The sequence below is a fragment of the Sciurus vulgaris genome (assembly GCF_902686455.1).
Source record: "Sciurus vulgaris genome assembly, chromosome: 15".
NCBI classification, from domain to species: domain Eukaryota; kingdom Metazoa; phylum Chordata; class Mammalia; order Rodentia; family Sciuridae; genus Sciurus; species Sciurus vulgaris.
In genome coordinates, this window is record NC_136476.1 from 18521121 (window position 1) to 18665299 (window position 144179).

General features: G+C 40.5%; 1 protein-coding gene across 6 annotated transcripts; it reads right to left on the reverse strand.

The window, feature by feature from the left end:
• Positions 1–617: 617 nt before the first annotated feature.
• TJP2 (tight junction protein 2) lies at positions 618–115013 on the reverse strand. 6 transcript variants are annotated; one of them, XM_079112025.1, is made up of 23 exons: positions 114893–115013; positions 46151–46204; positions 43710–43834; positions 41777–41879; positions 39963–40584; positions 36106–36209; positions 34788–34941; positions 32653–32761; positions 32424–32554; positions 31518–31584; positions 30404–30554; positions 26679–26787; positions 25362–25572; positions 24163–24350; positions 23617–23712; positions 22458–22537; positions 21056–21266; positions 8515–8615; positions 7147–7359; positions 5681–5791; positions 4225–4554; positions 2856–2941; positions 620–1611 (listed from the first exon to the last, which is right to left on the reverse strand). In XM_079112025.1, exons 2-23 carry the CDS (start codon positions 46193–46195, stop codon positions 1443–1445), a joined length of 3516 nt encoding a protein of 1171 aa, XP_078968151.1. In that variant the 5' UTR covers positions 46196–46204; positions 114893–115013; the 3' UTR covers positions 620–1442. The 6 variants fall into 6 exon arrangements, with proteins under 6 accessions (XP_078968155.1, XP_078968152.1, XP_078968156.1 ...); XM_079112028.1 differs by lacking the exon at positions 114893–115013 and adding an exon at positions 94676–96152; XM_079112027.1 differs by lacking the exon at positions 114893–115013 and adding an exon at positions 56829–57333.
• Positions 115014–144179: the final 29166 nt, after the last annotated feature.

Sequence of the window (144179 nt, forward strand, 5' to 3'; positions counted from 1 at the left end):
AAGCCATGGGTTCAATCCTCAATACTGTAAAACATAAAAAATAAAACCTTAAAATGTTCCTATATTTTCACTCGATAATTCTACTTCTCAGAAAGCACTTGCAGAAAAGAACTAAAATGCTGATCACTGATACACAAAAATAAGGATTATATACAAAGAGGAATATTTCATGTAAAAGAGACAAATAATGGAATAATCCAAACAGTTGACAATAGGGGAACCATTCACTTACTAAGTGGTCATGGGATATATCATTCTGGAGTTGTTAATGATGTGCACATGAAATTTTAAGTATCTGAGAGAAACATTCCCGACAGAATGTTAAACAAAAGAGTAGGAAACAACTACAAATACAGTACACACTTCAGTATAACACAGACATCCAGGAACATGGAGGAAAGGCATCAAAAGACCCAGCGGGTGGGATTATAGGTAATTTTTCCTTTTTCTAAGTGTCTTCATGCCTCAACACTCAGTAAGGAACAAGTTCTCACTTGTATGATAAGTCATTAAAATAAAAGTTGTACTTCAAAATAGGAAGAGTGGGGGTGTAGCTCAGTGGTAGAATGCAAAGCCCTGGGTTGGATTCCCAGCACTGTAAGAAGAATGAAAAAGAGTAGAAATTCAGCACAAAGCAAATTATTGATTGTAATGTATTCCTTTTTATTAAATTATAAAACTGCTGCCAATACACACACTTGTGGAAATAAAATAAATTTTCTCAAGTATCTGCTTTTGTGGAACACATAGTTTGAAACAAAATATGTCCATACCAACTTCTTGGTCTTCAACCTATTTAGCACTTACAGCCAAACTACCAAGTACAGCTATCATATATACAGTCAGAATTTATGGAAAGTATTATAAAGGTGAATGCCTTGAAAAGATGACCCAGCACAGCAAAAAACCGGCTATTAAACTGGTACAAAAATTTAGTGAAAATACAGTTTTAGTCCATTATGGCTTTGCATAAAGCTTCACAAGAGGAAAGTTTAAGACACTTCTCATCAAAGGCACTTAGAGATTTGTAACAAAATACTTCTTTGAAAGTACTTTGAGTCCGGCAGTATTTTTTATTCCTTTTTACAGGCCTGCCTCACAGTGAAGCAGTCCTTAAAGGCAGCTATGAACGAGAAAAATAATTATTGCTTAATATACATATTAAAAATACACAAGACAGGATTAATACAGATGTTGGTCCACTGAAGCAAGTAACAGTATTGGACTGTAATGTTCCTCTTAATTCTGAGCTAAAAGCCATAATAAACTCCTCCATCCCACCCCACAAACAGCCAACTCGGGTTCGCATGGGAACCAGGCGCTCCCTTACCACCACACCTCCATCGTGTGTTTTTAATGGAAAAGAGTCATCCTGGTGGCCTCACAGGCGAGTCTGTCGTGGGTGGCTGCAGGCCCGGTAGAGTCCCTGCTCCCAGAGACACCTACAATTCCGTGTCGCGGTACCGAGCAGGCTGGCCATAGTAACCGCGCTTGGAGTGCTCCGCCAGCTGTTGGCGATACTCCTCCTCCTCCTCCACGTCACTGCCGTAACTTCCTCTGGCGTCCTGATACAGTCTGGAGGGACCCTTCTGCGGCTCAGGGGGTCTGGAACTGACAAAGTGAGGGTGTTACACACCTCCCAGGGCACGTCCATGCCCTCTGGCTGCCTGCGGAGGTGAAGCTTGAGTGCAGCCAGCAAGCATCCAAAGCACATCACTGACTGACCTCTGAGCCACTCTGCCCATCAACCAGGGCACTCTGGCTCCACTCCAGGTCCACAGAGTGGTGGGGGCAGAGAAGGGGTTAGGTAAAGGTCAAGGCCATGGCCCACTTGGACAGTGAATAAGGAAACCTGCTGGGCACTCCCTGACCTGACATTGCACCACTGGATAGAGGGAGCGCATCTTCTCCACCCTCCCCAGCTACAGCCTTACCCAGCACAGGGTCTCTGTCAGTGTCAGGCACTAAGTCCCCTCTGTTACCAGAGACAAGCTGGCCATGTTACCATCCAATTGCTAAAGAAGAAATCTTCCGCCAGCTTTCTATTCCCATAAAACCATAAAACTAGACTCTAGCTTCCAGTCAAAATGGTCACAAAAAAAATGAGATTTTTTTTTTTTCTATCCTTGGAAGCAGGAAATGATCCAGTGTAAAACCTCAACAGGAAGACACTGTGGTAATCCCTAGTGCTTGTGAGCATTTTAAAAAGGAAGCATCTTAGCAACACTGGTCAACTGCTTGTCACAGTGCCTTAAGACTCAGTGTGGCACAAGTGGTCTGATTTTGCTGGGCGATACAAAGGAATTAAGGAGCTTGGCTAAGAGGCACAAAATAGAGTGCCAGGAAAGGACCAAGTCCCAGGAATTTTGCTCATGTGTTATCCTGACACAATTTAGCAAAACTGTGTTCCAGTTTTGTGTTAAAGGGTACCAGGCACACAAGGAAAATTATGGTGAATTCTCGACTATAATCTTTACAACTAGCTGATGGGCAATTACAGGCACATGCCTGTAATCCCAGCAGCTCGGGAGGCTGAGGCAGGAGGATTGCAAGTTCAAAGCCAGCCTAAGCAACTTAGCGAGGCCCTGAACAACTTAGCAAGACCCTGTCTCAAAACAAAACATAAAAAGGGCTGGGGATGCAGCTCAGTGGTGAAGTACCCCTGGGTTCAATTCTTTGGTACCAAAGCAAACAAAACAGAACAAACCACACCACCAGATGGGCAAGACAAACAATTGGACAGGGGTTGGGAGGAATCCTCTTGTTCTGAAACCCGGGTAAAGAAAATTCTCCCTTCAAGTCCACGGGTTAAGATGCTCCCTCCCTAAGACCTTCACCTGCTGAACGGCTCTTACCTTCCATGCTGGGGCAGGCTGGCATCTGGCTTGTGTGTTTTGATTGGAACTGCATAGATATCAGGATGTTTCTGAGCAATTTCAATCTGTGGCAATCAGGAAAAAGATTAAGAATGGAAAAATGAACCACTGGGCAATTCACTTGCTGGTTTCTGCTAGCCCCACTGTTGCCCCATATCCTACTTCTTCACCCCTAGAACTCCAGTCTCCATAGCTACGTCTGGTCCCTAGTGGTACGTGTCAAATAGGAAAAACATTTAAGAGGACTGGAACCCTGACACACGTGACACATGGAGGAAACTTGGGGACATTATGTTAAGTAAAATAAGCCAATCACAAATATTTATATTCCACTTCTAAAAGGTTCTTAAGTTGTAAAATTCAGAGACAAAGGAAAATGGTGGTAATCATGGGCTGGAGGAAAGAGAGAATGAGGTCGTGCTTGATAGGCGCAGTTTTACTTGGGGAGAATGAACGTATTTTGGAGTCAGATGGTGGTAGAGGTTGTACAGCAGTGAATATATTTAATGCCAATGAACTACATGCTTAAAAATGGTTGAAATGGTACATTTTATGTTAAATATATTTTATCACAATAAGGAAAAAAATATGAAAAAAAAATGCTTAGAAGCACTACTGCTGTTGTGACAGACTTCAATGACAAAAACTTCATTTGCCAGGCAGATTATACATTGTGGACCTTTACTTAAGTCTTTTTTTTTTTTTTTTTTTCCTTTTGAGACACTGTCTTGCTGTTGCCCAGGCTGGTCTCAAACTCCAGAGCTCAAGTGATGCTACAGCCTCCTAAGCAGCTGGGACTACAGCTGTGCAAAACCACTCCTGGCTTCACTGAAATTCTTCTTTGATGTTGAAAGGTTATATGTGCAGACAGTACAAAAGTTCAAATGCCTCAAGAAAGTATATCGATAGGTCTTTTCATTTTAGCATGCAACGGAGGATAGGATTCTCTGGCAAATCTGGGAGTAAATGAAGACTCGGTTACCCAATAAACATCACGAACGTTCTAAGTAAAGTTACTTCTGGAAGGTGCTGATTCTCTTGTCATACTCCCCCATTCCAGAACCCAATACAGGGAATGAAGAACAGAAGTATGAAGTTTGGACAGCAGAATCTTATTCACCTGGACTGTTAGGCTTCTTGACTGGAAGAAAAAAGGATGTGCCAACAGCTGGCGATCCAGAAGCAACACACATAGCACTGTGTATGTGAACATCCTTGTCATGTTAATGGCAGTGGCAAAAGAAGTGTGCGCTGTTATACTGAACTCAAACCTACTCATGACTTATTGTTAACGTGCCCAGATCCTCTGGTGGTTTAAAAACAATTAACCCTCCAACCCCCAAATTACCCTTGCATTCTGTGCTTCTTGGAGCTCTTGCATTCTCTGTAATCTCGCCTTGTGATCCATTTTCTCAAATATTTTGACTTTGCCCAGGACTGATCTGGGAGTGTTGTCTTGCTCCTCACTGTTCTCCCCTACCTCCTCACCGTCCATGGGAGGGATGGGAGTGGAGGGCTTCAGGACAGACCGTCCGAAGGCAGGTTTCGCTGCAACAGGAGGAGGATAACCTTTGGTAGATGCTCCTGGAATTTCGTTACCAGCCATGGCAGAGGGGTTTAACTTGTATTCCTGGGTTTTGGAGAAATCATAGAATTCTTCCCTGTTCTGGGCTTTGGCCTGCAAAGAGTAATGACATGTTTTTACCTTGAGCTTTTAGTTTATTTTCAAATCTATATTAGTGATTTTAATACACTCCATTTCCTGATCAGTTTCCAAAGATAGTCAACAAATACCATTCCAATGAGGAATCAAACATGGCAAGGCAAATAGCCGCTGGTTGGGCATCCTGAGCCCTACCTCAGGTTGTCAGGAAGGGCTGGGAGGACACCCATTACTACACATAGAACCTTGAATAATTTTGTACCAATGGATACTGGAATCTTGGAGAAGACCTCAGAACAAGTTGACTTTGGAAGTGGGTTTCTGGGGTCAATCTGCATTGTGTGTGCATGCCCTGGCTGGAAGACAAGACCTGTGCCAGCCAGAGAGGAAAGAGACTGGGGTGTGGAGCCAGGTGGGCAGCTCATCATGCTGACAGCCACTTCTCCTTCACACTTTGCTTTTAGCCCTCCTTACAAATGTTCACTGATACATTGTCTAAGGTCACTAATTACTCCTCTCAGCTCACACAATCAATTAGCATTGTCTTCTCATCTATATTATTGAGTTAAATAGAAAAAATTTTATTGCAGTGTAAGGAAAAGCTTTGATTCCAACCAGGGGTAAAGAATCATATGATATACACCTCTGTGTCTTTATGTTGATTCTGTTCTTGATGACAATTTATTAAACAAATTAAGTTGCTCTCATAGTGAGAGGCATTCTAAACAACAGTAATGATTGTTTTCTTTAGCAAATCACCAGTAAGAATTTTCTGGTATGTCCAAATCAGATTGTAGACAAAAACTTTCATTGGATGGAAAAAGAAAAATAGATTCTGAGACTGGTGATTCTGGGCATGCAGCATTTGTCAAATTTACTCTTCCTACACAACAAAAACAAAAACTTCAAAAGTTCTAGAATTGTATACTCTCCTAATGCTGTTTTTCCCTCCTATTATTTTGCCCTTCCCTAATTTGGGGGTTCACCCAACAGCCCAAAGAACAGCCTCTCTCATAGAGAACACAGCGAGTCAAAACCGTAATCCAACGTCATCTCATTGTGTGTGCTCCCTGCTGGCTATCCAGGGGTCTGGGAGCACCTGCTTCCTCGTGGTCCCAGCCTGTGCTTCCCAGCCACGTACCTTGGGCGGCTCAGGCTTGAATGTCGGGGGCGGGCTACTGTCCCTAAGTTGATCTCTGCTAGCAGCCCTCCTCGTCTGAGCTCGTGGCTCTGGGCTGGGTTTCCTTATGCTCTAAAAAACATAAACGTTCATTCACAACAAGAACTTCCAAGCACAGAGCAGAGAGCACACGTCTGCTTTGCTGGAGTTCAGAAATAGAAGCGTGAGCCTGTGTTCCTTTACTGAAAAGGCAGATAGATACTGGGTACCCTCCCAGGAGCTTAAGACACATTTATGATGCTGGCTGCATCTGGTATAGTAGACTCTGTCTCTACAATTTAAAAAAAAAAAAAAAAAACTCCTAAAGTCTAACATCTAGTGTATCATCAATAACTGTTAATATTACCAAGCATTAGTTCATTCATATCTGTAGATGTTCAGAAGTTTTTCTTTTATTCTTTTTTTAATTGATTTATTTTTTATTTTGATACAGGATCTCAATGAGTTGCTTAGGGTCTCACTAAGTTGCTGAGGCTAGCTTTGAACTTGTGATCCTCCTGCCTCAGCCCCCCGAGCAGCTAGGATCATTAAGTGTGCACCATCACACCTAGTCAGAAGTTACTCTTTAAACTTGTCTAGTAATATATACTAATTTTTTACTGCGATGGTGGTGGGTTTTTCTCCCCCTTCAACTTAATTTTTTAAGAACAATTCTATCTCATAAAGAAAAGCATCATTCATTAGAATGAGTTATATTGCTAAAGGGGAAGTTTACAGCAATAATTATTCAAATATATTTGGGTAACTTTGTCTACAAAGATCATTACTCTGATATTCTTTAAGGTAAAACTAGTAATTGCCCTGGTACTAAATTAGTGCCTGTCTATGTAATTTTCAGGACCGCATAAGCTGCCAAATCACTGGATACTGGGTGCATGGTACATATAATTAGATGCATAATTGATCATAATTGCAATTAAAAATTGAAATAGAAGAGAAAAGGAAACTGATGTGGAAACACTCAAGAGCTCTGACAAGATTAGAAGGTTAAAGGTAGAGTGGAGAAGAAAAGCAAGGGCTCCTAAGAGTACAAAGAGAGAGAGACCTAATCAAAGGTTACAAGTAATTATAGCAATGTCACATTTTAAAAAGAATGTTCCACTTGTAATTTGCACAGCTGTCACATAAAACCATTCCATTTATCCATCACACCTGAGGGCAGGGATATGATGAGTGCTGATCACTCAACCTCTGCTGATAGCACTTTTGGGTCCCACTGTCCCAGGGAACGCAGCCACAATGATGCAGGCACTGACTCTGAGTGAGACTCCCTGGCAGTCATCAGCTCCATCCCTTAGGAATACCTTCCACTGCACCCGAGTTAACAGGTGTCCAGGAGAATGCAAGTGAGACAATGTAAGACTCTCCTTTCCTGCCCACGGACGCTCAGCCCATGGCCTTGGAGCCCGGTGCCAGCCTTGCCTCACCTCCTCGTGCTGCACCGGCTCGGAGGAGCGGGTGATGGAAGACACCAGCGGCTCCTCAGCTGGCTCATCCAGCTCATTGTCAGTGTAGGCACCTCCTTCGCCGTCCGTGTCTTCAAAGTCACTGATGAGGCGGCTGTCGCAACTCAGATAATCCGCGCCCATGGCGGTTAAGTAGGACATGCGGTCTTCGGGGTCATCATCCATCCCTTCCATCTAGAGGAATTTGTTTCGGAGGGTCAGTGGGGTCTGACGTGGCTCTTGGGAGTGTGGCTGCGAGGAAACTCCCAGGGACTTGGCCATGTGTCTGAAACCTTGACACACACTAGATGGGGAGGGTACCTTTATTTCTTGTTACTATGTTAGGTGTTGTGCAGGGACTCCCCTTGGGAACCCTCCAGCCTATCCTTGCTACTATCCATCCACAACTGAACCACACTTCCCTGGTGGTTGTGCTTTTCTTCCATAATCCAATTCCGCTCCAGCCTTTTCTCCTGGTACCTGTCCCCTAGTAATAAATGCACACAGCCCTATGTACACATATCTCCACTCATCTATAAGATTCTCAGATCCTTCACAGCAGAAGCTACATCCTGTGCAACTTGCCCTCCCCAGGGAGCCTTGCAGACTGTAACACGTGGAAGATGCCAGATACCTAGATTAACCATCCAGTTCCCAAAGCACAAGACTTAATCAATTCTACACCAAAATCATCACTAGAAAGGCTCACAAACTACCTCAATTCAGCTGAAGTACAGGACGCTAGCACCAAAGACTCCCAGAATGAAAGGGACAACAGGTTCCACAATCTCTCTCTGCAGCACAGTCATGCATAAACTCTATCTATGGATGAGATGCTACTCAATTTTAGAGGCCTAGATAAGATCCCTAGCACTTTAATATTACCTATCAGACTCCTGGAACTATGGCTCATTCTCTACCAACCTCTTTTCTAAGCAAATAATTTTAACTCCATTAGCTTTTCTTTCGGTATTAATTTTTAATCATATTCTCCATGGTCTTCGACCTTGCCTCTCATCTCCACTCTAAGTTTCCCATGTCCTTAGTAAGCTGTGGAGCTCAGCACCAGATCTTGTAAGCTCTGATTAGTGTACTTGAAACACTACTAGTTACTACATTAAAAGTAAAAGGGAAGTGAATGTAGGGCCACATACATTACATTCTGTATTTCTTTAAAAAAAAAAAAACAAAAACCCTTTGTTACTTTGTTGGAGAATTTATAAAATTTCAGACTTAAGGAAAGCACATATTGGAATCACTTTGGGCATGGTTTTACTACATTCACTGCCCTCTTGAGGAAGATTCAGAACATGAACTCTCACCTCATAGCAGCATATCTAGGCCACATACCTTTCCTTCAGAGACCCAAACTGCTTCTCCTTGCTGATGCTGAATGGTATCCTTCAAGCTGCCAAACCAACTATCATTGGCCGAACTGAGGTTGATTGTAGCTATATAAATGTAAACAAAAAGATTTACATCAATTTCCAGAGAATGTTTATTCAAGAAGCTCTCTGACATAATTCATACTTCGTTCTGTCATATTTGAACTTAAAACTCTGGTAAATTCAAAAAGTCTATGTATATTTGAACCCTAAATCCTTTTAGATGAATGTGATTTAAGCTATTAACCACCTAGTTGTTACAAATTACATTACAGACAGATGTTATAAAACTAATAATGGATCTATTTCCAGAACATCTACTCTGTAGATTATATATTTCTAAAAAAATTTTTGTAGTTGTAGATGAACAGAATTCCTTTATTTGTTTATTTTTATGTGGTGCTAAGGATTGAAACCAGTGCCTCATACGTGCTAAGGAAAGCACTCTGCCACTGAGCTACAGCCCCAGCCCTAAAAGTTATATTTTTAAAACAAAACTTTTTCATGAGCATAATGGATCTAAAACAAATAAAAGTCTTATATTTCAAAGATCACTGTGGGGCACAGTGGCACATGCCTGTAACTGCAGTGACTGGCAGGCTGAGGCTGGTGGATGCCAAGTTCCAGGCCAGCCTCAGCAACTTAGCAAGACCTGGACACAAAAATAAAAAAAAGAAAAAATACACAGATATGAATATAATAAGAAAAGTAAACACTAACATACTATCATCTACCTCTAACAAAACACTTAATGGAACATTTTATATCATTTTGAGAGTCATCAATATTTTAGAATATGCAAACAGATAAGGCTTTTTGTGTGTATATATAGGCTGGTATATATTCAGAGAATGTATCTTTTTCTATTCAGAACAAAATATACCTGACATAGTAGCACTTTCTCTGCGTCAGCCACACACAGGTTCTAAGTACATAACTCTGCGAGGAAGGTATTGCTGTCAAGTCCATCTTACAGACGAGAAACCAAGGCACGGTTGTGAAAGTAACTCACCCAAGGTTTCATATCAAGTAAGACACAAACTCAGAAGTTTATCCTTGGAGCCTATGGCCTTAGTCACAACATTACACTGCCCATCTAAAGACACAAATTTAGAGCACACATATAAAATGCTAACAAGAGTGTAACATATGCAGTTGCTCTTTACCAGTATGTATTTATGAACCTAATGGAGATAAACCAGACAAGTAAAGTGGTCCAAAATAACAGATTAACTAATAGATAAAATTATCCAGATTTTAGGTAAATTAGAATTAAAACAAAAACAAAATCTGCCTTGGCTTTTTATTAGAGGGCATAGCAATATGTATCATTTCTAAAACCCAAAAGAACCATTAAGCAATTACGTGAGCAAATTCAAGTTTCCTTCAGAGTAACATACTGTTTTCTTTCATTTAAGAAGTTTCAACACTGACCTTGGAAAATCCTGAATGAGCTTACAATTTCCTTGGTTATTAATTATTTATAACAATAGAATAAACTGATACGTCAGGCAACTCAATGAAAATTAACCTTGATGCCATGGATTTTTGTGTCCTTATCATGGTACTTCACAAAGATTATTGTGCTCATAGCTAAAATATGATGCAATGCACTTAAATACAGAAGTGAGACTGTACACCCCAGAGACAAAATAAGTGACTTGCACTCAGTGCATAAAGAATGTGAAGCTCTTTGTTGGAGTGATCTGGTTACAAATACAGTCTGTAGTCATCATAAAGAAAATCTAAAGTTGAAAGGACCATTTTGAAATGCAGAAAATATGTTCATGCCCCCTGATAAAATGAATAAAGTCACAAAACCTCTTAACGAGTTTATATTAATAGTCAAGTGTACGGAACAAAAACCAAGAGCTTCCCAGGAGCTAATTTCCTGGGTGCCATACAAAGGTAACTAACACCGAACCAAGTTGGTAACATTTAACATGAGCTCAGCCTGCTGCTACCGTGCCTTTCCCCTGACTCCAGATTAAGTACTTGTGGTTTACTGTCAGCTTTCCTCCTCTAGCTTTTCAGCTTCTTTGATGTTAAGCAATATTAGTGAATGACATCTTGCTACAAAGCTTTGGGCGAGGCCTATGCCCCCTGCAATACAGGCCTCCCATGGCTTTCAAACTAAGAAAGTGAAATTCTCAAAGCATCCTCATTCACCAGCTTCCTCTACGAGCATCCAAGCCCAGTCCTGCTGTGTGTGTGTGTGGTCTGAGCTTTCCCACCCCTAGCCAAGGAGGCTGGAAGCATGAAGAGCAGCAGCGAAAGGTGATGTAATGCTGGGTTGGGGAGAAATTGGGAGTGACTTTTAAGGGACACAAGTGTCCTCTTGAGGTAATGAAAATACTCTAAAAGTCACGGTGGTGATGGCTGCACATTACCGAAGCCTGGAAAGTTGGCGAAACAGCTAGAATCTCCCACAGGGCTTCACAATACCACGACCTCACATGGAGGGTGGCCCTGCCTGGGTTTCTAAGTCCATGATTCAAATTTTGTTTTCTTTTTAAAATAATTGGAGAATATCATGCTCAGTGAAATAAGCCAATCCCAAAAAATCAAAGGCCGAATGTTTTCCCTGATAAGTGTATGATGATATATAATGGGGGTGGGGGGGTGAGAGAAGAATGGAAGAACTTTAGATTATGTAGAGGGAAATGAGAGGGAGGGGGTATGAAAGATGGTGGAATGAGACAGACACCATTACCCTATATAAATGTATGATTACACAAATGGTATGAATCTACATCTTGTACAACCATAGAAATGAAATGATGTGCCCCATTTGTGTATAATGAATCAAAATGCAGTCTGTAAAAAATAAAAAAATTCAAAAACTAAAAAAAATAATTTCTGTGACATGTACATACATGTAAATGCATTTTATCATAATTTTTTTTAAATTGAGAAGGGGAGGAGGTAAGTGAAACAACTTACTTTGACAAGTCAACTTGCTTTTGGGCAAGTCTCAGAACAAAGCATCTCTTGTTTAACTGGGAGTACCTCAAGATTGTAAGGGAAGACATTTAATATTGCCATTATTAAATACTCATCTTTAGAAAACAGGGTTTTCTTGTTAATATGCAAAAGAGGAAAAATAGGATATTATGTCTAATGAGACTACATGAAACAGAGCTTGACTTCAAATTGCTGTATTCCTCACAGCAAACTCTATTTTTCTCATTTATTAATTCATAAAAAATACCCTAAATTTAAAATCATTTTAAAAAAACCTAAAATATTAATTCTGCCTAAAGGTTCTACTGTTCAGGTTTGAAAACCAGTGTTTCTGGCCGTGGCACATACACCATTAAGTCCCAAGTCAAGTGGGAACACAGGGCGTGGTGAGGCCACTGTGCGGCTTTGAGGAGTCAAACTTGGATGTCTGTAAGAATATTACAAAAGACCACTGGGCAGAAAACAGGGGCTTGCTGGTCCAAGTTATGCAGCATGGTGCAGCACTTAAGATGATTCTATATAAGAGATTGGCAATTTATGCTGGGATTAGATCCCTTCAAAGTTCTAGATGAAACTCAACGCAAGTGTTTACACTCCAACCTCTGCCTTTCGACTTCATAACTAGCTTACGTAAGAAATGGCCTCGTGTGCCAGAGGGGGTCCTAACCCATGCTGCACACAAGGGTACCCTGCCTGTTTGCTAGGGCTGATTCTGGTCTCAGGCACGTGGAACTGGATAATGCACACTCTCTGCCTTTAAACATCTTGTAGTGGAGCTAAACGAGGGATTGCTAAACCCTTCTCCACATGGAGGCCCCTCCAGGTCCTCAATCAGACTCAGTGATTGTGGCCTGTGCTTCAAAGAGCAAAAATGCTGAGCCAAAGCCAAGAAAACAAAATGCCTACAGTCACTGGCTACTTCCTTCTGTCTGCTCTCCTCTGCATCCAGTCTTCATCAACCTGGTTCTTCTATAACCCATTATTACCCTTCTTCATTTCTCAGATCCTCACATGAACCCAGAATTCGACTGACTGAGGGAAGCTTCTAGTCATTCAGTGGACTTAAAGACAGGGTTAAAAATGAAGTGGAGGGGAAGGATCTAAGATGGCAGTCTAGAGGGAGGCTGCGTTCCTTGTCGCTCCACAACGCCGGATTCAAGCAGAGGATATCTGTTTCTCGGTGAGGCAGTTTTTGCTGCTTATTGATCCCCTGCTCTTTACCCCATTTGTCTGCTGTGGTCACCTGCAATTTGCCAGCATATCGACGCCTTTTTTGAGAGCAGATTGCTCACTGTCAGGCGTCTATCATCCGCCATTTGCCTGCCTCTCGCCTGTCCATCGCCTGCCTTACCCCTATCCATCACCCAACGCTCGAGGTTCACCTCCCGATAGTCCAACAGCTGCCAGCAGATTGACCGCAGACCGCCAGTGGAGAACCAGCTGCCTGCTGCTGCCTGGAAGTTCACTGTTACAGTGCCTGCAGGTTTGATTACACATGGCTGCCACCATTTTGAGACAACAGCCAAGCCCTGTAGGACCCCTGGCCGGACTGACTGAGTCCCGTCTCCAGGATCCCTCAGCCCAACCGATGACTCCCTGCCTCTGGGGCCCTCACATCAACTGACTGCTCCCTGCCGCCAGGACCCCCAGACCAACTGACTGTGCTCTATCACCGGGAACCCAGACCAACTGATTGCACCCGGCCTCCTGGATCCCACAACCACACCAAACACACCCGACCTCCAGGACCACTGCCGGACCAACTGCATCCTGTCTCCAGGACCTCCAGCTGACCACGTCCACCCCTGAGCTGCAGCTTCCCATTTGCCAACACATTTGGAAGCCAGAGCAGCCATCTTGGATAATCCTGGAAGCCGTAGCTCTGATCTTCGGGTGGGGCAAATCCCATCCTGAGACGCCTGCTGGAGGCTTGAAGCTCATTGTCAGGTACCTCTCATACATCAGGCTACTGAACACTGGGAGGTTTCATTAGTATATGACTATTATACAGTAGATTTTCTTTTTTCTCCTTTTTTAAAAAAAAAATTTCAGTTTTTATTTCTTTACGTTTCTTGCTTTCTTTTCCTTCAGTTTACCTGTTCCCTCAGAGTCGCTTTCTCCCTTATTTACATGATGTTATTGTCCCTATAGGGGCTATTTGGTCTAGGATTGCATAGTGTCTGATTTGGGCACTGCTAATATTGCTCTCCCCTTAAAGAAAGGGTTTTGGAAACCTACAGGGCCACTATAAGCCTATAGGGGGAAATCTGCAATACCCCAGATCTGGAGCACTAGAGGGGAAGATACATGAACAACATGAAAAAACAAGGGAAGAAAATGATCCAAACAAATCTAGATTCTATAGTAATAGAATCCAATGACAGTATGTTAGAAGAAATGTCAGAAAAGGACTTCAGATTATACATGATTAAGATGATTCACGAAGCAAAGGATGAGATAAGAGAGCAAATGCAGGCCATGATTGATAATACCAATAAGCTGAAAGAGCACCTGCAGGAAGCAAAGGATCATTTCAACAAAGAGATAGAGATTCTAAAAAAAAAAAAAAAAAAACGGAAATCCTTGAAATGAAGGAGACAATAAACCAAATAAAAAACTCAATGGACACCAACAGACTAGACCACTTGGAAGACAGAACCTCAGACAATGAAGACAAAATATTTAATCTTGAAAATAAAGTCACCCAAAGAGAGAAGATGGTAAGAAATCATGAACAGAATCTCCAAGAACTATGGGACATCATGAAATGACCAAATTTAAGAATTATTGGGATTGAGGAAGGCACAGAGATACAAACCAAAGGAATGAACAACCTATTCAATGAAATAATATCAGAAAATTTCCCAAACCTGAAGAATGAAATGGAAAATCAAATACAAGAGGCTTACAGAATACCAAATGCACAGAATCACAACAGATCCACACCAAGGCACATTATAATGAAAATGCCTAACATTCAAAATAAAGATAGGATTTTGAAGGCCGCGAGAGAAAAGCATCAGATTACATATAGGGGGAGACCAATAAGGATAGCAGCAGACTTCTCAACCCAGACTCTAAAAGCTAGAAGGGCCTGGACCAACATATTTCAAGTTCTGAAAGAACATGTTTGCCAACCAAGAATCCTATACCCAGCAAAACTAACCTTCAGATTTGAAGATGAAATAAAATCCTTCCATGATAAACAAAAGTTAAAAGAATTTACAAATAGAAAGCCTGCATAACAGAATGTTCTCAACAAAATATTCCATGAGGAGGAAATGAAAAACAACAATGGAGGTCAGCAAAGGGAGGAACTACCTTAGAGAAAAACCACTCAAAGGAGAAACCAAGCCGACTTAAAAACCAAAAATAAGCCAAATGACTGGGAATACAAATCATTTCTCAATAATAACCCTGAACGTTAATGGCCTAAACTCATCAATCAAAAGACATAGACTGGCAGAATGGATTAAAAAGAAAGAGCCAACAATATGCTGCCTGCAAGAGACTCATCGCATAGAAAAAGACATCCACAGACTAAAGGTGAAAGGATGGGAAAAAACCTACCACACACATGGACCCAGTAAAAAAGCGGGGGTTTCCATCCTTATATCAGATAAAGTGGACTTCAAGCCAAAGTTAGTCAGAAGGGATAAAGAAGGACATTTCATACTGCTTAAGGGAAACATAAAGCAGGAAGACATAATGATAGTAAATATTTATGCCCCAAACAATGGTGCATCCCTGTACATCAAACAAATCCTTCTCAATTTCAGGAATCACATAGACCACAACACAATAATTCTGGGCGACTTTAACGCACCACTGTCACCACATATATAGAATATTCCATCCATCAACGAGCGGATATACTTTCTTCTCAGCAGCACATGGAACCTTCTTGAAAATAGACCATATGTTATGCCACAAAGCAGCCCTTAGGAAATGCAAAAAAATAGAGATACTGCCTTGTGTTCTATCAGATCATAATGGACTGAGAGTAGAAATCAACGACAAAGTAAAAAAAGGAAATTACTCCAAGACTTGGGGACTAAATAATATGCTATTGAATGAAACATGGATAACAAAAAACATCAGGGAGGAGATTAAAAAATTCTTAGAGGTCAATGAGAATGATGATACAACATATCAAAATCTCTGGGACACTATGAAAGCGGTACTAAGAGGAAAATTCATTGCATGGAGCGCATTCCAGAAAAGAATGAAAAGTCAACAATTAAATGACCTAATATTACAGCTCAAAGCCCTAGAAAGAGAAGAACAGAATAACAGCAAAAGTAGTAGAAGACAGGAAATAATTAAAATCAGAGCTGAAATCAATGAAATTGAAACAAAAGAAACTATTCAAAAAATTGACATAACAAAAAGTTGGTTCTTTGAGAAAGTAAACAAAATAGATAAACCCTTAGCCACACTAACAAAGAGAAGGAGAGAGAAGACTCAAATTACTAAAATACATGATGCAAAAGGAAATATCACGACACCACTGAGATACAGACCATAATGAGAAGCTACTTTGAAAATCTGTATTCCAACAAAATAGAAACTACCGAAGACATTGACAAATTTCTAGAGACATATGCTCCTCCCAAACTGAACCAGGAGGACATACATGATTTAAACAGATCAATATCAAGCAATGAAATAGAAGAAGCCATTAAAAATCTACCATCTAAGAAAATCCCAGGACCAGACAGATTCTCAGCTGAGTTCTACAAGACCTTCAAAGAAGAACTCATTCCAATACTTCTCAAAGTATTCCAGGAAATAGAAAAGGAGGGTACCCTACCGAACTCATTCTATGAAGCTAATATCACCCTCATACCCAAACCAGGAAAAGACACATCAAGGAAAGAAAATTTTAGACCAATATCCTTGATGAATATAGATGCTAAGATCCTTAACAAAATATTGGCAAACCGTATCCAAAAACATATTAAGAAAATCGTGCACCACGATCAAGTGGGGTTCATTCCTGGAATGCAAGGATGGTTTAACATCCATAAATCAATAAACGTAATCCATCATGTCAACAGACTTAAGGATAAGAATCATATGGTTATTTCAATTGATGCAGAAAAAGCATTTGACAATATACAACACCCCTTCATGCTGAAAACACTAGAAAAAATAGGGATAGTAGGAACATACCTGAACATTGTAAAGGCTATTTATGCTAAGCCCATGGCCAACATCATTCTTAATGGAGAAAAACTGAAACCATACCCTTTAAAAACAGGAACAAGACAGGGATGTCCTCTTTCACCACTTCTATTCAACATTGTCCTAGAAACTCTAGCCAGAGCAATTACGCAGACTAAAGAAATTAAAGGGATACGAATAGGAAAAGAGGAACTTAAGCTGTCACTATTTGTGGATGACATGATTCTATATTTAGAGGATCCAAAAACCTCCTCCAGAAAACGTCTAGACCTCATCAATGAATTCAGCAAAATAGCAGGCTATAAAATCAACACGCATAAATCTACAGCATTTTTATACGCAAGCGATGAAACAGCTGAAAGGGAAATGAGGAAAACAACTCCATTTGCAATAGCCTCAAAAAAAATAAAATACTTGGGTATCAATCTAACCAAAGAGGTAAAAGATCTCTACAATGAAAACTACAAAACACTGAAGAAAGAAATTAAGGAAGAACTTAGAAAATAGAAAGATCTCCCATGTTCTTGGATAGGCAGAATTAATATTGTCAAAATGGCCATACTACCAAATGTGCTATACAGATTCAATGCAATTCCAATTAAAATCCCAATGACGTACCTCACAGAAATAGAGCAAGCAATTATGAAATTCATCTGGAAGAATAAGAAACCCAGAATAGCTAAAGCAATCCTTAGCAGGAAGAATGAAACAGGGGGTATCGCAATACCAGAACTTCAACTATACTACAAAGCAATAGTAACAAAAACAGCATGGTATTGGCACCAAAATAGACAGGTAGATCAATGGTACAGAATAGAGGACACGGACACAAACCCAAATAAATACAATTTTCTAATACTAAACAAAGGTGCCAAAAATATGCAATGGAGAAAAGATAGCCTCTTCAACAAATGGTGCTGGGAAAACTGGAAATCCATATGCAACAGAATGAAACTAAACCCCTATCTCTCACCCTGCACAAAACTCAACTCACAATGGATCAAGGACCTTGAAATCAGACCAGAGACCCTGCATCTTATAGAAGAAAAAGTAGGTCCAAATCTTCACCTTGTTGGCTTAGGATCAGACTTCCTTAACAGGACTCCCATAGCACAAGAAATAAAAGCAAGAATCAATAACTGGGATAGATTCAAACTAGCTTTCTCTCAGCAAAGGAAACTATCAGCAATATGAAGAGAGAACCTACAGAGTGGGAGAATATCTTTACCTCTCATACTTCAGATAGAGCACTAATTTCCAGAATATATAAAGAACTCAAAAAACTCTACACCAAGAATACAAATAACCCAATCAACAAATGGGCTAAGGAAATGAACAGACACTTCACAGAAGAAGATGTACAAGCCATCAACAGATATATGAAAAAATGTTCAACATCTTTAGTAATAAGAGAAATGCAAATCAAAACTACACTAAGATTCCATCTCACCCCAATTAGAATGGCGATTATCAAGAATACAAGCAACAATAGGTGTTGGAGAGGATGTGGGGGAAAAGGTACACTCACACATTGCTAATGGGACTGCAAATTAGTGCAGCCACTCTGGAAAGCAGTGTGGAGATTCCTTAGAAAACTTGGAATGGACCTACCATTTGACCCAGCTATCCCACTCCTCGGCCTATACCCAAAGGACTTAAAATCAGCATACTACAGAGATACAGCCACATCAATGTTCATAGCGGCTCAATTCACAATAGCCAGACTATGGAACCAACCTAGATGTCCTTCAATTGATGAGTGGATAAAGAAACTGTGGTATATATATACAATGGAATATTACTCAGCTATGAAGAATAATAAAATTATGGCATTTGCAGGCAAATGGATGAAATTGGAGAATATCATGTTAAGTGAGATAAGCCAATCTCAAAAATCCAAAAGAGGAATGATCTCACTGATAAGCGGATGATGACACTTAATGGGGGGTGGGAGTGGGACAAGAATGGAGGAAGGATGGACTGTATAGAGGGAAAGAGAGGTGGGAGGGGTGGGGGGAGGAAAAAAATAATGGAATGAATCAAACATCATTACTCTATGTAAATTTATGAATATGCAAATGGTATGCTCTTACTCCATTTACAAACAGAAACAACATGTATCCCATTTTTTTACAATAAAAATAAATTAAAAAAAAAATGAAGTGGAAGCAGGTTAAATCACTCATGAACACATGCGTTTCAGTTTTCTTATCTGTTAAAAGGAGGAGTCACATTACTGGGTGTTCTAAACATCAAAAACCTGAAATGATGCAAAATCTGAAACTTTTAGAGAGCCCAAATCATGCCAAGAGGAAAATTCCACACCATGAAACTCTGTTTCATGCAAAGAGTATTTAAAAATATTGTATGAAATTATCTTCAGACAATGTGTCTGCAGTATATATAAAACATAAATGTGTTTAGACTTTGGTCTCATCCCTAAGATATCTCATTATGTATAAGAAAATAACCAAAATCCCAAATCCAAAACACTTCTGGTCCTAAACATTTTAGATAAGGAATAATCAATCTGTATATGATCCTTTGTTGGCATTAGTAATATGTCTGTGCTATAAGGTATATATGGTATTGATACAGTCACAGATACCACAAAGTATAGTTTTTCAGACAGGAACTCTCTAGATTATCCAGGCTGTCCTCAAATAAGCATTGCATGACAAAAATATTTATGTAACTCTTTTAAACTCTTAATTGTTAAGCAAGCCTCCTGCCTCAGCCTCCTGAGTAGCTGGGATTTACACGCATGTGTCACTGTGCTTGGTTTCTACGTCAGGATTTTGTGCAGACATTGATGGGCCTTTCTTCTGGCCTAGAAAGAGCACACATGAAACTGAACCACTGCTCACTGCTGCTATGGTAACACTAATAATAAGAATTACTACTAGTGGATGTAAAAATGTCAGAAAAGATATGCATGTATATGCTAAAAGCAGAGCCTTATTAAGACTTCAGTTCACAGGAATCTAGTCTATGATGGATCACTTCCTCCTGTGTATTTTGTTGAACTGTCAGTTTTCACCATAATGAAAGTAATGCATCTCGAACAAGCAGCCAAGTGACAATAAAACAAGAGTCCTATGTGCACACACACATTCAATCACAAACCCACTTCCTCCTCAGTATCAGGGAAATGCCAAATATGACAAAGGCTAATGATGGCTGACACTGAATTCTAAAGAGCTATCATTATCATATGTGCAGTATCCGTATGATACTCCCACAAAAAACAGCATTGCATGACCAAAAATGCTATATGACTCATTTAAACTCTTAATTATACCATATTCACAGAACTAGTCATTTACATAGACAGTGGTATATTCAGTTACTAAAATATGTCATATTTTTAGACCATTTTACTATCATGAGTAATACTTGCAATGGGTCTTTATCTCAGGGACTAAAAAAAATTGTATTATGGAAAATTCTAAAATGCACAAAAGCAAAGAACAGTTTAATGAACTTTCATGTACACAACAACCAGCTTCAATGACTACCAAATTCCTAGCCAGTCTTACCTATGCCCCATCTTCTCCCCTCACTACAGTCTAAGCGAATTCTAGACATCCTACTACATCATCCATAAATATTTTCCTCAGTAGGTATCTCTAAAAGATAAACATTCTTTTATTTTGTTAAAACACAATCACAACATTATCATCACACATTAAAAAAAAAGAGAAATAATAAATCTTTAAATCAACCAATATCCAGAGTGTTCAAGTTTCTACTGGGGGGACATTTTTAAATAACGAAAATTAGTTCCTCTCACTTTGTAAGTTAATGCAAACATTGATGGTAAGCAGAGAACAATGACACAAAATCTAGAGCTGTAGGTGCTAGGTGGTGAGGCAGGTTCAACAACTAGCCTTACAATCATCATGAAAGTCTGAACCTCTTCAAAATGACCACTTATAACCACATCCATGGATCATTATGATCATTTCCAAGTAGTCAAAATTACAGAGTTCAGGGCTAAAGTTGTGGCTCAGTGGTAGAGCACTTGGCTCGTGTGTGTGAGGCACTGGGTTCAATTCTCAGCACTGCATATAAATAAATGAATAAAATAAAGGTCCATTGACAAAAAAAAAAATTCTAAAAATTTTTAAAAGTTCAATATATGCAACAACAAAAAAGCTAAAAAAAAGAAAAAAAAAAAAAAAAGTTCAATATATGAATGTCATGGTTTAATATACCCTACAGTATTAATTACTTTTAAAGGAGTCATGGGAACAATTTCAAATTCTCCATTCAGATTATTTTCCTATTTCTTCCATTTTTTTCAATTCTCTTTCTCACTTTTAAACACAGACTAGAGTTTAAATTTCACTTACCTGTAAAGAGATGTGCGCAAGTTTTCTTAAGCTTGTTGGCTTGATCAAATAACTTCCGAGAACTTTTGTTGGATGCTGGACTCAACCTCTGTCTCATGGCTTTGACACCCTGTCTGGAGTCTGGGTTGAAGAAAATCACAATTGGGAACCACTGGGTATAGTTCAACAGGTCCACAGCTTTTGGCGTCACATCCAGCAGTGCATGCTTATCCTGTTAAAGGTGAGGAAGTTACATAAGTGGTTATGTTCAGTTATGTAGCATCAAAGAGTTTGTTTTAATAAATAAAGGCTATATCAGGTAAAAAGTGTAAATCTGAATCAAAAGGCAAAAAAATATTTCCTTTCACATTATGTTCATTTTAATATTATCACTTGTTTAGAACTTCTAATGAAATAAATTACAGTAGTCCTGCCACCCTTATTTGTGGTTTCACTTTCTGCAGTTTCGGTTACCCCACGTCAAGAGCAAGTAAAAACAAGGGTGAGGACAGTATAATAAGGCATTTAGAGAGAGAGAGAGAGAGACACACACACACTCCACATTCAGGTAACTTCATTATAGCATATTGTTATAATTGTTTAATTTTTTGTTACTTATTGTTATCTCTCCCTTACTGTGCCTTTTTTATTGTTTTCTTTTGGTAGTACTTGGGAATGAACTCAGGGGCACTCTACCACTGAGCTACAGCCCAGGTCCTTTTTATTTTGACACAAAGACTTTCTAAATTGCCTGGGCTGGCCTTGAACTTACGATCCTCCTGCCTCAGGCTCCCAAGTAGCTGGGATTTTAGGCATGTGCCACCTCACCAGGTCTGTGTTCTTCCTATCTATCTATCTATCTTTCTATCCATCCATCCATCCATCCATTTATCTAGTATCAAGGATTGAACTTAGGGATGCTTAACCACTGAGTCACATCCTCAGTCCTCTTTATTTTTCACTTTGAGGCAGGGTCTCACTAAGTTACTGAGGCTGGCTTTGAACTAGTGATCCTCCTGCCTTAGTCTACTGGGTCACTGGGATTACAGATGTGCACCACCACACCCAGCCTGTACCTGATTTATAAATTAAAATTGTGTATGTATGGAAAGAAACAGCATATATAAAGTTTGGCACTATCCATGGTTTCAGGTACCCACCAGGAGCCCTGGAAGGCATCTCCCTTGGATAAAGGGGAACTCTTATTAGTAGGTTATTGGTACAATGATGAGAAGTCTGAAAAGACAAATCATTATTGCAACAAAACAGTGACTGGTTTCCTCGCAGTGAAATAGACTGCGTTTACATAACTTTTACCATTAACATTTAATAATTATTAAATTAGATTCTACCCTAAAAGAGATTACAGCAAACCATAAGCCCATTCTTTCTCATAACAAGGTCTTCCAATGAATTTTCTCACCTGCTCAATAATTTGCCTCACAGTATTTAACCGAACTACTCCACTGGATTTCTCAGATCCTGCATCTTTAGGTTCTGTTTCTGCAAACGCAAAATGGAATTAAGTAATATTTTAGAAATAAGTGACAATCAATATTCCAATCTAACATCAACAACGATGGGACATCTGACATTAAATGGCTCCTTATGAGATGAAGTGGAAGGACCATTACTCTTATTTATCAGAAATCCAATCATGTAGAAATGGTTAGGCCAGACTAATAGAGAATGCTCTATGAGCAACTGACTTGGACTCTTCAAAATATCAATGTCCCAAGTAAGGTTAAAAAAAAAAATACATAAGAAAACACACACACAAAACATAAAAATCAAACGTAATGCATGATCCTTGGTTGCATTTTTATAATCCTAAATATAAAAAAGAGCTAAGTGGGACATAATTGGGACAACTGAGGAAATTTGAAAAATGGACTATACATAGCATACAGGTTGAGTTTTGCTTATCAGAAATGTTTGGGACCAGAAGTGTTTGGATTTTTAAATGTTCGCATGCATGTACATAATAAAAACATATAGGAAATGGAATACAGGTCTAAAAACAAAATTTGTGTATTTCATATTTATCTTTTACACATAAACTGAAGAAAATTTTGTGCCCTATTTTTAGTAATTCATCACAGGAGGTCAGATGTGAGATTTTTGACTCATGACATCATATTGGTGCATCAGATTGGTGCAAAATCTGCAGGTGCAGATTTTGGAGCATTTGGGATTTTAGATTTTCAGACTAGGGATTCTCAACCTGTAATATCACTGTATCAGGGTTAAACTTCTTGGCCACTGAGATGATAATGGTATTGTGACCATGTTAAGAGAATGTTCTTAGGAGATTCACACATACAATGTAGGGATAAAGTATTATAACATTCTCAAATTAAATTCTTGATTCAGAAGAATGAGTATGGTAATGAGTGTGTGTGTGTGTGTGTGTGTTTCCATGGACAGGGGGTAGAGGAAAGAAAATGTATACAGCAAAATGTTAATAACAACCAGTGGTCAGGTGAAGGATATGAGAATGTTCATTATTCTTTTGACTTTAATGTATGTCAGAAATTTTTCAAAATAAAAATTCTAGCAGAAAATATCACTGACAGACTTACTAGCAGTTTGGAACAAGTCAGGTAACTCATTTGCCAACTTTTCCATTGCTATATCTGCTATGGGGCCGAATAAGACCACAGGTCTCTTGAAACCAGCTGAAACAAGACAAGACAGGCCATTAAAAACAACACATGTGCTTGCTGTTTAGATAAGAAGCATAGGCTTTTGAAAATAATCCAATCAAATGAGAGAAACTGTGTTCTCCCACCCACAATTGAACCCAGTTCTTTTCTAAAGAACATGCCTTCACTACCCCCACCCTTTTTGAAGATAAACTTTGCTATGGGTAATATATAAAAACTTTGGAGTGGTGGTATTAAAAGGTTTTTTTCTTTTTGGTCATGCACACCTGCCTCCACTGAGGAATCTGAACGGTAACATTTTAGAAGTCAGGTTCCATGTTAGCATAAGATTCCAACTCTACACCCTGCCTCTGGTGTAAGTGATATAGGTGGGTTAGAACTTCACCACTGCAGCCTGAAAGTGGAGGAGAACAGGCACAGAGCCCAGGTGGATCACTTCCTGGCCCCATGGAACCTCCTCACCTTCTCGAAGCAAGACCCTCTCATAAGCCGGGAACTTGGTGCTAACAGACACAGCAGCTGTTAAGTCTTCCCGGCTCTTCCTTAGGTTCTTCTTCACCCCAGATCTCTGGCCACGCATTCTCCAAAAATCTGCCCTGTCCCCAGCATTGTCTCTCTGGGCATTCTGGACACTAGCCATCTGTTCAGCTCTGAGAGAAGAAAGCATGGGAAATGAATCTCTGGAGCCAGAACACGTGGGCACATGTGTACGTCATGAACCAGATCTTGTCAGTTTTGCTTAATAACTGGGATTAGAGAAGCTTCAGCTTGACAATGAAGATGTTTCCAAGGGCAGAAGAGGACATGGGGCCCTTTGCTACCCCATGGACACCTAAAAAAGGAGGGGTCTCAATGAGACCAAGCAGTAGGAGCTCAGTGATAAATATAGTAAATTTGGTTCACCTGGTATGTAGGTATATAGTAAATGTACCTGCAACTCCTATTATAATACAGGTATCTTTCCTAGGTCCCTGCACTGCCACCAACTAACAGCATTCACTGGGGTGCATAAACCTCTCCCAAGGAAGGAGACCAGAGGTGCTACAATCACTCAGTACCTCCTGTGTACATTGTGCAAAGTGGTAGACATTCCTTGGGAAACTGCCAAACACAATCAAGTGCAAAAACCCACCATGCAATGCAAAACATTCACTGCACACTGGCTGGTGGTGATTTACAGTTTCAGTTCCAGTTTCGAGAGTTACATTCTCGAAACAAATAGATGATGACAAATAATGAGGTCATGTAGGAGAGGTCATTTGAGGCCTTTGTAGTTTGGATCTGAAAGGTCACCCAAAGGCTCATGTGCTGAAGAGTTGGTCCCAAGCTGGTGGCACTACTGGGAAGTGGTGAAAACTTTAGGAAGTGAGGCCGAGTTGGAGGAAGTAGGTCACTGGGGCATATTCTCGTCCCTGGCCCCTCCTTTTTCCAATCACCAAGAGGTGAAGCTCGCTGCCATCATGTTCAGTTGATGGGGTCAACTGAATGACTGAAACTTCTGAAACCATAAGCTGAAATAACTCTTTCCTCCTCTAAGTTGTTTTTCTCAGGCATTTTGTCACAGTGATAGAAAGCTGACTAACACAGGAAGGGAGGGATTCTGTTGGCTTTTTTGGGGGGAGGAATTTAAGGGGTGTGTGGAAGTGAGAAATCTGAAGTACCTGCTTTTGTTGGGGATCAAGCCTTTCTCCAATTCATTTCCGATCCTCACAGCCAGCCAGTGGCCTAGCTTGCCGTCATACAGAGTATCGACCACTCGAAAGACCTCCCCCCTGGTGAAGGCCAGGCTCTGTGGAGTTTCCTTCTCACATTCAAAGTGGCTTCTTATAAAAAATGAATCCCCTCTGCCACAAGCCAGGATGTCTCTATACACTGAAAGGCAAAAGCACAGTTTGCTGCATTTGGTTTAGCTAAAGATCTTTCCTGAGTTCCACCTTCTCCCATCTCTGATCACCCACTTCACCTTCTCTCCATCCAGTGGACTCGGCACATGGGCCTTACAGGAATCACAGCTCTCACAGGAAGAAGAATAACTATATGAGCTGCTGTGATGGTTAACGTCATGTCTCAAATAGCCTGGGCGATGGGTGCCCAGATATTTGGTCAAACATTACTCTAAACATTTCTAGAAGGTGTTTCTACATGTTTCTAGAGGAAGGGTGTTTTGGATGAGATTAATTATTTAAATGGGTAGACTGAGAAAGCAGATTGTCCTCACTCATGTGGTAGGCCTCATGCAATCAGCTAAAGGCCTGAATAGAGCAAAAAGGAAACCCACACTCAAGAGGGTATTGCTCTTCCCAGCTAGTGGCATTTGAATTGGGACATCGGCTTTCCTCTGCCTCTGTGATGGAACCATATTGTCCTGGTTAAGCCTTCCAACTGGCTCTGCTAGGTCTCTAGCTTCAGCTCACCCTGCAGACCTTGGGATATGTCAGACTCCATGATCCTATGAGCCAATTTCTTATGACAAATCCTACTGGTTCCAATGTCTCGCATGGGTTCTGTTTCTCTAGAAAACTCTCCCTAGTACAGCTGTCAATCAACCCACTGAAATGGGCAGGGACGAGACTATGGTGGTCCCCACTTCACAGATGCAATCAAGGCCTGAGAAGGCAAAGCAGCTTGTCACACTGGTCAAGGCAGAAGCCAACAGCTGATGTGGCTCTGGTTACCTGTCATATGGAAACAGTAATAACTCCAGGCAACACTTAATAGTTTATCATTGTTCAGAAAAGCAGTTTAATTCCAAACTGACATACCAGTGAAATTATTTCAGGAGACGGGGAGGAAACATTTTTGTACAAAATTAAACAGCACTCAAATTTTCTCCAAATATATCTGGGATATATTTAGAGACCCAGGGATTAGGTGTCATTTCAATTTTTTAATTTCTGAATTTTCCTATTCTGGTCACTAGACACCTCTTTCATCCTTCCCACCTCCCCCAAGGAAACGGAATGACCAAACGTGCTCACCATCAGCTCGACTCTGAGCTAAAATGATCACCATTTCACCTTTGGGGATTTCTAAGAGGTAGAGTACAGCGTCCTCCCGGACCAGCCCTCTGAAGTCCTGTGTGTTCACCTGATAGAAAGGAAAAACAGTGGGGGAGAGAGTTTATAGGTTAGGAGTCTGTTTCGTCAGAGCATCCCAGAGCAAAACAAGTATGTGCCCAGGTTCCTTAGTGTCTCTACTTGTACCCTCCTCAGCACCTCCACACGGCCCTGGGCTCTGTGGGCACCACTACCCCTTCCTGCCTCTCCACACTGCTAACCCCATTAGGAATAAACCACTGAACCAAGGATTTGTCACTGGATCAAACTGGACTATCTTGTGGTTATGTCTGTCTCCTCCTTTTCTTTGAGTCTCCCATAGACGTGGCCAGCAAGGTAACATGCAAGCATAGAAAAGATGTTATAAAGCAATAGAGAGTGGTGAGGTCTGTGGTAAAGGAGCTTGGTGACACAGTGTTTAAATCAATTCAAATAAAATCCTCAAATAAGGATTCTAATGAAATCCACCTTTCTCCTATAGTTCCTATTACCTAAAAGGCATCTAACCTGTGTTATGAAATCAAAGGCATTTATGAAGTTGAAAAGCATCAGCTTTAAAGCAGACCATTAGTGTAATACATGGCCTTATATAACGTAAGTTTCTGGCTCACACCTATTTCTAGAAAAGAGCCCACATTTATTCCACAGTGATTCAATAGGGGTCACTATAAATGGCTTTTGGAAAATAAGTTAGAGAGGAAGAAAAATTGAAAGGGTACAACAAAAAAAAATTATTTTGAAACCATAATTCTGTATCCTTAAAACTATTTCTAAACAGAATACAAATAAGCAAAATACAAAAATTGTCTTAAAGTGTTTGATTATTTTAATATTTTAGAGAAATATAAATAATATTTAATAATATTTTAAATATTTAATAATATTTTATAGAAAAGATACAGAATTCCTATGAAATATTTTCTCAGTCATTGAGAGCTGTAAAATCCTTTCAATCATAAAAGTAATGCTTTATTACTGGGGAAAAAAAACTATCATTAATTTAGGGCCTTAATTAAGGCCAAAATGTGTGATTAAGTGAAAGTAGGCATTAGACTGAAACTAATTTGATGCTTTTTAAAAAAACAAGATTTTGCTAAAGCAATCAAGCAAACCTTTCCTATGAAACAATATTTATTATTAAGATACTGTCATTCCACCTTTCTGTCCCCAAACAGGGATCATTGAACTTTGGTGCTAATTTTTCTTATGCAGTTTCTGTATTTCTGTATGGCTTACATATATGATTTTATATGAGCTGTAAATGCTTATATTTATTTACTTAAATCAACCAGGGCTATGGGGTCAGGAGGAGGACATCAGAAGTCCCTCTGTCCATCCCTATGACGACATGAGGCTAAACATTAATCAGGTCAAAACCCACAAAGGTCAAAAGGAAATCCCTTGAGGTAGCTTCAATTTAAATATCCACACGGTGAACAATCAAACAAAAATGTTTTTCCCTATCTTCCATCCCATAAAGGTTACTGAAAGAGAAATGACAACCATACTAGATAAATAATAAGCAACGAGATGGGTCAAGCCAAGCAGGAAAATATAACACATGTACATTTCTGTTTTGGGCAAGACATTACACTGTAGCACAACTTTCATTCCACACATTAGTCTGTCACCTTTACAAAACAGAGAGCCACACTTAGAAACCCTGCAACTGAAAAATGTGTTCAGTCTAGGGACACAGTGCACTTCACATATTCAATCTGGGCATGAAAAGTAACACTGAAACAAATTAAAGTGAAAAGAGCCAGGGCAGCACTTTTGCACTTTGAGGGTTAGATTGCACAGTCCTTTCCGATAAATATCCTCTTTCATGAGCTATTTAATAGTCCACAGGGTCCAGCCGGGTTTGCCGTGAGCCTAGAGGATCCTGTATCAGCTACAGCTCACCATTGTGCAGCAGCTTTTCTGCCCTAATAGGCAAATGCAATCTTTTGCACCCTTTTGCAGAACTCAGGGTTCCTTTTGTAGTCCACAGAAAATTTATGCCTACCCATGAAAGAGGACCACCTAACCATCTGACCTCTCCATACAGGAATACTGCAAAAGAAGCCAGTTCCCAGTTTCTTTCTTGTTGCCAGGGTGAGATCAGGGAACAAAGCATTTTTTAAGCCTAAATGCTGAGTAATATGACTTTTTACCCATTAAGCGATGTTCCCTGTCTTTAATAATGACTAATAGGGAGGTGGGACTGTCAAGTCCCTAGATGAATTCACTAGGAAATTCAGAAAACACTCCCCGCCACATACACCACCAACAACAACACAAAGAGGACAGTTTTATTTTATTCTTGAACCTTAAAGAGCAAAAGCTCCAAATCTCCAGCTGACACCCTACGGCTTCACAGCAGTTAGGAAATATGCTTCTTCTTCATTAGCATATTTACGGAGAGTAAAGTGGTATGCTCTGGCACCTGGACAGGGTTTTTATCAGCAGCATTTGGTGGTGAGTGTTTCCTAGGATCATGTGCTACCACAAGGTTCACTCAAGTACCAAGTCTTCTAGGAGCCCAACCAGAGCCAAGGAGGATCTAGAGTTTCAGTTGGAAAGCTTTAGCAAAGCTCATGATAAAGGTCTGCCCTTCCCCTACTCCAGAAATGAAATCTGAACTACTGTCATGGAGCCAAGTGCTGAGAAGGAAGCAGCCATCTGCTTTTGTACTCTGCTGCCTGTTTTCTCCAGGGTTCTGTGAATTTCTCTCTCCTCTCCTTTGAGCCTAGAAGTACTAACCGACCCTCAGTAAATGACACATGGGCTTTTCACTAAAATTAACAAGGAAAAAGCAAACAAACAGACCAAGAACAGACATGGAAAAAAATCCCATGTGTGTCCTCAGCAACGAGGTACTTGGCATAAAAATATCAAAACTGAGTTATTTTTTTAATTGTTTAACACCAACAGATTATATAAACATGCAATGATTTTTAACAAAACTACGTATGATTGGCTGGAGATGTAGCTCAGGGGTACAGTGCTTGCCTAGCATGCACAAGGTTCTGGATTCAATCCCTAGTACTGCAAAAAGAATAAAGAGAAACAGAAAAACTACCAATATGTGATAAACCAGGAATTCTTTTCCTGGATGGTTTTAGAAGTGAACAACATACCGAGTGGCAGCTGTGTCATCTGCCAGGAACTGTGCTCTGCCTTGGAAGTGTTCTGTCTTCTAATACCTATCCTGAGAGCTAGGTATTCTCATCCTGACTCAAGAGACCCAGAAACTGCATCTCAGGGTGAGCCGGGGTCACAGAATGACTGAGAGGCTGGAGCCAGGCTCAGATAACAGTGTCTGATGTTAAATACTCTTGTCTTCTCAATTATGCCGTAAGACCCATTGAAATTTCTTTCTTGTGGGTTCTTAATTAGACTCTCGACTTTTTTCATTAATCAAACTACTAAATTCATAGTGTCTTAAACACTATAAATTCCTGCAGACACAGGGATGAGTTTTGGATTCTAGGGTTGACAAAACAGGGTCCATGTGAGATGAGACCTTAGAGCTGGACATCAACACACCTGCCACTGACCATTTTTACCAGATGACCACCCCGCCGCATCCCTCCTTTTAAAAGGACACCCAGAAAAGCCCACTCGGCAAGAGAATACTGGAAACAGGGCTGCGCTTCCCTCACCTTCAGAATCTGGTCTCCCTCCTGAAGCCCTTCCTGCTCCGCAGATGTACCCTCTTGAATGCCAGCAACAAATATCCCAACGTCGTTGCCACCAGCCAAGCGGAGGCCCACGCTGTCTCCCTTCTTGAACTTCACCATTTTGGTGTTAGGGCTGCAACAGGTTTGGTTCCAGGAAGAAAAGATGAGAGATCATTTCTTAAAGGGGAGGGGAGAGGGCACATTAGCAGATGAGAGATTTAACTTTGCCTATCTATAGAGCAATTTGTAGGTGACATTGGTCTCATTTTTCTCATCTATTGTACAATTTTATTCTCCTTGGAGCAATGAGATGAATATCAGTAGGCCCACATTACTGAAGAAGGTAATGTTTGCATTAGCTTATTCAAGATGAGAAAATAAATAAAGGGGAGGACTGGGGATAAAGTTAAGTTATCCAACACTCAGTTTAGAATTCTTCTAAAGGAAAGCCTGCAGGCACCCACAGCTGGAGACATAGCCTGGGTTCATGGAAGCTGGTCCTAATCCAACTGCTGCTCCTGACTCCACCAAACCAGAGGCTCATTATCAAGTGCAAATCCCTGATCGCCCCTGCTTCCTTCCCCACACTAGAATCATCATGTCACTGCAGCCACTACTGGGGCACCAGTTTAACATGCTTCACCTGTTTGGGAGCTATAGATCTGCCAAAAGCAAATATTCAGAATAACATTCTGGAGAAGTAGGTAGGCAAGCAGGCAATATCATCATCACCAAGTTCACCTACTTCCACATGTTGCTTTTCGTACAAATGATTCCACTCATAAATACCAGCAGTACGGGTTGCTTAAAGGTGGCTGGTTATATGCAAAATCATAATCTATAGGTAAAGAAACACTATTCTTTTGGATTTTAGTCAAGGAGATGAGTAGTGTGGAAAAGAAAACAAGAGAAAAAAGAGAGAGAAAGATGGGCCGGGGTTGTGGCTCAGTGGTGATGCACTTGCCTAGCATGTGTGAGGCCCTGGGTTTGATCCTCAGTACCACACAAAAATAAGTAAATAAAATAAAGGTATTGCATTCATCTATAACTAAAAAATGAAAAATAAAAATTAAAAATAGAGAGAGAGAATATATACCCATATATTGCTTCATCTTCAGGACTAGGACGAAGAAAAGTTCTTGGCGCTGCTTTGGGTTGAGGAGCTGTGAATTACAAAACATCCATTGTTACTAACCTGGACAAGCAAGAGATGGCTTCTAAATTTCAATTGTGCAAACATACAACTATTCAAATATTATTTCAAAGTTACCATAAGTGGTACTTTTGCTGCTTTTTATAGGTGTCCACATCTGGAACAGTGGGACAAAATGGGTTATGGCGAAGCTTAATTTTGAAGCATTAGCAGGTGCCAATAGTTTCTCAAAATAGTAAGAAGAGAAACAAATCACCAAAATGCAATGTACACATGTACAAGAAGACAATATTTTCTAGAATTAAAAGATCATATAATGAGGCTACTCGTTTCCCATGTATAAATATTTATGCACATGAAATAGGATGATAACTGCAGGGTGGCAGAGTTAGGGTAATGAGTTTGGGATCATGGATGGGAGCAAAAGCACTATAATCCATCAAATATGTCAACTACGATCAATTTTTTTTTAAGATGTTGATAGACCTTTATTTTTATTCATTTTTTTATATGTGGTGCTGAGAATCAAACCCAGTGCCTCACATGTGCTAGGCAAGCACTCTACCACTGAGCCACAACCCCAGCCCCTAATATGATCAATTCTGATGGCATAAAGAAAGGATGGTTATATTTTTTCAATGAGGAGGGACTCAACTATGTCAAGAATGAGTTTTTATAATTTCTCTCTCTTTCTAGCCACTCTCTGAACCACATAATTCTAAACTCAAGTGTTGAAAATGAATGTCTCGGGTTGGGGTGTAGCTCAGTGGTGCAGTATGCACTTTGCATGTACAATGCCCTGAATTCAATCCCCAGGCGTGGCAAAAATGAGTGGTCTTAAAGTCTCACCTGGTTCCTCTTGGTATCTGGGTTCCTTATTGGTCTCTGTGACAACTGCAGCTGCAATGTCCCCGGTGGACTTGAATGGAGTGGGTGTGGCACCTATCTTGGACAATCTGTTGGGCGTGTCCTCCCTTGAACTAAAGCATGTGTTATATTAATGTCTTGGAGGTAACAGATTCACAAACACGCATGTGCGTATATTCACAGTGTGCAAGGGAAATACACATCATCTTACCTTGGCCTTTCCTTCAGCTTCTCGTTGGAGGAATGATAATCATAATCAGAATACTGCTGGCGTCTCTCTTCTGGAGAAAATGATCGGTTTGACTCTATTTCTGAGATATCTGATTTCAAAAAATAAAGACTCTCATAGTAAAATATTTAAGATATGTATTAGAAATTATACTATTTCCTCAGAAGAAGATATGGGAAATGGAAGAGAGGCAGGAGAAAAAAAAGTTAACTTTAAGGGAAAGGCATTAATTAATAAAGAGGAAGTCAAATTCAGTACTGTACATTTCTCTTTCATCCCACATTCCTTTATAACTGCAGCTGAAGGATAAGAATTCAGTTACAGTCAACCCTCAACATCTGCAGGACCACAGTTTCAGGCCCACTCCAATCAAAATCTGCACAGGTTTAAGTCCTTTATACAAATGGCATGGTATTTGTAAGTAACCTACACACTTCCTCTTGTATACTCTAAATCATCTCTAGATCATCTATAATGCCTGATACAACATAAATGCTATGTAAACAGTTGAAATAACAAGAAAAAGAGGTCTTAGTACGTGTACTAAAAGATCGAGTATGTGAAATGGCAACAGGCTATGGGAGAGTGTGCCCATGTAATACTTCATTTATGTAGATTCAGCACAGTGCTTAGTATGTGACAGACTCAAGTTTGAGTTGCTAGAATTGTTTTTTTCCACATATATTCAATCTGGGGTTGATTGAATCTGAGCATACAGAACTCAAGGAACTGGAAGGCCAGTTGTACTGGATCATGTATGTATTTGGTCATTCCTATCAAATAGATCAGTGCTTCTCAAACTTTAATGTGTATTTAGATCACTTAAGGATCTTATTGGGGTGCAGTTTTTCTGGGGTAGGGCTTGAGATTCTGAGATTCTGTCACGCTCCCAGATGACACTGATGCTGCTGAGGTGCTGGGGACCACACTCTGAGTAGCATGGAAATAAACTGCAAACTCCCAGGATTCTGGGGTTAAGTCTCAAGATCCTTTTGCTTTCCTGAACTGCTCTCTTGGCAGTGACCACATGACCAGACTTTTTGATATGCTAGAGATCAAATTGAGGTTTTGATTTTTTTTTTTCTTTTTTCTTTTGGGGTGGGGGCGGGTACTAGGGATTGAACTCAGGGGCACTTGACCACTGAGCCACATATCCAGCCCTATTTTATATTTTATTTGGAGATAGGGTCTCACTGAGTTGCTTAGCACCTCGCTTTTGCTGAGGCTGGCTTTAAACTCACGATCCTCCTATCTCAGCCTCCCCAGCTACTGGTATTACAGGCATATGCTACAATGCCTGGCAAGTTTTAAGTTTTAAAAAGAAATTCTTTTTTAAAAACCAAAAGCTTGTTTGAAACCTTAGGAACTTAATATTTTCTGAACTTTTCTGTGCACAAAACTAATGGTAAATATTCAAACAGGATAGAATATGACTTCTTATTAGTAATTTTTACAAGGTGAACATGTAATCATATGTATAATTCATATCCAAGAAATGAATGTAACTTTTAAAAAGAGAAGAGGTAACCTTGATTGAACATCACAATATTGAGCTTTTGGGACTGATTATTATAGTGTGTACATATTTTAGCTACACTCCAGATTGTCTTCTCTATTGGAAATACTAATAACTACTTTTTAAAAATGACATAAACAAATGCAGGAAAAGAGTAATAAGCAAAGGAATACATGAAATAGGTTAGTTCTCAGAACCACTCAGATATGCGTTTCTTTTCTTCAATCAGGGTCTGTGTTGCCCAGGCTAACCTGTAGCTCCTGGACTCAAGTGATCTTCCTGCCTCAAGCCCCAGGGTAGCTGGGACTTCAGGTGCATGCTACCTTCCCCACTAGCAAGCATACATTTTTAACTAACAGGTTTTGATTTCAGTGGCTTAATTAAGAGTCCTCTGGGAGTTCACAAGTGCACCAGAATTTCATACTGGAGACCTAATTTCAATAGATACTTTAATAACATATAACAACTGAACACTTATCTTTTGGAATTAAAATTTAAAAGAGAAGCCTTCACTGGAAATTCAACTTCTGGTCAGCTGGCTGTGCTAACCAGATAGAATGCAAGACCAATGGCTAAGCTCACCACCACCCTCTTTCCTTACCTTCTATTTCAGAGTCACTGTCATTTAGTGAAGGGATGTTGATGAGGGTCTGCCTGCTATCTCTCAACACCACGAGCTGGAGTTTTCCTCTGGACTTCTCTATCAATTTTCGTGCATCCATTAAAGACATGTTCTCAGTGACAGTTCCATTGATCTATATTTATGAAGAACAATAATGCTACATATGATTTAACTATTCACAGCTAAGTAGAAAATTCATACTTCTCCCTTCTATAAATATAAAGGCTCAGCTCAGATACTCAGACAGACATGGTCTTAGGATCACTGAATAAAAAAAGAAAATTATCTTTTTCTTTTAACCTCAGGCAATGATTATTTGTTTTTATTTTATTGAGATATGTTATGCATAAAAGAGTTAATCTGCATGTCCTGTGTAGAGAAGCCACAGTTCTTACCCTCTAGAACTTTAGATTTCATTAGAGACATAGCAAAGTTAAAAACTAAAACTGTTAGTAGGAAAAATAGTAATTAATCCTCTAAGAAAATAACACTTAAAAAATTTAGTGCATTAGTTATACGTAATAACAAGGTTTATTTTTACATATTCATAAACACATATAACAATTTTCTCCATTTCAATACCTAGTACTATTTCCTTCATTTCCCTCCTCCATTCCCCAATTCCCTTCCTTTATTCTACTGGTCTTCCACAATTCATTCCAATTTTATATGTAACTATATTGCATTGATTAAAAATAAATAAACAATAATTATCTTTTAAATTAAACATAAGCCTGAATACCTGGTTCCCAAATGCGGCCATGTAAGAGCTGTAGCATACTGAAGTTACTCTGCTAATTTATTTAACTTGCAAGCTTAGGACAATGGTTTGGTTTACTAATGGAACATGTTTCCTGACTGGAGAAGTTTACAAAAACTATTTAATCAAACCAGCATTCATATACTACCAGCTCTCCCTCTCATCTTTACTTGTTTTAAGAAATAAGAACCTAAACTTTAAAACCAACAGGGAAAAAAGTACTTTTTGAGGTTTCTTTTAAAAAGTGACATTGAAGTATTACAAATCTCTAAGTCTGGTCTTCATTCCTTTTTCTTTTTTTCCCCCAGTGCTGGAAACGAGACCCAGGGCCTGGCATGTGCTCCACCATGGCATTACACCTCCAGTCCTAAGTCCGATATTTCTGATAAAAATCATCTCACTGTGCTGCTCTTCCTGGCCTCTGTCTTACTGCTGACTCCCAACACAGCTAAGTTTTTCTTCATTGGTGCTTAAACATGGAGATGCAGACTAGGAATGCATGTAGGAACACAGCTTTCTCTGTCCTCACCCACCCACCTTGAGAATTATGTCCCCTTCATGAAGGTTGCCGTCTTTAGTTGCCAGACCTGTTCTGGTCATTTCCTTGATGAAAATCTGACTCCCCAGTCGGAGACCATACTCTAGGAGACAAACATATAAATACATGTCACATGTCAGTTTAGCTATTAGGACAACTTTTAAACATTTACGGGCCTGGGATTGTGGCTCAGTGGTAGAGTGCTTGCCTAGCATGTGTGAGGCACTGGGTTCGATTCTCAGCACCACATATAAATAATGTGAATAAAAATAAAGGTCCATCAACATTTAAAAAAAATTTACAAAGACATTAATGTCATACGTGGAATGTTCTATAAGACAATAGGCCTGGACTCTCGTAAAAAAAAAAAAAATCAAGGTCATTAAAAAAACAAAAGAGGCAGAGGAATTATTCTAGATTGAAAGAGACATAAAAGCCAAATGCAGTGCATGAACCCCATAGATCCTTGTTCCAACACAGGGGAGGGAGGTGGGTCACAATAATTTGGACCTATTCCAAAATGAGCTATATGAAAATATATGGCAGGCTATTAATGTTTATTTCCTAAGTGTGACAATGGCATTGTGATATAAGAGAATGTTCTTATCCCTGAGAGATTTCACCTGCTGGAATATTTAGTGGTAAAAGGTGACGCTGCCCATAACTTACTTTCAAGCAGGTTCAGAAAGGAACCCCTGAGAGAAGGTGGGTGAATGTCGGGGAGAGAATGGGTGGAGAGGAAAGGAAGAAAGGAAGAAGGACACAGAAAGCAAATGTAGCAAAATGTTAACAAATGGCAGAACTGGGTGAAGGCTACTGCAGGGTAGGCCACAAAATTAATACTTTTCAAATCAACTGTTGGGGACAAAAAGCAACTCAGCACATCTTAATAGGACCTCCTGCTGACAATGAGGCTGCCCCCAAGAAGGAAGTGCATGCAATACTCCCTTCTGTAACAATGTGGACTGTATGGGGTCAGGCGCTGAAAAACATTCAGTGTGTGAAGAAAAACAGTAGGATAGGCAAGGCAATTCCAAAAGCACCTAACTAAAGCCAGCAGAGCTCTGGATGTTTGTATACTATGTTAACTAACGATCAAATGGAAAAAAAAAAAACCACTATGTTAACCAACAATGTGTATTTTTAAATGTTCTCAAAACTATTCTGATTTTACTTGTTAAACCTGTAAAAATATACATTTTACGGATGAATTTCAGTTACTTTAGGAAGCAGTCACAGGGTGTGGGGAGGGGAGGGTTAAAAAAGAAAGAAGCTATCACAATCTAGCAGGTTGAAAATAGGCACATTCATTTTTTTTTTTTATTATCACTACTGTTTTGACTGAAAATCTTATTATAAAACAGCAACATTCTCTAATTCAGGAAAATTACAAGGTAAATTTAAAAATAAGTTTTTGATGGTTTATAGTAAACTGAATCCCCTACCCATTTAGGGACCTGACAAGAATACCAAACAGCCTCAGAGCCCACAATACAAGGTTCACAAGTCTGAGTAACTTCTTATGTATCAATACCCCTTCTTAAAAACTGTATTGCAATTGTACCTTTGCTAATAGATTTATTAATGTGCGTGGGCATTTCTTCAATGAAGAAATCAGTTGACCAGCTTCTAACACCCTGACATGCAAGGCTTTTTGGTGCCCAATGAAATGGTATCAACGGTATTTTTTTCTATGAGTCAATGGTATTTTTTTCTTAATCAAATGTAGGTCTGACCTATTGTTGGACTTCTTTAAGGATTCATTCTTAGACACACTGGTCAGTGACAGCTAAGTTACTGTGTAATCTTAGCAAAAGGTAGCAAAAATTTCTTTTAAAGTAGAGGGCTGGGGCTGTAGTTCAGTGGGAGAGCACTTTCCTAGCACATGTGAGGCCCTGGGTTCAGTCCCCAACAATCCCCCCACCAACAGACACAAAACTGGAATTGTTTGTTCAATTATATCCCAGTTTGGGGAACAAAATGGTCACGAGAGAGCAAAATGCTGTATGATCACAGAGGTGTAACCCCCTTTTTTCCTTGATTTACTAAGACTGGTCATGACCTGGGCAGTCTCTTAAGATAATGTTCTAAATTGTGGGTCTTGAGATCAACTTAGTGGGCTGCAACCAGTACTTTAAAAATTTAATGCAATGAAACCTCTCAGAGCACATCACACTGAAAATGTAATGTTCCACACAACAAGGTATTGATATGGAGGTTCTTCCATGACTGTCTACAAGAAGCAGTATTTCTGTGGTGGAAGAGGAGGAAAGAGGGAAGTGAGAGGAAGAGGAAAAGGAAAAAGGACAAGTCTTAAAAGCAATGCCTTCAGCTCTCTCTCCTCGCTTTCATGCTCTCTCCTCCTCGCTTTCACTCTCTCTCTCTTGCGTGCACACTCCTCTCTCTCTCTCTTTTCCTCTCATTTTCTCTCTTACCCTGCAGGGAGACACTCTGCCTATTTGCTTAATAAACTCTCTTATGTGAGGAAAAAAAAAAAAAGCAGTCCTTCAGGAACTCAAGATCCTGGATGCATGCCTCAAAGCACGGTGTCTCTTGTCAAATTCTCATTCTCACAACTGCTCTACATTCTGCCTGTCAATCTGGATACAGGGTGGTTCTTATTCTGCTCTTGAGGATTCATGGATGATCACCCTCTCACAGGAGTTATAAAGATGCTTTATAACTGTGAAAGATGTTTCACAGATAAGGATTTCCTAAGATGCATCCTCCTTAGGATGCATTTCACCTTTATTTTCTTGACCTTCAACCCCTCGCATTATTCTTCAGGTATTTCAACAGGCAACTAGTTATATAACGTGACCCTTTATGAAAAATAAGAGAAAACAAGTCTATCTTATCTGATAGGTTATTTAAATGCAAACCCCAAGACTAAAAAACAAGGGGTTTTTCATTTTGCATTTCTGGGGGTTCTTCATCTTTTTTTTCTCTAGAAAGAACCATTAGAGAACAAAAGGAGATAAAAGATATGTTAGAAGAAATTTTATGTCAGAAGACAAGTACTGATGCTAGGACTAGCTCAACAATAGGTTCTGAAGTCCTGTTCACTCACCTACTGACTTCCTGTCAGCTATTCCCAAGGGATGGAGTCTGGTTCTAGCTCCATCATCAACATACTGGCTTCAAGACAGGGGCAAGCTCCTTTCCCATCTGAGTCTCAGAGTCTTCACCTATGAACTATAGGAGCTAACTGCTTCTGGAGCTGCAATACAGGGCTTTGATGGCTCTTGGATGTGATTAAGTAGGTGGGGCAGAGACCACCTCCACCACAGATCTACCCAAACACCTCTTTGTATTATGGTATTCCTGACCTATAGCACTACAATGAAACTTCCTACCATACAGGGTTCTTGTGAGGATTAAATATGAGACTATTTATTCAGCATAGCTCCGGGCATAGAACAGAAAATTAAGAAAAGCAGGAATATTGTCTTCTATCTTGGTTTGTCCAGCTTGAGATGCACCCAGTCCACTACCCACAGATCCCAGGGCCATCCCATGGTTTCTGATTCTGTAGGGCTGGGCTGGGGCCTAAGGATCTGCACTGTAACAAGTATCCAGGTGATAGCTACCTAGAGAACCACTGGCCTGGTAATGCAAAGCCAAATTTTGAGAGCTGGCTTTGCCACAGAGAAACTGTTGTACAGGGCAATGGATTCTTCTGTGCCTGTTACCTTGTCTATAAAATAATGATACAGGTGGTGCTCCCTCAGGATGTAGTTTGTAAGAGTTAAATGAGCCAACAGGTAACAGGCGCTGAGGTGATTAGCTGAGCGCCTGGTAGGTGGGAAGGAAGAGCTGGCTACTACTAGTAGAACAGTGCTTATTTTCCACCTACCTTCGTTAGCTTTGCTTTTCATCAGAAGGACCCCGATGGGCCTGTCTGAGTCTGACTGGCCAGCGTGCTCTGGCCGTGCCCTGGGCTCGGGGCTGGGGCTGCGGGAATGCAGGTGCTCTCGGCTGCGGCTCCGCGCACCCTCGTAGCGGGCATCCGGCTGCGCCCTGCGGCGGCGCTCAGTGGAAGGGCTGTAGGTGCGATCTTCCTGTTGGTAGGCCTGGTGATAGGCCCGCTCGTAGTCCCGGTCAATGCTCCGGCCACAGCTGCGGTCCCGGGATGGTCCAAAGTCGTGGTCCAGGCCACGCTCCAGGCTCCGGCCGCGACTGCGGTCTCGGGCGCGTCCATAGTCCTGGTCCAGGCCGCGCTCCAGGCTCCGGCCGCGGCTGCGGTCCCGGCTGCGGTCCTGCTCACGGCTGTATGCTCGCTGGTACGGACGGCCTCTTTCGTCCTCCCAGCTGTGGCTCAGCCCGTCATGGCTGCTATGCCGGCTCCTCTCGCTGTATCCACTGCGGAAACTTCTGCCATCAAAGTCGTCCATCACCTCAAAAGCCCGGTCATCCTGACTGAGGGGCGGGCTGCCCTGCAGTGGGGCCACCTGGACCTTCCGTGGCCTCTTGACTACCTGTCAACAAAACAAACACTGTTGGATGTAGGACAGTCACAATTAAGCACAGAGAAGTAGGTGGTCAGGGCCCTGATTCTAGTTTCACTAAAACTGATCCCTTTTTATCCACAGCATCCGAAAAGAAAGAAAAACAAAGCCCCACCCCAACAAATAAACAACAACAACCAAAAAAACCCCTCTGTCTCTTAAACAAAGAAACAGCTATAACTCTGCCAACACACTAAGCCCTGAATTCCTCATCTGGAAACAGGGTAGATTAAAACCTCACAGGGTCAGAATAACATAACACAATGACAGAAGCTCTTGAGTACCCTGCCTCAAATTGAGAATAATAAGGGTACCTCCAAAACCTGCTCCTTCCATCAAGTGCAAAAAGCCTCAGAGCCTGAACTTACTACATTATAAAAATCAAATGAAAATTCAGAAAGTGAGACATTCGATATGTAACTGCCTAGACTCTTCCAAAAGTTAATTCCATTAAAAAAGGAGGGATGCCAGGCACATGCCAATTATCCCAGTAACTCGAGGCTCAGACAGGAGGGTTACAACTTTGAGAACAGTCTGGGCAACTAAGACCCTGTCTCAAAATAAAAAAATAAAAGGGCTGGGGATGTAGCTCAGTGGTAGGGTCCCTGAGTTCAATTCCCAGTACCACCAAAAAAAAAAAAAAAAAAAAAAAAGCTTTTTTTTTAAAAAGTGGAGGGAAGGAGAGAGGCAAGGGGAAAGAGGTACCTTATAGATTAAAAGAGACTAAAGAAATAATTAGATGATTAAATGTGGATCCGGGAAGAAGAAAAGACTATAAAAGACATCTTGAGATACAGACTATTAGATAATACTGCAAAACTACTCATTTTCTTAGCTATGTTAATAGAATTATGGAATATAGAAGAATGTCCTTATTCTCAGGAGAGTCATGCTAAAATAAAAATTGTCATGACATCTGCAATGCTGCCCAGATAGGAGAATTGCTGGTCTTAGGAGAAGGACAAGGAAAAGGCCAGGAGGATGGCTTATACACATCTTCACATCACCCATAACAACACCCTCCAAAATCACCAGGGATTCAAGAAGTTAGTGGGCCCTAGGTTATGTAATTCTGTCAAATGCTCAAAAAAAGCAGTAATTTTCTTCTGGGCATAAAAACAAAATGCTGTTGAGGCAAGCCAAAGGCAAAGCCATTACTTACAATGGCAGCAATCTTCCCACTTTTTCTCAGTTGCTGAACTGCAAATGAATGAAGCACATCTTCCATGGGGGTGCCATTAACCATGACCACCCTGTCATTTTCTCTGTAAACAAGAAATAAAAACAGGTCATGAAAAACTCCCATCTACTCAGTGTAAATCATTTATTTAGATAGAACATAAGCAGCAAATTGACCTAAGATTAAAGGGTTCAGTGTCTGATGGCTCCCAAGGGTCAGTCAACTTGGTCTGAGTTCTTCTGAGGAAAGAAATTAAGTCACAGAATTCAATTTTGAGTGTCTACTGAAACCACCTATGGATAAAGAGGCTTGCCTGCCCCAGACCACAGGGGTACCCCAGCAAGCGCCCAGTAATGGTGAGATCTGTACCCAAAAGAAATTTCTATATCCACCTTTTGTTAGTGAGGTGCACTGAAGGGCTTCAGAAAATCTACAAACATTCTCTCAAAATAAGCATATACCCATTTGTGCTTGTTTGGAGGGAAGTAAGTCAAAAGCCTGTATTAGATTCTTAAAGAAATTTTAAAGGTTGGGGGTGTAGTTCAGTGGTAGAGCACTTGCCTAGTAGGCAAAGAATCCCCAAGTTCAATCCCCAGCACCACCAAAAAAAGAAAGAAATTTTAAGGACATAGAATTCTATTCCTTCAACTGATCCAAGAAATTATTTCAAAATTTTACATTGCTCATATTAAAGACTATAAACTTTGGCAGGACCATACAGACTTTAAACAGAATCTCAACATTTGAGCTATCTGGCCCATGCAGCCATCTAGCTAACTTCATATTCTGCTGTGAGAAGTTATCCTGAGGGAATTCAGGCATGCATCTTTTAAAATGGCATTATCTTTTCAGGCCACAAGGCTGGCAATTGGAAAACTTGTGCTTTCTTGCAGTGAATTTTCCCAATTTCTGCATCCCTCTTACAAATAAAGGTCATTATTTAACCAGTCTTTTTTTTTTTTTTCTTCTTCTTCTTTCTTTCTTTTTTTGGCAGTGCTGGGATTGAACCCAAGGGATCAAACCTAGGGCCTCAGGCTAGGAATGTAGCCCAGTGGTAGAATACTTGCCTAGCATGTACCTGGCCCTGGGTTCAATCACCAGGACTGCAAAAAGAAAAAAAAAAAAAAAGAAAAAGAAAACAATCAAAAACAAACAAACACCAGGAACTTGCACATGCTAGGCATAAGCTCAACCACTGATCTTCCTCCCCAACCATGCTCATTAAAAAATTTTTCCAAAATATTTTTAGCTATAGATGGACACAATACCTTTATTTTATTTATTTATTTTTATATGGTGCTGAGGATCAAACCCATGCCTCACACAGGCTAGGCAAGCGCTCTACCAGAGCCACAACCCTAGCCTCACTCATTAAAAATTTTTTTTTTTTTTTTTTTGGGTGCTGGGGATCGAACCCAGGGCCTAAAAATTTTAAACAATATAAAACAAATATAAATAGTATTTGTAAGTATTAAAAGTAGGGAGGAGAAGCATGCCAACTTTAGACTCCATGTTTCAGAAATGATTCCTAAACCAAAGAGTGATGTTTATAACTATATTCCTATAGGGGTGGGGGCGGGGAGGAAGCCCTCCTCCCTACAGAGTTTAGATGTTCCCAAGGTTTGGGGACTGTTAAAACATGGTGTGCTAGTTATGCCCTCAATTCCAACTTGAAGATTTTTCAAATGTTATATAAAAGTGTTGTGTTGGGCTGGGGATATAGCTCAGTTGGTAGAGCATTTGCCTCTCAGGCACAAGACCCTGGGTTCAATCCCCAGCAACGCACACACACACACAAAAAAGTGTTTTGTTATTTTCACTTTAAGAAGTGCACAACATCCAAAGTTTCCTGTCTAGTGACAACTGGCACAGCTGACAGAAACCAGGGGTGGGGTGGAGGTGGGAGGATACTTACTGAAGCAGGCCATCAGCTGGTCCTCCAGGGAGCACATCAGAAATGACAATGGATGTTTCTCCATTTTCAAAGTGGGGGTTGTCTCTGCCTCCAGACACTGCAATTCCAAATCCTCTTTTGGAATCCTGTTCATTGGAGTTAGGAGAAAGATGTTAAAATCCTTCCACAAGTGGCTTTCAGAGTTTATTACAAGCACTTAATAAAGGTCGAATCAATGATCAGAGACAGCTCAGGAACAGATGGCCTTACAGAGAAACAAATGAAAAACAAAATAAAGCATCGTTGTAATGAGCTGACAGGTTTATAAAGGGAAATGCCTCGTCTAAAAGAAACAGCCTTATGAAAACTGGAGAAGATTGATAAGTACAGACTAGCGTTATCCTGAGAAGCTGGCAGGGGAAGGAAATAAGGTCTTCTATCCAAATAGGCACGTATTGTTAAAAGCACCAATCACACCTGCTCATATCATGCTGGCCCAAGCTGCCCAACTTCTACTTCACTAAAAGCTAAATTTGTGCTTTTTTTTTTTTTTTATCTGGGACTGGCCCCAGGGGTGCTCTACCATTGAGTCACACCCACCCCTAGCCCTTTTTATCTTTATTTTACAATCCTTCTGCCTCAGCCTCCTGAGTTGCTGGAATTATAGGTTTGCACTATTATAACTGACTCTAAAACTGCATTTTCTAAAAGCATATTTTTAACTTCAAGTTAGATGAGCTGCTGGTTTCATTTTTAATATAGGATGAAAAGTACATGGATTTTAAAGATAAAAGCCAAACATAAAATTAGCATTGAGATCTTATGAGTGAGTAAAGAATTAAACTCTTTTTCTACATGCACAGAAGATGGGAAATTAAGATTTATTACATCCAAGGGTAGTCCAGCAATGTATACCAGTAAACCCAGGTAATCAGGTAATAAATAATTCTCTTTTCAGTGTTTAAAAAAATCTAAGCCCAGTTTCTATACATGAGATGTGGCAGTATAATTCTAAATCTGGGTTGCTGATTTAAAAAAAAAAAAAAATCTCTAACCCCAAGAAAAAGTTCTGGTCTGGGGCCCGCTGATTATAAATATTTTAAACCCAAAATAGGTTGGGTTGCTGTCTATTAAATAAATGGCTCTGAATCTGGCAGCACCAGGCACCTGGATTTAGATAGAGGCAGTACCATTCTCTATAACACTCTCAAGAAGTTTCTCACTTTGGCTAATTTGGGGCCTATGACTCAAAGGGCATATGAAATTCTGGTGGAATGGGCACAGAAAGAAGGTGTTATAAAGATGACTAAAACTGAAAACAAAGACCTGAATGGGCAAAATTCCCCAACTAAAGAATTTGCAATGACTGATACAGAAATTTGGGCAGCTGGGCAGCTGGGCACTGACCCCGTGTCAACTTTTTCTACCTGGATCTCACTGAACATTTAAGGTGGGAACAAAATTTTCACTGAAGACAGGGCTAGCAGCTCAGGGTATTGCCAAGGGTCAAAGGAAATCTTTAACTTTGAGGAATTCACAATCTTCCTCAGGAGGTGACAGAGCCGAAGGGAGAGATTCCAGGTGGGAAGAAGATCAGGGCTGGGCTCAGGAAAACCACAGTGGTGCTGACAGGAAAGCAGCTTGATGGAAGGAAAACCAGGGTCTGTGGGCTGGAGATGTGGGACAGCCCTTGCCTACCAGGTGTGAGGCCCTGGGTTTGATCCCCAGCAGTGTAAAAACATAAATAAATAAAAAATAGCTGGGGACTACACATGTAATTCCAGACCAGCTAAGCCTCACACAAAAGACTTAGACTCTCGGTTGTTATGCGTGCTTACAGCAGGGCTAACACCTACTAGGTCTACCTTAAACTCTGCTATCAAATAAAAAGAGCTAACATGTATTTATGAAGTGCCAGTCTCCTTGAATTGAAAGCTCATTCAATGAAGAAGGGTAATACCTGTGAGATGACTTTAAAATTAAGTAAAATATATTAATATGTGGTATTAATTCTTTCATTACCACAGGGAGGTGGATTTTTCACTCAATTAACTCAACCATTCTTAATACAATCAAGAGAGCAAGAAGGAATAGAACCCATCTCCTAAAATTACCTTTTCTAATTTAGTTTGTACTTAAAACTCAGTGAGGGAGTTAAGGTATATGCATTGTGGTTAAAAGTATCCATCCTTAAACAGTTCTTCTTCCCTTCCTTTTCTCTCATAACCTGTCTAGAAATCAGCAACTGCACTTAATATTCTCTGAAAGGTTCTATAGTATATAGAACTTAACCAAAAAACCTAAGAGCATGCAAATCTTTGTTAACACTGTGGTCACTTCCAGCTAGTACAGACAATGCATGATCTATCTCAAGGATGAAAAAAACAAATACATGGACAAAAATAAATAAGATCAAGACTCAAGACCCTACCTGTAGAACACATGACATGTGCAGAACTCACCTTCTGTAGGGTCACAGTGTACTGTTCCCATATCAGTTCCTCCATGCCTGGGGCCTGTTTTAAAACAAGCAAAACCAACTCGATTAAAGACATGAACATCTCAAAGCCAAAGATAAAACTATAATTCAGAATGTGTCAGCATAAAGTCCAACTCCCAATTTCTATGTACCAGAAAGTCAAAATGTGCTCAGAATGTTATGCTACCTACTTTTCATACTAACTCTCCTTGCATGAAATGGTTTTCTTAACACAATACTAGAAAAATTGGAGAAGTACAGTGAGAACCCTGAAACAGGATGAAATGTTAAGGGATGAGCCCTTTTATCCTCATCACTCACACTGTCAGCATAAAACTCTTAAAAAAAAAAAAAAAAAAAAAAAAGTAGTTTAGATTGTGACAGTGGTACAACTCTGGAATCCTAGCTACTCAGGAGTATCTCAAGTTCAAGGCCAGCCTGGGCAACTTTAGGGAGACCCTGCCTTGGTGGAAAAGCAAAGAAAACAACAACAACAACAACAAAACCAAGTTTTCAAAAAACTCCCCCCACCCCCGTCATTTTTTTAAAGCACTCTCACATCAACTCCTCTCAAAGGTGATGTCCAGGCAAGTTTTCTGCATGTTTAAGTCAAAAGAAATTTCAACCTTATAACAAAGGTTCCCTATAGGTAATCTGTGGGACCTTTTGGCTTATTCTCTATCAGTAACACTGGATGCAAAATGACAATTCCTGCATAAATAGACTACAGCGGCTTCCATTTCTAATAATATTCCAAAATAGATGTCTAGAAAACCTTAAAAATAGTGGTGTCATTTTAAGAACAATAATAATCCACTAAGTCCAGGCTGCCTTTGAGAAGGACAGAAATGCCAAGAAAGCTTAGTGCCAGGATAAGATAGTACTGAAGCAGGAATTTAAACAAGAGGGTGTAGAAAAGGGTGGGAGATAAGATCAGATATATTACAGGGAAAAAAAAAAGCTCAGTGCAAATGGAGACAGCACTAAAAATATCTCCTGGAGAATGCCTATCGACAGACCTATATTCACGTTTGGAACTGAGAGTCATATTATGGATGTGACCATATTGCCCCAAGAAACATGTCCGAAGTGGTTCTGCATTGGTAGTGCCCCCAGTCGTCTTGTGCCATGCAAATCCTCTCCAAGAAACATTCTTATTTAACACAGTCTTTGAAGAATTCTCCAGGTAAGTATCTAACAATATGAGCTTACAATTTAAATGCACACCCACCTAAACTGAAGAATCAAAGACTACAAATATTGGAAATGTTATTAAGAGACCAAAAAAAGTATATACAATATGCATCACATGTTTTAAGATTCAAAAGGGTGAGAAGTATGAATGAGAAGTAAGGAGGAAGAGGTTCTAGGAGGAGATAAGAGTAAAGGAGAAATCCAAGAAGGTGAGGACTCCTCCAGGATTGAAGGTTTCTTCTGTTCAGAAACCTCAGTACATCATAAGCACAGTAAATTCAAAAATGAAAAGAAGGAAGGAAGAAAGGAAGAAAGAAAGGGGAGGGTAAAGAAGAGAACCACACTAAATAAAGGATGGTCCCATTGCATTTAAGGACAAATGTATTTTGAGAAGTGCTAGGCAGAAGAAAGATCACAAAAGCAAAAAAAAAAAGGACAGCCAACTTCTCAAAAGCAATAATGAAAGGAGACAATCATGGAAGGCAGCAGAATAACATCTTTAATACAATATATGTCGATTTAGAGGATAGAAAAGACATTTTTTAAAAAAGGTCAGATTTTACCAGAGGCCAGCAATAAAGCAATTGTCAAAGAAAAAATTTAAGAAAGGAAATTAACTGGGTGTGGTGGTGCACACCTGTAATCCCAGCGACTCCAGAGACTGAAGCAGGAGGATTATGAGTTTGAGGCCAGCCTCAGTCTCCTAGCGAGGCCCTAAGCAACTGAGACCCTGCTTCAGAATAAAAAATAAAAAGGGCTGGGGACATGGCTCAGTGGTTAAGCACCCCTGGATTTAATCCCCAGTACCAGAAAAAACAAAAACAAAGGAAAATAATCCCAAAAGAAGGACCCGAAATGCTAGGAGTGTGAATAAACCTACATGCATAGTGACTACATGAGTTACAGTAACAGAGTGTGATTTGTGAAAGTTAAAAAACTAAGGCAAAACCAGAGCACCAGGGAACAGTGTGTAAACTGAGAGGACCAGGTCATGATGAAACTGTTCTAACTTACTTGGGTGCAGCCTAAAGCTACTGATTAATTTTGAACTTCATTAAGTTAAACCTACATGTTCAATTTTCTAGGGTAACCTCTACAGGAAAAATTAGAGTACATAAATTCCAAAATAATAGGGGGGAAATTAAATGAAAAAATAACATTCAAAAAAGAAAGCAAAGGAGACAAGAAGAGAAATGGGGGGAAATCATGGCAACTAAAAAACACAAACTCCAATTGCAGAAAAGAATAAAGGAGAATATAGACAATCACAGTAAGTACACAAAAAAGCAGGTTGTCAGACTGGATTAAAGACAAGAAGAGCCTGCTATATGGCTTTTATACACAAAGGACACAGAGGAATCCCATCACATGAATAAAAAGTCTTGCTGCATTTATACACAAATTAAATTAATTTAGGAAAAAGTATCTGGTTCCACATTTAGAACAATTTTTTTAAAATCAAATGGGCCAATTCTTCACTGATACTAATAGGAGAGTTGAAACATAGCCAGATAATGTGCTTTTTATTCCCCCAGTTAACAAACTAAGTACAAGAGGCAATTATATCAACTGAAATATTCTGGCAGATAATTTATTCTCTTGGTGGATTAGGAAAAGGCAATTTGGTAGCACAGAAGAAAAGTAAACTAGCCTCCTCTTTAGTGACTGTAACTGATTACTCACATCGAGAGGAATTTACAATCCCTCTCATTTCCTCCTCCCTCTAGGTACTCATTCTAGGACATTCCCAGGGCTAATACCATCTGGCTCCAAGATCAGAATTCTTAGAGATTAAAAACATATAATCGAATCACCTCCCAGGTTAAAAAGAAAATGAACAGAAGCGGGGGGAGGGGAAGTAAGACATGGCGGTCATGATGCTTGGGACTGGATGATGAAAGGGGAGGGGGGACACCCCAACCCAAAAGGGCAGATGTTGAGGTTGAAGGCAGGCACGTTGACAGATGCAATATGCACCCAACCAGAAGATCACTGTGTACATTATGTAAGACTCCCGGTTATTTAACTTTCTCCACCATGACCACTGTTTTTTCAGTTTTACAAAATGACAGTGTCCCCACAATTGACATGACAGTGAGTTTTCAGAGATTTTTGCCTCTCACTCATCTTTGTCCCATTGTGTCCTAGATGACGGTATCTGGCATACAGAGTAGGCCAAGGTTTTTCTTTTCAATAAATCAAGAAGCGGACACGCATCTATTCACCATTCAATTAACCAAGGCACTGATTTCTAGGACCTGTTTAAGTTTTCTTAAAGGAGATTTCTATCAGATTCAGCAGCTCTGCTTTTTGTGGTTGTTGTTTCTGTGGTGCGGGGGATCATCCCAGGAAAGTGCTCTACCACTGTGTACATCCCCAGCCCTCTGGCTTCTTGAATAGCACACTTGAGGAGGTTAGATGGGGAACTCAAGTGCCTTTGATCAGGTTTTCTAGAGGTGCTTTACAGCCATCCCTCTCTGGAATTTTATTCTGTCTAAAACAACGCTTTGCCACATGTGTTAGTATACACAGTTTCCCAGATTTTAAGAAAATTTTATATTTTCTTAAAAGCAAAAACCGACTCAACTCCTGTGGTAAATTAGAATTGGTCGACACTTTCCATAGAACACCTTCTAGTCTTTGCCACCTTCAGGGTTAGATGTGACCTTCATAAAACAAATCCACGACCACCTGCAAAGGCACTAGGAGAATCAGGGCCTTCCTTACGTATCTTATGACTAGCAAATATCAACAAAGGAAAGTAATCTGGAAGTTTTGGTCTTAAAAAAAAAAAAAAAGACTGAGAAAGTGGCTCAGAGGTATAGCACTTGATTAGCATGCACAAGGCACCAAGTCCCATCCCTGGCACGCGCACACACACGCGCACACACACACAACACAGCTGCCAACTATTCTTGGAATATGCTTATGTCACACACATTAGGAAAACATTGGCCAGATTTGGTATAGTGGTAGTCCTGACTATTTAGAAGGCTAAGCTAGTAAGATGGCTTGAGCCCAAGGCCGGCCTGGAGAGTTGGTCTGAAATAAATAAATAAGAAAAAAGGCACAGAGCACCCACCCTCTGAAATTTATTCTAAAATCATCAGGAAAAAAATTGACCAATACCAGGGCTGGGAGGTGTAGTTTACCAGTAGAGCCCATGCTTAGCATGTACAAGGGTCCTGGGTTCATCCTCCAGCACTCTCCCATAAAAAAATTTAACCAGCATATCCATGTACCCATGTATGCACATGTAATTTGGTGCACACACAGTGCACACACACTCACAATTAACCAATACCAGGGCAATGCTAGGGGCTAGAGGGTAGCACAGGTGTCTAAAAAGTGAGTGATACTTGAGTTAAATAAAGGCTATGAAGGATTTAAAAATAATCGTTTAACTTCCACTGATCTTTTACTAGGATTTTGCACCATGATAACTATGTTTTCAATTAAAAAGACATAAATAGAAAGACTAGGGAAAAGCTTGGAAGAACAGGAACCAAAAAAATATTAAATTTCCCAAAGAGCTGTGGTATTGTAAGATAATACTTTTATATTCTCTGAAGTTTTCAAATGAAAATGTATCATGCTGCCAAACAAATGAGTTGCCACAAAGTTTTAATTTTAAAATATTGCTCAACTAGAATGAACCTGGCTTTTGAAATTAATGGTCCTTCCATAAAGAGATGATTCTGTCTTTAAGAATTTCCTTGCTATCCTAATGACCCATGGGCCAAGAAACTTTCAGAAGCATTTTTAAAAATAGCTAAAATATATCACTTCTCACCCCGTGTTCATTAAGAGTCAACTAATGAGCAGGGGGGTGTGTCTCAGTGGCAGAGAGAGCACTTGCCTAGTGTGTGTGAAGCACTGGGTTCAAGTCTCAGCACCGCATATAAATAAATAAAATAAAGGTTCATTGACAACTAAAGAAAATTTTTTAAAAAGCGTCAATCGACTGTCCCTTACTTTTTTATTTATTCCATGTTTATGCTCTTTGTTTTGTAAATAGTAATGTAACATACATTTTTCTGTCTTCCAAAAAAACTTTGATTCAGTCATTCAAGAACTGTTCCATTTTTAGTTTTTTCCTTGGGGATGGGAGTGGGGGATTACCAGTTAATTGTTTTGAAATATTTAGTCATTCTTACAAAATTATCAAACTTTTAAAAATTTGTGAAAGTTATAAAAATTTATGAAAGTTATAAAATTGTGATGCAGGGCTTTGTAGGTGAGACAGTTGCGTGTGAAAGTTGACTTTAAGAATTTCCTTGCTATCCTAATGACCCATGGGCCAAGAAACTTTCAGAAGCATTTAAAAAAATAGCTAAAATATATCACTTCTCACCCCATGTTCATTAAGAGTCAACTAATGGGCTGGGGGGGTGTCTCCGCTTAAGCAGAATGAAGTGTGTACGTGTACATAAAATGCTAAGTAATCTTAACTCCAGGGTTCAGGGCCTTTCTGATGTTCCACTTTCTATAAAGTCTTCAACTTTTTGTATGCATATTATATGTATGATGTAATGTTTTAGAAATATATGGGTAATATACATATTTTTCCAGGGCATCTGAGAACTCTATATTTTGCTATGGAAGTTGAAAACAAAAAAAAGTACTTTACCTTAGAAACTAATTTAAAAAAAAAAAAAGTACTTTTAAGTTGAAGAAGGAGAAGGAGAAGAAGAAGAAGGAGGAGGAGGAGGAGGAGAATTATTATTATTATTATTATTATTATTATTATTATTATTTCTGTGTTAACCTGCAAGGGAAGGTCAAATTAAATTCATTAGTGACAGGATGGTTCTCCTACCACTACCTCCATCATAGGGTGCAATCAATTTTTAATCAATAGCATCTTGCTGTGAACTTGCTTGGTGCCTGAAGACCTCACCAACTTGGTATGATCAGACTTCAAGGGGTTGCTTTTTACCTATAATTAACTACCAAACACAATACTCAATGCATACATGCTCTGCTAGACTAAGTGATAAATATTAAATATTAATTTTAAAGGTGGGGAAATTGGCATTAAAAATACAGTTTAAGAGACTGCAGGTGTCCCCCCCAAAAGGTATTAAAGTCCTAGCCCCCAGATCCTGTGAGTATGACTTTATTTGGAAGCAGAGTATTGGCAGGTGATGGAGTCAAGGTAAGAGTCATTAGGGAGAGCCCTAATCCAATTTGACTGGTGTCCTTATAAAGGGGGGAAATTTGGACACAGACATTTACAGAAGGCAGACAGAGTGAAGACACGGAGAACAAAGGCTCTATGCCAAGGAATTCCTGAGGCTACTAGAAGAGAGGGCAGAGGCATGGAACATATCCTTCCTTCACAGCCCTAGGAAGGAACCAACCCTGCCCCTGATAACACCTTGACTTCAGACGTCTATCCTCCAGAACCATGAGACAATAAATTTCTATCAGCTAAAAAAAGAGGCTGGGGGTAGTGCTCAGTGATAGAGCATATACGTTGTCTGCACAAGGCCCTGGGTTCCATCCCCAGTAACAAAAAATAAAAATTAAAAGTAAATTTTAATAGTTCCTGTAAGCACTGAATACACCATAATTATGTTCATTTAGCCCACAGAGCTGTGACTTTCTGCAAGTCTCACAGCAAAGCCTTAAATCATTCATTCAAGAATAGCTACTGAGGGGCTGGGGAGATAGCTCAGTTGGTAGAGTGCTTGCCTTGTAAGCACAAGGCCCTGGGTTTGATCCCCAGCAACAAAAAAAAAAAAAGAATAAAGAATAGTTACTGAGCTTCCACTATGTGCCAACATGTTGTTTGTGGCACTTCGGATACATCGGTGAATAACATAAGTAAAACCATTGAGTTTTACCAGCTACCCCTGGGTACATCCAACAAGCAAATCACTGAGTGTCTTCCCACCTCATTTATATATTATCTCTTGAGAAACATAGAACACCCCACATAATCACATTTATTTCTCAGAGTATCAGCTCCAAGTACATCCCCCGGGACAAGCTGTCAGCATGCGCCAGCTTAGCAGACAGCTCATGCAGTTCAAACTGGGCCACCAGGCTCTGGCCCCACACAACCTGCTCAGCTGTGTGCAGATCAGACTGGCTGTCACTACTGGTCTCTGCTGGAATGCCAGCAGGCAGCTGCTTAGCACTGGGGAGCTTTCCATGAAAGGTCATAGGAAGAGCACACATGTATCAGAGTTAAAGGTACAAATAGTCCACAAAGTAGTGACCCCTTTCCTGGTAGAGGCCCTAGAGGAATGTATGAATAGGTGCCTAAGGGCAGAAAGATAAGAATATTCACAGGAGCAATGTCCTCATCAGCAAAGTCCTGGAAACAACCCAAAGATCTATCAAGAGCAGAACACACAAATACGTTGTGATATATTTCTAAAATAAAATGTTGTACTGTAATGAGAACAAACAAACCCCAATCACACACACCACAACACAGGTACATCTCAAATACAACGCAGAGTGGAAAACACCCCTGAAGGAGGTGGGGAGTGAGGCGTTATTTCTAGGTGTTTAAAAAAAGAAAAAGAAAAAAAAAGGGCCAAGAAAACTAAAATTAATCTTTTGTTTAGGGACATGTGTGCATGTATGTATGTATGTATGTAGTAAAAAGATAAAGAAAAAACCAGGGAATGAGATCTACAAAATTCAGGATGAAGCAGCCTGGAAAGGAGGCAGAGGGTGAGGTGGGAAGGGACACAAGCACCTTGTATTTCATCCTGGTGAGGGCGGATGGATGTGTGTGGTGGGCTCATGGTATTTAATTTTGTTTTGTTTTGTTTTGGGAAAAAGTTTAATTGCTTTGCTAGCAAAGGAGAAGCATGGGGACTCCTGTCCCAGAGACTGTGATTCTGCCCATCAAGGGGAGCAGGGGCTTTGAAAGAGGTGATTCAAAGGCTCCATTCTACATGTTCTCTGTCTGGAGTTGTAATTCAACTGTTGATTTGGGAGAAAGTAATTTCTGAGATCTTCTGGTGCCATCCCCCAAAGTCTGAATTACTTTGTTCCCATGGTGGGTGTGTGCTCAAGGACAGATAACTCTGCCTAGGATGGGGAAGAACAGTAATCCTGTTCCTCCTGTGATTAGGGAGGGGAAGAGATTAGGGGGGAGGAGGGAGAGAGGAAGAGAAACATGTCCTTTTAAAAATAAGTCACAGTGGCAGAGCAGCAAGGGCTATATTCAAAGCATAAAGTGGACCACTGTTACATTTCCCCACTGTCAATTTCTGCATTCAAATTTTATGGAAAATGGACGATGACATGTCCAATCTGCTTCCTGCTGAAAGAGGGCAAATATGGGGGAAGTGACCCAAAGTCCTTGTTCTCTATCAGGTAGGGCATGGACAGTTAAGTGTGTTCAGCATCAGGGCGGTCCAGAGGTCCAATGGTGCAGATGGCAGGTGACTGGACAAGGTATACATAGGGCAGGGATCATGCTAAGACAACAAGGCAGCAAAGCATTACCTTTTTGTAAACAATTAGCAATTAGTAAACAAATTATTAGCAATTGTAAACAAAAAGTATTTTTTTAAACAAAAATACTAATTGTAAACAAAAAGTATTAGTATTTCAACCAGTCTCTGAACACCATGAAGACAGTAACTCATAATGATATTGGTGAAAAACAAATTTTGTTAGGAAGATTCGTAGGTCTGTGAGATCAGGCTCAAATTAACTCAGGACAAACTTTTGACTCTAGAGTCCTTTGTGATTATTATCAGGCACTACCACACAAGAACTTTCCTTTATAGTTTCCTACTTTACTTACTTTAGGTAGGGCCAACACAGGTATACATCTTAAGTTACACTTTTTTTTAATCGTTTTTCCTTTTAAATGTCCATGTTGGAGTGTGCTTTGGCTATACTCTCCTGCCAGGTATTTAAGACCAAGTTGGTCAAAACCGACCTTGTTCCTGTTTATGTTAAGAGTCAGCTGAGATTCCTTAGAGATCACTCTTGGGAATGTGCTAGAACCTCTTGGCTCCTTTAGCTTTCCTGTACCAGTGGTGCCATCTGCCAGGACGGGTCAGGGTCTTTCTGAGCATATGTGGCTTCTCTTGGGAGCATTATGGTATTTCATTTTTTATGCTTTATACTTTAGATACTTAATTCTTTTACAGTTACCAATCATTTCATAAATTAAAAAAAAATAGGTGAATTAACATCAAGGGGTACCTGATGCCTAACCAATGACTGAATACCTAATGGCATACCTAATACCAAATTTTTAATGAAGTCCCCATTTAGTAAAGTGAAAGAGCAAAAGAGAGTGCAGTCGCTTCTACTAGAGACAGGGCAGGTAGGGTGACTCGGGGTGAGAGGGAGACACACAAAGGCAGGGCCATTGGGCACAGGTGGAGATGCAGGCCAAGCCCAGAGAGCTGCAGGGTGCAAAAGACTGTCCATGTCACCTCTTCAAATTAGGGACCACAGTCCCATCCAGCAGGAAGCTCTCCAATGTGTTTTTCATCACTTTTCCTTTCCCTATAACTAGTATTAACAACAACCTCCTCCATTTATAACATGTCATTCCTAGATGCCAGAGAAAGATAAAAGTGGAATAATTTTTCTACCATAAATAAAAAACTTTGTGTTAACAATAAGGTATTTGTGCAAAGAAGGAACAGAAAGGAAACTAAAGCAAAAAGGTATTTGATCTGTTGTTTTATTTTTTAAATCCTCTACTTTTTATAAAGCTTATTTCCTTTGGAATCTTTGGCCAAAGAAAGAAAAATTTAATACATGTTTCATAAAGAATTAAGGAACATTTTAAAAAATAATCACAAAGCTGATACCAAAGTGTCTCGAAGTCCCTCTGAACAGGCAACTTTTAGACTCTATATCTACAAACTGCTGTTTCCTACTGATAAAGACCATAGCAAAAAGCAAAGACTAATGGAAATTACCCACTAGGGACATGACTAATAAAAGTCCCAAACCATAAAATAAAGACATGTTACACCACTACCTAAGCCCAAACTTATATGAAAGGGAAAAAAACATATGGCAAACATTTTTCCTATAAGTCTAGACATAAGACTAGACATAAGAGTAAGAATATAGATTTCTGCAGTATAAGAAAACAAAATGTTTTATCTCCAAACAAGAAACTCTCTCTCTCACACACACACAAACATACAAACAATATGTTAATCTATACCTAGGAAGCAAAACCATGCCAAGAGATTCCCAGTACATGGAAAACAGCAGCCTTTAATTCAAAAATCCAGCAAGAAGCTATCAATTTCACTTAGGTCTGCTAAAAATAAGACAAGTATTTAAAAACCCACCATTGACTACAGTCCACAATGTGCAATCTCACAATTTGTTACTGAAGGCTGCCAGGGCACAAATAAATCCGAGGATAAAGGAGACACTGTGAGAAGGGGTTTGTTCCCCCTCCCTTCCCTCAAAGAAAGGTTGGGAAAGAAAGGGGGAGAGCTTGCAGGGGGACTCACATGGCTTTTCAATCTCCCCAACTTTTTAACAGCCTGGATCCACATCCTCTGGAGGACTTGAGCAGTCTTCATGCCTCTGGAGATTAAGGGGCCCGGCCACTGCCTACCTCCCAGGCTGTTCGCCCATTTCCATCACTCCACGTGGTTACGTAAGGCGGACACAATAGTGGCCCACATTCCCAGCAATCCGTTGTCATCTCGCACAGTGACACATCCATACAGCAGGGACGCCAAATGCTTTGAAAAGCACCACTTGTGAGGCAAAAAGAAAGCAGCCTGGAATTGAGCCACTTTACCAGCTTTCTTTTTTTCCTCCCTCTCTCCAGCATGAGGGAACTGGGGCACTGGAGTAGATATTTCTTTTAGGCATATAAAACGATTTGGAACTTAAATGGAACTTATTAAGTACAGTTAGCCCTCCATATCCACTGGTCCTGCATTTGACCAAACATGGATCAAAAATACTTTAAAAATGTTTTTGTCTCTACTAAACATGTGTGGACTTTGTCAGTATTCCCTGAATGATACAGTAGAACAACTATTTACATAGTCTTTACATTATTTTAAGAATTATAAGTAATCTAGAGATGATTTAAAAGATATGGGAGGATACATGCAGGGGATATGCAAAACTACATCATTTTATATAAAGACTTGAGCATCTGGGGATTTTGGTGTCGATGGGAGTCCTACAACCAATCGCCTAGGATAGCGAGAGATGACTGTAAATGCAGCATTTTAGGGCAACACCATGGAAAGGAATATTTAGAGATTTATTTTCATAGATTCATATAGGACATACAAGGTACAAAACAGCTAGAAATAAACTGGTAGTGTTTCAGGTGAACTGAACCACTAAGGCTAACAGAGAAATTAAAAGGCATAAAAAGAAAATGTTTCACAATCTTGGAAATAACTAGAAGATAACCATACCGGAAGTCCGGGCAGTTCAGAGCCAACTCAAGAGACAGATTGCTTGCTCAGCAAAGTTCTCTCCTCTTACTAAACTTTCTGTAAATTTAGCAGATAAAAGAATAACAAAGTGTAAGTAGAGGACAGGGAGGAGTAGAAGTACAAAGTTTCAGATTCCAACTCGCTAAGGCTGCATGGGATGCCCAGGGCTTGAGAGCTGAGCCTAGGATTTCAACAGCATGATCCTGGGGGGCCCCGGGCAATCCTGCCAGCATACTGTATGTTACATACCCCTGGGTTGGACCAAGAGATATGCAGGTGAGAGTGCCCCTTCTGATTTGAGACTGGGATGTACATCAAATTGGACCATAAGATCGAAACTATCTAAAAAGCAACTTGAAGCAGTGGCAAGAAAGTGAGTTTTAAAATGACAAGACCTGGGGTGCAATCCTTGTTCTGTGGGTTAGCTGTGGGGACTTGGATATATCATATCCTCTATAAAACCAAGATGAAACCATCAGTACCTCACATGGTCAACAAGAAAGGAGGCAAGCTCTACACAGCACTTGTGCTAAATAGGTACCTGAAAATGTTCATACCCCATCCAGGATTTCACCATTAAGGTTTTTTGTTTTCTATTAATATTTTGTTTTAGTTATAGGTGGACACAATATTTTTATTTTATTTTTATGTGGTGCTAAGGATTGAACCCAGGGCCTCACGCGCGCTAGGAAAGCACTCTACCACTGAGCCACAACCCCAGCCCCACCATTAAGTTTTTGATACAGTTCTTCCAATGTTTGAGCTAAACAAGATGGAAAGGGAAGGAACATTTACATTTCAAATCTTACAAGGAAGAGGGCAGAAGGTACAACCAGGAACCCTTGGAAGCCAGAACGGCCAAGGTTTCTGGGCCCAAGGACAGAAAAGTAGGAGAATCCAAGCATCTGTGGGAGGATCAGGCCTTAGGAAGACTCTTGACCTCACCCGGAGGAGGAAACAGATAATTCTTTCCAACAAAAGTTCATGTATACTGTCCAGAAGTCCCAGGTATCCCAGAATATAACATTCTTTTACACTGGTTTCCAAAAGTCAGTATGGCCATATGACATTTTAATTGTACTAAAAAACACAAAACAAAATTTATCATTTGAGCCATTTCTAAGTATACAGTTCAGGAGCAGGTTTGAATGCATGTGTCCCCCTAAAATTCATATGTTGGAACCAAAGGCCCAGTATGAAAGCATTAGGAGGTGAGTTCTTCAGGAGATGACTAAGTCAAGATGGCTTCAGAGAACTAGCTGGACTCTTTTAAAGCCCATCTGCCTTCTGTTATGTGAGGATGCAACATTTGTCTCTCCCACCTCTTCTGTCATGTGAGGATCCAGGAACAAGCAGAAAGCAGTCCTCATCGGACACCGCTGGCACTTGATCTTGGGCTTCCCAGCCTCCTAATCTGTGAGGAAATAAATTTCTGTTCTTCATAACCTACCCAGTTTCAGGTATTTTGTTCTAGCAGCAGGAATGGACTGACAGTCGTGTACTCACACTGTTGTGCAATCAATCTCCTGAAATTTTTTTATCTTGAAAACTGAAGTTCTGTACCCATTCAACAAATCCTGGCAACCACCATTCATTCTACTTTCTGATTCTATGAATTTTCTACATTAGATTCATCACTTAAGCAGAATTACACAGTACCTGTCTTTCTGTAACTGGCTTACTTTACTTAGTATAACAATATCAAGATTCATCCAAGTTGAAGCAATGTGTCAGAATTTCCTTCCTTTTAAAGGTTGAGTAATACTCCACTGTATGTATATGACACATCTTTGTTTATCCATTCATCCGATGATGAAACTTGGAATGTTTCCACCTCTTGGCTACCATGAATAATCCTGCCATGAACATGGGAGTGCAAATACGCCATCACTCATTCTTGACTCATTCATTCAACCAATGTTTATCAAGTGTAATGTGTTACAAGAGCAAGTGAAAATCAAAACATACAATACTGCTCCAAGGAAGCTCCCCAAGAGGCAGCACCTGATACCATCAGGTGGACAAGGGAGGCTTTTGGTGAGGAAGGGGCACTGAGATGAGGTTTGAAGTAATGAATAGGATCGGGTGGAGGACGTTCACAAAGCAGCACAGCGCAAAGACCCTGGGTAGGAAACAAATTCACTACCTTCATAAAATAAAAATGGCCGTGTGGGGCTGGGGCAGGATGAGTGATGGGTGACTAGCAAGTACATACAATATCGTGACCACAAGGGAGAGAGTTTTCAGCTGGGCCAGGGAGGTCTGGGGAGGAGGGAGGTAGGCACCACCACAGGGAGGTGTCTTCTCCCCGTGTCCTGTCTGAGTTCCTTCAGGATGATTAATGTGAAAGGGGGTGGACACTGATCATGGAGAGAATGGCACTCTCAGAGCTGGGAGCAACCACCTACAAGGTGCCTGCAGACACAGTAAGTACCTGGTGAGGCTGGAGAGTGAGCCATTTAGTTACACAAGCAGGGATCCACATTCCCAGCATGGATGGACACACTGAATCACCTTGATCCACAGCTTGGGAGCACTAAGACATGTGCCCACCCAGGCCAGGGTGCTGCAATGGTTATGAGATCAGAAGGGAAGGAAGTTAGTAACATTCAGTAAGGCACCGCACCTGAGTATTCCTGTGACTTTCTAGAGAGTAACACATCCCCATGGTTAGCTGTGACTGTCCCCATTTTACACACAGGGAGTTTACACAACTCACCATGTCAGATTACGACATGTGCTTTCCCCACACTAAGCACTCAATAAATGTTCCTTCCATGGATCTCTGCAAGGAAGGAAGGAAACGGAGAAAAGGAAGGAGGGAGGAGAAAGCCAAGAACGACGGAAGAGGGCTGGAGGTGTGGCTCGGTGGTGCAAAGCCCTGGGTTCCATTCCAGCACCAAAAAAAAAAAAAAAAACCTGGCACAATGGCACACATGGTAATCCCCACAACAAGGAAGGCTGAGGCAGGAAGATCACACGTTCAAGGCTAGCCTCAGCAACTTGGCAAGGTCCTGTTTCAAAATAAAATACAAATAAGGGCTGGGAATAGTAGCTCAGTGGGGGAGTGCTTGCCTAATATGCGCAAGGCCCTGTGGTTGATCCCAAGAAGTGCAAAAGAAAAAAAGAAAGGAAGGAAGGAAGACAGAGAGAAATTGGAATCACCGAGGTTCCCAACAGGCTCCAACCTACAGGTGGGAATCCTTGGGAGGACATCATCCAACAAATGATCAGTGGTTTTCTGCATGAAGCTTCACTCTGGTATTTTCTGTATGTCTGCTTCATCATTTTAGAAACCAACTGAAATCCCAGGAAGAGTGTAAATAAACAGCAAACCTTGGGTGAGGGGCAAGCCACAGCCTACCTTACCTATACCTGGAAATAGGACTTTTCTGGTTTCCTCCCTTGGGACTTTTTTGGTTTCCTCCCTTTCCCCCAAGAAATTAGTCTTATTTTAACTATTATAAAGAATTTAGTCAAAAATCTGCTCACTGCGGGTGAGGTTGTGGCTCATGGCAGAGCGCTTGCCTAGCACATGTGAGGCACTGGGTTGGATCCTGATGTCACATAAAAATAAATAAAGGTATTGTGTCCATCTACAATTAAAAAATAAAACATAAATTTTAAAAATCTGCTCACGGGACACAATTTTGAAATATCTCTCCAATAAATAAACAGGAACTGCTTTTGCCCACAGAAGGCAGAAAATGAGCTCAACGATTTTCCTTCCTATAATTTTTAACATTATAAAACAAGTCTTTGGCTTCAGGGCACTTACCTGTGGTCTCTTCAAAGTTGAACCCTTCCTGAGAATAGTAAATTAGTTGCCAGAGAACTAAACAACCACTTATGCAATATTTGGTTCAGAAATAAAACCTGTCATGGTTCACTCCATATTCCACAAGTGACTCAGCTCCAAATGTGTCAGGGTTCCTTACACTCCCATCACAACCCACTATGGTGAGTCTTGACTGTGTGAACAGTTAAAACTGGTGTGCACAGTGTGCCTGCAGCACATGCCTCGCAATAGACACAGCCTGAGCACAACCAAGTTTAAAGAAAAAAGATCCTCATGGAAGTTTACAGAGGGGTTTCTGACAGGTTACTAGAGTGAGACTAGAACCCCAACTCATTGCTGAAGAGTGCCAGAATTACTAAGTATTTTGGTTTTTTGTTTTTTTTTAATCCCATTGCCCTCTTTCATAGCTAGAGTAAAATTTCAGCACACTTCCAATAAAGAACAGGGAGAGAATGACAGTAGGCTGGGGAATACAATCTGTAATTCTGAAAGGAAAACTGTGCTAAAATAAAATGCAAAGGACAAAAGACTCCAAGAACAAGCTTCCAGCGAAGACTGTTCTCTAGTGTATGCATGTGCAAATATGTAACAATGAATCCCACTGCTGTGTATGATTATAATGCACCAATTAAAAAAAAAAAAAGATTCTGCTCCTCAGCCCCCCTGTGAGCTTGTCACCCACTCAATTCCACTGCCACAGGTCACCAAGAACACTGTCAGTCATTTTACAAAGTGAAACAAGGAAATTACCACGAAAGCATTTTGTAAAATCCAGGCTGGTAAACCTTCAAGTGGGACGTGGGGAGGTCATAAACCCCCACAATGCTGGCCATAAACATGGTGTTATGAGCTTTTAGGCCAGCACACGTCCCTGGCTCTAACTTTAGCTCCCTACATGCCCCAGGCTCCAGGACCTGGAGCAGTTCACCTGGTAAGGTTCAGTTGCCTCCTATGTCCAATGGCGTTGGAGCTCAATGCTCTATTAGAAAGGGGACAACAGGATAAAGGGCTGCTTGTACAGTCCCGCTCCACGCCCCCGACAAAAGCAGTCTCACTGATAAAGGTTTCCATCATGAATACTGCAGCAGCCAGGTAAGATCTACTCCCAAGTAAGAATACCTGTTTCCTTCTCAGAAGAGGACTAAGAACACATTGTAGAACCCATGAGAAGGGAAAATATATGTTCACACAAAAACTTGACACAAATGACATTCTCAGTGGCATTATTTATAATAACCAAACAGTGGAAATTGCCCAAATGTGCATCATCAAATTGCAACAAAATGTGAATCAGCCACACAACAGGCTCAATCACAAAAAAGAATGAAGTACTAATACATGCTCCAACATGGGTGAATTCTGAATTGTAAGTAAAAGAAGTTATATGCAAAAGGACAAAGGCTGTATGATTCGATTGGTGTGAAACGTCCAGAAGAGATGAATCCAAACAAACTGAAAACAGTAGTTGTCCAGAGATGCAGAGACTTGGAGGGAAACGGGAAAGACTGTGGGCTTCCTTGTGTGGAAAGGCTGAGCAACTCAGTGGGAAATCAATGAAAGCCACTGAATGCACACTTGATGTGAATTCTATCTCAATAAAGTTACTTCTTAAAAAAATATTCTTTTAGTTATTGATGGATCTTTATTTTATTTATTTATATGCAGTGCTGAGAATCAAACTCTGTGCCTCACACATGCTAGGCAAGTACTCTACCACTGGGTTACAAACCTAGTCCCTAAAGTCACTACTTTTTAAAAAAATGTTTGCTTTAGTTGAAGGTGGACACAATACCTTTATTTTATTTTTATGTGGTGCTGAGGATCGAACCCAGGGCTTCATGTATGCTAGGAGAGCACTCTACCACTGAGCCACAACCCTAGCCCTAAAGCCACTTTTTAAAAGCACCTATCAGATGCTGTAGTCAGAAAGTAGGGACTCAAATCCATACTCTGCCATTTACTTTGACCAAGTTATGTAACTTCTCCTTGCCTCAGTTTCCCCTACCTGTAAAGCATGGGCAGTAATAAGGTCCACCCTTTTCAGGTTTTTATGAGAATTTAATCATATTAATGCATGCACAGAATCTGAGGTAGTGCCTGGCACAAAGTAAATGCTCAATCAATTTTAGCCATTATCAATATCATAATTACTAGACGTGTTTTATAGAAAAGAGACTTAAGTCAGAGAGGTAAAGGAACTTGATGGAGATCATAGAAGTAAAAGGAAGGAGAGGACACATTCTAACCCAGGAGCCTCTTTCCTTTCCTTTCCTTTGAACTTGCCTCTTTCACTACACACCTTCTGTGCCCTTCAAAATCCAATGGTGACAGGTCCCTGGCCTTCAAACCAAAAAACCCCATGGTTGTTGGTGCTTATGGACAAGAGTAGTCATGGACTGGATCACTCTGACATCCCAGAACTTCTTAACCAGCTTGATGGCTATTTCTAAGGAGTCATCCTGGGTCCAATAACCCATCTCAGTAATTCTTACGCAGTAGTTTGGTAAGTAGAGGATACAGGGAGTCAGGTCAGATTTTATTTCTGGCTCTTTCAACAGCCAGTTTTAGGTACACATTCCCAAGTTCCCCCAATTGATGGGCCTTTGTGAACACACATGTAAAACAAGACCTGAAACACATCATCACTTACTTTAGCAACATGCCAGATGCTGTGCCAAGTGTTTTATGGCTACTGCCTACTAATCTAAAAACCCTGTAAGATTCCTCCCTTTTTTCACATATAAAAATGTAAGACTTGAGGTTAGGGATGTAGCTCAGTGGTAGAACACAAACCTAGCACGCATGGGCCCTGGGTTTGACCCACAGCCCTGAGGAGGTGGGGCGGGGGGGCGGAATGTGGGATAAAGAAAAAGAAAAGATAAGCACAGGGCAAGGCCCCAGAGCTCACAGGGGATTGGTCACAATTGGGATTCAGATGGGTACAGTTTGATTCTAGCAAGATGTGAGGCACACAGACAACAATCAGCAGGTAATGACACGTGAGACCTCTGTTCACGGTTCTGGTACACTAAGCTCAGGTGTAATTTAAACAGACCATTCTTATTTGTAATTACAAAGAAGTCATTAATAAAGCCAAAAAGGAAGGTGCTAATTTGGCAACAAAGACAGAGTCCTGTTTACCCTGCGATTTTATATCTGACTCAGTCCATATAACACTAAAACATAGCTTCACTTGGGAAAAAAAAAAAACATATGTACAAACCACCACCCAATAATAGGCACCAAGATAAAGAAAATTATAAACTGCTTTGTCAAACGGCAGGTTAGAAAACCAATTATTAGCAGGGTGTGGTGGGGCACACCTGTAATCCCAGCAACTCTGGAGGCTGAGGCTGGAAAATGGCAAGTTCAAAGCCAGCCTCAGTAACTTAGCAAGCCCTAACCAACTCAGTGAGACCCTGTCTCAAAATAAAAAAATTAATAGGACTGGGAATGTGGTTCGGTGGAAAAGTGCCCTGGGGGTTCAATCCCTAAAGAAAAAAGAGAAGAAAAGAAAAACAATTATTAGAATTGCTTGGTTGAATGCTGCCTGCATGTAACATACACAAAGTCAGCTGTGACCTCCCAGACCTAGAACTCCGTCAGAGGAAGCTCACACAGAAAAGAGACTGATGCTTCTGTTGTATCCCAGTGAGCCCAGTTAATCCCACAAAGCCATTGAGCCTAAGTACAGAGGCCTGAGCCCCAAAGACAGACCTTTCCTTTTGGAACTGAGGAGGAAATGCTGGAACTGAAAGAAATTTCCCCTTACATACCACATCACCCATAGCTGGGAGCTTGTTAGAAATGCAGAATCTCAAAAAAAAAAAAAAAAAAAAAAAAAAAAAAAAAAAAAAAAATTAAAATAAATAAATAAATAAAAGAAATGCAGAATCTCATGTCCTACGTTGAACCTGTTGATAGGAATAAGCATTTGAACTAGAGCCCATGTGAAGAATATGTACATTAAAGTTTGAGAAGCACCCACCTAGCAGTCCTCTCCCACAAAACTCCTGCCCAACAATGTCCTATAAACGTGTTGTTCAACACAAAAATCACCAGCCACACATGGCCACTGAGCATTTGACATGTGGCCACTGCAACTGAAGAATCAAATGTTTGACTTCATTTCATTTTAATTACTTTAAATTTATAAATAGGCATATTTAATATATAACTTATTAGCTATATCCCTACCAGTTATTTAAGCAGTTCCTAATTTTTTGCTATTACACTACAAACTATGGCAAATACTGCTGGCATATAGTTCCCCACCCCCATATTTAGTTAAATCTGGATTAAAGGGTATAAACATTTCTTTACATCTTTTATACCCTTTATATCTTTTAAAAGATGTTCTTTTGGGGGATGGGAGGGGTGAGGTTACTGGGGATTGAACCCAAGAGCACTTTACCACTGAGCTATATCCCAGTCCTGTTTATTTTTGAGACAGGGTCTTGCTAAATTATCCAGGCTGGCCTTGAACTTTCAATCATCCTGCCTCAGCCTCCTGAGTTGCTGGGATTATAGGCATGTGTGCTACCAGACCCAGCAAGACATCCCTACTTTTAAGAGAGGTTCAAGCAATTGAGATCATGGCAGCCATAAACCAAATGACATATTTTTCATGCTATTCTGAAAATGAAAGAAGACACTTGTTTATAGAAACAGTACTTATTTTTATATTTTAAGAATCCTTTGAATAATCTTTGCTGCAAGAAAAAAAATAAACATTGTAAACTTCTCATGCAGGAATGTTAATAAAACTTAGCAAATGATGCTTTGAAAATATGAATTTAACCAGTTTTAAATAAGAGACACAATAGTTTTATTTTAAACCAATAATCTGGTCAGGGGTAGTGGCACACACCTTAATCCCAGTAACTTGGGAGGCTGAGACAGGAGAACCACAAGTTTGAGGCCAGCCTCAGGAACTTAGCAAGGCCCCAAGCAACTTAGCGAGACACTGTCTCAAACCAAAAAATAAAATCTGGGGAGGCTGGGGATGTAGCTCGGTGGTTAAGCGCCAGTTGGTTCAATCCCTGGTACCAAAAACAACAAGATTCAAAAAAAAAAAAAAAAAAAAAAAAAAAAGAGCTTCTAATTTCAACTGTATTTCTTAAATTTTAAACTATCATAAACTTGAAAACTGAATGTGTTCTTCTGTGGGTTGCTCTGCATAAGGATGAGTGCACACTACACCTACTATTAGACAATCAAGAGAGAAAAACAGAACTGCTGGTCATTGTGGAACACACTCTGATAAAGGGAGAGGGCAGCAAAGACCAGAAACAGGAAGGGGAAAGATGAGGTTTCCTGTCAACCTTCCCTAAGGATGAACCATGGGCATCAGAGCCAAGCTACTCAAAGTAACAAAAATGCAAGTCGACAAGCCCTGCTAATGATCATGACTTAAGAAAATAAAGTAGATGAAACTGAGGCAAGTTATATCAAAAGCTAGGCTTCTCTTTAATTTCTTCCTTCTCATGATGAAATCTAAAGAAACAAAAAGTTCAGTTGTTTGAAATAGCCTTGTTTAGAAAAAGACCTGATCTAGTATCCTGCATGCCATTATTACATACACTGAGTTAAATTGATAGTCTGCATTATTTTCCAACATGGGAAATTTCAGATAAGGATGGATATTTTTTAAAAATTTCTGAATTACATAGTATTGAACTCTTCTCAAAAAATTTGTGCTTGCCTAGTAAGAAAGGTCACTGATAGAAAGAGTACAAATCTGGGCACAGCGGTGCATATGCTTGTAATTACAGTGGCTCAGAAGGCTGAGGCAGGAGGATCAAAAGTTCAAGGCCAGCCTCAGCAACTTAGTGAGACCCTGACTCAAAAAAAAAAAGGCTGGGGATGTGGGGACGTGGCTGTGGCTCAGTGGTTAAGCACCTCTGGGTCCAATCCCCAGTACAAAAAAAAAAAAAAAAAAAAAAAAAAAGGAAAGAAAGAAGAGAGCCTATGATTTTAATGCATAAAAAGGCTTTTTTCCCTTCTGCAGAATTTGTGGTTGTCAGGAAATCAGCAGACCAATGGTTGTAGCAAGTATGATCCACTAGGTGGTGCAGTGGTGCAGAAATTAAAAGGGAGAGATGCCACTGCCCTCAAATTTAAAATTTCAAAACGTAATTTAGAGGAAATGAGAAAAGAACTTTAATAACTACAATAAAAATCCTCCACTATAGGTTTTACATTAGCCAAGGTAAATTTGCAAATAGTGAGGAAAAAATAAAAGCTGAAAATTATACTTTAAGTTTTTGTTACTAACAAACACAAAATGCTCGTTAACATAACACAAAGTGTACACAATCAATCAGCATCCTAGGAAGCTTCTGACCTTACTCTCATTGCTGTGTGGGAATTCAAAGGCATTTAAGAGACCTGGAAATTGGCAGAATGAATTGTTGACCACTCAACCTAACTGGGATGGAGAGCAGAACACCACTTCCAGGAGAAAGCTACAAGAGCTACACAAAGATTCACTTAGAAAGTAGACTCCATTCCATGGTTCATTCTGTAAATGTCTCTTCTGAGCCAGGCTCTGTGCCGAGCACTGGAGATTAAACTGTATTAGGTGGTCCCCAGTGGAAGGATCTTTCAACTTTGAAACAGAGGGAAAACCTGAGCAAACCCTTGAGCTTTACTTGATTCCAGCTACCTGCTTTCATCATTGATTTTAGAAGTTGCTTATTAAACAAAAAATAGACCCCTTTCGCTTTTTTACAGACTGCACCTCTGTGGTATGTATGGTCACTATGATTTAAGTTGTTTCGCAGGATTCTAGACAGCCTTGTCTAGAAGGGTGGATGAAGCCAACCACCCTTCACTTGGGCCTGTTCAGGTGTCTGACAGGTGATCTTCTGACATCAGAGAACCAAAACTGCACACTCAAGTCACGCTGATGCTGCCCTTTTCTGGACACACATCCTATGAGGAGCTGTGTAGTTTGCTCTCATTACTTCACTTTTCCTTGACTCTACTCACCTTTTCCACCCTTTAGGCAATCTTGCTTCTTTAGCCCATACATCCCCCTCAGCCCGATTGCCAGGGAGGCAGATTTGAGGCTTCTCTCTTAACAACTGGTGCTCTGTAAATAAACTTTTCTTTTTTTTGCAAAACTCCTGGCTTCAGTGATTGGCACACTGGGTGGCAGGCAAAGCGGGACTGGTTCAGTAACAACTTGCCAGTGATGCAAAAGCAACATGCATTCCCAGAAACCACACTCATGATCATGACCCAGAGCATCAAGGTGTGGGACAGTAACTCCCAGTGAGCCAGGTGATCTCAAGGGTCCCCACCAGTAATCTGCAGTGTGTTGTGTTGCTAAGCTACCAGGTTGGGAGTATTATGAGTATCATAGGCATTTTTTGACTTAGGGTAGTTTCAATCTCGAATGAGTTTAGGGCTGGGGAGATAGCTCAGTCAGTAAAGTGCTTGCCTTGCAAGCACAAGGCTGTGGGTTCAATTAAAAAATAGCATGAGTTTACACAGATGTGACCCCAGTCATTTGAGGGACATCGGTAATAAACACAGTCCCTACCTTCACAGAGTTCATAGGCCAGTGGGGGTCAGTGGTAAAACAAGGAGCCAACCAATCAGCAACTTTCAAACTAAAACTGTGATATGGGCTCTGAAGGGAAAGCTCAGAACAATCTAAAATAAGAGGAACCGGCCTCATCAGGGAGATCAGGGTTGTCTTCATGTTTAGGGCCCCCCTGGAAGAAGAGAATGAAGCCCGTAGGTAAGATGGACAAAGACCACCCTAGCTGGGCACAAAGGGAGGCAGATGTGATGCCCCAGGAGAGTAAGGTGGGGCTGGATCTCAGAAAGGCTCCTGGTCTCCATCTGTGAGCAAAATAAATTGAAGGTAGATCAATGGTACAAGTGGATTTGTTATTTTTATATATTTGAGTCAGAAGTCCTCATCCTGCTGAAAACTAGGGAAGAAACGTTAAGTCTAATTTGATAGCAGGTTACTGGACACAGGAGGTAGGAAAGGTGCAAAGGGAGGCCTGGCCCGGAATCACACAGGAAGTGATGGCTTTCTCAAGGACACTGAGGCCCAGGGGCCCATCCATGGGTTTAAGCACCAGCCAAGATTCCCTAGTTACTGTGGGAAAAGATTAATGTGAACTACAATTTCTGTACCAGGTTCCAAAGCCCCTTGCAGTACATTATTGAGGAATGGATAAGAAAGCATAACAGAGTGCACAAGAGAAATGTCCACTAACTGTTCTGAGATACAGATGCACACACCTGAGTAAGACAAAGTACTGAGCGAACGAACTGCATTATCAAGGGTCCTCAGCTGAAGGAGGATAACAACCACCAGCACCTCTCACTGAAAGAAAACTCAGGTAAGGACTTCTGCACTCGCCACAATGGCAGGCTTCTGCTCCCTTGGGTGCAGTGGGGGCTGAGGGATGGACGACATGGCACACCAAGCTTTCTCCAGCTGCTCTAGTTGGAAAATAGTTCAAGTACCTGGGTTGACACTAACCACTGTCTGATCAAGAAGTTCTCTGGGCATCCCAGTGACAATACCCATCTCACAGGATTCTTATGAGGATCAAGCGAGACTCTGACATGGAACTTTTATAAACCATCAGGTACTACATAAATGAGAGGTGTTTCCACTATTTATATAAGCCTCATTCTTTTTTTTGGGGGGGGGGAGGGGGGGTGCTGGGGATCCAACCCAGGGCCTTGTGCTTACAAGGCAAGCACTCTACCAACTGAGCTATCTCTCCAGCCCCCATAAGCCTCACTCTTAAAAGGACAATCCATAGTGACACAAGTTTAATATAAGATTTTAAAATCAGATTGCATGCATTTAATGTTTACCTATCTACTCTGCACTGGGCTTTGAAAACAAACACCCAATGACATGACAAAACCATTACCTTCAAAAGGAGGTCTGCCGTTAGGATATACAGAGACTCACAGGTCACAGAGCTGGATGTGTCAGCCCAAAGCCCTCCCCCATCTGCTGAGTGGGAGGAGCCTCACTACCTCCTCCTCTGCTCTGCGTTTCTTTAAGACACTGAACCCACCCCGGTGCTTCATTGTAACTCTGAAGTTTCCTCTGACAGGAAATTATGAATTGTTTAGAAATGAAATAGTCAACAACTTAGAAACACAACACAACCCATGTCCCAAAGCTGATATCCAGAGAAGCAAGAACATCCAAAACCCAATGATCATCAGGGGATCAGGTTTAAGGCCTGTCTATATCCTAAAACCAAAATGTGTTTTGCGGTAGACTTTTGCCACATTTTCTTATGTAACCCTCAAGGAGCCCCTGCTATCCAGTCACTTTTCTGCCCAGAAACACACAAGCCGCAGCAGTCAGGCCCAATCCCCCTCCACAGCCAAGAGGGGCGGCAGACAGGTATATCCACATGCATCTCCCCACAGCCAGCATCCTGACCCACTCTGCCAAGGTCACAGAAGAACAGGTGAGAAACCAAGTACTCTGCTGCTGGAAGACTCTGCCAGGGGCCAGCCAACACCTCCTTAAGGCACCGGAGGGTGAATATTCTAGTTTGTGTGGGCCAAGGGGAAAAACTGAGGATAATCATATACAGTAGTTCCTCCTAGCCCTCGGGAAATACATTTCAAGACACCCAGGGGATGCCTGAAACCACAGGTAGTATCAAACCTTATGTATAGTTTTTCCTATATGTATGTACCTATGATAAAGTTTAATTTATAAATTAGGCATGGTAAGACATAAACACAATAAAACAGAACAATTTTAACAATATACAATAATAACTATAACAGTATCCTGTAATAAATGTTATTTAAAACTTATGAATTGTTTAAAACCGGAATTTTTCGTTTAATATTTTTAGACTTCAGTTGACAGGTAACTGAAACCACAGGAAGCAAAATGTGGATAAGGGAAGACTAACACATTAAACCATATAACCATTAAAAGTTAACTATTTAGCCAAGCATGGAGGTACATGCCTGTAATCCCAGCAACTAAGGAGGCTGAGGCAGGAGGATTCCAAGTCCAAGGCCAGACTCAGCAACTTGGCAAGACCCTAGCTCAGAATAAAAAATTAAAAAGACTAGGATGTAGCTCAGTGGTAAAGCACCCCTAGGTTTAATCCCCAGTACCCATCTCCCCAAAATATAACATTCGAAAACAGAAGAATGGTTATGAACTAGTGGACAGGAAAACAAACAAGTAAACATGCAGTCTGCTGTAGTTTGCCAAGCCCTAGCCTGTATTTATGCAAAAGCCAGTAATGAAGGACAGATGTGCAGGTGTCCAATCACCAAGACATGGGGCCTTATCTGCATGCAAGGTGCTCATGGGGCACTGAAAAGAGACATGCCCTTCTCCATTCCTGATTTCCTTTGCCTCATTTCCCCTTCTTTCCTCAAGAAGTACCACTTCTGTCTTTGGCATCCAGTCATTATTTGGAGATAATCCTGTTATTTTTTAACTGTTTGTAGTTGTAGATGGACAGAATGCCTTTTATTTTATTTGTTTATTCTTATGCAGTGCTAAGGATCAAGCACTCTGCCTCTGAGCCATGCCACAGTCCCTGTTGTGCTTTCATCTGCCTGTTGGTCTTTGATTTAATTAATAAGGGATAAATTATTGGTACATAATTCAAAAGTTAGGTCAACTCCAAGTGAACTACACTTGGTTTTGGTAGCAAAGTGACTTCTCTGATTATATTTTTACCTAAACTAAAATGTGAACATGTTCACGGTTCCTGATCTCATACTGTATTGGAAGCCAGACTGAGACCAAAATCTTGCTTCTAGTAATTCTCAAAGTAGATAAATAACAACATGTGTTAGTAGTATCAATACAGGTATTAGGAAATACATGGTGTATAAGAAGTATGTTACACACAGAGAACAAAAAACCTGAGCAACTATTCCAAGTCTAGCCTAGGAATGCAAACCACTAGACATGCCCTTGGGAGTTCATGATCAACACCCCTGTGTTAAAAGCCTCCCTCACTAGGTAAAACCTGAGCCCACAGGTTTAGACCCTCACTGAAAACACCCTGCTCTTCTGAAAGTTTAAACATGTGCACTGAAATTTATATCTAACGGAGGGCATTTTTGCAGTTCACTCTTTCCAAGCATCCATTAGGATTAAGCTCTTTCCAATCAAAAATGTTTATACTGCTTATATTATTCAAAGGCAATGTAGGAGACTCCTCTTGTGTTACCAATATAGTCAAGTTGAAACAGACCAGACCAAGAGACAAAAATGACCGTAACACAGTTTATGTGACACTTCACTACATAAATCATTATCCTAAATACGAAGCCAAAAGAGTAAATCTGGTAAATGTCTGGGGTGATAGATAACTGCTGGGGTTTTTTTTGTTTATTTGTTTGTCTTGTTTTTTTTTTTTTTTGGAGAGTTCAGTGCTGGGATATAATCCAGTCTGGTCACCATTTATATTTAATCATCCAATCATACCCAAATATGATTCAGAACAACAATGCAATTGTTACTCAGGGTTTCTTAGTAAACCAAATTTGATTTGCCCCTCCTAGACATGTGTATGCTCCTTTGCTTGGATTCTATTCATAGACAAGAAGGACTCTTACAGACAGTGCACACTGACCACAGATATTCTCTCCATGGGTAAAGATAAAGAGCAAAAGCACTACCAATTTATGTTCTGGACAAAGTAAATCACAAAAATGATATTTTGAAATTTAGCAAAGCCTGAACCAATTTCTTTTACTTTTACTCTTTTTTTTTTTTTTTTTTAGTTTCTATATATATCTTTTTAATTTGTTCTAATTAGTTATACATGACAGTGAAATGCATTTTGACACATTGTACACAAATGGAGCATAACTTCTCTTTCCTCTGGCTATACATGGGGCAGAGTCACACAGTATCACACATTATATAGGGTAATAATGTCTCTCATTCTACCATCAGTTTCTATATATGTTTTTTGAGATGGTGATCTTACTATGTTGCCCAGGCTGGTTTTGATCTCAAGAGTTCAAGGATCCTCCTGCCTCAGTCTCCCAAAGATTGAGGCAAACACTAACATGTACCCGATCTAATTTTATTTTTAACCCAATTTTGTTTCTCCACATTTTTCAGGAAAAAGAGCACACAGAAATTTATCTTTAAAAAAGTGGATGACAAACCAATTCCTAGCACTGGGGAAGTTTCAGGGACCCAGGAGAAGGATGCAATTTCAGCTGCCTTCCTTAAGTCCCCAGCCAGAACTTTATTTTTTTTTTTTAAAGATTATTATAAAAAATAAAGTTTTTACTGTACCTAAAAAATACAGAAAGCAACAACACAAGGCTTCCTCAAGCTGTAACATTACTAACTGAAATATTTATAGACATCTGGGTCAGAAATATACCTATTATAGTTAGGACTGGGAGTGTGGCTCAGTGGTAGAACACTTGCCTAGCAAGCACAGGGTTCTGAGTTTAATTCCCAGCATACACACTCACACAAATATATATAACTTCTGTTATATATATACTTAAGACCAAGGATTTTTGCTGAGGAAGTGAATTAGGTCACTACCCAGAAGAAGCTCCCCTCCAGCTCTATTTTCTACTCGCCAAACACTGAAACCCTTTGTTCATTGTATCAGACGCTGTAAACTGTTTGGACATCCATTGTTAGCCCTGGCAGACTCCAAGTCTGGAGAAAAAGAGATAAAAAAGGATTCTGTCAATATATTTCTAGCACATTCAAAATCTAAGAAAGCTCTGCAAATAGCCACTAACCACTAACCCAGTGGCTGAAATAAAGTCTCTGGTCAAGCTTATCTTTGCACTTAGAAATTTGTTCTTCTTATCATTTCAAATTTCCATGCAAGAAGTCTTCAGAAGTAGTACTGTAGATGTCTAAAATGTTAATCTATGAATCTCATGGCCAGTTTCTCACTCACTTTAAAGCAGTTATGAACACAAGGTTAAGTAGGTCAGAGTTGGGGCTGAGGTTGTGGCTCAGTGGTAGAGCGCTTGCCTTGCACAGGAGGCACTAGGTTCGATTCTCAGCACCGCTTATAAATAAATGAATAAAATAAAGTTCCATCAACAACTAAAAAAAATTTTTTTTAAGTAGGTCAGAGTTACAGGAAAAATTGTTTAAATGAGAGAAGATTAGCTGATTTTTTTTATTTTTATTTTTATTTTCTTTTTTTTTTTTTTTGCAATGTTGGGATTGCTGATACTTTAAGGTAAATAAAAGCTCTTCTTTCCACAAATGACAGGACAATGCCAAAACTGATTTAAGATTTTTTAAATGTCCTTAAAGCAATACATTATAGCTCATACTTCATAAAACAAGCTCAAAATATTTAGGACAGACACTATTGATAAATGTTTTGGTGGATCAGAGAGCATCCTGTCAGCATGAGATCTGAGGCACAAACTAGGATAAGAACCTAATTTCTTTTCATTTCATTTGTCAAAGACAAAAGAAGTTAAAGATACGGGGAGTTATAAACCAGACTTACACACTACCTTTCATTTTATAAAAACTACCAAATTAGAATCACTTCAAAAAGAAAGAATTCATTATGTTCCATAAAGTCATACATCAAAGAAGGTCTTACAATTAAGTTGCCTTTCATTTTTACATTAAATTGTAGGCTTGAGAATTGTGATTTCCTTTTTTTTTTTTTTTTTTTTTTTTTTTTTTTTTTTCTCTCTCTCTTTTTATGGTGCTGGGGTGATCAAACCCAGGGCCTTCCACAGGCTAGGCAAGTGCTCCACCACTGAGATACAACCCCAGCCCAAAAGCTGTAACTTCTCAAGCTTTCTCCTGTAGAAAAGTACTTAGGACCACAGAGTGTAGATGCAGAAGTGAGGCCCTTCCAGAGAAACACTTGACTTGCAGGCAGCTCTGCCAACTGCCACCCGTACCGTGACAGGTGACTACAACTTCACAGGATGGATTCTGAGCATGCCTTACAGAGGTCACTCTGGTGACAGCATTGTGTTCTTCAGCAATAAAGATGAAAATAAGAAATTAAATTGACCGTGCACCTCACAGGAGGTTTCAGCCACTTCTGGCTTGTTGGTACTTAACAGAAATGCCTCCAACTTCTTGGCCAAAGAGATACATAAGTTTAAGATCTGGAAGGATGAAGCAAAGCAAAAGCCAAAAGCCCTTTGGTTTTTGGTTTTTGTTGTTGTTGTTGTTGTTGTTGTTTCCTGCAGCAGCAGAAGCAAGGTGGATTTCTAAGCATGAGTCATCTCCAAGTTCCCTCCCTGCTAATTCGCCTACCTCAGGGCTGAGGAGGCTGAAAAGACTGAAGGGTGTTAGGCAGGTCTTGGTTTCTGGTGGCAGCAGCTTCCTCTCTGTGGGACAAATGAGAAAGCCAGCAGTGGGCCCTGAGTTTTTAATCTGATAGCCTTTCCACAGTTCAGGAGGTACCTAATCCTCCACACTGAGTCTTTCTCTCCTAGAAATAACTAGAATGATGTGGGTTTTCTTGACTGAACCGTGGCTATGCAATGTCCATTTTACAGCTGAGAAAACCGTAAAAAGTAAATTGCCTAACTTCACAGAAGCAAGCAGCAGGACCGAAAATTCACACCCAGGGCCGACTGCAAAATTACAGAAAGAAAGTTAAGCATATCCCCACGAATGACACAAGAATTCTACTCCTTGGAATTCACACAAAATAAATAAATGCGTAGGTCCACAAGACAACAGGCAGGCAATTTTCATAACAGCTTTATTCAGAATATCAAAAAACCAAAGACAACCAAATATCCACCGATAAACTGTGGTAAGTGTATATCCATGGAACAAAAAAGAACTACTGAATAAAAAAGAATTCACATAACAACATGGGTAAATTTCACAGATGTCTGGTTGAGCGAAAGAAGACAGACATTAAACACTGATTTGATTTACATGGGCTCTTTCAAGGTCAAGCAAAACTTCACTGGTGAGAGGTCAGAAGAGAGGTTCCTTTGTAGGTGGGGGTAGTAATAGTCATAGAAGTGACAAGACAGAACCTTCTAGAATGATGGAAAGTTTTAGTCTTTGATATAGATGGTAACCACACAGGGGAACACATTCATATAAAATGTCATCCATATCTGGAACTGGGTAGACGTGTGGTTGCAAAACACTGAACGTACCAATGTGCTACTAAATTACACACTTAAAAAGGGTTAAAATGGTGGCTTTACTATTATGTGTATTTTACCACTGAAGGAAAAGGAGACTTACAAAACCCTCAGGGAAAAAGGGAGCTAAGGAATCTGACCTGTTGCAATCTCCTTTATCTGCCAAAATCCCCCTGCCCGCTGAAAGTAAATCTGCCAAAAGCAACTGACCAACTCCTCCCATGACCTGGCCCTGCTAACCCTATACAACTCAGATGCTTGTTATAGCCCGTCACCATTTTCCCCTTGAAAATGTGCCCCTCTGATCATACTGATTCCCTTGAGGTCTGTCTCCATTTCTTTTTTTCTTTTTCTTTTTTTTTTTTTTTTTTTTTTTTTTTTGGCATTCACTTTCATTTGGTGCTAAAAATCCAGGATGGGGTTGGGGCTCTCTACCCCTCCCTGTCCTAACAAACCTCTACTGTCTTCTCTCTCCTCATCTCCCTTCCATTCCTTTCCTTCTTTCCTTCTGAAAGAAGGAGGCCCTCCACACTCTCCAGTTCACTATAGCTCAACAGCAGCCAGTAAGCAACCCAAAATCAGCCCCAATTCTGGGCTAAATTTTTGCTGCCTTACTGCCACATGGATGGAGCAAGAACCTGTACTGGGTCTTTACTGATGTTGGAGGCATCCTCCTTTTAACCCTATCCTCTCTGATTCCTTCCTTCTGTTATGTATGCAGATCTGTGGATCAGAGGCCACTTTCTGCCATTTCTTCCCCCACATGCAATACCGGCCTTCTCATCCTTCTGAGAGGTAAGATCCTTTCCATTCTCTTGCAGAGGCGCCCTGCCCGAGGCCCTTGCCTTTGGGCTCATACAGACCCTGGCGGTCCTCCACCATTGGGATTCTAGGAGGGGTTGCCTTCTCATTCTCCAGTGGAACTCTGTCCAGTGACGGGAGACGTCAAGGGACATTTTGATCTCAACCATCACCCCAGTCAAACCTCTTCAACATGGGGGCTAACCAGTCCATCCCATGGGACTCCCCCTTAGGTTGTCTCAATAAATATTTCAAAATCTTTCACCTCTAATCTGACCTCAAAAGCAAACGCCTTTAGGCTGAGTACCTAGATCTGGCTACAATCTAAATTAGACAACCTAAGTCAATGGCCCAAATACAGAATTCGGGACCTTTGACCCCCAAATCCTCCAAAACTTCGACAATTTCCTCCAACAAAATGGCAAATGGCCTGAGGTTCCTTACCTACAAGATTTTTTTTTTTTTTAAACCTCCACTTAAGGCCCTCATTATGTCAGCCTTGCTCTGCTCTGTAATCAATTCTTGCAGACTCCCTACTCCATAAACCCCTTATGTCAGGTCCTGACACCCATCCCACTTCTTTGTTTACTGCCCCCAAAATAGCAGATGAACCCCCACCAAAAGTAAGTAAAGCTGGAGGCTATAAAGGAAAGTTTCAGGCTGGGGAGATAGCTCAGTCGGTAGAGTGCTTGCCTTACATGCACAAGGCCCCGGGTTTGATTCCCAGCACTGAAAAAAAAAAAAAAAAAAAAAGGAATGTTTCACGGACAGGAGTGCCTGATAACTACCAAAAGAGACTGTCAGAGTTACAAGCTTTTTTCTGAGTCAATCTGAGACCTAAAAATTGTCCTAACCTCCTACATAGGCAGGCTTGATCTGTTTCTGTGTTTGCTAGTATGATTATCTAGCCCCAATATTTATCCCTCATTTTGGGCTTCTATGTGGCACATAAAAGTTCTAACTAACTTTACCAAGAAAGTCCTAATTGACACAGATAAAGGGATCTCTACTAAATAGAGGTAATGCCAAAAGAAAGGTATTTTGCAAAAATTAAATGGCATTAGACATCTTAACTACAGCTCATGAGGACATCTGTGACACTATAAAAACTAAATGTTGTGTATAATAATTCTATCAAATGGGTAACCTGTGCTGACCCCCACATGTGTTCTTTTCCAAGAAGCAATTTACCTGCAGCCCTGCTTGGCTTTTGTGGACAGGATGTCACATTTCTTAGCAAACTATCTGTTCACTATAGAAGAAATGCAGGCCCAAAATAATGTTGATAAGAAGAACCCAAGTTTCCCTGAAGGAGGAGACTTTTGTGACCAAATCCTGAAACTCTGGGAGATAAGGATAGTTCCTCCTAGCTATAAAACTGGTAAGAATATATGGTTAGGAATCCAATTAGAACTGGTCAGCATGGGCCAAGGTAACTGCCCTGACAATCGGGTCTTAGGTCTTGAAAGTCTGATGTCATCCTGCTGTCATTCAAAAGTCAAGAAGTGGGTTCCATCCCCTTTCACCCAGGTGTTGGGAATGTCAGTCCTGACTTGCTTCAGTTCCTTTTCTGTGGGAGAAAATTGGTGTGTGGGACACAGTAAGGCTTGAGATAACTGAAGGCAGCTGGCTGGGGCGACTCCCTGGTGCTGCATGAAGGTCTCATGCCCCAAATCTGACCTCAACAGCCATCAGGGGCACCAAATATTAACCACTATCTGTCTCTGTTTCTGATTGACTTGGCCCAATGGTGGAGGGCACCCTCGCTCAATGAATCTTGGATCCTGAGATGAAATCTCAGTCTGATCTGAGGTCTTTGGGGAAGAGATGACTCATTAATCCCCAGAGCTTGAGCCAAGCAACCTCTTCCTCCAGAAATTCTTCCACCCCAGTTCTGTCCACACTGTCTTGTCTCTTAAACAGGGATCCATTATGAGAGATTTTCAACGAAGAGCTCCCCTAGCATTAAAATTCGACTACCGCCAGGAGCAGTGGCAAACGCCTGTGATCCCAGAGGCTTGGAAGGCTGAGGCAGGGGGGATTGATACTTCAAAGCCAGTCTCAGCAAAAGCGAGGTGCTAAGCAACTCAATGAGACCCTTTCTCTAAATAAAATACAAAATAGGGCTGGGGATATGGCTCAGTGGTCAAGTGCCCGAGTTCAGTCCCAGGTATCCAAAAAATAATAATAATTAATAAATAAACAAAAATTAGGCTACCTTCTCAAGACTCTTATTAAGACACATTTTCTTCTGTACTCCCCTCATCTTGCAGGAAAAAGACCAGAAAATCTCTCTCAGTTAATTAGAGTAAAACTACCCTTCATCTGTCCTACTTCAGGAATCCAAATTATTTATTTTGTCTAGTGGAGATATCACCCAGAGCACTAACAGAATCGCCTCCCACTTCAAATTGAAAAGCGTAATATGAAATCCCAGTCCCGTGAGTATGAGGTTCCAAAAGGACAACATCCAAGGGAACATGTAAGAAACTTTAAGGGCACAACTAGCAGTCAAATGTCCTTCCTCCCTTAAATTAAAATAGTTATCAAGAAGTTAGTATTCTCCATTCTGAATGAGGCCCCAGACAGAGGTCATGGAAGGAAAGGCAGAAACTGCTGAATCCTAGAAGCTCCAGCATTGGGGAAGATATCCCCTAGCCAAGGAGACACTTTTCTTGATGCCCATATTCTGTTCTCTTTCATTTGGTTTCTTGGTGTTGTTGTTGTTGTTGTTGTTGCTCAGAGGAGAGCCTCATCCTCAAAAGTAGGGGATGACCTAATCACAGTTGAGATGGAGATGCCCAATAATTTTCTGCATTCAACGTGGCCTGATTACCAAATGGGGACATGAAAAAGGGTCTCTGTAGAAAACATAAATTATAAGACCACACCTTAATAGATAGATTTTACAAAAGATAAAATGGTTAAAATGACCTATATATGAGGTTTTGCCTCTCAAGCTCAAAATAGCAGCTTCCCTTACTTCTTAGCTTTTGCCAGATCTCTCTCTCTATCCAAGGCCTACAGAGTTTGCAAGACTTACAAGCCCTGCAGAGGTGATTACTCAAATCTGGTTTGAGACCAAAAGGGGGAAAAAAGTGTCACTTTTAAATCCAAGCCACTTGTGGGACCTAAATGGCTGACTACCTTATCTCCTCTTAGGAGTCTACCATGCCACTTCTTAACAAGTTCCTCCCTAATCATTATAGCACAAGGAGGGAATGTGGAATGATCTCATATACACAAGTCTCCTTACCTTGAGACTCTTTACCTAAGGATTCCAGGGTTCTCCTTCAATATCTCAACTGACTCTAATCTGAGCCAAAAGCACACTCTGATCTGATAAAGAAGTTCTGCATGCTCCTTTGATTATGAGCATGTCTTTTTTTTTTTTAGAACTAATGTTTTTCTTTTTTAATTCTATTTTTAAATTTTTTTATTTGTTCTAATTAGTTAAACATGCAGAACACATTTATGCACCCTGATATATCATACATAAATGGGGTATAATTTCTCATTTTTCTGATTGTACATGTTGTGGAATCACATTGGTCATGCAGTCATCTACTTACATAAGGTAATAATGTCTGTTTCTGTTTTTGAGTTCATGGTTTTACAGTGAATTCACATTTGATCCTGTGACCCTACATTAAAATATTTTTCTGATCAATCTTAGTTTTTCTAACTATAGAGGTTTTTACACTCTGTCATTCTTTAGAGGCCAAATTTTCAAGGATTAGTTCTCAAATACATTGGAGAATCTCCTTTTACAAAATCCTTAAAAAACAACATAGACATGGTGATGTTGGGAATAAATCTGATAGCCACTGAGGACAAGTGGCCACCTGAATCTCAGTGTCCACCATGGCTGTTAAACTTTACACCTAGCATTTCCAACTGCATAGGCCTCTATGTTTAAGTCATAAGTTCTATTTTAATTTCTAACAGTATAAATATAAGAGACTTGAATAAACATCTGTAGCATTGCCTCCTCCATATGGAGATCTACCTACAAACAGATACAAGCTCTCTGTTCCTGTTTTATGTATGTGTGCATACCGATGTAGTGTGCTGTTGTGTCTACGTAGGTGCTTATGTCCATATATCATGTTCATGGTATCAAAATTGGCATATACATAAATGAGCACTCATAAATTAAAGTTTAAGAGAAATGGATCCAAATATCTTTTAGTTCACATGACATAAAAAGTTCAATTTAAATTAGGTAAACAGATGAAAGTAAAAATGGTTTTTTGTTGTTGTTGTTGTTGTTGTTGTTTTGCAGTGCTGGGGATTAAACCCAGGGCCTTGTACTTGAGAGGCAAGCACTCTACAAACTGAGCTATATCCCCAGTCCCAAAGATGTTTTTAAAATTACTAACTCAAAAGTTTTTCTAGGTGGTCAGACAATTAACAGTGTTGGTTTCTATAAAATGTCTAGAGTGTAATATCGATTGTGTGTGGGATTTTTCTTCAACAGGAAAGAGATAGCTAGTACTGTTAACTACACTTATCTGATGTCTTGGATTTTACAGTTAAAAATGAGGAAATTAGATTTAACATCACATCAGTTGTCTTGTGTCTATTAAGTTTTACTATTTAGAGAAACTAGTCTTAAAGGAATTAGGGTTTGTACAACTCTGGTTAAAACCATAACTGTTGTTTTAGAGTATTACACTACATTACAGATTCTGAACTTTTCTTTGAAAGTTAAAGTTGGTTAATATAAGAACATCAGAGTAATCATGGTACTGTTACTGACTTGTCATATCTTCCAAGTATGTAAGTCTTCAAAGTATAAGGTTTAGAAGAACATTTTACCAAGCTGGTGTTCTTCAAACTAAAGTTTAAAATAAAGGTTTGGGATTATAAAAAAATATATATATATATTTTTCTTGGTTAATAGTTAATATACAAACTAAATATGTTTGCTACTGTTAATTTCATTTTGTATTTTCCTCGTAAACCTTAACTGTTGTCTGTTAGTGCCTTACAGAAGTATAACCTCTAATATAACAACCTAAGTTAATTTGAGATAATAGGCCATCACCTACAGGACACACAGGATGATATAAGGTGAACTTCCAGTACTAATACTGAACCCAATTAAACAGAAGGGGTAAATAACTATAAAGTTATAGACATTAAAGGTAAAGTCTAGTACTCTCACTTTAAGACTCGTGAAACTGGTTTGCTGGACATTCAGAGGCTGAAGTTAAGGAAATACAAGGGTCAAAAAAGAGAAAAGACCAATATTGGGCTCTTGCCCTCTGAGTCAGCTCAAACCCAGGGAACAAGGGGACTTCTCTAAGGGTTTTGCAACTCTGGACCACAGGACCTCCCAATCAGGGACATCAATGAGACCCTGGAGAACAGAAAGCTGATCAGTGCACATACTGCAAAGAGGAGGGTCAATGGAGAGGGAGACATCCCTGATGCTTCCAAGGGAAGCCACATGGTCAAGGACACACTGACCCATCCTGGCCGATGGCACTAAAGGAGCTAAGAGGCTGCTCTCAAGTTCCTAAGAGTGACCCCTGAGGGAACAAGGTCAATTTGACCAGCTTGGTCTTAAAGACCTAGCAAAAACAGTTGTAACCAAAATACAGCCATACCTGGGCATTTAAAAGAAAAGATAATAGTTCTTTTATTGGAACTTAAGACATACATTTGTGTCAGCCCCACAAATTCTGAGGCATTTTTCCTTTGCAGGACTCATATTTACCCCTGCCTACCAAAAATTGGACTTCTCAAATTGATGTTTTGCCTAACAACCAAAGTTTACCTATCCTGATAATGGCATACACCAGACACAAGAGACCCCCTCAGTTTATTCCTTTACTCAAAGGGCTAGAGCTATCTTCCTGGATTGGCACAGCAGCAGTGGGATTAGGAACCTCTACTACTACTATAAAAAGTTGTCAGAATGGGTTATTGAGGATATCTAACAGGTCAACGATTTAGAACTGACTTTACAAAATCAGTTGGATTCCCTGGCATCTGTTATCCCCCAAAATCGTCAGGGCATAGATTTCCCTACTACAGAAAGAGGTGGTCTCTGCTTCTTCCTCAGGGAAGAATGTTTCTTTTATGTTAATAAGTCAGGAATAGTAAGGCATAAGATGAGAAAGTTAAAGGAACAAGCTACTAACTTAGCAAACATCTCCTCCTCCTCTGGATGGTGGAGAGGACTCCCAACCTGGATTTGGCCCATTATTACTCCCATTCTCCTGATGTCTTATTTCTCTCCCTTCTTCCAAGTCTCATTAATCTTTGCCAGAGGTTTCTAACAGCATGTGTCTCCATCATCTCCAGGGTCACCACCCAAGAACATGTGAAAGCTATGTTTCTCCTTTGGACTCTAGTTGCAGCGATCCCCACTTCTTATCAGGAAGTAGCTAGATATGATGATGTTGCCCTAACTCATTATACCCCTTTTAGTGTCTGGAATGAAGAAAATGGAGACTTACAAAATTCTCAGGGAAAAGGGGAGCTCAGGAACCTGAACTGTTACAATCTCCCTTATCTGCCAAAATCCCCCTGCCCACAGAAAGTAAGCCCTCCAAAAGTAACTGACCAACTCCTCCCATGACCTGGCGCTGCTAAACCCTATAAAACTCAGAACCTCGTCGTAGCCTGTCACCATTTTCCCCTTGAAAATGTACCCCTCGGTGATCTGGTGATCTCCCTTACCTTTTTGTTGTTGTTGTTTGGTTTTTGTTTTTTTTTTTTAGGGGGGAGGGGGTACCAGGGATTGAACTCAGGTGCACTTGACCACTGAGCCACATCCCCAGTCCTATTTTGTATTTTATTTATAGACAAGGTCTCACTGAGTTGCTCAGTGCATCGCTTTTTGTTCACACTGGCTTTGACCTCTTGATCCTCCTGCCTCAGCCTCCCGAGCTGCTGACATTACAGGCATGCACCATCACACCAGGTCTCATTTTCTTTTCGTATTCATTTTCATCTGCTTTCAACCACAATTAAAAATTTCCTGAGCTTTGACACCAAAAAGGCAGAATGCAAAACAACAAAAAAATTCATGAAGCACTCTATTTGAGATTGCAATATAAATTTAAATAAATTTGTATTTGAACTATACTTAAATAAAATACCATAAAAATAATAACAGAAAATGTGTCACTGAGTAAGGATGGTTTAGAAGACAGACCCTGGATGCTACTGTTTCTTTGAGAAAAAAACTCTCTATGGAAATATTTCAGACCCATTGTTTTTTAACTCCAGTTCTTAGTGAATTCAGTCTACCTTTTCTGCCCTTTCCTGTCCCTCCACTTCCCAGAGCCATCTGCCAAACTGTGCATTTAATTAGTGTAAGTAGACTGAATATTCCCCCCAAACCTTTGACTAAAATTTGCATTTGGGGCTAGGCATGTTAATTCAGTGGCAGAGAGGGTGCCGAGGATGTATAAGGCCCTGGGTTCCATCCCCAGCACTAAACAAGTAAATAAACAAGGGAGGCAAGGTAGTTCATGTCTATAATTCTAGCTACTTGGGAGGCTAAGGCAAATGAATTCAAAGTTGGGGGCCACCCTGGGCAAATTAGCCTCTGTCTCAAGATAAAGTTTAAGCCAGTGCTGGGCACAGTGGTGCACATCTGTAATCCCAACAACTAGGGAGGCTGAGACAGAAGGATCATAAGTTTAAAGCCAGCTTCAGCGACCGAGTGAGGCTCTGAGCAACTCAGAGAGACCCTGTCTCTAAATAAAATATAAAAAGGGCTGGAGATGTGGCTCAGTGGTTAAGTACTCTGGGTTCAATCCTTGGTACGAAAAATGATAATAATAATAATACAAATAATAATCAACACTGGAGAGGATATGGATATGGATAAAAAGGAACACTTTGATACTGATGTAGGATTGTAAATCAGTACAACCACTATGGACATCAGTATGGAGGTTCCTCAAAAGACTAGGCATGGAATCACCACATGACCCAGCTATACCACTCCTCTGTATCTATCCTGAATAACTGAAGTCATCCTACTACCATGATATATGTATACCTAAGTTTATAACAGCACAAATCACAACAGCCAAATTATGGAACCAGCCAAGGTATCCAACAATGGATGAACGGATAAAGAAAATGTGGCATATATACACAATGGAGTTTTATTCAGCCATAAAGAAAAATGAAATTATATCATTTGCAGGAAAACAGATGGAACTAGAGACCATTCTATTAAGCAATATAATTCAAATGCAGAAGGTCAAGGGTTGTACTCTCAAATTCAGTAGCTAGAAAGGAAAAAGGAAAGAAAGGTGTAGGAGGGGAGGGGGATTTCTCATGAAAATCAAAGGGAGATCAGTAGAGCAAAGGGACCAAGAGGTGGTGGGAGGTGCGGACGGAGCGGGGAAGTGCTGGGGAGCAATAACGGCCTAATCCTGTTAGATTGTGTGCATGTATGAATATGTAACAACAAACCCCACCATTATGTACAACTATAAGGCACCAATAAAAAATATGAAAAAAAGATTTAAAGAAGTGGGTGTTGGAAATGTAACTCAGAGACAGAGCACTTGCCTGGTATGTGAGGCCCTGGGATTAATAGCCAGTCCTACACACACACAAAAATTTTTTAACAAAATTTGCACTTAGGCTCTGCAAGGAAGGTGGCCACTAAAGTGTTCAAGAGGAACTTAGGACCTCTTCATTTCAGTGTGTCACCACTTGCCTGTTTTTAGACTCCAACAATAACACCAGAAGGAAAAGCACAAATGTTTTCAGTTCCATTTCTGGAGAATTTCAATGGGTGTCTGAGATGCCACAAATCTCTCTCTCCTCTTAAAACTCACCCAGACACTAAACAGAGCAGCCCAAGAAGGCAAAGTGCTCAGCCTGAAGTTATACTGAAAAACTCACATGTGCCTGATAAGTAAGGCTGAAACTCAGTGACAACGAGTGCTTTTACAGGAGTCAGTGAACAGAGTTCGAGGACGGTGAACAGAAGACTGAACTTCAGCCTGTTTATGAAGATCCTGAAAGAGCTCCCAATTCCAGGCCTGCCTCTCCTTCCATGCTCTTGCTACAGAAAATGTGGTCCCTGGGAAGAATGCTGTGAGCAAAAGAAAGGGGTGTGGGAGGCCCCCAGTACACAGTTTTTACTGGGAAGGACAGAGAGGAAGAAGATGAGGAAAGTTTTTCAAGAAGCTGTGCAAGATAGTTGTGGTGCTGGCCGGGGCTATGCAGTAAGGAAGGTAACCCAGCTGAGCTGTGATAGTACATTATTTAAGCTGCAGCTAAATAATAGATCTTTCCATCACTTCTATTTTTTTTTTTTTTAAACTGGCTCTTTTTCCATTATACATGACAGTAGAGTCCATTCTGATATAATTATACAAGCATGAACTATTTCTTATTCTAATTAGAACCCCAGTCTTGGGTTGAATACCATCACTTCTTGAGCTAAACAACTTCCAGCCACTTTGGGGTTCCCAGTTTGTCTTTTTTTTTTTTAATGCCTTTCAGAAAGAATCCATTGGATCTCTTTTTTAAAGAAAAAAAAATTAAATGGAAACAAACATAAAAAAATAGTTGGAATGAGGAAGCACTCTAAGAACTAACAGAAAATTTTCAGAATCTTCTCTAGGCTTTACATTAAGCACTCAGAACACTCAGAATCTTAAGCACCACAAAAGAATACAGAGACCATCACCAGCTGGGCCTGGTGGTGCACACTTGTAATTCCAGCAACTGGGGAGGCTGAGGCCGTCAACTTAGCGAGGCTCTAAGCAACTTCGTGACACCCTGTCTCAAAATAAAAAATAAAAAGGACTAGAGATGTGGCTAGTGGTTAAGCACCCCTGAGTTCAAACCCCCGTGCCTAAATACATTAAATTAAAAATAGAAAGGACTGGGGACGTGGTTTAGTCGTTGGGTACCCCTAGTTCAACCCCCAGTATCCAAAAATAAAATAAAGTAAAATAATAAATCATCAAATTAAGAAAGAAACTGAAGACTAGAGTTTAAGCAGAGACCTTGCTAAAGTCACCCAGCTAAGTAATGGTGTGGCTAATACTGTTTCTATACCATTACAAAAGTGCTCTCGAAAGTAAACATTTTTGGTAGGAATTTTGCTCACAAACTATCATCTACTCACTAAATAAATGTAAAGAATTCATTCTTCTAAACTCTCAATTAGTCTTTGATCTATACTAGTTCATGCTACAAACTTTCCCAAATCAAGTCAATGTCCTTAAGCACTTAGTGGATCTGTTTGGGCTCTGACAGCCTCTGGGCTTACCGAGATGACTCAGATCTGGGAGGGGCTCACCACAATGGGAAGTGACTGGTGGCATGAAGCAGACTTGATAAGGGCTAGAATAAACACTGGCAGGTGCACACTAACCAATCCCAGGCAAGAAAGCAACTGACTCCTCCTGACTGGAGAAGGGTAAGGGAAGAAGTAGGTTCCTGAAACTCAGCTCACCAGGAAGTTCCTTCTCCATGATTCATTCTTTTCAAAACCAGATATGCTAGTTTTGCTCATTCATTCCCTCAAATAATTTTTATTCTACTTTGCAGCTATATTTAGAAACAGTCTTGCAAGGTTTGAAAGAAGGGCAGTTGCCTGGAAGCACACATTATTGACTTCTCCTTTTCCCAGGTGAAACTCCACCCACCCAGGTTCTCAGGTACTCAGCTATCCATGTAAGGTAAAATGTCAGACACTCAACCTGCAGAACCTGGCAGCACTTCCTTTAATAATTTGATAATGGATGGCTCTCAGCAAGTAGAAACAAATAGCTACATCTGGAACATTATTTCCTCCTGGGAAGAACAATGCTCCTAAGAGGTCCATGTCCTAGAATGGTTCACTAATTCCTACTGATGATGAGAAAGCATTATTTTCTGTTTACCAACTCCAGGGACAAATTTAAAATATCTGCAATGTTCTTCAATTCCATCCAGGCTTTTCTGTACCACAATGGTAAAAATATACATGATTTTTAATCATTATTTATTACCAAAGGAACAACTATCCCAATAATTCTCTCCCACAATGGATTATAAACATTCCCTCCAAAGGCCTCTGACTTGTCACTAACTTATAAATTTAGTCACACAGGAATATAGAGTGTCCATAAAATGAGGTATATAAAATTAAAATTTTCACAGTTGATGCCATTTTTACCCCCATGAACACAATGCATATATTTTGAATGGTTGATTAAAGTCTACAATTGAAATAATAATTACCATATTAACTAATTCTGAAGTCTATATTCACATACACATATGGGTAAAATTTAGAAAACATTATATTCAAGGATGTGACATAAGACCTTGGCCATGATTAATGGTATGATTTGAAATATTCTGGTCAGTCAGTCCAGCTTCCAAAACCATAAATATTTTATTCTCAGGGCTAGGAGTGTAGTTCAGTTGTAAGGCCTGAGCTTAGTACACTTCCAGCACTGATTTCAACCCAGCATTGCCCCCACCAAAATAAGGAAATTTATTCACAAAGGCTCTACCAGGACTATTTTACCATTGCTACCATCAATACTGCCCCCACCCAATATAGTATAGGAGGAGAGACACCTAAGTAGAAACCATACCCATGGTTTCATATTGTAGTTAGGCTAAATACTCTTCTGGAAGTTAAAATAAACATTTATGATTACACAAAATATGTTCTGTGGCCAGCAGGTCTGTAATACACAATGGCATGCAAGTGTTGAGAAAAGCTGCATTGTGTTTTTAAGGTTAAACATCTGATAAAGCTTTAACCATTCCCCAGAAGCACTAAACAAATACCTGTACTGATTTAAAATGACTCAAGCTGAGTGTGTTTTCACACACCTGTAATCCCAGCAGCTCCAGAGGCTAAGGTAGGAGGACCACCAGTTCAAAGCCAGCCTCAGCAACTTACCAAGACCCTAAGCAACTTAGCAAGACCCTGTCTCAAATAAAATATAAAAAAAGGCTGGGGCTGGAGATATAGCTCAGTTGGTAGAGTGCTTGCCTTGCAAGCACAAGGCCTTGGGTTCAATTCCCAGCACTGCAAAAAAAAAAAAAAAAAAAAAAAAGGCTGGGGACATTGCTCAGTGGTAAGTGCTCCTGGGTCCCATCCCGGGTACCAAAATAAATAAATACATACATACATACATACATAAAATAACTCAAATACAAGTTACCAGCGGAAGGCTCAGAATTTCTCATAAATGGGATGTGCACACTATTAGAGATTTTGGTGATTAAAACAATGTTTTCTTGTTTTATGCAGCTAATATCAGTGCATCTCACCTGGCCTTTTTTTTTTTTTTTTTTTTTTAGTTCCAATACAAATCGTTTTCTACCTTAGGATTTTCAGTTCTAGAACAATCTTTGCTAAAAGCCTCTTTTACAGATCAACATTAGCTCCATCAAAAAATAAAAACTAAATAGGGGACGGTAGTGAACACCTATAATCCCAGCTACGCAGGAAACAGGAGGATTACGGGTTCAAGGTCAGCCTGGGCAATTTTAGCAAGACCCTGTCTCAAAATAAAAAATAAAAAAGGATTAGGGATATAGCTCAGTGGTACAGCACCTCTGGGTTTAATTCCCAGCACCTCAAAAAGCAAATGAAAACTGGCTGGGTATGTCGCTTGGTGGTAAAGCACTTGCCTAGCATGTACAGAAAAAAAAAATTAAAAATAAAAGAAATAAAAAGTCATGAAATTAGTACACTTTTTAATATACACATGCTTAAGACCAAGTCTATCACATTCAAATTTCCTGGCTTTTCTGGACCATTATGTCTGACCTTTCTGAAGGTGTGGTCAAGGTATATTTAGAGTTCTCCAGAACACTGATCACAGACTTCAGAATTAATTAATATGGTAATTATTATTTCAATAATATTATTAATATCTTTATATTACCCAAATCGCAGCTGTCAAACATCATTTTCACAATTTTGCTTTAAGCTTTGTACCACTCATCCCTACAGTTTATAGTAGTTCTTAAAACAAACTCACTGTTTTACTTAATTCTTATTTTTAGCTCATTCTAAGCAACCCAGGAATCTAGCCATAAAATAAATAGGTTTGGTGGCTGGCTTCATGTTTTCACTCCTGACATACAATATTCATGCCTAAGAATTGAAAAATAGAATATGTCCCCACAGTACCACCTGTAAGCCTGTGTGTACCAGATTTCAGAAAACACTGCTTAGAGGACAGCAAAAAAGGCAGAGAAAATACTTAATTAAATGGTCAAGTATTTGGGGGCGTTGAGAGTCTTTAGTCTCTCTTCTGAGTTCACAGGTTATCCATGATGATGAGGCTTAGGTGCACTGGCCAGGAGGATGGAGACACAAGTATCTTTAAAAAACAAAATAGGGGGCTACAGATGGGGCTCAGTAACAGTGCAACAGTTCCTATGCAACAAGGAGTTTGAGGACCTACGTTCAATCCCCAGCACTGCAAAAACAAACAGTCCCCCTTATCAGCTACCATTCATTGCCCAAGCCCATGAAGGCCCTCCAGGGCTCTAGCAATCATTGTGCATGTCTTAATCAAGTAAAAAAAAATGGAAGCAGACACTTTCCAACTCAAAACTCTGCCTTTAACCCAGCAATGCAGGCAGCCCACATGCTCAAGTGTCTTCTTTCCAAGGTACCACATAAAACTGGAATTAGCTATAGCGATATTAGACAATGGGACTGTGTGCCTGAAAACTTCTTTCCACTGCTATTATATAGTCTGATTTAAAAGTTTAATGGTAGAGCTGGGGTTGTGGCTCAGTGGTAGAGCGCTTGCCTGGCACATGTAAAGCACTGGGTTCTATCCTCAGCACCACATAAAAATAAATAAATAAAATAAAGGAATTGTGTCCATCTACAACTAAAAAAATTAAAAAGTTTAATGGCAATGCCACCTTAGACCCCTATAAATGTGCTAGCTATATGGGTTTTTGCTAAAAACATGTCATCACAAAAATTCCTGTGGGAGTGCAATGGGTCCTAGTGTTTTTAACCTTTAAAAAGCTCATGCAAATATTTCTGTATTTAGCCCACCAAATGGGGGTTGAATCTGACCTCTGAGTCTGTTTCTGGCCTTGATCCTTGGATTTAGGATTGACAGACTAACTCAGTAAATTCTCAGGATAATTCTACTTTGCTCCACCCATGTCTGCATGGGTGCAATCACATCCTCAGACATTACCATACTCCAAACCACCTTAGCCTCCCAACACCAAAGTTGGCTGGTTCAAGGCCATCCTGGCCAGCAGTTTTTGGATCGCTACTGCTTTCAACCAATGATGCATCTTACTGGGAGTCAGTTCTCAGTCTAGATAAACTAATCTGTAGCCATAACTGCTTAATGGGATTTGTTTTCAGCATCAGGAAAGAAATTCCCTAATGGCTTATATTCTTGGTAAAAGTATGTTGAAAGTTTGGTGATTACTAACCCTACCTAACTCTTCACTGTGTACCACCCATGTCTCATGCCACTCCCCAACCAAATCTGCATGGACTTTTCGAACTACAGAACTACTACTGTAGGCATGACTAACGTGCATACGAAAGTACACAAATTAGGCCCCACCTAATTTCAGGATATCTGTCTCCTAAAAAGACAGCCTTCTAAGGAGAGAAATCCTTACTAAGCTCAAAAGCTAATGGTGGGGATTTCATTGGCTCCCTTGCATTCAGATATCTTCAAAAAGTTCTCACACTCACACTGAAGATAAATGACTGGCTGTGACCTTCCATCAATGTGCAAGAAACTAGATCAAAAGTTAAATAAATATAGGCAGAAGTCACTGCAAATGGAATTCCCCAGAGGGTGATGTAAAAATTCATTTTGGTCTTAAGCCTATGTATTCGTCAAAAATAGTAATATTTACTAATAAGGGATGGGGTGGGATGTTCACTGGAAAACTATCTGGTTCACTTGTTTGTTGGGAAAGTCAAGCCATTAGAAATTTCTATGACTATCCCTCCCAAAGTTCTGTTACTGGCAATCAAAGCCTTTCAAAACAGTGTGAAACCCCTTCTTCCCTCCCCCTCTTTGGCAACTACACCTGTATTTCTAGATCTCATCTCCCTTATCAACCCAAAACCCTGCACTTAACACCCCACACTTAAAAGTTTTTGGCACCTGTTTTAGTTCCTATGACCGGCTACCCTTTACTTAGCACCCACTCCGTGCCAACACACTCTGTGTCATTTCATTCAGTCCTTACTCAGCCTGAGGTGGAAGTATTACTAACTCCATTTTCTACAGTGGCTTACATTGGGAGTTGTCTGTTCCAATGCCCTTTCCTCCCAGCAAGAATCCCTGAAGGGCGTGTACAGAGGACAATCCCACCACCCTTTGTTGTATTTCTGACCTGCAGAGTATGCATCTGTGTCTTACATAGTCCCTCCCTCAGCCTCAGGAATCCTACCAGAGAGAGAGAAAGAGAGATCAGAGTCTAAAACAGCCTAAAATGTTCAGGTCCACAGACCTTGAAGGCAAAAATAAAGTCTTATTCAACTTTGTATCACCTTACAGTAACCAGCAGTAAGCAGATACTCATTAAGAATTAGCAGAATGGTATTGAGAAAGTTGTTGCAGTTGGCTGGGAACATAACTCAAAAGTGTCCTGGAAGCTGCGTGCATTTGTGCCCACCTGTAATCTTAGCTACTATGGAGACAGAGGCAGGAGGATTCCAAGATCAAGGCCAGTCTGGGCAACTTAGGAAGGCCTTGTCTCAGAATAAAAGATAAAAAGGAACTGGGCATGTAGCTCAGTGGTGGAGTACCTCTGAATTCAATTCCCAGTACCAGAAACAAAACAAAACAAAACAAAAAAAGTTGCAGCAGCATTTTCCCTTCATCAATCTTTGCCAGTAACTCTGAAAAGTTTTAAGAAACATCTCAAAAGCCACCTTTGCCTTGGTAGCACATTTCCCTTCTCCTATCTCCCCCAGAAAAGGGACCACAGCACCATGTCCATATTTCTAAATGGTGTTCATTGGACTCTTCATATGCATGCATTCCCAACAAACCTATGTGGTACAGGCATGTGCCTCTGATCCACTTTGTATTCACCACACTAGCATGGAGCTGCGCATGAAAAATTACCAAATAAGCTAATGTCATTCTTAGGCAGTACATTAATGACACAACTACAAATGCAATTATTACTACTAATTTCTCACTTTAAACTCTCTCCTTCCCAGGTGTACTTGATGTACATTACCTACTACAGTCTATCCCACAAATAACTTGGACAATGGTGGACCTGTTCTCCCTAAGGGACTGTCAGCACCCAAACACAGACCACCTAGAGAGCTGAAGAAAAGAACCTCTCTCCTCCCACTGGGATTCCCTGGCGGAGGGAAGGCGTGTGCAGTGCAGTTTCTATGAGGGAATGACTCTCCGCTGGGAACTTCAGGGAAACCACAACCATTATTACTCAGACAGCTGCCAGGGAAGCAGCTCTGCCTGAGAACTGAAGCTAAAATAGGGGTGGGAGGCTGTATTCCATTACTAAGCCCTGGAGTATTCACTCTCAAGTTCGTCCACATTTCAAGAATGTTAAATCTCGTAGTTGAAATCCCTGATTATTTATAACTTAAAATAAACTGTGTGAAAGCGAAAAGTTTACAAATGAAGACGTAAAGAAACTTGTGACAGGTAAGATAATTCAAGAGTACAAAGCATTCATCACTCCCTTGTTGTGTCTTCTTCCAAAACCCCATCTTCATTTCCTACTGAAAATAATTTTGCTTGTAATGCAGAGGCAGCTGGTTAAAAAGGAAAATGGGGAGTTCGGTCCCTAGCGAGTTGTCAGTTCCTCTCATGTACCCATACTTGCAACTTTGCATTAAGTACAGTGTGCCTTGAAATAGAGCAGGAAACACAGGAAAAGAGCAGGAGACAACAGGCACAAGCAGCAGAAACCCAGAACACTGGGTTCAAGACATTTCCTCTAGCTGCGACTCGATCTCAAACACAAGTGACTCTAGAGAGAAAAGAAAAGGATCCTGGGTCCCTGGAGGTCACGAGTCACAACTCGGTTCGGCAAAATCTACCCTTCCCTGCGCTCCACGTCCGCGTGGGAGAATTCCAGCTTTCTCCAGAGAAACCTTGAGTAGAGCCCACCACGCGCTCCCCTGCTCCCGCTTCCGACCCGCCTCCCGACTGCGCAGCGCAAGAGAACTTACACGCAGCCAACCTGACAGCTCCCGCCGGGGTGGAAACCCGCGGTCTCCTCGCACCGGCATCTCGGCGCAGGTCCAGCGTGGGCGCAGTTCTGGGTCCCGCTTCTCCTCCTGGCCGCGGGTCAGTTCCCCGACCTGCAGTCCTGGCCGCCTCGGTGCAGAACGCGGGGACCCACCCCTTTGTCCCTCCTCCCGCGGCAGCGGCGACGGCCCGCCCCTAGCCAGAGCGCTACGCCTTTGCGCCTGCCGCTGGCCCGGGAAACCCTCAAATGGGCCGCTACCACACTCGCGCCGGGGAGGGGGAGAGTTCTCCTACGCAGCAGTCTCCGAGGCCCCAGCGGCAGGCCTTGTCACTCATAATTCCTGGTCGGGGACGGGAGGGACCCGCAGCGGCGGCTAGGAGTCCCGAGGCCTGAGCATCCCGCCGCAGCCCCGCCTGCACCCCCTCTGGGCTGGCCCGATGGTTCGCTCCGCGGCGTGCACTGGAGCCGGCAGGTCAGGTCGGAGCGCGCGCGCCCGGGAAGCGCTACAAGTTTGGCGTGATTGGGATGAGTCTGCGGCGCTGGCCTGTGGGTCCGCAGGTTTCTCCCCGTCCCCCGGTAATGTTGCAAAGAACACTTTTTGGAGAGGATTGGCCTCCCAAAGGCAGCGCTTCCGTTCTATTCGGAAGGGAAGAGATGGAAAACCCCTAAAGTTTTCCATCTTATCTGCAGGCCTGCCTGGCCAGTAACACATAGTAGGTCTTGTATCCCAAATTTGTCAGCTCAATAACTACTTACCCAAATTTTGAGGGTATATGAGACGCACATTAAATATCAAAACAGGACTCTTTGGAACAATGTACTCCAGGTTACCGCTTTGGCACATCGCCAATAACTCGAATAAAGAGATTGAAATCTCTCCCCCGTCGTCATCAGCTTATAAAATACTACAGTAGTAGGTCACAAAGCTTTATCCATCAGGATTCCTCGAATTCAACCCGGTATATTTATTCGTTTCAGAGTCCCCTATGTACAAAGGATTATGCAATTTAGATAAGTATTTTAGGAGCATATAAATTATTTGGAGAATCAAAACTGCACTGGTTAAATATATATAATCGTGTATCTGTGTGAGTGTGTGTGTATAAAATTTGGGGTTTGAAATCTAAAGAAACAAGTTGGAAATATATTGCCCATACTGCTCCTCCCTTAAACTGGAAAGCAAAATATGATCTAAACTCACAAGTCGAAGATAAAAGGTAAAAATGTTTGGTCGGATCCCCCGCTTCCTGACGAGATCCAGATGCTGGGCTCCCTCTCTGAAAAGTTGCTTCACTTCCTGTCTAATCAAAACAAGTTTGGCAGAAAAACAAGTCCAGCAGATGTCTCTCCGAAAGTGTTAGGCTTATGGCATCCAGCAATTTTTTGGAGTAGCTAAGTGCACACCTTTGGATAAATTGCACCATGAGTAACATTTCCCACTTTACCTCAGACTCCTTACTGAGACATTTTGGTTGTTCCTGCTGTGAGATGTTACCTCTCCTGATCTAAGCACGTATTTAAAAAAAAAAAAAAAAAAAATGTTTCCCAAATTAGGTGGTGCTGACTTACTAGAATAATGATAGCACTTGTGAACTGGTCACACCTTAGTGATGTGAGTTTATACCACTGGCATTTAAAACGGCAGACAAGATCCAGAATGTAGGAATTACATCTGCAGAATGAGTGAGTCCCTTTTTCTCTCTAGAGTTGGATTGTCCATTAGGATGAGCACCTGCCACCTACCAGTATTTACATTTCAGTTTAAATTAACTAAAATTAAAGGAAATGAAAAAAATTCAACCTCTGAGTCACATCAATCATACTTCAAGTGCTCAATAGCCCCTGTGGGGTGGGGATGTAGCTCAGTGGTAGAGCACTTGCCTCACATGCTCAAGGCCCTGGGTTTGATCCCCAGCACTGCCAAAAAAAAAAAAAAAAAAAAAAAAATCAATAGCTACAATGTGGCCAATGGCTACATATTAGACAGTGCAGATACAGAATATTTCCATCACCACAGATAATACTACTCCAAATGATGACATAGTTATATGCTAGAATACCATTCTTCTGGTACATCTCATGATAGTAAGCATTCAAAAAAACATTGTTGGAAAATTCATTTGAATTGAAAACACTAGTTTTGCTGTTGGCATATGAATCTATGCAGCTCTTTGGAAAAGCAATTTATTAGTTCATAGTAGTGCAATGTGGGATTACACATTTAAACCCACTCCTGTAATTTGTTTATCCAAAGAACTTCTATCCAACAAGTACCTACTGAGCACTACTGTCAACCTCCTGCCTCAGGGAGTCTATTGCACTAGACAATCAGCAAGTGAGTAAGTGCTGGCACTCCTGGTAGGTTCAAGGTGGTGTAAAGGCTCTTGGGAGGTGCTCCTCACCCCTACCAAGTTGGGAAGACGGGGTTTAAGAAAGACTTTCCAGGAACAGGGTTGCTTACACATTTTAAAGGAGAAGTGGGAATGAGTTTGTGAGATAATAATGGATACAGCTCTCCAAGTGAGAGCAATAAACAACACATGGAGAAGTGAGGAAGAAGATGGCGACTTTCCCTGAGGTGCCAGGAGGTTGCTCAGGCAAGCAGAGGCTGTGTTCCCATCAAAGTGGGATTCAATTGGCATTTTATACCAAGTTCTCCGTCAGCTTCTTGGGGATTTGGCAGTTGGGAATGATGGGTGTCAGTAAGAATACTGATCGATAAAAACTGCATTTTTGTGGAAATGCACGTTACAGATGACGTGGCTCTGAGGTTAGGAAGCAATAGACAAAGGGGAGCCAGTCAGATTCAAGAAAAACTAAGGAAGTGGATCAGCAGGCTGGATGCCTGCCTGATTAGATACTGGGAGACAAGAGGGAAGTGAGCCTAGGGTGACTCTCAAGTTTCTACCGGCTTATTTAAGTAAGTGGATGACGGTAACTTTCACCAAAATAGAGAACACAGAGTGGGAAGAGATCTTGGGAGGGGCTTAAGGAAAGGCTATGGGTCATCCAGGTGGGGTGTTTAGTAATTTGACAAATATTTATAGTGTCTACTACATGAGGTATTAAAGAGTATTTGAGTAGAGAGAATGAGACTCATCAATGCACCAGCAGACTGATTTCATAAGAGGGAATTCATGGGAGGGGATGAGCCCTTACAGAGAACCAATGTAGTTTGAGGCATGAGAGGATCAGGACAGGTCCTACCCGTGGAATGCCAATATTCAGGGTGTAAATCAGGGCGTCTCCAGAACAGAAGCCAAAAAGGCACTGCTGAAAATGGCAGGGGAAAAAAAAAAACTTTCTCTAAAAGAGTGTTCAAAAAGCCCAGGGAACAATACATTTCAGGAAGAGGAGAATAGCCAACAACATGGAACTCTGAGGAAATCAATTAAGATAAGAATTGAAAATACTCATTAAGTAGAGGACCATTCCTTATCTTGGTCAGAGTCCTTCCAGTGGATGGAACTGGAGCTTAGATTACTGTGGGTGACCAGTATCAGGCAACACTCTACTATATGCCAGTCCTAGTAATGAAAGATGCAAATCAACGTCCAATGACAGAGGGCTATTAAGTTGTAGTTAATTGACTTAACTGGCATAGAAAATCGTCATTTAAAATTATAATAAAGTCACCAGGCAGATGGCACACACCTGTAATTCCAGTGGCTCCAGAGGCTGAGACAGGAGGATCAAGAGTTCAAAGGCAGCCTCAGCAAAAGCAGGAGGCTAAGCAATTCAGTGAGACCCTGTCTCTAAATAAAATACAAAAAAAAAAAAAAAAAATAGGGCTGGGGATGTAGCTCAGTGGTTGAGTGCCCCTGAGTCCAATCCTCGGTACCCCCCAAAAATAATAATCAAGTCTATATACAACAAGGAGAATTATAATGATATGATCACCAATGAAAAAATATAAATGTTATCTAACCTATAATAATAATGATGAAATTATTAAAAATGTAAATATGTAAAAGTTTTAGAAAGTATATGGGGAAAATGATTTGATGGTGAAATTGTGCATATATTTTTCTTTTTTCTTTCTCTCTCTCTCCCTGTTTTTTTTGTTGTTGTTGTTGTTGTTGTTGTTGTTGTTTGTTTGTTTGTTTTTCTTTTTTTATTCTTTTTTGGTGCTAAGGATAGAGCCCATGGGGCTTGCATGTGCTAGGCACTGACAGGTTAGTGCTGCTCTGAGGTATATCCCCAACCCCATATTTTTCTTCTTAAATTATAGTTACTGTTTTTGCAGCAGCAAAATTTTTTTTTCAACGCTCTTCAGTATGTATTACAATTTTTAAGTTATCTGAAACAGGTGGATCTGAAGACCTCAAATATATGCAATAAACTATGCCTGTTAGTCAGTTAAGATTTGGAGTATGCACCTATGTGTGTATGTGTTTGCAAAACGTTCTATGGTCTTATGAGCTGAGAGCAAGAAAAACGAACATAGAGAAGTGTACAGGCTAACTGAGTCACCAAGTTGCTTTTTACACTGAAGGCCAGACTGGAATCATAAAGACACATCCCTTCAACAAACACTTCTTAAATGCCTACACTGTCCCCTGGGGTAGGTGTAGAGAGATAAGAAGTATATAACAGGAAGCCCACTTGGAGAGATGAAGAGAAAGGTGTGGAAATAGACACTAGCAGGTCAGGAGAATTGCTGGGGTCCAGGGATATGGAAACCCTCCCTGGGAACCTGGCACTGGAGGAGGAAGAGCCGGGGCCCCTCTCCCTTGCCCCTCCCCTCCTCCTCACTCCACACATCAGTACCAATAATACCCACGTTCCCTGCAGGACTCCTAGCTTCACAGCCCCCAGGTTACACCCAGGAGGCAGCATCTCTAGTTCTGCTTCACCCCTTCTGCCTTCACTTTTAACTCTTACACATTATTCCCCCTCACTTTCAAAGTTTGTTGAAAACTCTTCTTTTGTTCTTTTTTGGGGGTTGGGGAGTGGTGACTGGCTACCTAGCCCAAACTGCTAGTTGGAAGACTGTTTATCTGGAACTTCTAGAACCACACATTCCTACCCAACTCCCACCCAGGTAAAATAATGCAATTTTTTTCCCTCTGTGCTGGGGCTCAAACCAGGGCCTTACCCACTGAACATGTGCTCTCCTACTGAGATATGTGTCCAGCACTTAATAATAGACTTCTGAATTGAGATGCTTCTCATTCAAATCTAGGATAGTTTGAGAAATGTGATACAATGGAACATTTAATTGTAACAGTCAGAGGTTTGTAAAGATCGCAAACAGAGTGGCTTATTTTCAGGCTATCCTCTAGCACTTAGAAGCATATAAACTAAAAAATGAGCACTTTATACACCTCAAGCAAATCTCTCAGGCCTGTTTCCATCTTTTGGGCAACTACACATTCTTGCTTTAACTTTGGAAGCTTTACCTCTGCAGTTCACTGAAAAACAATTTGCAGCTGCCTGCCTTCAAGACTGTTCTGACATTTTAGTATTGTGTGTAAAGAGTAGAAAGTTGCTCTAGATTGTCTCTTTTCAAATATGTCCAGATAGTTCAGTGTCTCAAAGAATGGTGCCAATTTTCACTTAGATATTCTTCTTTTTGGTAAAGTAGATAACCTAAAATTATTTACTTCATTCCATAGTTACTCAAGACTGTTGACATTTTTTGTTATGTTTTTAGACCAATAAGATTTACAAGAATGATAACATGCTCATTATAAAGCATTAAGCGGTTTAAAAAAGCACAAAGAAGTTGTCAAATTATCTAACATCCTAATAAACAAATTCAACATCAGAAAAACATTCCAGACATATGCATATACACAGACAGAAAAGCATAATTTTAACAAAAATGAGTATTTTGCTGGACATGGTGGTGGACACCTTTAATCCCACTACTGAAGAGGCTGAGGCAGGAGGATCACAATTTCCAGACCAGTCTCAGCAACTTAGCAAGACCCATTCTCAAAATAAAAAATAAAAAGTTAGGGATGTAGCTCACTGGTAAAAAGCACTCCCACATTCAATTTCAGTACTTAAAAAATAATAATAATAATGTTTTACTTTCAAAAATAGTAAATAAAATTCTTTTGGTGTTAACAGAAGAGAAAAAAAAAAACTTAATAGGGCTATGGGTGTAGCTCAGTGGTTTAAAAAAAAAAAAAAACAACCAAAAACGACTAGCATGCACAAGGCCCTGGATTCCATTGCTTGCACCACAAAAAAATGACAACAAAAATTTTGAAACAGAAGGAATTCATAAATGCAAGATAAATCTTTCTTCAACATATTTGTCCCCCAAAAGATCATCTAGCTGGGCATGGTGGTGCATGCCTGTAATCCCAGCAGCTTGGGAGGATGAGGCAGGAGGATTGTGAGTTCAAAGCCAGCCTCAGCAATGGCAAGGTGCTAAGCAACTCAGTGAGACCCTGTCTCTAAATAAAACACAAAATAGGGCTGGGGATGTGGCTCCATGGTTGAGTGCCTTTGAGTTCAATCCCTGGTACAAAAAAAAAAAAATCTAAAAAGGAAAGAAAGATGAATTCTCACCCCAAACATACTTCTAGAGAAAACCAAATGTGAAAAACATTAAGAGATTAAATTTGTTTAGATTATATGGATTTAATTTTAGAAAGTTTCTCCTTTCTGGGATCTAGCCTCACTGTCTCCTTCCCTCCCATTCAGCTACTCAGATCTTTTTACAAGGTAAATCAGATATTGTCCCTTTTTATGCTTCATCTCTTTAAAGTTCACTGATTGTTTAAAAGGTCACCAAACAAAAAAAACAAAAAAACAAAAAAGTCACTAATCCACACTTCTTCCTTAATGGTCTCCATTAAGGGCTGAAAGTTTGTGTCTTCTCCTTCACCCCTAAATTCTTAAGTAAGCTTTAATCCCCAATGCAATGGTATTTAGACATAGTGGAAGGTAATAAAATAGATTAGATAGATAAATAGATAGATAAGATAGATAAATTAGATAAATATTAAATCTGAGAATTCAGACACCTAAAAGCCAGCCAAGGGGAACAGAACCAGTTAGCACCTTGATCTTGGACTTGCCAAGCTCCAGAACTGTGAGGAAGGGCTGTGGTTTAAGCACCCCATAAGCCTACTATATTTTGGATAGCTGCCTAAGCTGACTAAGATGGCCGCAGAGGCTGTATGAGCTACGCTGCCTGTAGATACATTGGCCTTTCTTTGTGGAGGTGGCTCCTGAGACCTGGTCTAGCTCACCCCTTCCCCAGAGCCTTTGTTGAAGCTTCTCTGCCTGAACCACAGAGTCATCTCCTGCTTGGATTTCTCTTTCTGCTTGAGCAGAAAGACTACCTCGAAGACTACCAGGAAGCAATGCAAGGAAGGTGGAATCCAGTTGGGTGTTCTGTTTCCCATGGAATAAGCCTTTTAGAGGTATAGCATAGAGGTTCAAAAAAGTGAGGGACAGTGGGTGGTCTGGTCAGGGTATGGGAAGCCCAGAGGAGCACTACAGTAGGAAGAGAGAGTAGCTGAAGAAAGCAAAGGAGCCTATTATCTATGTCTCTTTTTAACCTCACTACTATTATCATTGGTTTATCGACTGCCATGGATGTTATTTCTACAATGAAAAGATGTTATTGTAGGTGCCAAAGTAGTCAGACTTATGGGGACAATAGTTTTTAGTGGATGGTGTCTTTCTATTCACCCTCTCCTCCATCTGCTGGTGGCATGAATCCCAAACCCTAGCATCCTCTCCCTGGTGTGTGAACCCAGCCGTGGGACTTGGGTTGTGGCTCAGTGGTAGAGCCCTTGCCTAGCATGTGTGAGGCACTGGGTTCTTTCTCAGCACCATATAAATAAGTAAATAAAGGTTCATTGACAACTAAAGAAAAAAAGAACCCAGCAGTGTTTGTGAGCATAATGGGTATAGCTGACCTCAAAGTTGACAAAGAATTAGCTGGGCAATTGAGAGTCGCCTGTGACCTGGATGGATTAGGAGTGAGGAGGACTGAGACAAATGTTCTTAGAGGGCTCTGGAATGCAAGAAGGTGGTTAGAGTCTAGGCTGACCATGTGCAGGCTTTTAGGTCACTTCCAGGGCTGGTTTGAGTGTGCTCAGGCTGGACACCCAGAGTACCAACTCAGCCTTGTCAACTGAGGGTCAGGCATCATATAATTCAACTCTAGTCCTGGGGAGCCAAGAAGCATCTCTGGGAGCATGGTCTGGATTATACAGGCCCTGAGAGAGAGCATGCTCTGCAGTGTAGAGGAACTTTTCCTCCCTGGCAGGATGCCCTGAATCCTCAGAGGCATTGTGTTCTGCCTTACCACAGGTTTTATGATCTTACTACTGTTTACATTGAAGAATATGAAAGCCACACTTTCTTTTCAGGAATAGATACCAACTATAAACCTCCATTTAAATAACACATCGCTGGGTGCGGTGGCACATGCCTGTAATCCCAGCAGTTTGAGAGCTGAGACAGGAGGATTGCAAGTTCAAAGTCAACCTCAGCCACTCAGTGAGACCCTGACTCAAAATAAAATAATAAAAAGGGCTGGGAATTTGGCTCAGTGGTTAAGGGCTCCTGGGTTCAAGCCCTGGTACCAAAAAAGGGGGACTGGGATGTAACTCTGTGGTAAAATACCCTGAGTTCCATCTCTAGTACTGGGGAAAAAAAGAAAAGAACAATCATCATCAAATAAATAAATAAACAAACAAACAAAAAATAAAACCTCATGCAAATAGAAACCCTGATAAACAATGATTGATTAAATACATGGTATATACCAGGAACCTTTCATGCATTACATTAACTTAGTGAATGTAAGTCCTCAGTGACCTTCTATATTAGGTATCATTACCTCTGCTTCAAGGTAAAGAAGCAGCTTCAGGGAGGAAAAGCAGCTTGCCAAGATCATCCTCAAGTACACAGATGGCAGGTACAGAATCCAAGTCCAGGTCGGTCAGATTCAAAGCCCTTTCTTTTAATGGCTCTACAGTCCCTTCAGTTATTGCCTCTATTGCAATTAGTGCACAGAATAAGAGGAGAGGTGAGATTTTGTGGTTATTATTGTTATTTTTCTCCTAACTCCTTTTAATGGAACTCAAGAAAGGTTTTGCCAATAATAAGCAAATTGAGTTTTATCCAAACAACATTGGGGAGTCAAGTTTGTGAAACTCTTTTTTTTTTCGGAGGGGAGTACTGGGGATTAAACTCAGGGGCACTCAACCACAGAGCCACATCCCCAGCCCTATTTTGTATTTATTTAGAGACAGGGTCTCTAAAGTTGCTTAGCACCTCACTGTTGCTGAAGCTGGCTTTGAACTTGCAATCCTCCTGCCTCATCCTCCCAAGCCTCTCGTATTACAGGCATGCACCACCACACCCGCCTAGGTTTGTGACACTCTTCCTATGTAATATTTTTAAAAAGCAAACGCCACAAATGCAATTAGATTTCAGCCATGAGCTAGTTAATCAGAAGGCCTTGGTTCAAACGTGATTCTGTTGTCTAAGTCAAGTTCAGAGCTTCCTTTCCCTAAAAAATACTTTAAGAAAAACTTTTGTCAGTAAAAAATTTCACTAGCTATAAAGGCCCTCCTCTCTCTGACAAGGGAGGAAATCTAAGGTAAGAAGGTCCCAGGGGACTGTCCTCTTCAGAGAAACAAGGAAACCTGAGGAGCCTCTATAACATCCGAATAGCTTTTTAAAAAATTATCACTAGAATCCACTAGCCCTAAGAATTCAGTATCCCTGATTGATACAGATAAAAGTTGTGGAAGAGTCTTCTCAAATAATCTTCAGACCTGAAAGTGACCTTAGAATTGCAAATAAATAGCTTTCCAGGACAGCTGTGCAAAGGAGCACAAAGGAAGCTAGGCCTGTGAAAGGTGCCCAGGACACATTCAGTCAAAAGAAAAATGTGGCTTATAACACTTATGTTCTATAGAACAGTGTCCTAAATTTCTCTGATGATAGTGATCACCAGAGGCACTTTGTTAAATAACAACCTCCCCACCAAAATCAACCAAAACAACATCAACAAAAAGTATCTTAGGCTCCTCCCAAAGATTGAGTAGGTCCAAAAAGAGGCTTAGGGAGTTTGTATTTTTAAGTATGCACCTTCCTACTTAAGTTGGTGAATTCTGCTAAAGAGACATTGTTGCAATTCTCTGACACAAATATTCCTGTCAGAAGATTGCAACTTTGAAAGCAGGTAAAACTTGTTTGCTTTTCCTTTTCCTTTTGAGACAGTGGTCTCACTAAGTCCTCCTACACCCAGGTGATCTTCCAGCCTCAGCCTTCAGAGTTGCTGGGACTATAGGTGCACACCACCACCTGTTGTTGAGTTAAAACATTTTCAAGGTTAAAAAGCTACTTGTAGGACCAGGACCAGGATATAGCTCAATTGGTAGAGTGCTTGCTAAACCCAAGGCTCTGAATTCAATCCCCAGCACTAAAAAAAAAAAAAAAAAAAAAAAAAAAAAGTGTCTGGTTTATAAAAGAAAGGGTCTGGTCTACTAATCCTTACTAATCCTTCCTATCTTCCTATTATGTTTATATTTGTATACACATACATTTGGTCTTCAATTACTATTATCATTATTTTGGTACTAGAGATTATACCACTGCGCTACAGAGCCACATCCCCAGTCCTTTTTTTTATATTGAGACAAGGTCTCACTAGGTTGTGAAGGCTGGCCTTGAACTTGAGACCTCCTGCCTTAGTCTCCCAAGCACTGGGATTACAGGTCTGTACCATTGTGCCCAGCTAAAGTTATTTTCGAAACTGCTATAGAGGACAAAAAAATTGAGATAGATGAAACTCCTAAGATTTATTTTCATATAGATACTATAGAAGCAAGTAGCCAATAAGACCCAGGCAAAAACTGGACAGTGGTACATGTCTATAATATCAGTGACTCAGGAGACTGAAGCAATGGGTTGGGATTCTGAGCTTGGTAGCACATGTCTGTAATTCCAGGAATCCAGGAGGCAGGAGTATTGCAGGAAGATGCTAGTTCAAGGCCATCCTCAGCAATTTAGCCCTCAGCAACTTAGTGAGACCCTGTCTTGAAATAAAAAATAAAAAGGTCTGGGGCTGTAGCTCAGTTGGTAAAGCACCCTGGGTTCGATCCCCAGCACCAAAAAAATTAAAATTAAAAACTAAAATAAGATAATAAAATAAATAATTTAAAAAGGATTGGGGATGTGGCTCAGGGGTAAAGCACCCCTGGGTTCAACTCCCAGTACTAAAAAAAGAGGGAAAAAAGAGGCAGAATTCATAAAATGAATTAAGTACAGGTAATAAGTTAGTACCCTATAGGATACCTTAAAGATAAATAGATTAAATGGAGTATTTGCATGTTAAATATAGATTGAAAGAATGAAACGAATGAGTTTTTCTTTAAATAGAAGCAGATGGGACAACAAAGTAAATCTTAAATCATATTTATTTATTTAATAAAACATAACTAATGACTATTTAATTCATAATCATACTTACATAATATATTTTATAATTCACAATTTTATATTGTTAATAGCATGTCATAACTATTAATACTATAATAAAACCTAGCTCATTAGACAGCTCTGCCACTCCTACATTGATCATCCAGTGGCCGGGCTCATTACATCCCAACCTGACCCACAGACTCTGCCCCAAACTGCAGAAAAAATACAGACCCTTGGTGAGATATAGTTTAACCAAGCCTGTTGTCCCACATCCCTCCATAAAGCAGCATGTGCTGATGTCAAGACACCTTCCCTCCACTGAGCCAACTTCACCTTTCACTGGAGACTTGTGACCACCAGCAGCAGGGAAAGCAAGCACGGCAGAAGAACAGGCCTCCTAAACACTGCAAGCACAGGGGTCCAGAATTGTGGCACATTTGCATCCTGAATTAATGCTGTTAACAGGTCCTATCTCTTTCTCCCTGTTTTCAAGTGGAATAAATGGTATGATTGGAATGTCTCATTTCTAGTCTCTGAGTCTCTGTCCCAGGATCTCCCAGAAGAGCTTATCTGGCAGTGTTCTTGGAGGCTAAGACTAGTAGCCAGCTAGTTTTCCATACTTCTAGAGTAACGGAGAGAAGCAAGCAGGGTGGGGAGCCAAAGGAATGCAATTGGGTTTATAGAAGATACAACAAAATCTTTGCTAATCCAGGACGTGAGGGCCAGGTTAAACAGAGGAATGAATTCTTTCACTTGGACTCAGAAATATATGTAGCTTTTCCTGCTTCCAAAGTCTAAGTTTTTAAACAAATCAACCAAGGTTTATGTTCAAGAGATTCAGAGCTCCTTGAGACTTACATTCTAAACACTAAATCATAGACAGTATTTTTCTATTATTTTTTTCCAAACCAATCCTAGCTATTATTCTCAATGACACTATTTTACATACCTTTTCTCTTCCTGATCTCACTGGAACCATTCTCCAGTTGCTAAAACTTTCCTTTTATTTTGAACCCAGAGGGGCTTAACCACTGAGCCACTCCCCAGCCCTTTTATATATTTTATTTAGAGATAGTTCCTTAGGTCCCCGCTAAATTGCTGAGGCAGGCTTTGAACTTGAGATCCTCCTGCCTGAGCTGCTGGAATTACAGGTGTGTGCTACCATGCCTGGCTTCCAGTTGCTAAATCTTAAGAGTCTAGTTCTAAGTCTTGGGAAAGCATTCCTCTTTCTTGCCATAATTATTTGGCTGAACAAAAACCATCAGAAGCTTCTTTGAAAGTATGTTAACAAAGTTAAATATCTTAGTAACCAGATTTAAGATCCAAAGCAAGCAGGGAACAGTAGTACACTCCTGTAATCCCAGCAGCTCAGTAGATTAAGGCAGGAGACTCACAAGTTCGAGACCAGTCTCAGCAACTTTGCAAGGCCCTAAGCAAGTTAGCAAGACCCTGTCTCAAAAAAAAGGGCTAGAGATGCAGCTCAATGGTAAAGTACATCTGGGTTAAATCCCCAGTGCAAAAAACGTGTGTGCGTGTGGTGTGCACACATACATATATTTATATGTGTATATGTATGTGCATAAATCTATACATATATATGTATATGTATATGTATATGTATATATATCTATATATACATATTTTTTTTTTACAGTACTGGGGATTGAACCCAGGTCCTCACACAAGATAGGCAACATTGAGCTACATCCCCAGCCCTTTTCTAAATTTTATTTTGAGACAAGATCTCACGAAATTGCCCAGGCTAACCTTTAACTTGCAATCCTCCTGCCTTAGCTTCCTAAATAGCTGATTACAGGCACATGCACTATGCCCAGCAAAATTAATTTTACATATGTGCAATTACTTTGGTTTGTTAATATCAATAATTATATTTCAATATTAAGTAGCAATAATTTATAATCAAATAATTGTGGTTTTTTTTTTTTTTAAATGATAATTTTTTTAAAATACCAAATAATCATGATTAGGTATAGGAAAGAATCCTTTCCAGGGTCTTTTCTGAACTCATTACACAATCAGATTACCTCTAAATAAATTCAAATTTGGGCTGTCACCAACCACTCAATTCATGTAAGTAAAATAATAAAATCAGGACTCCTCAGTGATGACCTCCCCCTCAGCTAGAAGTTAGATGCAAATGTTTAATCTCAATTTCATCAGGTTAAGTGGGAATCATAAAATAAGCTTCTCTAGGCTTTCCCACACAGCCATAGTAGCAGGACACAACTCAGGCAACCATACACACCAACAGGACCACACATCCCCATTCATCTGCAGCTCTCCCTAAGGGAAGTCTGCATCTACATTTCCCCAGGCAGTGCCTTGCCTGGCTCATAGGGTACCTGAAATCAGCTACAGGACCTCTCAGTAGCAGCACAAGGGTTGAAGAACGTGTTGCAAAGAAGGAAATTGAAAGGAAAAGGGATAAGAAGCACAGAGAATCCTTTTAAGAAATTTGGGCTGTGAAGAGAGGTGGGGCTCTGGGTCATCTTTTAATGCTTAGGTTCTGAATCCTTTTAAATACAGAGGACTACAAGTAAATTTGTGTTTCATATCCTCTTGAGTATTACTCATCTACGTGTGCTATATTTAAGAAGTCCAGACATCGCAGATTTCCAGGGATAGGCGGGAAGGCCAACACTCTGTCTTGATTTCATGAATGAAGTCTGAACTCTAATTTTTGTTTGCAAAACATATTCAACTCTGACTAAAGCATTAGAAAGTTACTTACTCCTAGTAAGAATAAATAAATAAGCCTTCATATTTTTATTTTTCTCCTACTTACATGGTATACTAACTATTTTAATAAAAGTTTGCTTGAATTTCTAAAATGACAAACCCTTTTAGATGAGTATTTGGAATGCTGCTCTAAGATATTGATATTACTGTGTGGGTATTGATAGAACTACTTGTATGAAATCTCATTGGCTGGGTAATTGTTAATTCGCTTAAATCCCTGAATGCAGAAACAATTCCAAGTAAATGCACAAAAAAAAATCAAGTAAATACACATTTAAGAGCTAACACATTAACAAATAGGCTGGTTTGGGAAGGAAATTAAGAGCAAGACTGCTGTACTCAAATAACCAATGTGTTTACAGGTATCCTGTATTTAAAAACATCAAAAAGAGCATCATCATCATCATCTGGAAAAACACAGCTCCTTTCATTTATGAATCTTACGTGCTTCGTGTACTCTAGTAATTTCCCAACAGTTCCCTTAGAGCAGATAAGAAAGGCATCTGAATTATCAGAGTCCTTCATGGGCTGGGGATGCAGCTCAGATCACTTGCCTAGCACGCACAGGACCCAGACTTCCATCCTCAGCACCACAAATAAAGTATCTTATCCAGAAACTCAAGAGCCCAAAGCTACCGGACGAGCAGCCTGAAACCCTGAATTCCACAACACTGGGGAACCAAAAAGAAATGTGGCAGAAATAAAGAAAATTCTAGAAGCCAATGGAGCACTAGGTGAAAGATCATAGCTACTGGAGACAGACAGATAGGGGTTTTAACAAGCTCCAGTTCTGCTACTTCTTAGGTTGAATCTGAGGACTTTGCCCACTATCCATTTTGAACCACAAAAATGGCAAGTTTGTATGGTTGTGTGATGTGGGCAGGTAACCTACACTGTCTGAACTTCCATATATGAGTGAAATGAGTTGAACTGCCCCCTCAAAATTCACATTTTGAATGCCTGCCTGCCCCCTCCCCACCATACACCAACACCTCAGAATGTGACCTTATTTGGAGACAGGGTAGTTACAGAGGTAATTAAGCTAGAGTGAAGTCTTTAAAGTGGGCCCTAAACCAAAATGACAGAATAATTTTCAACACAGAGCCACACATGCAGGGAAAATAATGTAAAGAGACAGAGAGAGAAGACAGCCATCCATAAGCCAGCAAGAAAGCCCTGGAACAGATCTTTCTCTCACAGCACTCACAGGGAACTAACCCTGCCGACACACTGATTTTGAACATCTAGTCTCCCAAATTGTCAGACAGTGAATTCCTGTTGTTTAAGTCATCCAGTGCTTTGCTACTCCAGTGGCTGTAGCAAATGGGGATTCCAGAGCTGGTAATACAGCTCAGTAGTAGTGTGCCTGCTTTGCATGTGCAAGGCCCTGAGATCACTTCCCAGCACTACAGAAAAAATCACAGTGGGGATTATAGCTAGACCCACACCTCATAGGACGGTATGAGAATTAAATGAGACAACGCATGTAGAGTATTTAGCACAATTCCAACTGAACCAGAGCTTAACTACCTCATAATTTTAATACTTCCTCATGCTCCAATAGACACTGAAGAAATTAAACCTAAGATGTTCTCTAACTAAATCTGCACACACATATGTCCCACTTTGCCTCCTCTTCTCTTATAAAAACTTCCCATGCACCTGAGCCCCCAAAGATGGAGATTTGAGACAAAAAGTTCTCTTTCTTCCTCAACACTGACTTTGAAAAAACTTATTTTCCTGACTACGTGACTCCCGAGTACTTGCGGAGCATAAGTGGTAAAGCCGATCCCATAGGTAACACGACCACACAAGATGTACCCCAATGTTGTCATTATTATTATAGGTTGTCGCTTCATTTCATCACAATGACATTCTCAGGACGATCAGAAACCTTTCTTCTAGCCTGGGGCAGCATCTCCAGGTCCTGCGATGTATAGTCACTTCTTCTTTAGTTTCTTTTCCCCTCTTTGCACAACAATTTTTCATCCTCAGGTTTCCTCTCAGACATTTTCTCCCCCAGGAGACAGCCCTGACTGAGTCGCTGCTTCAGGCCTCTGTCATAGTTACTGGAACAACACCAGTGCAGTCCTTTTCTCTCAGCAGTGCCATTACTAATCCAAACCAGACTCCCAAGTCCCCCAGGGATGAGCTTTTAGATTCCTCTAAATGTCCCAGAGGCAGTGCTGTGTGAGATACTCCTTAAATACTTGAGGAAAGAACCTCTTAGCCACAGGTGGGGGAACTGGTCACAAAACACACATAAGCACACCATCTACAAACAAACCCATTCTCTAAAACCCCCATTTAAGGTATACTCCAGGTCTGGGGTTCTCAAGTATGGTATGGAAACCCCAAGGTTAGGCCTGTTTGAGAACTTATTAAAAATGTCAATTCCTGGGGTCTCACTCACACGGCCTGAAGCAGAAATTCTTGGGGGTGGAGCCCAAGACTTTTGTTTTTACAAGACCTCCAGCTGATGTCTGAAGTGGGCAAAGTTTGAGAACCATTGCTGAGGGTGCGTAATTCAAAATGAGCAGGTGTAGCTGCTTGCTGTGACCTCCCTGAGACTTCCTACAGACTGAGGAGCCCTTAGGGAAAGGTCCTCTACCACTGAGCCACTTCCCCACCCTGTTTTATCTTTTATTTGAGACAGGGTCTCACTAAGTTGCCCAGGTGTGCCTGGAACTTGAGCTCCTCCTGCCTTGGCCTCAGAGTATTTGGGTTTCCAGGCATGCACCATTGCACCTGACTCAAGCTTTCACTTTCAAGTCACTTTTCTAAGCCCTTATGATGAGACGACTCAGCAATAACTTCTAAAGTATCTAAACAATGAGATTCCATGTCTAGGAAGTGAGGCTTTGCCCTGGACCCTTAGCATCTTTCCTAAAAGCAGAGGCCAAGGTGATGTTGCCAACTCAGAAAAGTGATCATCAAAGCTTGTAAAACTAGCAAGAAACAAACCCCAGGCAACTAGCGCTCATCAGAAGAGATTCCAAAATGGTCAAGGAGGACAGAATGACCAGAGGCTGATGATCATTCCTCAGGTCTAGAGTAGACTCTATAGACACCCTCATACCAGACATTGCTAATGGATCACAACATGCTCGACAAGCTCAGGCAGCACCCAGAAATCCCTAACTTGAGGTAGCCACCTCAACTGATCAGAGCCGACCTTTAAGAAAAACCTGTTTACTAGCCTGAATTTAGGAATTAAGTCTTCATACTCAGCAGAGTTAGTATAAAATCTTGTGACTATAGAAATCTCACTGAACCTGGGAGTCAAGGGCTATGCACCCTTGGGGAAATCATTTAAATCTTGTGAATCTCGGTTTCTTTACCTGCAAAAGGGAGTTGATAGTAACTTCCTGTTTCAGGAGAAAGCACCTTATACAGCACCTGGCAAACAAAAGGCTCTTAATGAATGCTTCCTGGATCTAAAACTAGAATGATGTGGGATGCCCTGGAAAAGATTCTCACCACCAGAGCTTGCCTAAGGCTAATCCATCCCAGATGCTCAGCCTAAGTGTTTACACAGGAAGGAGCTCTGGAGTAGGCTTGGGAAACCAAACCTATGTTGGAAAGGCAGTAGGACAGGTACAGGGAATCACAAAGCAGGTATTTTATCAGGTGGGTCTTGCTTGAGTCAGAAGGAGCCGTCCTTTCAACAAATAAATGCCAGCTCCAATCCCTCCAGGATGGTCCACTTATGTCCCCTCAAAACTCATACAGTGAAACCTACCCACCAATGTGATAGCACTAGGAGGTAGGGCCTTTGGGAGGTGATTAGGTTAACAGGTCTCTGCCCTGGTGAATGGGATTAGCACCTTAAAAAAGAGGCTGCAGAGAGCTATCTAGCCCCTTCTGCTGCATGAGAACACAGAAGACGGCATGTATGAAGAAGCAGGCCCTCAGCAGACACTGAGTTAGCCGGTACATTGATCTTGGCCTTCCCAACCTCCAGAAATGTTAAGAAAGAAAGTTTGAGGGCAGTTGGGGTTGGGGTACACACTGGGGATATGGATCTACAGTATTTGTCTAGAAGACCTGAGACCCTGGGCACAGCACTGCAGAAGACAAAGAAAAAAGAGAGTTCTGTTGTTTTTAAGTTACCTAGTCTAAGGTATTTTGTTATAGCAGACCAAAAGGACTGAGATATACTCTTTCACATTCCGTACTGTCCTTCCAATATATCTGATTTAATCAACAGATCCCACCTAGAAATCTAATCTCAGGAAAATCACTTCTGGAGTCTGGGATAACATCTGTAGTCCCACATTTGGAACCTTTAAAAACACCATAGAGAATATCTCCACACAGGAAAGACTTCCCTACTCACTTGTCCCCATTTAGACAAAGAGACTCGAGAAAGACCTTGTTATTCATTAATTCATTTAGCTTCATGTTGACATGCCTACTAATCTGAGGCTCAGAAACACTAAGACCTGTGCCCAATATCACATGTTAGAAGGCAGATGCACTGGAATTTGAACCGCTATCTGCTGTTCTGGATTGTGCAGTTCACACACCACTAAAATCCAGTTCTCACATGTGTCTAGGAGCCACCCAGGCAGAGCTGCCAGCTTAAACAGATAGGAATTATAAACCAAGCACAGGACAAAAATTCCAACCCCATTCCAGGCAGCCATGAACTGACCTATAATCAGAGGTTAAAGTCTAACTAAGAACAAATACAACCCAGCATCTGTCAAAACAAAATTTAATACCTTGTAAATCTTATGTAATTCATACTTAAAATTGAATCCCTAAATAGATAATACTCACTCCTAGCTCTTTCACTAAAAGCTTATACATAATTAATCTTTGGAAGCCAATGTGTTGACTGTCTTTTATATCTTTAGCAAAGTGCTTACATTATTATAGAACTTTACTGCCTTAATGACAATGAAAACAAGTGACCTACCAAAATGACCTCCAACCCCAGACAACACGAACACCAAATGCCAATTCTACCATCTAGGCATTTATTCTGTTTTATTTTTGAATTTGCAATAGTAGGGATTGAACCCAGGACCTCATGCATACTGGGTTCTTCTACTGAGCTACATTCCCAGGCCTTCATTTTTGTTTTTGAGACAGAGTCTTACTATATTGCCCAGGCTGGTCTCAAACTTGGGATCCTCCTGCCTCAGTTTCCCAAATAGGTGGGATTAAAAGTGTGCACTACTACCCTGGGCAAGAGGCATTTATTACGAACCCCAAGAGTTGTACTTGGGCTGGGGAGATAGCTCAGGACTGGGGAGATAGCTCAGTCGGTAGAGTGCTTGCCTTGCAAGCACAAGGCCCTGGGTTCGATCCCCAGCACCACAAAAAAAAAAAAAAAAGAGTTGTACTTAACAGGCTTTAGCCAGGAAAACACATTCACACACACACACACACACACACACACACATCCCTTGGCAAAGTTTATCAATTCAGACATAAATGCAGGTAAGATATTTCTGTTTGTTCACTGGGCATGGTGGTACACACCTATAATCCCAGCAACTCGGGAGGCTGAGCAAGTTCAAAGCCAGCCACAGCAACTTAGCAAGGCCCTAAGCAACTTAGTGAGACCCTGTCTCGAAAAAAAAAAAAAAAAAGAAAAGAAAAGAAAAAAACAAAGGGGGCCAGGGATGTGACTCAGTGGTTAAGTGTTTCTGGGTTCAATTCCCAGTACAAAAAGGAAAAAAAAAGATATTTCTGTCTGTTAATAAATAGGACACAGGGGCTGGGGTTGTGGCTCAGTGGTAGAGTGCTTCCCTCACATGTGTGAAGCCCTGGGTTAGAGCCTCAGCGCTGCATAAAAATAAATAAAACACAGGCATTGTGTCCATCTACAACTAAAAAAAGTTTAAAAAAATATAAATAAATAGGACATTATCATTAAGGTTTCTATGAAAATCTATATATCAGCAATATAGAAAATGCTAATCTGGACTACATCTAGGATATGAAGTACTTTACATCAAACATTTGGTAGAGAAGACCCAGTAACTAGGTTGCTGAGAGACAAATACATAAATACCTGGGAAAGCAGGCTGCTGGCCAGCAGGAGTCTGTGCTTCGTAGAATACTTGTGCCTTGAGCTGGAGCCTGGGTGCCAGTCCCACTCACAGGGGGAGGATAACAATGTGGTATTCCGCACCCTGGAAAGACAATAGGGTTAAAAATCCAACCTGGTCCTTCCCAGGATAGTGATTTGTGGGAATGCACCAAAGCTCATGTATCATACAATGCATCCCTAGAGCACAACTTTTAGGTACTCACAAACTTGAGCAACCATCTCCATGATCCATGTTAGAACATCCTCATTATCCCCCAAAGAAACCCCACACCCTTTAGCCTTCACCCACAATCCCCTTGTTTCCTCCCTGTCCTCAGCCTAGGAAACCACCAACCTCATTTTTGTTTCAATAGATTTATCTATTTTGGATATTTCATATAAATGGCCACATCTTGTATGTGACTTTTGGTGACTGCTTTTTTTTAGTTAGTATAATGTTTGCAAGGTTTATTCATGTTACAGCACAAATCAGAACTTCATTTCTTTTTATGAACAAATACAATTCCATCATGAGGATCCACCACATTTTATTTATCCATCAGCTGATGGACATTTGGGTTGTTTCTATTATCTGGCTATTATGAACATGCATGCACAAATGTTGATTTGAGTATGTTTTCATATAATGGAATTACTGCCCCTAATATTTTCATTTAAAAACAAAGAGAAAATGAGTAAACGTGCAAAGTTTGATATTGTCAATCCACCTGAAGGTCATCCTCTTTTTTTTTTTTTTTTTGGCAGATCAAACCCAGGGCATCATACATGCCAGGCAAGCAAGCGCTCTACCACTGAGCTACGTCTCCAGCCACTGAGGGTTATCTTAAATAACGAGCTCTTTTTTTTTTTTTTTGGACTGGGGATTGAGCCCAGGGAGTCTTACCACCAAGCTACATTCCCAGGCCCCTTTTTATTTTTCACTTTAACACAGCATGTCACAAAGTTGCTGAGGATGGCCTCAAACTTGTGGTCCCCTTGCCTCAGCCTCCCTGAATCACTGGAATTACAGGTGTGTGCCACCACACCCCGCAAGAACAAGATCTTTTAAGAATTCACCTTTCAAGTGAAAAAAAATAAAGAGGTGATAAAATAGCAGGAAAAAATTTTTTTTTTAAATTGTGGTTGGGCTGGGGTAGTGAGTGGTTCAGGGGTAGAACACTTGCCTCACATGTGTGAGGCACTGGGTTCGATTCTCAGTGCCACATACAAATTTTAAAAATTGTGGTAAAATAGACATAAAACCACTTTAAAGTGTACAATAGAGAAAACATTTTGAACTAAAAAGGGAATTTGTTTTTCAACTTCTATAGTACTGGCTCATGTTTATATATGTGGGTGTCCACAGTCAGAAAAGATGGCAAATACTCTCTCTTTTCACCCCTCAGTGTAAGAAAAATTCAATAAATACCATCAGGCAGCCAGGTGTCATGGTGCACACCTGTAATCCCAGCAATTCAGACACTGAGGAAGGAGGACTGCAAATTCAAGACCAGTCTTGGCAATTTAGTGAGACCCTATCTCAAAATAAAATGTAAAAAAAGGCTGAGGGTTTGGCTCAGTGCTACAGGGCCTGAGTTCAATCACCAGCACAAAAAGAGAGAGACAGAGAGAGTGAGCAAGAAATACCCCTACGGAACACTTTTATGGATTCTGCATGTGCCTTTCCAACACAAGGAGGCAAGCTCATTTCTGGCTTCTGCCTGGATTCTGGCAGCTTCCCCTGGGCAGTCACAGGAAGAACATCCAGTGGGAGGAAGAATGTGGCTTCCCACTCACTCTGGACATGCTCTTCTGTTTGCTACACAAAGTGATACTGTGGCATCTGTAAAATGCCATCTACCAGCCCTGTGTGGTGGCCTATACCTGTAATCCCAGCAACTTGAGGGGTGCTGAGGCAGGAGAATCACAAGTTTGAGCACGACCTGGATAATTTAGCAAGATCCTGTCTCAAAAAAAAAAAAAAAAAAAAAAAGGCTGGAATGTGATTCAGAAGTAGATAGAGCATCCCCGAGTTCAGTCCCCAGTACCTCCCCCCCACAAAAAAAGTACTCTATGCCCTACATAATGAAACAGAAGTAGGGATGGTGTCTGATTTTATTTGTACAGGCGGAGGCCCATTTCCCTTCTCAAGGATCAGCAGGAAATGTAGGCAAAGGCTAAACCGAGGCCATCTGGACATCCTACAAAGCAAGCAGTGGGATTAGAGCCCAGCCCATACGTGGTTTCTATTATTACTCCCAAAGATAAATAAATGGCTAACAAATCAAGATGCACTTGGTTATGCTCTGGACTTGAATATGGGATTTTTCTACAGGTAACAGCTCCAAAGAGAATTTGTTTCTTTTAGTGAAACAGCTTGCTTCTTAATTCAATCAGCCTTTTGCATTTCTAAGATATCCTGGCTTCAACTTTCTTTTTGTAATATTCTAAGGGTTTTTGACATATATAAAAACTGCCAATAACACTCAGTCATTACTAAAATACCCTATTGTTGGCTGGGGCCTCTAAATTAAGAAAAACTTGGCAGAAGCAAGTAAAATATATTCTTGGTTTTCAATAGTTTTGACATATGTGTAAGATATTGACACCTAACATTAGAACTGAAAAACTTTACAAATTTTAAAAGGACTGACTCAGTATGTTTGTGTTGGGTGTGGATTCCTTTTTCCCCCTTTCACGGGTAGCTATCCTGAGACTGAGTAAGCACTAGCAGATATTTGCTGAGCATCTACTATGCCCTGGGCAATGAGGTACATGTCCAAGTCTCCTCCTCTCTGCCTCAGTGAACTTGCAACACTCATGGAATTGTTGGTTGGTAACTGTTTTACAATCATGTGATTGTACAGTTTGCAGAATAGAAGCCCCAGATCAGCCCTCCCTCTAGAAAAAGAAAAAGACTGAAGGGGGAAGGGGGAAGAATGAATTCCTTGAGGTTTTAAACACCAGATTATTCCTGACTTCAATTTTGTTTAAGTACACAAAAGCAACTACTCCTGGAAACTATGCAGTACTACTGTATGTTGAGGAATCGGACTACTTATTGTTTTTTATTTTTTCATTTCTTTCTTTATTTATTTTTGGTACTGGGAATTGAACTCAGGGGTATTTAACCACTCAGCTACAACCCCCGTCCTTTTCATTTTATTTATTTATTTTTTATTTTGAGACAGGATCTTGCTAAATTGCTTAGAGCCTTGATAAATTGCTGAGGCTGATCTTGAACTTGAGATTCTTCTGTTTCAGCCTCCCGAGTTGCTGGGATTACAGGTGTGTATCACTACTTCTTGAGAATAGAAGGGATGGAATTATTTGAAGAAAAATCAACCTCACTGGTGTTCAGCCAGCCCAATAGAAATCTCTGATCACAATGTACATGGGAAGATTTCCCTGTGTAGAAAACAACCTTCAACAATCTTATCTTCTTAACACCATGATCTTTAACAACTGCTGGGAGGGGAGGTATTGGGCCTAAAATCCATCAGGAAGATCAGAAGGTTCAAGGTCAAGGATAGCAAGTGAGCTATAAGGAAAAGTGTAATGGAAAGATGCTTACTTCTCATAGTATGATCCATGAATTTTTCACATCAGCATCACAGGGGCCAACAGCATTACCTAGCAGCTCATTAGAAATGCAAAACTTGTTTTGTTTTGGTTTGGGTTTTTTTTTTTTTTTTTTTGGGGGGGGGAGGAGGGGGAGGGTTGGTGGTACAGGGATTAAATCCACAGGTGCTCTACCACTGGGCTATATTCCAGCCTTGTTAATTTTGAGACAGATTCTTGCTAAATTGCCTGGGCTGTCCTCAAACTTGAAATCCTCCTGCCTCAGCCTCAATAGCTGGGATTACAGGTGTGACCAACATGCCCAGGAGAAATGCAGAATCTTTATGCTCCACCATAATCCACAGAATCAGAATCTGCATTATAAGAGAGTAATCCATATGCTCAATTAAAGTTTAAGAAATACAGCATCAAGGTATCTCTGAAAGATGCAGAACTGAGGCACAAAACTGACACATGTCAGCAGCAGATAAACCCTCCTAGGATGCCCAGAAAAGGGTATTTACTCTTTAGTGACAAATGTGAATACATTCCAAGAAAGCCTGTATCAGGTAATCGGGGGTCAGCAAGCAAATGGGAATCAGTGAAACAATGTTTTGTCCATGTGTTTTCAAAGAATGCAAAGAATTATAGACACAAGGAAGATCTCATTTGCCTATGACGCAGTACTATGTCATCAGGTTTAAAGGAATGTTCTCTCTCTCATATTGTTTAAGGGTTGGAGGTATAGGTCAGTGGTAGAGAACTTGTTTAGTATGCATGAAGCCCTGGAATCTCCAGTATCACACATACACACACAAAATTAAAGTAACACTTAACTTTCCTTATTAAGATCACTTTGTAATGAATAATTTGACTTCTGTTTGACTTGATTTGGAGAAAGGAGGAGAGACAAATGGTTCTAATTAGGGTACTTAGTAGTTCCAATTACCAGGAAAAGCTTTCTCCAAACAAAATTTAATAATCTGGCTATCAGTTTACATATCTGAATTATGTGAGCTTAATAAGGTGAATTCCTTCATGAAGAATCCTGAGCCACAAACTAAGAACATCCACTTTCTGTCTAAGGGCCAAGTCCTCCATCACTATGACTCAAAGGTGGCCAAGTTTCCCACTTGTCAAATGGGAAGACTAAACTAGAGTTCAGAAATGGTAATATATGGATCATGTGTCGCATCTCCCCAGTTCCCTAATTGCAAGTTCAGAACAAACATCCCTAATGAACTGCAATACTCCTTTCCTGCTAAGGAACTCCTTTCCTGCTAAGCCCAGACTTGGCAGCAGGATCCTCCCTACCTAGATTCTTCAAGCAGCCACCCATCACCTGGCACCAGCATGCTGTATCATATCCATTTGCCATCCCTGACAAAAGATTATCCCAGCTCTAAACTTTTGTCACACCCAAACCAAAGTTCAGGCTTTAGCACGCCCCATATCCATACGTTCCTTCCAGAATCACGATTTGGTCATTTAAGCATGATTTCCATAGCCCTCACTAAACACCATTTAACTCACATAATCTCATAGTCACTACAAGCTTCTTGGCACCTGCACACCTACACACACTTCCTTTGACTTTCAAGAGAATAGCAATAAAATAATGTTTTCCAGGAATTTCATTGCATCTCTAAAACTTCCCAAGTATCTAATTTTTTTTCTAATAAAAAAGTACTTTTTACAGGTGGAAAGAAAATCTAAATCAAATTTATCACCAGAAGTACTACTATCATTTTGGGTTAGATAATTGTTGTTAGGGACTGTCCTGTGCATGGGAGGATGCTGGGCAGTCTCCCTGGCCTCCACCCACAGGTGCCAGTAGCAGCCCTGGGTTGTAACAACCAAATCTGCTCCTAAGACATTGATTGCCAAACTTCCCCTTGGGGACAAAATTCCCCAATCCCACCTCTATTGAAAACCACTGACCTTAATGATTATAGTAATTTTCTAAGGCAGACGGAACTATGGGTGCTTTTTTTCCCCCTTATTTTTCCATGTTTTTTAAATCTTCTATAATGAATGGGTACTGCTTCTATGACTAAAAATAAGCTATAAATGTTCTAAATTTTTAAAAGGAATTTCATTTGCTACACAGACACCTCTGGTTGACTGACTGCCACCATGTGCCTCATGTAATTTAAAAATTAAACTCAAACCCTAAAAATGCTGTTTACAACCCAGGTACCTTAAACGCAACTACTCTTCCATGTGTAAAAGACAAAAAAAGAAAGACTGTAAAAAAAATTCAAATTGAGGTCTTTAGCCATGTAGAAAAGAACTTCTAAGCCCTCTGTCAGTTTGGTAAATCGGTGGGGCTTTACAAAGAGCTATGACATGAAAACTGCTATTTCACTGAAACATAAGTCTGCATATACATTTCATCCACTGTTTTTGCAATGCTGGGAATAGAACCCAGGGTCTCACGCATACGAGGCCAGTGTTCCTACTAAGCTGCACCCCAGCCGCTTCCCATACACTTTGATCAGAAAAACATTTGCATTGTTAGAAAAAAAAAATGATGATGATGATGATAATAATAATAATAATAATAATAGTAAGGCACATTTTCTTCATCTGTTAGCATTGCTACATTTCTAGACCATACCAAAAAATTTCAAAATTAGAAAATTATAAAATGGACTCTTAACCATCACTTTGTCTCTTTGGGAGCTAAAAGTGTTATCCCAGAATTTCATCATTATTTTAAAACAATTCTAGGAGCACCATATCCATCAAGAAGAAATCTGTTATTTGCATGAGAAAGATGTTTCTGGCCACCCCCAAAATAGCCAAGAAAATAGTAATATTTATAGGGAGAAGCTTCTGGGCTTCTCTGCTTACCCAGGGTGCTGCCAAAGGTTCACGTGCCTTCTGCTCTCAGGGAGAAGTTCTCTCTTGTTAAGTGGGGTGATCCCAACTGCTGCTTCCAGAATAGCTATGTACTTCTTATACCTCATCTTGTCTTCCCCAATACAAGGTCTTGAAATATCAGTTACTGTATTGCTGAAGCAACGGAACTAATCTTTGCTGTACTGGAATCTACTGCTCCTTTCTGATGTATCCCTGGCTAAACCTGTCAAATACAGCAGTGGAGTAAGAAGGGAGGAGGCCAAACCACAAAGGATGAGGTCTTTCAGATCTTCCTGCAAAGTCAGTGTTATAGAAGGTTGAAAAATGCTCAATGAAGCTCTAAAGAAAATGATTTGCAGGAATGACAGTAGTTTTAAATACAGCAATCTAACGTACGCTCCCCAATTAATCCGCACATAAATCTTTGAGGCCACTAATCCTTCACGTACTAATGGCGCACAAGGTGATTTATCTCAAGGTCTAGTAATAATTGATCCAAAAAGCCTGCTTGCCTCTCGATGCACTAAAATCAGAAACAGATTTTCTGTTTCTACAAACATGTCTCTCTAAAAGGTTGTGCTTTGACAAACGTGGAGGGAATTCCAGTTGTAATTTTATAGCAATACATTCCTAACTGCTATAAACTCCTTGCTTACGTCAATAGCAAAGCAAAGATTGATTAATTCATTAAGAAATGATTTTAGGCTGGGCATGGTGGTGCAGAGCTGTAATCCCAGCAACTCAGAAGCTGAGGCAGGAGGTTGGCAAGTTTAAGGCCAGCCTCAGCAACTTAGCCAGACCCTGTCTCAAAATAAAAAATTTTAAAAAGGGATTGGCGATGTGGTTCAGTGGTTAAGCACCTCTTGGTTAAATCCCTGATATGAAAACAAAAAGAAAAACGAAAAGAAATGATCTTAGATTTTTAAAAAGTGTATTTTTTTCAATACTTCTAGAACCCAACATGGATGAGCCCTGTTGGCACAAAAATACATTAGAGATGTTCAGAATCTATCATCCCTCTTTTTTCTAAGACTCTCCATTTGGCTTCAAGGAGCTTTCTTATCCTCTGTCCTTGGGGAAAAGGTGGCCCATCCATCAGAGTGGCCCATCTCGTGGACTACAGTACACATGACCAAGACCAGATGGACATCTTCCCTGGGATGAAATATGACATTAGGGGAGAAGTTTCCTTTGCCGTTGTTGTTAATATCAGCAGTTAGGTCTGTTGGCAGTCATGTGCCCCAGCACCTGGAGAGGGCTCTTCACTAGTAGTTGACACACAGCACCAGAAGAAATGTCATGACAACTTTGAGTTTCTGGATCCAGCTATGCCTAGCCACTGTTGTCCCAAGAGATTTCAGTTATACCTCCCCCACTACCACCACCAATACTGGGCATTGAACCCAGAGCCTCCCACATGGTAGCCAAGTGCTCTATCACTGAGTCACATCCCTAGTCCTTTTTAGGTTTTGTTTTCAAACAGCATCTGGTTAAACTGCAGAGGTTGGCCTCCAACATGCCATCCTCCTGCCTCAGTCTCCCAAGTAGCTGAGATTACAAGGGTGTGATACCACACCAGCTCAGCTATACTTTTATTTAAGCTTATTACACAAAAACTTTGGTGAATTTTAATTTTAGCTGTGTTTCTGTCAGCCTGAAAGAGTTCTAAGTGACATACCTCCTCCCTCACTAACCTCTTCAGGTCATTTTTTTTTTTAAATATGCTATGGCAACATATAGGATTATGATGTTCCTTGTCCAAACTCAAGTATAAAGGGGAAGTAAAATACAAGAGGGAGACTGACACGATGGGGACGCCTGTAATCCAAGCCACTCCAGAGAATAAGACAAGGAGGAAGAGGAAGAGGAGGGAGAGGAGGAAGAGGAACAACTGGGCACAGTAGGGCATGCCTATAATCCTAGCAACTAGGGAGGTTGAGGCAGGAGGACTGCAAATTTGAGGCCAACCTCAGCAAATTAGTGAGAACCTGCCTCAAAATACAAAATAAATAGGACTGGGGATGTAAAGGACCCCTGAGGTCAATTCCCAGTATGGGGTGAGTGTGGGCATGGGGGTAGGAGTGCGTGTGGGGAGGAGGAAGAAGACTTGACCTCCTTATGCAGCAATTCTGATCAATGTGGATATTCAAAAACGAGCGAATGTCCCAATCTCCTCCCCATTCTAAGAATCTTGAACTCTACCTCTGCCGATTTTCTCTTTCCAACAGCTTTACCCAAATTTCTGTCTTTTTTTTTTCTTTTAAACCTGAATGACCTAAATCAGTGGTCTCCAAACAGATATACACACCAATAATCTCTCGAATGTAAGAAGAAAATACCAAACTATCGATTTCCCTTTTTTTTTTTTTGTCTCTCTCTCTTTCTCCCTTTTGTTCCTGTAAAAATGTATTCAAGCCAGGTGTGGTGTAATCCCAGTGGCAAGACTGACACAGGAAGCCTGCAAGATCAAGGCCAGTCTGGGCAAATTATTTATTTATTTATTTTTATGATATCGAAATAACACGATTTTGTTCATTTTATAATATATGTGGTTTCAGCCACATCACATTGTGTTAGTCAGCTTTTAGTCACTGTGACCGAAATACCTGACAAGAACAATTTAGAGAAGGAAAAGTTTATTCTGGGTTCATGGTTTCAGAGGTCTTGGTCCTTGGTTGGCTGGTTCCATTGCTCTGTGCCTGAGGTGAGGCAGAACATCACGTTGGAACCACTCAGCGGAGAATAGGTGGTCAGCTCCTGGCACCTGGGAAGCAGATAGCAAGGAACCAGAGACAAAATATAACGCCTAATGGCATGCCCCCAGTGACCTACGTCCTCCAGCCATGCCCCACCTGCCTATAGTTACCACCCAGTACAGTACTCCTTCCAAATTATTAAGTCATCAAAATAATTAATCTACTGATAAGGGTACAGCCCTCATAAGCTAATCATTTCACCTCTGAACATTCCTGTATTGCCTTATGAGATCTCCAGGAGATATCTCATATATGAACCATAACACACATGTTGTATGGTGTTTATTGAATTAGACATGGTTGTGTGCAATACATTGTGTGTGTGTCTTTAAAAATAATCTCTGTGCAGATATATGGTAGTTTAAAAAACTGGTGTGTAGTTAGGCTTAGTGGCACATGCCTGTAATCCCAGTGGCTCAGGAGGCTAAGGCAGAAGTATCATAAATTCAAGGCCAGCCTCAGCAACTTAGTGAGGCCCTGAACAATTGAGTGAGACCCTGTCTCAAAATAAAAACATAAAAAGGGCTGACGATGTGGCTCAGTGGTAAAGAGTCCCTGGGTTCAATCTCTGGTGACAAAAAAAAAGAAAAGAAAAGAAAAGAAAAAACCTACTTGGTAACTTGGTAATCATTCTGCCTAATGAGAATTTATTCTGCTATTCTTCCTAGTCTTTATTTTTAAGTTTCTAATTTAGAAATGATGGGCAGTACATTTTAATTGACTTTGTATACTAGTGTCTACCAGAACATCATATTATTAATTATAATATAAACCTCTAATTATTGAAGAATTGAATGGGAGCAACTGAGAATTAAGGAGACTTTTAGGTTTCCTTTCTATTATACAATGAAAAATTATTATATAATGAACAATTATCACTATTACATTAGAACACATGAATAAATCAGTGAGAAAACAAGGGAACTGCAGATACTTATAAAGTATAGATCATAGATAATATTGTGGACAATAGCCACAATATTTTTACTTGTTCTTTTTAGTTATACGTGACAATAGAATCTATTTTGATATATTTATACAGCATGGAATATAACTGTTTCTAATTAGGATCCCAATCTTGTGGCTGTACACGATGATGAGATTCACTGTGGTGCATTCATTATTATCAGCCTGGGCAATTTAGTGAGACCCTAACCAACTTAGGGAGACCCTGTCTCAAAATAAAAAATAAAAAGGGCTGGGGATATGGCTCAGTGGTGAAGCACCACTGGGTTCAATCCCCTATACCCCCCCCAAATAAAATAATAATAATGATAATGAGTTTATTCTTTTAAACATTCATAATATTTACCTTGAGAACTAATAGACTTTAAGTCCTATTAAGGTATATTACTTACAAATTAATATATTCCTATACACAAGAAGACACGCTTATAAATCTGATCTGGGTATATGAGCAAAGAAGTCAGAAATTGGGTGACTTAAATACCCCCTCAACTACTCTCTTAGCCTCAGTTTCCCCGTTTATAAAATAAGAGAACTCATCAGATGATGGATAAGTTTCCTACCATCGCTGACAACAAACACCAAAAGGCTAAGGCCTCCCACTTCACTTTGCCTAATTATACAATTAATTTGACCACAATAAAGTGGTGAAAAACAAGGAATAACCATTTGGTCTGGGCATAGTTCATTTTCATAGTATTCATGAATTTCACTCCCACTGGTGTTCTGCAAACAATTAGTACCAGTTAGTCACAAGAATTCTTTTATAGGCTAAACTTGAACTTGGCTGGCTACAGCTGCCACCACTGAAAAAAGCTCCAATACAGCCTTCATTTCATCATAGATGTAATTACACTCACACAACAGCCTTTGTTCTCACAGATTGTGTTTCTAATGACGCGTGATAAAAATTACTATATGACCCTCTCAAATAAGAAGCCTGAGCCAACCACAATAAAAAGTCAAGTTAAACTTGTTACCAAAAGGAAGCTGTTTTACTGCATTGAAAGTGACAATATTTTATGAGTGGCATGCTTAAAGTTTCATTTTCTATTGGAATTGCTTATTCTAACATTTAACATACAGCTATTACAAGTGATTTTTATCTATGATGATCTCATTCAAAATTTAAATTGGGTCTTTCTAGGAAAATAATTGTGTTTTAGCAAATATTTCAAAGAATTTGCTTTTCTCAGCATTTGACAAAATACAGCATCCATTCATATTCAAAATACTAGAAAAACTTGGGATGGTAGGAAAATACCTCAACATTGTAAAAGCAATATATGTTAAACCCAAAGCCAACATCATTCTAAATGGAGAAAAACGGAAAGCATTCCCTCCAAAAACTGGAACAAAACAGGGGTGACCTCTTTCACCACTTCTATTCAACATAGTCCTTGAAACTCTAGCGAGAGCAATTAGGCAAAAGAAATCAAAGGGAAAAGAAATTAAATTAAAGAAATTAAAGGAAAAGAAGAACTCAAACTACCCCCATTTGCAACGACATGATCCTATATTTAGAAGACCCAAAAATTCCACCATAAAACTTCTAGAATTCATAAATGAATTCAGCAAAGTAGCTGGATATAAAATTAGCACCCATGAATCAATTATGTTCCAATACACCAATGATGAATCAGCTGAAACAGAAATTAAGAAAACTATCCCATTCACAATAACTTCAAAACAACAACAGCAACAACAACAACTGGGAATCAATCTAACAAAAGAGGGGAAAGACCTCTAAAATGAAAACTACAGAACACTAAAGAAAGAAATTGAAGAAGACCTTAGAAGATGGAAAGATCTCCCATGCTCCTGGATAGGCAGAATTAACATTGTCAAAATGGCCATACTACCAAAAGCTCTATTAAAATTTATTGCAATTCCTATTAAAACTCCAATGACATTCTTCATAGAAACAGAAATTTCAATCATAAAATTCATTTGGAAAAATAAGAAGACAAGAATACCCAAAGCAATCATTAGTGAGAAAAGTGATGTAGGAGGCATCACAGTACCAGACCTTAAATTATACTACAGAGCTATAGTAACAAAAATGACATGGTGGGCTGGGGATATAGCTCAGTTGGTAGAGTGCTTGCCTTGCAAACACAAGGCCCTGGGTTCAACCCTCAGCATCCAAAAAAAAAAAAAAAAAAAACAAAAAAAGGCATGGTATGGGCACCAAAACAGACATGAAGACCAAGACCAATGGTATAGAATAGAGGACACAGAGACAAACCCATAAACATACATTGGAGAAAAGACAGCCTCTTTAACAAATGGTGCTGGGAAAGCTGGAAACTCATATGTAGCAGAATGAAATTTAACCCCTATCTCTCACCCTGCACAAAACTCAGCTCAGTGGATCAAAGACCTAGGCATTAGACCAGAAAACCTACACCTACTAGAAGAAAATGTATGTCCAACACTCCATCATGTCGGTTTAGGAACTGACTTCCTCGACAAGACTCTAAAACTCAAGAAGTAAAATCAAGAATCAATAAACAATCAAGAATGTGAAGGAAGAGCCTACAAATGGGAGAAAATCTTTGCCCACCTGCATCTCAGATACAGCATTAATCCAAGAAACTCAAAAAACTTAACACCAAAGAAACAATAAATGGGCAAAGGAACTCAACATACACTTCACAGAAGAAAAAATAAGAATGGTCAACAAATAAATGAAAAAATGTTCAACATCTCTAGCAATAGAGAAATGCAAATTAAAACTACAGAAGAAGACACACAGGTGATTAATAAATATATGAAAAAGTGTTCAACATCTCTAGTAATTAGAGAAATGCAAATTAAAACAACTCTAAGATTTCATCTTACTCCAATTAGAATGGCTTTTATCAAAAACACAAACAATAATAGATATTGGCGTGGATGTGGGGGAAAAGGCACACTTTTACATTGCTGGTGGAATTGCAAATCGGTGCAGCCACTCTGGAAAGCAGTAAGGACAATCCTAAGAAAACTTGGAATGGACCAACCTTTTGACCCAGTTATACCATTCCTTGGTTTATACCCAAAGGACCTAAAATCAGCAAACTACAGTAACACAGCCATGTCAATGTTTATAGCAGCTCAGTTCACAATAGCTAGATTATGGAACCAACCTAGATGCCCTTCAACAGATGAATGGATAAAGAAACTCTGGTATATATACACAATAGAATACTATTCAGCCATAAAGAAGAATATTATGGCATTTGCAAATAAATGGATGGAATTGGAGAATATCATGCTAAGTGAAATAAGCCAAGCCCAAAAACCAAAGGCCGAATGTTTTCCCTGATAAGTGGAGGATGATATATAATGGGGGTGGGAGTGGGGAATGAGAGAATACTGGGGGAATTTTAGAATATGTAGAAGGAAATGAGAGGGAGGGGGTATGAAAAATGGTGGAAAGAGACAGACATCATTGCCCTATGCACATGCATGATTACACAAATGGTATGAATCTGCATTGTGTACAACCATAGAAATGAAATTATGTACCCCATTTGTGTACAATGAATCAAAATGGAGTCTGTAAAAAATTAAAAGCTAAATAAAAATAACTTTTAAAAAAACCTACATTGAGATTTCATCTCACTCCAGTTAGAATGTCAACAATCAAGAATACAAGTAACAGGGACTGCAGTTCTGGTTCAGTGGTTAGAGTGCTCACCTAGCACACGTGAGACCCTAGGTTTGATCCTAAGTACCACATAAAAATAAAATAAAGGTACTGTGTCCACCTACAACTAAAAATTAGATTTTTTTTAAAAGAACACAAGTAACAATTAGTAATGTAATAAAATACCATAAATTTAGAAAAATACAAGTAACAATAAGTGTTGGTGAGGATGTGGGGAAAAGGGTACATTCATATATTGTTGGTGGGACTGCAAATTGGTGCAAACACTCTGGAAAGCAGTATGGAGATTCCTCAGAAAACTTGGAATAGAACCACCATTTGACCCAGCTATCCCACTCCTCGGTTTATACCCAAAGAACTTAAAATCAGCATACTACAGTGACACATCCACATCAATGTTTATAGCAACTCAATTCACAATAGTTAAGCTATGGAGCCAACCTAGGTGCCCTTCAACAGAAGAATGGATCAAGAAAAGGTGGTATATGTACACAATAGAATAATACTCAGCCATAAAAAAATGATTTTATGGCATGTGCCAAAAATGGATGGTTCTGGAGACTATTATGCTAAGCGAAATAAGCCATTCCCAAAAAAACAAAAGTTGAAGGTTTTCTCTGATATATGAATGCTAACACATAACAAGGCGGGGAAGGGAAAAACAGAAGGTCAGTAGATTAGACAAAGGGAAGGGAGGAGAAACAGGAATAGGAAGGACAGTGGAATGAATCTGACTTAACTTTGTACATATATAAATACACCACAGTGAATCTCCACACAAAGTACAACCACAAGACTGGGACCCCACTTAGAATAAGATGTAGTCCATGTTTGTATCAATGTGTCAAAATATACTCTACTGTTAGGTATAACTACAAAGAACAAATTTAAAAAGTGTAAAAAAGGAATTTGCTTTTCTGCCATAAATTAGATTGTTCATTTATAATTTATTTCTAAATTATTACTCATTTTTAAAATTGTCATCTTTTGTGAATTCCTTTATAATAACACATAAGGACAGTAACAGCAAAAGTTTTTTCCTAGACAAAATACCCCTTCCAGATAAGAATTTCTGATATTTTCTTTATAATTCTAGAAATTCTTTAGAAATATGTATTAATTTAGCTAATTCCCTTAGAGTTCTAAAAAAAAAGCTTTTGAGTTCAGATACTCAAGTTCTCTTATCAGACGATTAAAATTGAACGTAAAAAATTCACAGATTAGATTGAAGTTCCCTACTGCCCTCTACCCCTTCCCCCCATACTGGACATTGAATCCAGGGGTGCTCTACCACTCAGCTATATCCCCAGTCCTTTTTTATTATTTTGAGACAAGAGCTCACGAAGTTGCCTGGGCTGGTCTTCAACCTGAGATCCTCCTGTCTCAGCCTCCCCAGTTGCTGGAATTATAGGCTTGTGCCACCATGCCCAACCTGATGTTCCCTTTGAACTAATTGTTTCTACTTTATTTCTTCTGGAGGAAAAGAGTAGATATCCTTCTTCCTTGGGTGTTTTAACCTTTACAGTACTTTAGAAGTGTAAAAATGGAAATGACCTAATACCCCAAGCAGATCATTCCACAGGGAGCTGGGGCACAGGAGCTAAAAGTAGAAAAGTCTCTGATCCCCAGCACTATAAGAAAAAACAAAAGTACAATAGTCAGGGAAACAGTTATTTTTCATTTTTCAGCTCTACTACAAATAACCATTTCTCCCTCCCTAACATATCCATGTATAATATCTATTAATGTATTTGTAATTTATTTATAATTTATTGTAATTTATTTATAATATCTATTTATGTATTTGCTACTCAGATGTCCCACGTAAGACACACCATTAAAAAAAGGGGGGTTGCTGTAGCTCCGTGGTAGAGCACTTACCTAGCATGTATGGTGCATTGGGTTCGATTCTTGGCACCACATAAAAATAAACAAACAAAAAAAAGGTACTGTGTCCATCTACAGCTAAAAAAATATTTAAAAAAAAAAAAAGCATATTATACAGTGGAAAAGAATTATCAAAGTGTTTAGAAAAAAAATTAGAACCAAGGTGTGGGAATGCAGGCCTGTAATCCCAGCAACTCAGGAGGTTGAGGGAGGGGGATCTTGAGTTCAAAGTCAGCCTGGGCAATTTACAAGACCATCTCAAAATAAGGGCTGGGGATGTAGCTCAGTGGTAGAGCAGAGCACCCGTGTGTTCAACCTGGGGTTCAGCCCCTGGCACTGCAAAAAGAGAGAAAGGGAACAAGGGAGAGAGAAAGATAGATCTTAAAACACCAAAAGACCTTTAAGTAATTTTTTTTCCCAACAAAACACTTCCAAATTATCCACACTAATGTTCAGTTTAAGAAACTCTTTGCAGGGCTGGGGGTTTAGTTTAGGGGTAGAGTGTTTGTCTACATGTGTGAGGCTCTGGATATGATTCCCAGCACCAAAAAAAAAAAAAAAAAAAAAAAAAAGGAGAAGAAGAAGGAGGAGGAGGAGGAGGAGGAGGAGGAGGAGGAAGGAAAAAGAAAAGGAAAAGGAAGAACTCTTTTTTACATAAGTGGTTCTACATTTCCTTCAATGATGTTACAATAGCATTATAAACATTAGGATACTTGTTACCCATCATTTAAGTACATTCTTCATACACTACTGAAAATAAAATAGTACATTTCGAATTTGATGAGTCAGCGAGTCAGCCTGCAATTCCATATATATAGTTTATAGGCAATTCGGCCAGTGGACATATTTGAAATAGCAAAGCACTTCCTTCTGCCAGTGGTTCTGTGCAGCACAGTTAGAAATGCAAAAGTTATATGTTGGTCTCAATAAATTTTAATCAATATTAAGAAAGTGTTTATCAGGGCACAGTGGTACACTCCTATAATCCTAGGGACTGGCAAGGCTGAGAAAGGAAGATGGCAAGTTTAAGGCCAACCTCAGCAACTTAGTAAGACCCTGCCTCAAAATAAGAAATAAAAAATGGCTGGGAATGTAGCTTAGTGATAGAGTGCTTTGAGCCCCAGAAAAAGAAGAAAGAGAAGTAAAAGAAAAAAGGAAATGATGTTTATACTGGTCTGTCTCCCTGAGCATTCTGAGATGGCCTAAAAGTGAGGTGTGATGGCTTACAGGTGACCAGTCCCTCATCCGTGTATCTCTAATCTCTCTCCCCATTCAGGAACTGGCCCAATGATGTTGGTGTTTTCTTCTTAATTAAGAGGCTGCAGGGCATAATGGTTAAGACCCATACTCTAGAATCAGAATGTCTGGGTTTGAATCCCAACATCACTCATAATTAGCTGTGTGACCCTGGGCAATCTCTGGACCTCTGCAGGGCCTGAACTTCCCCATCTGTAAATTGGGGATAATAATAGCACCTAAGTGTAAGATCATGTGAGGGTGACAGTCAATGGATATAGGCAAAACACTTAGGTCTGGCCCATCCAAAGAGCTTCCGTCCAAGTGGTGGCCATGATTTTAATTTACTCAGCATTTATTGGCCTGGGCTACTAAGAACTGAATGTGTCCTCCCAAAATACAGAAGCTCTGGGCTGGGGTTGTGGCTCAGTGGTAGAGCACTCACCTAGCATGTGTGGGGCACTGGGTTCAATTCTCGACACTGCATATAAATATTTAAAAATAAAGGTCCATCAACAACTAAAAAATTTAAAAAAATAAAACAAAAAACAGAAGCTCCAATCCCCAAGCAATGGTATCTGGAGGATGGGTTTTGCAAGGTCATAGGTTTAGATGAGGTCATGAGGTGGTACCCTCATCAGGGAATGAGCATCCTCTTAAGGGGAGGGAGAAGGAAGGATTGTAGCCTCTCTCCACACTGACACATGAAGGAAAGGCCATGTGAGAACAACACAAGACGGCAGTCGTCTCTGAGCCAGGAGGTGAACCCTACCTGACTCTGACTCTGCTGGCTCCCTGACACCTGACTTCCAATGCCCAGAACCCTGAGAGATTAAGTGTTGGTTTTTTTGTCGGTTGGTCGATGGCACTTTGTTACAGCAGCCCGAGCAGAGGAAGACACTCCTGCATCCAGCTCCAACAGGTCTGCCAGCTCACTGGGTACCACTTCCTTAGTCACCCAGGGTTCCCTGACGCCAGCTTTCCTTGCCACTTCATCCTTCATTCAACCTCACGGCCCGGCCCTTCAGGGGATGAGGTGCAGGTGATCCTGGCTCCACTTGCCTACCTGTATCTGGAGGATTCCTGGTTCCTCCAGTGACCAGTCCTTCTGGCTTCCCCCACCATCCACCCTCCAGCTGCCCACAGCATCACCTTCCCGCTGCCCATTTCTTCCTCTCCCAGGCCTCTGGCACCTGCTGCCACCCTGCACTGTCTTCCCCACATCACTCTCAGTCCTTCATTATATCTGGGTTTACCCATTGATTATCTCTTCCTCTAGGTCACAAGCTCTGCTCTCAGGACAGAGACCAATTGTGCTCACATTGTGTGCATTTCCTGTTGGGTTTCCCAGTACAACCCCACACTCATTCATTCATTCAATCCCTCAACAACCACCACTGAGTGACCCTCACCCTGACATTGTTCCTGGTGGGATACACCTGGAATCCCAGTGATTGGGGAGGCTGAGGCAAGGAGGATCACAAGTTGGAGGCAAACTTATCGAGGTCCTGTCTCAAAATGAAAAACAAAAAGGAATGGGGAGGTAGCCCTGTCGTGTGACACCTCGGGTTTCAATCCTTAGTACTGCACCGAGGAACTGCAACCCAGCATGTTGTAATATGAATATGTGAGTGACTAGGGACAATCACCCTGGCTAAGGGGCTTGGCTTGGCTTGGGAGCATCTTCACAGAGTACTTAAGATGATGAATTTTTTTTTTTTTTTTGGTGTTGGGGATCAAAACCAGGGCCTCATAAGATGGGTCTTCATAACATGAGTTGACATTCCTTAGGCTGACAAAAAAAAGCTGGGGCATTACAGGCAGAAAGGAAAGTATTCTCAAGAGATAGAAGAATAAAACAGTGTCAGGCACAGTGGTGCATGCCTATATAATCCCAGCAGCTCGAGAGGCTGAGGCAGGAGAATTTCGAGTTCAAAGCCAGCCTCAGCAACCGCAAGGCACGAAGCAACTCAGTGAGACGCTGTCTCTAAATAAAATATAAAACAAGGACTGGGAATGTGACTCAATGGTTAAGTACCCCTGGGTTCAATCTCTGATACCAAAAATAATAAAGAAAACAAAACAGTAGAGGTCTGTGGCAGGATAGCAGGCTTGAGTTAGATCTGTGAAACCAGGGCTGGAGAAAGGCAGGACCCCCTAACTGGACTGTGCAGAGTAAGAGTGCAACAGATGCCAGCCCCTCCCACAGACACAACTTACGCTGGGCTAGACCTCACTAAACTTTTTTTTTTTTTTTTTTTTGGTGGTACTGGGATTGAACCTAGGGGTGGTCTACCACCGAGCTATACTCCCAGCCCTTTTAAAAAAAATTTTTTTTGAGACAGCTAAATTGCCAAGGCCAACCTCAAACTTACCCTCCTGTCTCAGTCTCCCAAGTCACTTGGATTGTAGGAGTGCACTAAACAATTATTTGGTGAATATTTCCACCATGCTAGTCACTGAGATAAGCACTCGACACACCATCTTGTTTAATTTTCGCAGCAGTCTTTAGAGGTAGCTATAAAGTCTCCCTGTTTTTAGATGAAGAGAGAGACTTAAGCACCAAGTGACTAAGCAGCTTGCTGAGGGCGCTGCAGGTTAATAAGTAGCGGAGGTGTGATTCCTACCCAGGTTGGTCTGATTACAAAGTTCATGCCTTCTGACACCCACTAGGCCTAGAGGGGTGCCTTGGGGCCCTTGGTATATTCCCAGAACAATGAATTCAATCACCTCAGTACTTATTCATCTCCCCAGAACTTGGGTATGCTGAGGTCAGAGCTGCCCTGTTCGCCACTGTGTCTCTAGCTGCTGGCACAGTGCCTGGCAGAGTACAGGCACCAAGAAGTGTATGTTAAGAATGAATGATGGGCTGGGGTTGTGGCTCCGTGGTTGAGTGCCCCTGAGTTCAATCTCTATTACCAAAAAAAAAAAAAAAAAAAAAAAAAAGAATAAATGAACACATGAATGTTTGAACAGAGGTTTGAACTTTTTTTTTTTTTTTTTTGCTGTGCTGGCGATTGAACCCAGGGCCCTGTGCAAGCACATTACCAACTGAGCTATCTCCCTAGCCCTGAACTCTTTCTTAATGGGTACTATCATCCTTCTCTGTTCTACAGTGAGGGAACTCTTGTTTGCCAAGTGTAGATTGAGGTAGAAAACCCCAGTTCATTTTTGTCATCTTCTGCAGCACTAGACCCTGAGGTTGCATGAACAGAATCCCCTCTCCAAGTTCAGGTGTTCCCATCACCAACCAACCTCACCTTCCATTCTCATCTCCATCTATGCACAAAAATGTAACTTCACAGACCTGACTGCAATCCTTTGAAAAGCCTGCTTATGTTGTCACAGTGGTGCACAACTGTAATCCAGGGTCTTGGGAGGCTGAGACAGGAGGATTGTGAATTTAAAGTCAGCCTCAGCAACTCAGCAAGACCCTCAGCAATTTAGTGAGACCCTGTCTCTAAATTAAATATATAAAAGGGGTAGGGTTGTGGCTTCATGGTTAAGCGCCCCTGGGTTCAATCCCCAGTACAAAAAGAAAAAAGGAAGGAAGGAAGGAAGGAAGGAAGGAAGGAAGGAAGGAAGGAAGGAAGGAAGGAAGGAAGGAAGGAAGGAAGGAAGGAAGTTAGGAAGGAAGGGAGGGAGAGAGGGAAGGAGGGAGGGAGGGAAGGAGGGAGAGAGGAAAGCCTGCTTAAAAGAATGGCATCCAGGGGGCTGGGGATACAGCTCAGCTGGTAGAGTGCTTGCCTCCCATGTACAAGGCTTTGGGTTCAATCCCAGCACTGAATGGCACCCAGCTGATTTCTGAGAACTTGGATTTTTAGGAGGATTCCCCATTCCCAGAAGTCATGATAAAAATGGTTCACTATCCATAAACTACTTGTGCAAATAATGTGGTTTATGCTGACCACCTACTTCTCTCTGGGGAGTGTGAAACATGATAGGCAGAGGAAGCCCACATAACAATCCCTCAATAAAAACCCTGGGACTGAGTCTCTAAGGAGATTTCCTGGTTGGTAACATTTCACATGTGTGGCTACAACAGTGGCTAGGGGAATTAAGGGTGTCCTGTGTGCTCCACTGGGGGAGAGGAGCCTTGGAAGGGGGAGCCTCGTTTCCTTGAACTTTGCTCCATGTGTTTTCCCTTTGTGGATTATGCAATCCTTGAACTATAATAAATCAATCCCCAGTATAACTATGTGCTGAGTCCCGTGAGTCCTGTGAGCAAATCCCAGAGCCCTGGGCGTGGTCTTGGGGACTGCAAGATACTGCCTCTCTACTTCGAAAGCAGGGTTGTGAAACACTTTCTGTCCAGTACTGTCCATTAACCAGGGAACTCACATACCCAGAACTTCAGGAGATGGCATCTCCTACAGACCTGTGCCAACAGTTGAGTGGGATTGAGAGCAAACTGGAAAACCTAAAGTAGGCGCTTGCTACTTGGGCCCCTACCACAGCGAGTCACAGGCAGATCTGGGCAGTGTTACAACCTGTGGTCTTAAACCATCTCTCTCTGCTAACAAAGGGCGCCCGAATGATAAGAGAATATCTGGGGGCAGGCTGTGGTCTCTTTCCCAAATGCAAGAGAATGTTTTACATCTTCAGACACAAGGAGGATTCCTTTAAAATGAACTATATAAGACAATAGGGAATGTTTGCCTCCACATTGTGAAACCAGCAGGCAGAGCAGAACAGGTTTGCTTTCAGCCGGGGGTCACCGCCCTTCTTGGATTTCTCCTTTGCAGCAAACCTGACCTTGCAGAGGTCAGAAACACTCCCATATGCAAGCATGCACTCTTGGAATCGGCTTATGTCCAGTTCAGGTTACACTAAGAAGACCCGGTGCGTGGCCACACAAATCTTTAAAGCTATTAAGCTGAGCAAGCAAATGCCAGTTTTAGTGATGACCATCACTATGTGTAAAGGAACCTTCTTGTTTGCAGATTCCACTTTGGTTCTAGGTTGATTAGCACTAGACAAGAAGAGGGACAGGATGCAGTAAGGAGCCCAAAGACTGTGACCTGAAGGACAGAAGGAGGTTCCCTGTCTTAAGAAGGAAGGTCAACCCTGATCTGATCCTGTGGCCCCAGGCAGCACAGCCCCCTATCCTGTAATGCCAGCCTTTCTTGAAGGCAAGGCCTGCACCTACCACCTGGTGGCAGCTCAGTCCCTCCCCTGAAATCAACACGTGGACAAGTCCTCACTCTCCTGAACCTCCACAAGGCAGGAGTTGGAGGACCCTGGCTACCCTGATCTCCTCAATGCCCTCTGTCCATGCCCTTCACCATCCTTTAGAGACTCCTGCTCCTCCCAGGACCCTCCCCACAGCATCCCTGAATTCAGTCCTCAGCACTCAATCTTTGCATTGTTCCTGATCCACACCTCCAACAAGCACCTGCATGGCTGGAGCCCAGTCATTCCCTGTACTTACAGCCCCCTCACCACATGCTCCAGTGCTAAGTTGCCAAATGCCTCCAAGCCACTGGTTCTCAAAGTGGGACTCCCAGACCACCACCAGCAGCACCTGGGTGAGTATTTGTTAAAGACAGAGATTTTCAGGCCCCAACCCATACCTACTTAACCAGAAGCTCCAAGAATGGGTACAACAGTCTATGATGTAACCAACCCTCCAGGTGGTCCAGATGTATACTGAACAATATATATATTTTACACACACACACACACACACACACACACATTAGATATATTACCAGGGATTGAACTCAGGGGTGCTTAACCACCTAGCCACATCCTCAGCCTCCCCCTTTCAAATTATTTTTATTTTGAGACAGAGTCTCACTAAAGTTGCTTAAAACCTCACTAAATTGCTAAGGCTGTCCTTGAACTTGTGATTCTCCTGTTTCAGCCTACTGACAACAGGTACCGGATAATACTGATTTGTGACTATGGAAAATGAAGAGAATTCTTTACATGGCTTACAGAGAAAATCACTGCCATGTGGTTTGGGAAACAAAAAAACAAAAATGCACTAACTCATGAAAGATGTTTATCAGTCTACTCTTCTTTGTGGGGGGTACTTGGAAATAAAATAGAGCACACTAGAGTAAGATATATAAATAATGCATTAATATAATTTTAAGGTCTGTTATTGCATATTTTGTCTATTTGTTTATTCTTGGTGCTGGAAATCCAACCCAGAGTTTCACTCATGCTAAGTTATGCCCCCAGCCTTATTGCATATTTTAATAAGTAGAATTGACAGATGTTAATCAATTAGTATTTTGATTGAAATGTTTAATCACCATCTGCACCAATCCACTTTTTGGTATGTTTATTAACATCTGAATGATGCATGATTTTCTCCCTCTTGGGCATTAAATCAGCAAGTAAAGTAATTAGTCTCTGCCTACTTTCTCTGCCTCCCAGCCAAGAAACTATGTATTCACTAACTCTTCATTCAGCTCTTTCAGGACACCAGGTATTATAATAGAGCCTCAGGCACCAAAAGAGCAAAGAGCTCAATTTACATTTTCAGTATTCTTCTAAACCACCCAAACAGGGAATCCATTCAAAACATATTTTCCTCTTTCCCTATCTAATTTTGCTGTAGAAAAGAATAAAGAAAAAAGTCAAGGGGCTGGGAATGTTGCTCAGTGGTGGAGCCCTTGCCTCCAAGCTCCAACCCTTGGGTAAAAAAGAAAGAAAAAATCAAGAAAGAATGGTGTAGGCTAGGACTGGGAAAAGGGTTTGCCTAACATGCGTGAGGCCCTGGGTCAACCCCCAGTTCTAAAAAGAAAAAGAAAAAGAAAGAATAAAATACTGATGCATGCTACAATGTATCTACATTAAAAACATTATCTAAAACCTTAAAAACATTATCTAAGTTAGAGAAGTCACATACATGTTGTATAATTTCATTTATACGAAATGTCCAGAACACAGAAATCTACAGACAGAAAAATCCATGGTTGCCCTGCGAGGGAGGGACTGGGGGGGCAGGATGAGAGGTATCAGCTAAGGGGTGGAGGAAATTTACAGGGAGACTTCTTTTTCAAGACAGTGAAAATGTCCTAAAATTGTTTATGGTTACACAATGTTGAATACACCAAAAACATTGAATTGTGTGCTTTATTTTGGTTTTTTTAATTGTGCGCTTTAAATAGGTAAATTGTAATTTAGGTGAATTGTATCTCAATAAAACTGCCTTCTTTTTTTATGTTTTCTAATTGAATGTCAGGTTATTCTATCACCATTTGTTGAAAGTCTTTTCTTTCCTCCTTGAATTGCGCTGGCATATTGGTTCAAAGTCAATTGACATAGGCATGGGTCATTTTCTCTCTATTTTGTTCCATTGGTTTGTGTGTCTATGCTTAAGTAAATGTTGTAGTTTTTTAACTGTCATAACTTTATAGTAAGTCTTAGAATTAGATAATGAAAGGCCTCCGATTTTGCTCTTTTTCAACATTATTTGTCTGTTTGAGATCCTATGCATTTCATTAGAAATTGTAGAATCAGGGGGAAGTGCTATGGAGTCACATTGGCCAAATTATGTTGTTATATCATATATCATATGCATGTACAAATATGTAACAACAAATCCCATGTACAACTATAATGCACCAATAAAGAATGTAGGAAAAAAGAAAAAAAAAAAAAAAAAACTGCCTTCTTTTTAAAAACTGATGATTGAACCCTGGGGTGATTCTCACTGAGTCACATCCCCAGTCCTTTCTATTTTTTTATTTTTGAGACAGGGCCTCACTAAGTTACTGAGGCTGGCCCTGAACTTGACCACACCCAGCTAAAACTGCTTTTTAGAAAACTGGCCTAAAGAGAAATACTAACAAACTCAGTTAACTGAAAAGTGTTAGGTAAACTAAAAAGTTCTAGGTAAATGTATGGCTTTTCCTGTCTCCTTTGTATTATACATTCCTCCCAATGGAGATAAGGGATAGTATTTATTTTCATTTTACAGTTTACAAGCACTGAAGCACTGATAAAACCTTTCATTGGAGGTTGGGGGTGTGGCTCAGTGGCAGGGTGCTTGTCAAGCAAGGTTACTTTGAGTCCCCGCTATGAATCTGGGGGGAGTTCATTGTTCTTTTATTTTTATTAATTAATTTATTTTTTGGTGCTGGGGATTGAACCCAGGGTCTCATGCTCGAGAAGCAAGCACTCTACAATTGAGCTATATCCCCAGCCCTGTTCTTTTAATTTTATATATACTGGTATGTGGTATATATAAAAGCTCTGAGTTTATGAAATTACTCTTCATCCAGCTGGTAGAAGTAGAGGTCAGCTCTGCCACAGCTAACCCTGGCTCCTTCTTTGACACTATGCAGCATCTCAGGGAACCTGAAGGGTTCTGTCAGGCTGATAAACAAGGATAATACCTCAGTCCATTTCCGTCCTCCCCCCCAAAAAAAACAAAAAACAGCCCAGGACTTAATTTTTACCAGGAACAGGGCTGGTACACTAACCCCACAGTCAAGCTAGGTGTAATCTAACTGGTAGAGTTCTCAGGGTGCCATGGAAACATCCTTGGCTCCAGAGTCTTCGCTTCTGAGGAATTTACTTCAATTTTGGATTGTGTGTGTGTGTGTGTGTGTGTGTGTTTTGCTGGGGATGGAACCCAGGGCCTCATGCATACTTGGCAAGTGTTCTATCACTGAGCATTTTACATCCCTAGCCCTGGCCATCTTTTTATTTGCTTTGGGGACTAATGTAGGACCTGATGTCCCAAAAGATTTAAATGAAGAATGAATGGACATATAGCTTCTTGGTGGTAAGGGAGAGTAAGTAGTCAGGGACTTATGATTCTATACGGAAGGACCATGAAGAGATCCATCCATTCAAGTAAGTCTTGAACCCATGGTGGCCTCAATTTTCTCTTCTGTAGAGTGAGAAAAAGAACTCTCAATATTGTTGTAAATATGACAATATGCCTGAAACCCCTTTATTCACAATAGGCAGACAACAGGTTTTCTTTGACAATAAAATAGTCAAGTACCTGAATCTTTCCTATAGGAACCAGTGGTTCTTCTGGATACTTGGGAGTCTAAACTTCAATAAAGGTCTACACCAAAAAAGTGAAAAAAGGAGTAAAGAGGCATTGATTAGACTTGCCAAACTTGAACTATCTAATTTTAAAGACGAATCCATGGTTAATTTTTTAAAAAATAGTTTTAGTTGTAGATGGACACAAATGCCTTTATTTCATTTAGTTGTTGTTCTTTTGGTTTTTTTTTTTTTTTTTTTTAATGTGGTACTGGGGATCGAACCCAGTTCAAGTGTGCTAGGCAAGCACTGTACCACTGAGCCACATGTCTAGTTTCTACTAGGCCTTGGGTTCAATCTCCAGCACCAAAAAGAGGAAGAAAAATTACATCTTAGTTTGCATGTGTGTTCACGTGTGCGTACCTATTTATGCGTGTTTACCCAAATGACTCCCAAACCTAATTTTATATCAGAAGCACAGATACTATTAAATTTCTACAAAGCCTCTGACTTAGTAACTCTGGAGTAGTTGACAAGTTTCCACTTTTACTAATTTCCAGGTGATGCCCCAGACATTACTGAAGCACTGATAAAAGCATTCACTGGAGGTTGGGTGGTGTGGCTCAGTGGCAAAGTGCGTGCCTACCATGGTTACTTAAGGTGCTGGGTTTGAGCCCCAGGACCAGCACCACAACAACAAAAAACCATGAAACAACAACAAAAAAAAAAAACAATTCATCTGAAATTTTCTCTCACGTATGGACTATAAAATAGCATTTGTTGACTAGATAAAACGCTACATATATTGTTATTTCAGAAAAGACCATCTGGTAGGAGAAACTTTTTCTCTTTTGCCTCACTAGAGTTAAAAGGAATGAAAATGAGAAGGCAAGAATCTTCCACTGAGGGAGCATTTTCTGACAAATATTTCCCTTTTGAATTATCTTCAGTCACTTCAAAACTGTAAATTCCTTTCTAAAAGTTAATGACCTCATTCTGATGAAAGTCCTAACACAATTGAAGTCGAGGGTTTTAAGAAACAGAAGACAGAGCCTGAGAAGAATATGAGGAATCTCCACTGTTCAGCTACTTATTAAGTCTTCCCAAATCCTTGACCACTCATGTAATCTGAATCACATTCTTGATCTATAACAATGACTTAGGTGATAAATGAAACGTTTTATTCACCTATTCACAGTTATGTTCTTACGGGAAAGTATGTCCTCAAACCACAAGCTGGATCATTTTATGAAGATGCAAACAGATGGTTTTCATTATTAAAAGGCTTTCTAAGTTTTGCACACATTTTTACAACTAGAATGATGTTGCTGGACCATTATATTCATGTAACATTAAAGCAGAAATAAAACAGTTTGGAGCATTCTTTCTTGACAAAAAGCTGGGAATTGAACCCAGGGCCTTGTGCATGCTGAGCAAATGCTCCACCACTAAGCCACACCTCCAGTCCTGCTTTAGAGTATTCTGGAAAATTATTTCAAACCTTGTTTTCCAGAGTCTTGTGATCTCCTCCAATATTTACTACGCAACAACTTTTTTCTTAAGGTTTATTCCAACTAGTTTTGTTGTTGTTTTTTCTTTCTTTCTTTCTTTTTTTTTTTTTTTTTTGTCACGCTGGGTATTAAATTCAGGGTCTAACTTTCACGTGCTCTACTGTTGAGCTACATCCCTAGATCCTTATTCCAACTACTTTCATAAATGAGTCTGGCTCATTGTTTTGTTTTGTTTCTTTTTCTTTTTCTTTTTCTTTTCTTTCTTTTTTTTTTTTTTTTTTTTTTGGCTCATTGTTGAAAAAAACCTCGTATCAACCGGACACCTAAGTACTGCCAGCTAAAAGAATTGCAGAGTGAAAAGATCACCAGGCTACTATGCTTAATTAGTGCCTGTCAAGTGGTGATTCCATCCCAGCCAAAACAAAAAGGAAATCCTCAGGGTCTATGGTTGTTTCTATTAAAAGAAAGCACACCCTACTCTAAGAACCAGGAGTTATGCATAGTGCTTATCCATCCAGGCTACCCAAATGTTTGTTTATATTCTGTCCACTTGATCTTTCACTTTACATGCCTATTCAACCTTTTCTGTTCCCTACAAAACAAATATTATTAAAAGTATCCAGAAGACCCAGGAGCAGTACCCTGCGCCAGTAATCCCAGTGGATCAGGAGGCTGAGGTAGGAAGATCACAAGTTCAAAACCAGCCTCAGCAACTCAGCAAAGTCCTAAGCAACTCAGTGAAACCCTGTCTCTAAATAAAATACAAAAAACTGGGCTGGGGGTGTGGCTCAGTGGTTAAGCGCCCCTGGGTTCATTCCCCGTACCAAAAAAAAAAAAAAAAAATTATACTTGCCACAATAAAAACATCCTGAAACAAAAATTGCAGGATAATATGTTAACAGTATTTCCAAGTCGTGTAAAAAGTCAGTCATCCTGGGGTGCAGGAGCTGCGATCAACGTGGCTGTCGTGTATTTGTCCCGGGAGGCAAAATGAAAATCCAAATAAAGGACAGGATGGAAATGTGTCCTAAATCACTTCTTTTCACTGGACAGAAAACTTCACCCCAAGACACCCTAACCTAGTGCTTCACAAACTTAAGATACAGAGGGATTCCTGGGGATCTTGATTCAGCAGGCCTGGGGCTGGGTCTGAATTTCAAAAGGCCCCCAGGCAATGTTTCGAATCACTGTCTCCTCAACCAGGAAACCCAGAGAATAGATCCTATGTTTCAAATGAATAGGTTAAAGACTTCAATAACCAACTAACCACTGTTTGTAAAAATGTGCTGAGAAACTGAAGGGAAGCCTGAGAGAGGAGGCCTCCCAGCAGTACCCGCCCACCTGTAGGCCTAGAAGCAGCCACTAAAAAAGATAGTTGAGAGAGACTAAGTTGCACCGAAAGTCCTCATGCAAACTTCAGAACAGTTTGGAAAATACCCTTCTCAAGCTCAAAGAATGCCTGGCATTCAGTGGACTTTTTCCAACATAAAGATCTCCAACTTGTTCTGACTGAGAGTTCCCTATAGAAGCAGTATGCGACACAATCCTTGGAAAACTGACAACGCCCTGCATGTTGACAATCTCGGCTCCACCCTTGCAAATGGGTGAGAAAATGCAAAAAATAAAAATAAAAAAAAAATTAAGTTTACTTTTAAAAGTATTTCTCAAGGCTCTGTAATGCTGGGGACAGAGATCCGGCTCTTTGAGCGGCGCGGGCTGGCGAGCAGATCCGGGGCGGCCAGTCAGGCCGGGTGGAGAGGGCAGTTTTCGAGCCCCACGGCGAAGACTCTGCGGGTAGACCCAGCAGCCCCCACCTGCTTCCAACTAGCGCCTCCCTCCGCCCACGTCTATCCAAGACACAGGCTCCCGCCCCC

Coding starts and splice junctions, on each gene's coding strand:
- TJP2 (XM_079112027.1), bottom strand. CDS start 56,900: ATGAAGACTGCTCAAGTCCTCCAGAGGATGTGGATCCAGGCTGTTAAA. Junction 41,880..43,709: donor CCAGCTGATGGCCTGCTTCA/GTAAGTATCCTC, acceptor TCTTGTTTACAG/AGAAAATGACAGGGTGGTCA. Junction 4,555..5,680: donor TCAAGCCTGAGCCGCCCAAG/GTACGTGGCTGG, acceptor TACTCTTTGCAG/GCCAAAGCCCAGAACAGGGA.